General features: G+C 42.6%; 1 protein-coding gene across 1 annotated transcript; it reads left to right on the plus strand.

The window, feature by feature from the left end:
• Positions 1-38,824: 38,824 nt before the first annotated feature.
• TAPT1 (transmembrane anterior posterior transformation 1) lies at positions 38,825-100,363 on the plus strand. The gene is made up of 14 exons (XM_059067240.2): positions 38,825-39,626; positions 51,493-51,623; positions 63,634-63,752; positions 73,896-74,058; positions 76,443-76,578; positions 78,133-78,230; positions 78,408-78,477; positions 84,078-84,158; positions 86,555-86,664; positions 88,081-88,140; positions 88,525-88,593; positions 91,909-91,985; positions 95,132-95,292; positions 98,139-100,363. Exons 1-14 carry the CDS (start codon positions 38,840-38,842, stop codon positions 98,354-98,356), a joined length of 2,280 nt encoding a protein of 759 aa, XP_058923223.1. The 5' UTR covers positions 38,825-38,839; the 3' UTR covers positions 98,357-100,363.
• The last annotated feature ends 43,816 nt before the right edge of the window (positions 100,364-144,179 follow it).

The following is a 144,179-nucleotide window of genomic DNA, read 5'->3' on the forward strand; positions in this document are numbered from 1 at the left end:
GATCTTCCTTATCGCTAACATTGATTTTACTGCTATGAAAAAGCTAATACTAATTATTAACGTACAGTTAAGCCAATATTAATAATCAATAATTACTAATAATAATTCAGCTAATTAATTAGTAACAGTTAATAACTAGTAATAGTATACTAATTTTTAGCATGCAATTAAGCTAATATCGATGATTAACAATTACTAGTAATAATTAGGTTGATTAATAATGAGCAATCATTAATGACTAGTGATAGTATAATAATATGGCTATAGCAGCTTTTTCTTCTCTTGGCTTATACAGAAAAAGGTGTTTGGAGAGTCAAGGAGGATTGACTCAACCCCACTGAGTCAAGGCTCAGGCTCAACCCCATTCAAGCCAGCTGTCTGACCCCGAGCTCAGCACTCCCCTGCTTCGGCCGGCCCCTCTGATGAGGAAGGGTAGACGCACACCAATCATTTCAGTCTTGTCTCTCCTTGCCCTGCATGACCTGAACAGGCACCGGGTGAGGCCCCACAGGCTGGGTGAATAAGAGTTTGCTGATAAACGCTTCTTCATTGGCTGCAGACCATCCCACACGCTCCAGAGCTGAGGCTCCCTTTTCTGCCTGGGGTCCTCCCGCCCTTGCTATTGAATGGCATCTTCTCCCCATCCCAGCTCAGCCCTATCGAACTCTCTTATCAGGACAAGGAGCGCGTCCTAGTGTCTAGGACACTCAATGGCCATTAAGACACTTCAGCCTCATCTCAGCTCTGCCGTGAAGAAGCTCTGAGCCCAGAGAAAACCACACGGCCCATCTGGGTGGGTGTTTGGTCTATAAAGAGAGGGAGGTACATTTTTTTTTTTAAGTCTGAGGTCATTTCTAGCAGAGGGAATGCTATGAATCTATGAATCTTATTGCAATAGGTGACCCACTTTTCACATATTGGAAATTTCAAATATTAAGTACTTTGCTGAGAAAGTAAACAGACAAATCCCCAGAACTGGGCACAAGATGGTGCAGTGAAGTAGAATCATGGGAGGGGCAGGGACGTGAGAATTTACTTACTAGGGTGGAGCCTGGTGGAACAGGAACACTTTTCTTTAAACAAACACTCAAAACGAAAGATGACTTCTTTTCCCAGGAAATTCCCCTTTTTCTGTGAACTCTACATCTCTAAGAAATGAAACATGACAACTTTCAAAACATAGCAAGTTATACGTAAGGATAAAACATTGTAAACATATAACATGCCTTTGAATTTTATTTTAGACCTCCAAGAATCTGAGTAACTATATCTGTTTTTTAAAAAAAGACTAAGAATGTACATATTATATAGATCCTCTGTTTCCTAGGAAGTCTAACCTATACCAATGTTTTCACTCTAAAGCATTCTATAATTTGGGAGAATCACAGTACACCAAAATTCAGATACAAAAAGCACAAAATCTGAAATCACCAGCACAGCCCTTCTGCTATTTCACTAGGTGGCAGCATGTAATAATAAATAATGATATTACAAGGTAGTAAATAATAAAACTGTGAAAAGCTACTTTAATAACAAATATCAGCCTCACAAAGATTCTAAAACAGAAAGAACTTCAGTGCTTTTTCAGGTTAATTTGAAAGGACAGTCGATCATTTAGAGGCATTATTGTACTCTACACATTCACACATTCCATTTTAGGTAAAAATTCTTGAAACTAAAGTATGATGGAGAGAAGGGTTGGATTCTCTGAGACATCTTTTCTTCATTAATATTTAACCAAAGGAAATAAAAATGCATCTCTAAGCAAAGAGAGCTGTCAATAGATACCAACAGGAAGTAATGACGAAGCTTTTCTCAAAGTCAGATCTTGAATTTTACTTGGCAATTAATGATCTAGAAAAGAAAATCGAAATTTTAACTCTAAGGAAATATATCAGCACAAATGAGAAATTTAAGGCCATAGGTAGCAAACTGGCATTCTACAGATTCAGGGCATGAATATGGTTTTCTTGACCTGAAATGCATGCGTGTGTGTGTGTGTGTGTGTGTGTGTGTGTGTGTGTGAAGAACTGCCCATATTAAAATTCTAGATGTTTCATACAAAAATCCAGAGTCCTGGCTTCACTAGAGCATACAGATCTGCCAACACTGAGTCCCTATTTTCACATGCAACAAGAAGCTGGCATCAAGTGGTAGTCACTCCTTTTAACCAAACTAGAGCCCTCCAGAGTATCCCATTTGCTCTGACCCTGGTGTCTGCTTCCTAACTATGTTAGTTTTCTATTGCCGCACAACAATGAGCACAAACTTAGAAGCTTAAAACAGCACCCGTATGTCAGCTCACAGCTCTGTGGTCAGAAGCCCGGGCACAGCAAGACTACGTTTTCTGCTTACGATCTTACAAAGCTACCTTCCATGTGTCAGCCAGCCTGCTTTCCTATCGTCTTCCAAGCCACGGGGCTGTGCTCGAATTCAGTCCTGTGTAGTTGTAGACCTGTGTTCCCTGTTTGTCTATTGGTTCTGAGCAGGGACACTGTCAATTCCTGTTGGCTGCCTGCATTCCTTACTACGAGGCCCCCTCCATGTCCAAAGCCAGAAGTGGAGCACTTATCATGTACCAAACCCCACTCATGCCCCAGATATCTCTCCAGGAGGAGCCCAGTCCCCTTTAAGAACTCACCTGATTAAGGATGGCCCACCCAAGCTATTCTCCCATCCTTAAAGCCAAGTCTGCTATGTGATATAAGCTACTCATGGGGGTGATGTCCCATCACAGTCCCAGTCCCAGGGATTATGCAAGGCATACACAACATGAGGTGGGAATCTTAGAATCCTGTCTGCCACACTTGGCTATGTTAGTTTATCATTCATTATCAAACTTGCACTGGGTTTTTTTTCAGAACAGAGTTGAAATTGAACTATTTCTATGACACGTTTCTATCAAAATTTGAGACAATGAAAAGTGGAAAGGCCATATAGTTTGAAAACAATAAGAAAAATGTTCCTACATGTTTCCTATCAAAATAAAGTGGACTTTTTTTTAGACTCAGGCCCCATGACTCATCTTTGGTGCCCAACTGGGAGTTTCAGTTTGTGGCCCTGCCTTAAACCATACCGGATATCTGTGCCCACTGAACACAAATGAAGCTCCACTCCACTGCCTCCCATGTGACTTCTGGCTCCCCAGTTCTATTTCTCCCTTTCCTCTTGACTTCATGAGCTTCAATCTTTGGGGTTCCCCGAGCTGAGAGACTGTGCTTCCTTTTACCAGTGCTTCTCAAACTATCTGGGATGAAGAAACTTCCGTCCCCAACCCGTCACAGACTGACATATTTTTTAAATACCATAGAAATAAAATGAGTTCACCAATTAGGTTCTCAGATACTGGAGCAATGTAAAATTGCTATAAAAGTTTCCAAATTTTACCTTGTTAGAGACTGTTAACAGATTGTTCACGGGCAGCTACAACACCCCTAACCACAGAAAGCTAATGATGACCATCCATCAAGCATGTTTTCCGTGCAAATGATGTATAGCATCAAATTACATATATTGCTAAAGTTATAATAGCTAACTTTTCTTGTGGAATTATTACATGCCACTGCCAAGTATTTTTCTAGCTCTTTATATATATTATTTCCTCTGGTCCTCAAAATCTACTTGTGAAATAGATTCTACTATTATTTTATAGATATGAAAACAAGGCCCAGAGAATGTAAATAAGTTGCCCACATCTACACAGATAGTCCGTGTTCTCAAATACCGCACTCTGTGGTCATTCATGTCACCAACATTCATGGGGCCACAAGGAGTGCTGGAAATTGTACATGATTTGGTATCTGGGACCAGAGCTCAAACCACAACTCCTCTGTCTCCCAGATACATGACATGGGTCAAATTATTTAACCTTCTGGGATTCATTGTCTTCCTTGAGATGTAGCATTATAATATGTAACTCACTGGGATATAAAGGAGAGCAATGGTTATATGATATAACTTGTGTTAGTACTTTATAAATCATAAAATTCTCCTAAACATTAATTATATACACACATCAATTTTTTATTGAGATATAGCTGCTGTACAATATTATATATTACAGGTGTACAACATAGTGATTCACAATTTGTAAAATTTTTTTCAAGTTGTGATTCACAAATTTTAAAGTTTATACTCCATTTATACTTATTATAAAATATTGGCTATACTCCCTGGGTTGTACTATGTAACCTTGTAGCTTATTTATTTTATATGTAATAGTTTATACCTCTTAATCCCCTACCCTTATCTTGCCCTTCCGCCTTCCCTCTCCTCACTTGTAACTACTAGTTTGTTCTCTATATCTGTGAGTCTGTTTCCTTATTGTTATATTCATTAGCTTGTTTTATTTTTTAGATTCCACATATAAGTGATATCATACAGTATTTGTCTTTGCCTGTCTGACTTATTTCACTTAGCATACTACCCTCCAAGTCCATCCTGTTGTTGCAAATGACAACTTTTCATTCACTTTTTATGGCTGAGTAGTATTCCACTGTATATATATATATATATATATATATATATATATATACTATATCTTCTTTATTCATTCATATGTCATGGACAATAAGGTTGATTCCATGTCTTGGCTATTGTAAATAGTGCTGCTATAAACATAGGTATGCATGTATCATTTTGAGTTAGTATTTTCATTTTTTTCAGAATTTATGTCCAGGAATGGAATTGTTAGGTCATATGGTAGTTCTATTTTTAGTTTTCTGAGAAACCAGCATACTATTTCCACAGTGGCTGCACCAATTTACATGCCCATCAACAGTGTAGGAGGGTTCCCTTTTCTCTGCATCTTTGCCAACATTTGTTATTTGTGTTCTTTTTGATGACAGCCATTCTGACAGGTGTGAGGTGGCATCTCATTGTGGTTTTAATTTGCATTTCCCTGACGATTAATGATATTGAGCATCTTGTTATGTGCCTGTTGGCCATGTCTTCTTTTGAAAAATGTCTGTTCAGGTCTTCTTCCCATTTTAAATCAGGCTGTCTGTTTTATTGATGTTGAATTGTATGAGCTATTTACATGCTTTGGAAATTAATCCCTTATCAGTCATATCATTAGCAAATATTTTCTCCCATTCTGTAGGTTGTCTTTTGACTTTCTTATGGTTTCCTCTCCTGTGCAAAAGCTTTTAAGCCTAATTAGGTCACATTTGTTTATTTTTGATTTTATTTATTTTAATTTAAAAGACAGATTCAAAAAAATATTGCTACGATTTATGTCAAAAAGTGTTATGCCTATGTTTTCTTTTAGGAGTTTTATGGTTTCTGGTCTTACATTTAGGTCTTTAATCCATTTTGAATTTATTTTTGTCTATGGAGTGAGAAGATCTTCCAATTTCATTCTTTTACACGTAGCTATGCAGTTTTCCCAGCACCACTTATTGAAGAGGCTGCCTTTTCCTCATTGTATATTCTTGACTTCTTTATCACAGATTAATTGATCATAAGTGTGTGGGTTTAATTCTGGACTCTCTATTCTGTTCCATTGATCTATGACACACATCAATTTTTAAGGTAATACTGGCATAGTCTCTAAACAATGCCTTTCAAAAAGCTTCTTTCAAATATGCTGTATCAGGGAGGGCTCAGAGAGTGGAAAGATAACCCAGAGATGATCTGTATCAGTCAGGGCTCTGCCAGAGAAACAGAACCAGCATATTAGATGGATAGATAGATAAAGAGATAATATAACATATGTTATGTATTATAAGGAATTAGCTCATGTTGCTGTGGCGGTTGGCTAGGCAATTTCAAAATCCATAAGGCCAGCTGTCAACAGCATAGCCTGGAGACACTTGGGCAGGAGGTGATACTGCAGTCCACAGGACCACAGGCAAAATGTCTTCTTCCTCAGGGAAACCTCAGATCTGTTCTTAAGCTCTTTCTCCTGAGGACCTCAGATCAGGCCCACCTACATTACTGATAATCACCTTCTCACTTAAAGTCAACTGATTATAGATGTTAATCACATCTATAAAATACCTTCCCAACAACACCTAGATTAGTGTTTGATGAATAACTGGGTACTATAGCCTGGTTGACACAGAAGACTGACTATTACATTGTTGATAGCAAGAATCCACATCAGCACTTGGGCTGGGGGAACATTGGAATGACATGGTATCCTAGAGTCCAAATGGTGGGAAAGCATGATGGTAACTGCCTGGTAAGAGCTGGGACCATGGAAGAGGCATTGCAGGTGGTTGAGCTACCACATTTGGTAGGGGAGCTGAAGAAAAAGGGGAGAAATACCTGGCTATTCTCCCCTTTCCATCTTCCAGTTTCCACCAATGTTTCCCATTGGCCAAAACTTCAGGAAACCAGAGGGCAAGGGAGCCTGGGAAATGCAGCTTCCTGTGTTGCAAAACAGCTTGGAGGAATGAAGGACAATGGGACTGATGACATTTATGTACCTAAACAAGGAAAAAAAGAAGATAATGTGCCCCTTCCTAGGGATGCTTAAAACTGAGAAGGCACCCATAAGGTAACTTGAAAGACGGCTTCTTCAGAAAACAAAGAACACCTGTGTCATTCCCACCTTTCACTCATTTAGTAAATGTTAAAGCTTTATGAAGTTGGAGATTAGGCTTCAGAAGAGCAACTTGTGCGCAATGCTTAAGAGCCTGGAGTTTTTTTCCTGTGGCTTCATGTGCCACCAAGTGTGATGCAAGTACCATCTTCATCCTGATGATCTATGCACTTGTAGAAATAAAGATTTCTGAGCCCATCCCAGATCTACTGAGTCAGAATCTATAGGAATGGAAGGCAGAATTATGCATGTTTATCAAGTTGCCCAGGTGATCCTGAGGCAAACTGAAGATTGAGAACCTGAGTTTCAGGCAAGATGAAGCCACAGGAAGGATTAGCAGGGAAGTGTCATGATAATATTTAAGTTTCAGAAAATGATAATGCAAATAACCAACACTTATGGACCAAAAGATCAAACAGTGCCTTCATGTGTGGATTTATTTAACTACTCTGATGTCTCTGTGGAAGATAGTTGGTTTTTTGACTCTGGGTACCAAAATGGTAAGTAACAGTTAATTAGCGTTTACTAATTTCAGATATTGAAAATAACCTCTGAAGGTGCTAAATCAGAACTTCATAAAACAAGTGTTATTGGCTCCAGATGTTTTGAAGATATCTGAACACATACCATTGATTGAGAATTCATGTGGTTTATTCTACCACAAATTTGAGCATACTCAAATGCATCTACAAATAATACCCAGTGAGTTTCTGGCAATGTAGTAGTTTCCTTTAGCCCCATTATTAACCCTTCCCTGCACCCACACTCTTTGCCATGTGACTTTGAAGGGCCCTCCTACAGGAGCAGGGTGCTCTGCTGTACCCCCTTGACCTTGGGCTTAACCGAGTAATTTCGCCTGTGGATGTTAGCAGCTGTGACACAAGCAGAGGCTTGAAAAGGGGTTGCACAGTGGGGCTTGCTCTCTCTTGTGCCTCTGTCATCACTGTGAGAGTGTGCCCAGGCTGGCCTGTTGGAAGAAGAGAGACATGTGGAGTAGAGCTGCACCCCACCAGCTGCACAAGCCATGGCCAGCTTAGATCAGCCAGTTTACCCCAGATGCATGGGAAGCATACTCTTAGTATTGATTGCACTAAGGATTTATAATTGCTTATTACATGGCGTAATTGGACCATACATAGCTCTATCAGCACTATATTTCAATCCACTTCATTGCACAGTGGACCAAGAATCACATCTGCCACATCAATAAACAGAGGATGTTGCAGTCATCAAGCCATCTCAGGATGGAAATAGGATGCCTGCCATCAAACCCTCAGCCACTACAACTACCCCCAAGGATGCACCCTGAGGAAACTTAGGATGGAAAAAAACAGGATACTGGACCTAGATAGCTGAGGTGCATATCAAAGGAATGATTTCAATGATACCAAACTTTTACATCTTCCCACACGCAGAAAAGCACTAAATTCATTAACTTGTGATGTCTGGTTTTCTTTAATTAACAGTCATCTTTTGATGTTCCGACCACCTGGTTTTTGTTGCAAACTCCTCTATATCCTGGCCCCTCCCTTACATCTTTGGGGGAAGTCCCTCAGAGCAATCTGAGAGTACTGTCTCTGGGGATTGACATCTGCAGAAAATCTGCCAAATAAAACATAACTCACAACTTTTATGTTGTGCATTTTTTCTTCAGTCGGCGGCACATTGGTAAAACTCTTTGTAAACAGTGCTTGGTGAACAGTGCTGGTCTCCCTCCAGTGATTATTTTCTTCTTTAATTGTTCCAACTCTGTATCACCCTATAATCATCTTCCATATTCCATGTTTTTAGAGGTTATGATCCTAAGGAATATGGAATGATCCCCCATTCCAGAAGTGTATAGGAAGGAAGTTAGGATTCTTGAGGTTAGCGCTAGAGTTGAGCGAGAGTAAGGCATTCCCACCAAGACAACAACAGACTCCAACCTCAGAGGAACTGGTGAAGTCAGAGGCTAAAAGAAAATGAGCCAAGGTCCAGACACAGAGGACAGAGAGAGACAACAGATTCGAAGAAATAGGATAGTAGTCCAGCTCTCAAAGGAAAGCATTCAGGGATATGGAGCTGATTTTAAGGGGAATCATACATAGAGAACTCTAAGGAATCTAAAAAAAACATGCCAAAACTGACAGAACTAATTAAATGGAGTTAGCAAGGTTTTAGAAAAGGCCAGTGTACAATCGTATTTCTTTATATTAGCAACAAACACATGGAAACGGAAACTTCCAAAATAAGCCATTTATAATAGCATCAAAAAACACAAACTAGTTAATGACAAATTTAAATATATGTATATATAAGATCTATACCTTGAAAAATACAAAATTTTGTTGGGAGAAATTAAAGGAGAGCTAAATTAATGGAGAGCCATATTCACAGATTAGAAGACTCAGTATTGTTAAGATGTCATTTCTACCCAATCAGAATTGCAGCAGGCAGATTTTTTAAAGACTTATAAGCTGATTCTACAGTTTATTTGTAAATCTAAATGACTTAGAATTGCCAAAACTATTTTGAAACAAAAGAACAAAGCTGGAGAACTGACATTACCTAATTTCAAACTTAAACTTAGTCTAAAGCGTCAGTAACCAAGACAGTGTGATAGTGGTGCAAAGATAGACACAGAAATCAATGGAACAGAATAGAGAGTTAAGAAATAGATGCAAACATATAGGGTCCATTGACTTTTGCTGAAAATGCTAAGATAAATCAATAGGAATAGTCTTTTCAATAAATGGTGCTAGACAACTGAATATCCATACACAAAAAATTAACCTCAGGTCTTAGTTCACAGCATACATAAAAACTAGTTCAAAATAGATGAGATGTAAACATAAAAGCTACAACTATAAAAACTTCTATAAGAAAGCATAAAAGAAAATCTTCACAACTTTGGGGATAGGCAAAGATCTCTTAGGTAGAACACAGAAGTATGCATTACAATAGAAAAATCAATAAATTTGACTTTAATAAAATTAAAAACTTGTCTTCAAAAGGCACTATTAAGAAAATGTAAAGACAAGCCACAGACTGGGAGAAAATATTTGGAATGAATGTATCTGACAAAGTACTTGAATTCAGAATATATCAAGAATTCTTACAACTGAATAATAAAAGATGAATAAAATAAAAATGTACAAAGGTTTAAACAGACACTTCACAAAAGAAAATGATGTATGAATACCCAATAAACACATGAAAAGATGAGCAACATCATTAATCATTAGGATAATGCAAAAAACTAAAGCCAAAATAAAATACAACTATACATCTATTAGAATGGATAAATTTTAAGACTGGCAAGAAGATATGAAGCAATATTGCCAGTGGAAAACAGTTTGTCAATTTCTTATAAAGTTAATCATATACTTGTCTTCTCACTCCTGATTATGTATCCCACCCCAAATATTATTAAAATATATGTCCATACACATGTATGTTCATAGTAGCTTTATTCACAAGAGCCAAACATTGGAAAAAACCCAAACGTGATTGGATAAACAGATTTTGGTATATTTATACAATAAAATGCCACTAAGGAATAAAAAGGAACAAACTGGGTTTCCCTGGTGGCACAGTGGTTGAGAATCTGCCTGCCAATGCAGGGGACACAGGTTAGAGCCCTGGTCTGGGAAGATCCCACATGCTGCGGAGCAACTTAAGCCCGTGTGCCACAGCTACTGAGTCTGTGCGTCTGGAGCCTGTGCTCCGCAACAAGAGAGGCCACGACAGTGAGAGGCCCACGCACCACGATGAAGAGTGGCCCCCGCTCGCCGCAACTAGAGAAAGCCCACGTGCAGCAACGAAGACAGCCCGTGAGCAGCAACGAAGACCCAAGGAACAAACTACTGATACGTGTAACAACATGGATGAATCTCAAAAATACTATGTTGAGGAAAAGAAGTCAGACATAAAACAGTAATACTGTATGGCACCATTTATTTAAGCAGGCAAAACTAATATGTGATTCCATACTAGAATATGCAACACTAGTCTATACTAAGTGTCTTAATCAGCTCAGGCTACTATAACAAAAATACCATAGAAGGGGTGGCTTAAACAACAAACATTATTTCTCATAGTTTTTGAACCTGGCAAGTCCATGATCAAGGCACAGGCAGATCTGCTGTCTGATGAGAGCCCCCTTGCTGGCTTACAAAAACACATCTTACCATCCTCACATGGTAGAGAGAGAAGAGAGCTTGCTAATAAGGGCACTAATTCCATCATGTGGGCCTCACCCTCAAGACCTAATTATCTCCCAGAAGCCCCACCTATTAGGGTTCCAACATACCCATTTGGGGGAGACACAAACATGTAGTCCATAACACTAGGAGAAACCAGATCAGTGGTTTCTGGAATTGGGAGTAGGGTACATTGAATGCAAAGGGACATGAGGGGACTTTTTGGAGTGATGGAATCAAAACTATATCTTGAGTGTGCTAGTGATTACATAACTGTATACATATTTCAAAGCTCCTCAAATTGTGCATTTAAAAAGGGGGTATTCTTTTACATAAGTTATACCTTAAGATGAACAAGACAGTGGGCCCAGCTGTGGGGGTAGGGATATATGGCAGGGAGGAGGCGTAGTCATTGTGTCAATGTAGCTACTGTCTGCAACTTGCCTTTAATGCATGATAAGTGCATTCTGGTCACCAGACCCCATGCTTTCTGTACTAGAATGCATTGAAGATTCAGTACTAATAGTACTAATAGCAAAGTATTCTCAGGTTCTCCATCTACAAATGCTTCACACTTTATTGTTCTGTATTTTTATACATCTGCTTTTCTTTCTGTCATCCTCATTCTCACACTAGTCCCAACATATAAATATAGATAGATAGGGGGAGTTCCCTGGTGTCCTAGTGGTTAGGATTCTGGGATTTCACTGCTGTTGCCTGGGTTCAATCTGTGGTCAGGGAACCAAGATCCCACAAGCCACACAGCGCAGCCAAAAAAAAAAGAATTTGTAAGGAATAAAATAGATAAAAAACAAGGACCTACTGTATGGCACAGGGAACTATATTCAATATCTTGTAATAACTTATAATGGAAAAGAATCTGAAAAATATATATATATATTACATATATATCTGAATCACTTTTCTGTACACCAGAAACTGACAACATTGTAAATCAACTATAGTTCAATAAAAATTGTTTATTTAAAAAAATATAGATAGATAGATAGACAGATAGATAATCTCACTCATCTGGTTTACATATAAATTCTGTCAGCCATAAGCCTAGCATAGCAGACATTGAGACAAAAAAGCCTACCTGCTACAAAATGTTAAGTGCAGAGCACATCACATATTTATTTCTAAAGAATTGTACATTCACCAAATGAGCAAAGACCTGGAGAAGGTGGAAAGGATAGGGCCAAGCACACAAGCAGGTAAACTGGCCTTGGGAAAAATCCAGGAAATCCATTCAATGAGATATAAATAAAGAAGATCTAAAAATAGGGGTGTTTGAGAAGACTGCTACAGAATTGGTGGCCTTTTGTCTCTGCACTGAGAGGAATAAAGTGGACGGGGGTGAGGGAAAGAAAAGAGAAAATTTTGTGACAGCCACTGGGAAGAATTGGAAGTAAGCTCACCACAGAAGGTCAGGAATGAGTGACCAGCTATGATCAGAAGTCATCATTTATTAATGGTTCCAATAATCTTGAGTCAAAATTCATCTCCTTTGAGAGTCCTGGTTCTGCTCTTTGCCGTTCACATGCAGGCATTTGAGTATTTTGAAAATACACAAGGGGACTTCCCTGGTGGCGCAGTGGTTGAGAGTCCACCTGCCGATGCAGGGGAAGTGGGTTCGTGCCACGGTTCGGGAAGATCCCACATGCCGCGGAGCCGCTGGGCCCGTGAGCCATGGCCGCTGCGCCTGCGCGTCCGGAGCCTGTGCTCCACAACGGGAGAGGCCACAGCAGTGAGAGGCCCGCGTACCGCAAAAAAAAAAAAAAAAAAAAGAAAATGCACAAGGTATATAAGATATATATATCTTATCCACACATTGTATATCTCTGGGCTGTGAGAACACCGATGTGTTACTATCTTTGTATTACTATACATATGTCCCTAAGTCTTCTTCTTTCCGGTTTAACATCTCAACCTCCAGCTATTCTTCAGATAGCTGTTGTTTCGCTATCTTGGCAGCTCTCTCTTACAAATAGATAAATAACAACAAAAAAGTCATTCTTCACAGTACATTATGTGATGGTTAATTTTATGCGTCAACTTAGCTGGGTCACAATTCCCAGATATTTGGTCAAACATTATTTTTGACATTTCTGCAAAGGTATTTTTTTGGATGACATTAACAGGTAAATTGGTGGACTTGGGGTAAAGCAAATAGCCCTGCATAATGTGGATGGGCCTCATCCAATAAGTTGAACGTCTTAATAGAAAAGACTGGTCTCACCCATGAAAGAAGGAGTTCTGCCAGCTGACTGCATTTGAACTCAAACTTCAATGCTTCCCTGGGTGTCCAGCCTGCTGGTCTAGCGCCTCAGAATTTAGACTCCTCAAGCCTCCACAGTTGCATAAGCCAATTCCTTAAAATAAATCTATTAGATAGATGATAGATAGGTAATAGGTAGATAGATATAAAGTTAGATATAGAGATTGAGATAGAGGCAGAAACATCCTGTTGGTTCTATTTCTCTGGAGAATCCTGGCTAATACACTTTATAAAAAGTGCTTTCACATAAGCTCTCCAGTAGGTGAATTATGGAAGTCATTTGTGCTAATCAACTTATACAGCCTTTTCAAACGTCTTTCACTTGGAAAGGAACATAAAGATTTGTGGTCCCTCCTCCATATCTCTCACTAACTATATTTTCCAAACTCCAAAACAGAGGCCACAGACTTTTCATGATGTCTAATATATCAATATAGATCTTAAAAGAGTTATACAGGGCTTCCCCGGTAGCACAGTGGTTAAGAACCGGCCTGCCAATGCAGGGGACACGGGTTCGAGCCCTGGTCTGGGAAGAGCCCACATGCCTCAGAGCAACTAAGCCCGTGCGCCACAACTACTGAGCCTGCGCTCTAGAGCCCGCTCGGGAGCCGCAACTACTGAAGACTGTGCACCTAGAGCACGTGCTCCACAACAAGAGAAGCCACCGCAGTGAGAAGTCCGCGCACCGCCACAAAGAGTAACCCCCGCTCGCCGCAACTAGAGGAAGCCTAAGCACAGCAGCAAAGACTCAATGCAACCAAAAATAAAAATAATTAATTAATTATTTTTAAAAGAGCTATACAGAGGAACGTGAAGGCTCAATTCCTTAGTAGCACTTTAAAAAAAATAGTGACTTGAAGTTAGTTTATTCCCCAACCCTTCCCTCTGATCTTCAAACAAGTTGCCTTTCTTCAAATAATGCAGGGTTTCTAACGTACCAGTTATAAACATCATTACTAAAGTGGATTTGAAATACAACATCAAATCTATAGAGAGTGATGAGGATTTTGTTGGAATAAAGATGACTAATAATGTATTATCAAGAGCAGCAACAGCTAAGGATGATGCAATTGGCAGATCACCCACATGTTACCAAAAACAGACTGCCTTTTACAGATCCTTTACAGATCCCTAACAGAACACTCACACTTTTCCTGATGCTGAGCTCTCGGAGTCTTTTCTTTGACCCAGCTCTTTAACAGAACATTACTTACAAGCAAACAAACCCTAGTTTAGGATGGGAAGTGAATGGGAGAACAGTATACATAGGATGTATTCTCTCTCTTTTAACTCCAGTTCACAAAGGGTGTAGTTTAGGGGGCAGAGCTGCATCAGAATGTAGGCACAAACACAGCCGATTCAGATATTAAATAAGTGAAATTTTTATTGAAATAGAGTTGATTGACAATATCTTATTAGTTTTAGATGTATAGCACAGTGAATCAATATTTTTATAGATTATACTCTCTTTAAAATTATGACAAAATAATGGCTATATTTCCCTATGCTATACAATATATCCTTGTTGCTCATCCATTTTATACATAATAATTTGTGCCTCTTATTCCCCTACTCCTATTTTACCTCTCCTCCTTCCCTCTCCCCACTTGGTATCCAGAGTCTGTTCTCTATATCTGTGAGTCTGTTTCTGTTTGTCTTATCTTTTGGATTCCACATATAAGTGATAACATGCAGTATTTTTTTTCCTCTGTCCAACTTACTTCACTAAGCACCATACCCTCTAGGTCCATAGCAAAATTGTTTTGTACTTGTTAGAAAATGGCTACTACCCTATGCAAACCTCTCCACCCCAGACCCCTCTTCTTTCCCTCTGGTCCCTCCTTGGGGCTCTTCCAAGGCCTTCTCACAGTTTCTAGTTCAAGGGATAGTGCCTGGCAGAGTGGGAACCCTTGGAATCCCGCTCTCTGTAGCTACTGCCAGCATCCATTCTGATTGGTCAGCATGCATGCCCTCCTGACGGCTAAATATTCTAAATATCATACCTAGTTGAATGGAGAGGTGTTGAGCATTTTTTTTATACAAAGGCATTTAGTTACTCAGTCTATTTTTGTTGAGAAAATACATAATAAAATAAAAAGCAGAAGCATTTTTATAACAATCTATACTTCATAGCTTTTCCGATACATTAACCTCTTCAACAACTATTTATTGAGTCTTACCATGTTCCAAGCACTGTGATAGGTATTTACATACACACACTCACATACACACACACACACACACACACACACACACATCATTTACTCCTCATGACAACCCTATGACTTGGGTGCTACTATAATAATTTCCCCCCAAATCATGTTAATATTACCTAACATTACTCTGTGTGCTAGGTGACCAGCACTGTGGTAAGCACTTTACATGGTTTAGCTCATTTAATCTACAACAATATCATAAGATATATGCCTTTTTCATCCCCAATATATAGATGAGTCAACTGAGACTGGAAAAAATTAAGTAACATCCTTAAGGCGAATGAGCTGGCAGGAACAAAGCAAGAATTCTCATCCATGTTTTTCAGTTCCAACTTTTCCACTGCCTTCTCCATTGTTCCTTGTTCCCTTGCATTAGGAGTGGACGTTGGCAGAAGTCTTGAATAATAGGGCAGTTGTCATTTCTAAGTGGCTCAAAGTATCTTGAGCTCTAACTTTCAGCTTTAGGATTGACAACTTACAGATTTCCTGTTAGAGAAGTATCACGCTCATACCAACTAATCTAACTGATATCTAGATGAAGTTCTGCTCCAGTTTCTCAGTGGTCATCCTTGTCTTTAAAAGGTGGGTATTTTGCTATCCCTTACAGACTCTTTCTGTGTTTTTCTTTTACACTGTATTTGAGATGAAAAAAAAAATGAGTGTTCAACTTCCTGGGGACATTATAGAGTCAAGGAGTTACTGGAGACTTGCTCCATTCCTGCCCCTTCCCCACTTTTCCCTGCTCTCGTCTATTGGAGGATGCTACACCATAAGTTTTGGGGGCAGGGACTGTGCCTATGTTTTTGTATCCTTGGCCACTAAACTAGTGCTTAGAACATGAGAAAATAATAAATATTGTCTGAACACAGGAATAAGTATAGGTGAGTGGTGGTGCTTTCTCATTGCCTCCAAAAGAGACAATCGTCCTAATCATGATGACTATGTGCTCCCCCAGCATACCTCCCACTCCCACCAAGTCAGAACTCCACCATATCCAGTATATGGCATCCGATACATGGCTCTCTCTTTATTCTTTCATACAACAAACATTTACTGAAATTTTCATTCCTTTACTTAACTGGCATTTTTTGAGCACCTATTACACATGAGGCGATATGCCAGATTCTGGGAATACAATGATGAAGAAGAAGGTAAGCAAGGTCCCTTCTTCAGGCGGCTTACTTTCTAGTTGTAGGGAGGAGGTGGAAATGAATGCTTCCAAAAAACAACTCAAAAAAAGAATGCACAAAATAATTACCAATTGTATGGAGGGCTATGAAAAAATAAACAGGGAAGAGAGATGGAGTAACCAGGAATAGCAATGAGTAGATGATCTTTGAGTTGAGCTCTAAAGAGGAGGATGATCTACCCACACAAAACGATGGGACAAGAGCATTCTAGGCAGAAAGAAGAGCAGTGCAAATGCCCAGGCTCCTGGGGAGCAGAACGGAGGTGGTGCTGCTGAAGTCCAGTGAGAAATGGGGAAAGCGTGAGAGCAGGAGAAGCCAGGCCTTGCAGGGCTCCATAGTACAGAGTGGGACTTTTATTCTCAGACAAATGCAAGACCAATGAAGAAAATGAGAATGTTCTGTCTCCTGTGGACTAAGGAGGAAAGAGTAAAGGCAGGAGGTGATAGTGGCTTGGACTAAGAAAGTGGCAGAAGAAATGGAAAGAAGTCAGTGGATTTGAGTTCTACACTCAATAAGGGAGGGGGATGGAAAGGATCTGGCTGAAGCAGCTGAGATGGGAAAGAGTGAGATAGCGACAGGTTTCAATCAAGAGTTTTCATTTTGTATATATTATTTTCCATTGCCTATTAAATACCCAAATGGGGCAATCACATAAGCAGTTGGATATACAAGCCTTGAGTTCAGGGGAGAGAGAGAAAGATTAGAGCTGGAAATATTAAATTTAGGTATCAGGAGCAGACAGGTCATATCAAAATGAAGTAATATATACAAGGATCTGTTTCTTTCAACACCAGTCAGAATCATTTCATTTTATGATCTTAAGCAAATAACAACTTCTTCATGCCTCCATTTTCTCATCTATAAAATAGGAGTCAAAGTACCACTTTTTAGGGTTGTTGTGAGGATTAATAAAATAATCCGTACCCTGGAACTAGATAAGCACTTCATGAGTGTTAATGTAACTAGTTTATATTTTTCTCACATAATTGCCTTCATAATCACTCTGGGTATGACTGGCTTAAGGCAACTGAATGCCTTCGGTGAGTTTACTCAGACATGCTTCTCTATAAACCTCTTGAAGTCCTGGCCAGTCGTCCTTGCCCTCAGTCTTCAGCTGACGTCTCAGACAGCTCCGGCCAGACTCCCACCCTCAGGACCCCCCAGGCAAGGGGAAGGCCCCAGCCTCATGGGGTAGGATGTCGTTATTCCCTCCTCGAAGACTTTCCTCTTTTCTAGGTTTGCCTTAAGGACCACTCTAACTTGGCTTAAGGGGACAGCCCTCCTTTCTTACCCCAGATTGAAGATCAGGAAAATGCCATGATGCTCTTACACCTATGAATCCCATCTAAATCATCCTCCAGCTTTTTCTTATACAGTTGAAGGTGGTTGATGGAGTTGATGAAGCTCTGGACAGTTGAAGAATCCATTTCTTCACCTCTCAGTAAGTCCTACGGAAATACGTCTAGCATTGCTCTTTATAACATAGGGAATTTGTCATACATTTTAACTAGCTTTGAGTTTCAAACAGAAGTCCTGCAGGAAACATCCCATTTCTCATCATATGTATTTTATTTTTAGTTTTTTTCTTAGGGTCTGATTTATTAGCCCATTACGACCTCCATGCAAATAAATACTGGCCCATGAACCTGAAGTCTAAAGAGATTTAAGAAGAATAACAGTATAGAATATTGCCTCATCTTTCTATATGCTTATGATCTTGGGTTACAAATCTGAATAAGATTATAAAACTTGTACTAAAGAAGAGTGCATAAAAAAAGTCATCTGGATGATGTTTGAGTTTAAGGGAGCATGATAATTAATTGCTCCTTTTCTTCAGAGTCCAGAACCAATTAAGAAATAGAGTCCAATGCACAGAGGCCAAAACATTAAATTTATAATTCAGCAAGGCTAGATTGGAGAATGGAGCTCATCCTGTAGCAAATGGAGGCTTCCGCCCACTGCCAACTCAGAAAGGCAGGCCGCTGCATCCCGCAAGATGAAACACTGTCTTTGAAATCTACCATATAGAAGCGGGAGCTACGGATGCACGCTGATTGTTGAAAGGCAGATCCCAGAGAGACAGCCACATGACCCATCTGAAAGGGAGCGGGAATCAGAGAAGCTTGGACAAGTGGACGTCCAACTTTCCCTACCTCCCAAGTAAGAATGGTGAGAGAAGAGAGATACTTAAAGCGTTCCTTGCATCCTTTTCCTTCCTTCCTCCTTTAAGGAAATGTAGTCCAAGAACCCAGGTTGGTAACAGTAACACTACCCACATTTTAAGTGCTCAGCAGCCACACTTGGCTATACTGGTCACTGAACAGCAAAGATAAAGAATCATTCTGTCATTACAGGAAGATTTATCAGCTCTGTTTCACTCGTATAATTACATAACAATGTAAGATAGAATATATTTGTTTCATGTGGGTGTGCCTTGTTTGCTCAGTGAGCTCAAAAGTTTTTCATGGGCAGGACTCTTCTCTTACACTTCTTTTGTATCCCAGAGCACTAAGCCAGTGCTGGACATATATGGAAATAGTTTATAAGAATTTGTTGAATTGAATTCTTAGTACTAACTTGGCAATGCGCTGTGAAGTAGAGTCGTAGAAAGAGAACTAATTTGGAAATCAGGAAACCAAGTTTCTGGCCCAAGCTCTTCTGCCAGTTAGTGTGTAACTTGGAATATCTCATTTAACCGAAGTAGTTCATAGTTTCCTCAAATGTAAACTGTTATAGATTAGGCTATATCGGAGGATTTTTCCAGGTTTGGAATTTTGTGATACATGTGGAGTGTTCACTTTTAAGTAGAAATGTGCTCATGCGCGCACACAGACACACACACTCAGAATGGAAAACTAGCCTGTTAAAAAATATTCTAGCTTTTTTAAATCTCTGGAAATAAGAGTGCTCCCTCAATAGGAAGAACTAAATGCTATTAACATTCAGAGAGTAGAGAAAAATCACCTAGAAGTGGAAAAACACTGGGAGGGCAGCATCATGAGATTCATTTGCTCTGACTCTGCCAGGTGTGAATTTTTCAGGGGAAGGTGTGTAGGAAGAGTTCTTGCCAGAGGGAGACTGTGAGTGAAGAAGAGGGGGAAAGGCAGCTGTCCTCAGGGAGAACTGAGTGGTCTAGATGGACTTGAACATCAGGGGCTTCAATGGTGGAATAGAGGGAGAGGGTGAAAAGGCCATCTGGAGCCAGATTGGAGAGGATCTTGGTTACAATCCAATGAGTTTGTATATTATTTGGTCAGAAGTTGGAAGACAGTCAAAGTTTTTGAGTAGGAGAGGAACATAATTATAACGATGCTTTAAGAAAATTAAGTCGGCAGCAGAGTTGGGAATATATTTTCTGGGGAGATTTTGGAAGCGGGAAGATCAGTTATAGGTTCAAGAGGAAATAATCTTAATTAGTGTCATCACAGGGGAGCTGGAAGGCAAACGACATGTGTGTGGTGCTTTAGAGTTTACAAAGTTCTTTTCCCATCAAGTACTTCAGCTGATACAGCAATTGTGGGAAGTAAGTCGCTCAATGATAGACACAATGCAAGGCAATCAGTTTGCATCAATAAATCTTAATTGAATTAACATCAGGAAGACTCTAAAGGACTTGGTGGCTATACACGAGAAGGAAGGCAGTAGGAAAGCAAAGATGACTCATAGCCTTCAAACTAGAATAACTCGTTCATTCGTCAAACATTTATTGAGCTCTTACTATCATGCCAGGAACTGTTCCAGATGCTGGGCTGCAGCAAAGAATTTGACAGACAAAGACCTTACCCTCAGGGAGCTTACATACTAGGGATAAGAGTTCATCAATAGATATATAAAGAAATATAAAATATCATGGGATAAAGAGAAAAAAATCAGGGTGAGAGGAAGGAGGATCAGGAGGTTCTTTTTTAGATAGTGTATTCACAGTCCTCTTTCTGGAAGTGGCCAGGACAGAGGCATCTGGAGGGCAGAGGGATAACAAAAGATTAGATTTAGAAGGGTTTCATAAGTCAGGCTAAGGACCTCTGGTCATTGTGTGGAAGAATCATTCATAGAGGAACAAAAGTGGACATACAGAGACCAGCAAGAGGGTACTACAGGGGCTCAGGAAAGAGATGATGATGCCTTGGACTAATGTGATATTTTTAGAGAATACAAAAACCAGCCAGATCCCCAATATATGATAAGATAAGGCTTACAGGATCTTTTTCTTGGATTTGATGTAGCATGGAAGAAAAAGAGAGAAATCAGGATGCTTCCAAGGTTTTTGCTCTGAGTGGTTTGGTAAATAGTTGTGCCCTTCTGAGATGGGGAATAGTGGGCAAAGGAATCAAGAGCTTTGCTTTGAACCTGTTATCTTTGATCAACCTGCTGAACATTCAAGCGGAGATGTTGCAAAGGAAGGATATGATTCTGGAGGTGGAGGAGATGTCAGGGTTAGAGATCTAAATGTCAGATGGCTTTACCATCACCAAAAATAGAGAAACCAAGAGGGGGAAGCTGGTTCTCGTACTTATCCAGTATGTATTAAGTACTTAGTATGTGTAAAGGATTTCTCTAGGCCCTGGGGGTGCAGAGGCCAAAGACATAGTCCTTGCCTTCAAAGGGCTCACAGGTTGTCAGGAATACAAGCAAAGAAACCAATCACGCTATAGTATGATAAATTCTATAGCAGGAGTTTCCAGGGGTGATACAGGAGACTGCAGAGGGCCAGCAGATCCAGAATTCAAGGAAGTCTTCCTTAAGTAGGTGATACTCAAGAGAAGTTTTGAGAATTGAAGAAGTGTTGTCTGGAGGGAAAATTTCCAGGCCCAGGAAGAAGGGCAGTTCAGGTGGAGGGGGAACATAATTTATAGCATAGAGGCACAGGATAGCATGGCATGGTCATGCATCTGTGGTTATTTCAGTATGACTGGAAAAGAGAGTGCTTGTAGGAGGGCAGCAAGAGATGAGACTAGACAGGTGGGTAGGGATAGATCATGAAGACCTCTCTAGGCCATGCTGAGGAATCTGCCAGATGGAGAAGAGGACAAGTTTAGTCTTAGAATTGCTGAGTTTGATATAGACATGGGACATGTCGAGAAGGTAACAAAAAACAGAAGATCAGAACTCCAGTGAACATTGGGGCCAAATCCCTCTTTTTATTTCTAGCTATATTTGTAATATTTTAGCATCTCCCTCACAGAAATCATTGTTGAAGACATAGACGTGAATTAAATGTCCAAAAAACAGGAAATGCAGAGAAAAGAGGAGCAGGAAAGGAACAGAGCTATAGGCAATGCCCACGATTTGAGAACTGGTAGAGGAACAGAGTCAGGATGGAAATCAGGGCCAGAACAGTCAGAGAAGGTTAAGAATTGGAAGAATACATCGTCACTGTAGCCAAGGACAGAGGAAATGTGTGAAGGGGACTGCTGGTGGCAATGTCATATACCCAGTGAGGTTAAGGAAGGTGAAATTTGAGGGAATGTCATCCAATGTGGTGACCAAATGGTCCCTTGGTGACCTTTGGGAGAGTAATTTAGAAGCCTGGGGGTGAAACTCAGCAGCCAGGGGATAGGGTGACTAGGATTGGAGTGAGAAAGTGAAGGCAGAGAAGGGGGACTTCCAAGCCTCCAAAGCCAAGCCTGTCCTAGTTTCACACCTGGCACCTGCCATTTGTATTCAACCTTCACTTGACCCTTTTTTCCTGGCTTTCTGTCCTGCCTCTCTTATTCCCACTGTCCACTGTACCAACAGGACAGCATCTCCTGCCAACAACAATCCTAGCGTTCAGCCAGCCAGCAAGCTATGAACTGAATCGTCAAGTAGACTTCATCAGATAACAAAATAGGGCAAGGTTCACCTTGATGAAACGTGTGCTGTCATCGATCCTGTAAAATGAATAGAATCTCATTAAGAACATCTTCGACCTGGAAGAATTCACTCTAATCTATGAACAGTGGTTACTAACTGGGTCCAGGCAACTAGGAGGTTGCGGGGACAGGGGATGTTTTTTCATTTCTACCATATGCACCATTTTATTGTTTTAGGTTGTTGTTGTTTTACAACAAAAATCTGTTGGTTTTCCAGTTTTAAACATTTTGGTTAAAAAAGAAAAAAATGACACGCCTCCCCCACCATGCTTCTAAGCTGCAGAAGTACCATTTGTCCAAGACCATCTATATTTCTTCTTTTCTTTATGTTCTCCCCCCCATCAATCTTTGGCAGCTAGAATTAACTCAGTGGAAATGCTGCAAACTCTCCAGTCAGACATTTATTCTCTTTAATGTCTGGCCATATCGAGATAATTGTTCTTCTATATCCATTGATATCTTGCTTTTAATTAATTGGATCTCTGCATATCCAAAAGCGACTTATGCAAATTAAAACAATGACTCCACTCAAGAAACTAGAAATGATAAGCACAGTCATTGTGAAAATGAGTGAAGCTAATCAAAGCCCCATTGTCATAATTTTCTTCTTAGAGACCAACAGCTGAAACAAGTGGAATCAGGAAAAGAATAATTGGCCACTTATTCCAATTCCCACCATTTATAATAGTAATAAACAGCACAAATAGCAAACAAATTAAGTACTGCTCCCATTGAGCTAATCAATTAACAACATGACAGCTTTACCTCCCACTGCTTGAATCTTTCCCTTTTATCTCTGGCTCATTCAGACCCCATTCCACTCCCTGGACCATGACAATAGCCTCCCAGACTCTACTCTTGTTCCTCTTAGGCGTAGCCTCTGCTTTGGTCACTGGAATGAACTCTCTAATACAAAATCCACCCCACTGCCTTGCTTAACACCCTTCAACCTGGAATGTTTAAGCTTTTTATCATAGTATCCAAGATGGCTGGTTTCTTGGCTGCTACCTGTGGATCTTCTGAATTCAGGCTCGTGGTGTATCAGATGAAGATTTTACCTTGATTTGGGACTATTGTGTGGAGCTCAGATCATTGCCAAACTCCACTTTCTCTTGTGGTGAGTTTCCCTTTGGGGAACCAGAGTGTCCTCTTCTGTCACTGAATAGTGGTCAGGACAGCCACCATCCACTGTAGCAGGTTTTCCTAACTTTAACATTTGGTGGAGAGGGTTGGTACCTCACTTTTTCCCTCTCAGAAGGCTTTTAGGATCCTTATGCAAATACATCCACCTTCTCCCCAAACCTCTGCAAACTGAGGAGAAGTCTTGGCTAAATCAACAGCATTAAAAAAAAAAGTTAACGGTATGCCATTTTCCAAAGTCGACATATCTCAATTCTTATATTTATATAGAGGATGCAACTCCGATGTGACTTTCTATGTTTGCCTCTAAATAAAAAATTCCACCACACCAGGTGCTCATCATAGGTATAAGCACAGACATATATCTTAAATCTTTTTATGTCTGCTTAGAAAATTACTTTTCTGAAAACTTCCTTTAATAATATTATTGATATTTTATAGGTGATCTGACAGATCATTTTCTAGAGTCAATAGCACTAAGATTAGAACCTTCTTGACTTTAACCAGAACCCAAGTGAATGAACCATCTCAATCAGCTGTTAATCACTTCTTTTGCTCCAGACTTCTAAAAGAAAGAAGGCAAGAAGCAAATAATTACAGATTTGTCAGAGACCATTTACAGGAGCTGTTGAGACAGGATCAGCCTCTAGAGATCTCAATCACACAGAAAAATGCAGTATCTACAGTTCTTAGGGTCAAGTGGCTCTTGGGAAGGCAAGGTTTTCAAACTTGGCCTGTTAAAGCTCTTTCACCAATGATAACACTGCCTCATGGAAGAGCTTACTCAGGCATCTATCAAATAGTGACTGCAGAGGTAGGAATGTCCATTGAAGACTTGATGGGAAAATCTTTACAAATACAAGGCTGGACCTTCTGACATCAGTAAAAATATCAGCAGAACCCACAGACATACAGTCAACTAGCAAGCTGTGGTCTTTTTAAAGATCCTTAAGTATATAAAAATACAGAGTTGGCCACGTGGATATCTTCAAGTCCTCCAGCTTTCTGAGTTCATCCATTCTTAACGTGTACAAGTTGAAGCAGACAATGAACTTATTTAAGGACACTAGGCAGCACTAGAACCTCTGGGAGTCACGTTTGGAGCTGTCTGAGCTACCTTCCCAGGAATAAGGCTATCTAAGTCATGCAAGAGTCCCACCTATTTGCTTTGAGATGGTTAGGGGAGGTAAATAAAGCTTTGTGTCTTTCTTCACATTATAGTTCCTCGTTTTCCCCAAATAATAGACCCTTATAACCCAACACTTATCCCATTTTTGTCTTAGTTCTCAGAGCTCCCTGTGGTAACTCCTCAACTAAAGGTTTTGGCAGCATCCTCTTCCCTTTCAGAGTCACCTTGTTTATATGGGTTAAACTCTACAAAGCCTGGGTAGAAATTCTAAATAAATTAGTTAAATTAAGTAGAAAGAGTAGCACATCGCCATAGTCAATTGCTGCTAGACCTAGATACAGACATGGCATAGCTCTGGTCTTCTAAATAGACCATGGATTATCAAAAAATGAATGTCTGTTATTTCACTTTTGCTAAGTCCTTGTATCTTCATAGGACATCGTCCCTTCAATATCCTAATGAAATTGCCTGGGCCCCGTACCACATGCCTTGGGAAATCCAGGCACAGACATATGCATGCAGGAGCCAAATGCACACACTTAGCCTATCCTGTTTCAGTCTCTCCAAGGCACCCCAATAGGTTATGTTTCTAGTCATCGGTTCATCTCCTGAGCTACCTCTTTCCACTTCTTTGCTCAAAGATTGTTGCCATAATGGACTCTATGGGTGCTCAACCAAAAGGAGCTGCCCGGCCCTCAGAGAAGATAGGAGACAATGACTGACCGACACAAGACTTTGAAAAACCATCCCTTTGCCTCAAGAGGAGACCAGCTCCGTGGTGGAATTCATGGTCCAGAGCTTAACGAAAGTCGTCAACAAATGCAAAAGGCTATTCATTGTGTCATAATTTATAATAGCAGAGGACTGGACACAATCCAAATGCCTATCCATACGGGACTTAGAAACTATGATATGTTCCCATAATTCTGTATATTCAGCCTTGAGGAAAAATAAGGAAGATTCCATACGTATCAATATGGATACTGAGATAAATTATGTGCAAAAAGCAAGGTGCAAACTGGTAAGTCATATGCCACCTTTCCTATATATATTTTTATATTTGCATAAAGAAATATTAGAAGACTATTTTCAGAAACAACGTTAGTTACCTGCAGACAGCAGAGGCAAACAGGGTGGAGGGCACAGGATGAAAGCAACAGGCCCCTGGGTATAACCATTTAATGTTGACTTTGGAATCATACAAATGTTATGTTCAAAAAGTAAAATTAAATATAAAAAAACAAGGAAAATAGCTCATGCAGAAATTAAAAGGAGATATTTTACAGAAGTAACCCACAGGGAGAAGTCAAACCGTGGTGTATGGCCCTCTGGACAAACCCTCAAAGTAGGGGGACCTACTAGGCCCTGGCCGGTCCTCTCTAAACGGCTTTCGGTGGATGGGTATAGGATGAGAGGAGGACAATGGCGGAGCAAGACGGGGATGGATGGAGAAAGGGGAAAATATGGCTCAGGAGAAGAGTGGTCCAGAGGAAGTGACAGGAGAACAGGAAGGGAGAAACAGCATGATCAAGACATCACTTCCCCAAACGGCCTCCTCCCCCAGCCTGCAGAAACTTCTCCCTCAATCTTGCCACAGATCTTCATCATTCGACAAAACCTTTTTTTTTTTTTTTTTTTGCGGTATGCGGTCCTCTCACTGTTGTGGCCTCTCCCGTTGTGGAGCACAGGCTCCGGACGCGCAGGCTCAGCGGCCATGGCTCACGGGCCCAGCCGCTCCGCGGCATGTGGGATCTTCCCGGACCGGGGCCCGAACCCGTGTCTCCTGCATCGGCAGGCGGACTCTCAATCACTGCGCCACCAGGGAAGCCCGCCAAAACTTTTTAAAGTTAGAAATATTTTTTTCTAAATATTGAGGGGAGACCATCTTCCCTATTAGCATTTTTTGCTTGTGAGGCAGGATACTGATTGAAAATACGAAACTGTGTCTTTTTTTCTCCAGGTCTGACCTTTCTTTTCTCTCTGCTGTCCTGCCCCCATCGGAGCAGGGAGGTGCCTGCATGTGTACTGCCTGGGGAGCAGATGTGGAGGGTAGAACACAAAAGGCCTGTCTGTCCAACATTCACTGCCCCACCCACCAGGAAAGAAGGAAGAAGAACGAGAGAATGATGTCTGGCGTCCTGAGAATGAGAGGATCCATCTAATATTCCGGGCAGAGACAGGAAGATTCATGGCCATGTGGCCAGGACCCTCCAGGCAGAGCCCGGCCCGAGACCTGTGCTCCAGGGAAGGCAGGGAGACAGAGTGAGACCCACATGGTGTGAAAGGACTATGCAGAGACAACCCTATAAAGATGGACAGTGAACAAAGCCCAGATCCAACCCCACCCATTCTCTGGCCAGGGACAATATCCGGAAGTGTGACACATGTCAGGAAGAGAGCCAGCCCCGGGACAGGGTGAGCGTTTCCTCTGCTTTCCTTTTTCCAACAGCCTACTATGATGTGAGTCTAAAGTTAGGATTAAATTGGTCTACAGATCACTTTCATGCAGTGTTTATTGCACACTTCAATTTGGGGCATGAAATATATGCCCAATGTCTCTGATTCTTTCTCAACCTAATTAGACACACTTATACTCCAAGGGGAATTGTGGCTTGGTGCAGGGAAACAGAAGAAGGCATCTCTGATTTTCCCTGGGCTCCCCCAGCCCCGTGCTGTCCCACTGCAATGTCCCACCTACACAGGGTGCCAGTGCTGGAGTGCAGAGGCAATGACATGTCCGTGGGATAGGGAAACAGCAACGCAAATCAAAGACAGAAGCTTGGAGAACTTGTCAGGGAGGAATCATGACTGCTCAGTCCACCTTTATTTAATTCATGTGCCCACAACTAAATTCCACAGAGGTCAAACAAATATGCTAGACTCAAGAACAGCCGACAAAAGTGTCCTGCACTTTGTCCTGAAGGCAAAAACAAAAAAAAAAAACAAAATGAAAAAAGGGTCAGAACAGGGACAGGGTAGAAGGGGATGCTAGCAATAAATATAAAGGATTCAAAGAGAATGGAGTTTGTTCAATGTCCTGGAGGTTCAGTAGCTGATTGGTTTCTACGGAAGGAGAGAAGTTTTATTGAAGGTAATCGCAGTCCTGAAACCTGTCCCACTTCCTAAAACAAAAGTTAACCTTTGGAGCTGTGTGAACTGGCAGACTGGCAGGTGAAATGATTACATTAGGATAAGAAGAGTGCATTTCATATGTTCTATTGCCCTCCTAAGATTGTTATAGACTCTACTAAAAAACAAAAAAAACAAAAAAAAACCAATAATAATTAAGGCCATCTACCAGTCCCTACTTACCTAGACTAACTGGTTCTTTTTATTTTCTAATAAAGTTATTTATTTTATTTATTTATTTATTTTTGGCTGTGTTGGGTCTTTGTTGCTGTGAGTGGGTTTTCTCTAGTTGTGGCGAGCGGGGTCTACTCTTCATTACGGTGTGCGGGCTTCTCATTGTGGTGGCTTCTCTTGTTGTGGAGCATGGGCTCTAGGTGCACGGGCTTCAGTAGCTGTGGCACGTGGGCTCAGTAGTTGCGGCTCACGGGCTCTAGAGCACAGGCTCAGTAGTTGGGGCTCACGGGCTTAGCTGCTTCGTGGCATGTGGCATCTTCCTGAACCAGGGCTCGAACCCGTGTCCGCTGCATTGGCAGGCAGATTCTTAACCACTGTGCCACCTGGGAAGCCCTGTCTCCATGTCTTTACTTCCTTCTCACTCCTCCTGTTTGTCTCCCCAGCTGAGTGTTTCCCACTCATGAGGTGGCTGGCACTGAGGACAGTGATGGTGTCATTGCTGCTAACTCTAAAGGACATGTATCATGTGTCTCCTACACACCCTCTGCTGCATCCATCATCATTGGACACTGCTCTTCCTTGACCTGACTTCCGTGATAATACCCTCTGGTGGGTTTCTTCCTGCCTCTTGCCTCTCTTTCATGGACTCCTCCTCCTCAGGCTATGTCTTTCTGGAATGTTGGTGCTCCTCCTACTTTTCCTGGGTGCTCTTCTCTCATGCTATATACCTTCCTGGTAGATGTCACCCATCCCCTTGTCCTCAACACCCAGATACAAATGACACCCATATCTGTATTTGACCCTGATTTCTCTCCAAATCACTATATCTGCATACATATCCTATTTCCTGGACACCTCCCCTTGGCTATCAGTGGGCTGAAATATGTCATTTTGATTCTCTCACTGGGAGGCGGTTTGATCTTAAGCAACGGTCCCCAACATTTTGGGCACCAGGGACCCGTTTCGTGGAAGACAATTTTTACATGGACTGGGGTGGGGGTGAGGGATGGTCCAGGCGGTAATGTGAGCGATGGGGGGTGGCAGATGAAGCTTCGCTCGCTCACCCGCTTCTCACCTCCTGCTGTGTGGCCCGGTTCCTAACAGGCCGCAGACCCGTATCAGTCCATGGCCCGGGGATTGGGGACCCCTGATATTAAGGGCCGAAATGAAACTGGCAGGGGCCAAAATGAGACATAGTAAAATTTGTTACAGATGAAAGGCTGACTTGAGGATCATATATCACTGCTAAATTTGAAAACTGCAAAAATTATTTCAGAAAATATTGGGCTAGGTTAAAAAAGCAAAGTAAACTACAGTGGACAATAGCCAAAACAGCAAACAGTAAAAAAACTTTTATTGCTCACAGATTAATGAAAAATCAAAAAAGATTTGATAAAAGTTTACATGTATAAAATTTGACATGGTAAAAATAGTGGACCTAAAAGGAAACTTGCCATAGTAAAAGCTATAATCTATAAAAATTTGACAAAGATGAAGAAAAAGAAGTTGAACAAACAAGGCTTCCTTGTAAAAGGTACATGAGAAAGATTTTATACGGATGGAAATAATGTTGGTAAAAAAAAATGAAAGTGAAAACAGTTAGAAACAGTTTTAATATGCTATATAGAAAATGGATCAGGGAATTAAATTGTCTCAATGGAGTTCACTCTGGAATAAATCTTTGCCACAGAATTCATCCGTGTTAATATCAACCTAGCAGAAATGCCTAGCAGAAATGTTTACATTCTAGAACAAAAGCCAGCAGGGGCAAAATATACAAGTGCTCAAAATGATGACATCAAAATGTCCCACACTCCCCGCGGGTACTTCAAACCCTACAATTTCCAAACCGGATTCACTTTTCCTTCCCTACCTACATCCCAAACCACTTCTCTGTTTTGTCTCCCTGACTCCTCTCCCCTCCTTACCACCTTTTCCCCACCATCACATCTGATCCCATTCTGCCTTTTCTGGCTCCTAAATATCTCTCACTATGTTCTCATCACCCCGTTCCCATTGTGGTTCCTGCTACGGAGGCCACCATGACCTCTGGGCAACAGCCTCTTAACTGGTCGTGCTGGTTCCCTTGAATATCACAAACTACACACACACTGCCAAGGAGGGAGATCTTTCTGAATCTCAAATCTGATCATACATTCTTCACAGGTTCCCTCTGCCTCATGCCAGACATGCAAGGCCTCTCATAGTACTTACATCTCCAGCCTCAACCCCACGGCCACTGCTAGACAATGTCTCTCTCTGCCTCCTGACTTGCTGTCTTCTCTCTGGCTCAAGAGCATCCTATCCCATGTGCTTCCCCTGCCACCCCGAATCCTGCTGCCTTCATCCAACCCCAAGAATCCCTGTGCTATTCCTTCAAGAATTATATTGCAGGGGCTTCCCTGGTGGAGTAGTGGTTGAGAGTCCCCCTGCCGATGCAGGGGACACAGGTTCGAGCCCTGGTCTGGGAAGATCCCGCATGCCGCGGAGCAACTAAGCCCGTGTGCCACAACTACTGAAGCCCACGCGCCACAGCTACTGAAGCCCGCCCACCTAGAGCCTGTGCTCCACAGCAAGAGAAGCCACCACAATGAGAAGCCGGCGCACCACAACGAAGAGTAGCCCCCGCTCGCCGCAACTAGAGAAAGCCCGCGCGCAGCAATGAAGACCCAATGCAGCCAAAAATAAATAAAATAAATAAATTTATCTTTTTAAAAAAGAATTATGTTGCAATTGTCTGTTTTCTTATCTGTCTCTCCCAAGAAATTATAAGGTTCTCAGGGAAGGATCACGCCTTGTTCACCATTATATTCTTAGTACCAAGCACAGTGGCTGACATGAAATAGGACCCCTCTATGTATTTGTTAAAGAGATGGATGGATCATATTTAATCTTCACAACAATCCTGCACAGCAGGCATTATTACCCTCACTGAAAGAAGCACAAAGAAGTTAGGTAACTTGTGCAAGTTCCCATAGAAAGTAAGTAGCAGCTAAGGTTAACCCTATAACAGTTTAACTATAAGGCACATGTTCTTTTTATTCCACCATGCAGTGTCTTTTAATTAGATGCAACCCAAATACAGATATGGAGACACAATTCTTACAAATATGGCATTGAGAGTCAACAGGGAGAATAATGCATTAAAAAATAATAACATAGTGTGGTCATATAGTTGTAGGTGCATGGACAATGGGTATATACAGAAAAGAGACTAGCCATGGGGGAAAGGGAGATTGGGGAAGACTGGGAAGGGGGACACTTCAACTAGGGCTTAAAGGATGAGTAACAGCTAGACTGGCAATGTTGGGAAGTGAATCCTGGACAGATGTAGAAAATGAGTTTAGTTTTCTCATATACCAGTTGCTGCATCAGAATAAGCTTAAGAAATTAATATTCTGAGTGTAGTTTAGATGACAAAGTAGCTAATGCCAATATTTTGACATTTCAAAACACTAAAGTGATTAAATATATGAGTGTAAGTGCCAGTGAAGATGATTTCTCAGAAGCATTGGGCATTATGCTGGAAGCGTCTTTCCTGGATGCTGCCAGAGTCCTCAGGCAGGCCATTATGAACACATTTCTTCGTGTCTGGTACCTCGTCAACCTATTCTTCTCCTATTCTTCTGTGTTCCAAGTGCTAATTAAAATTGTATGCTGCCTGCCAAAGGAAAAGTGCTTATATTAAAACAATGTGTCTAAATTAAATGGCTCAAAACAGCCTGATTCCAAGCTGACCTACAGCCCTTACCCCACGCTATAATTGTTGGGGGAGAGGGCTGAAATTCAGACATAAAATTTAACAGTGTATTCCTTCTGATATTTATAATTAATCAAAATAATCCAGAACTTTAAAGTTTCCAGAAAGCAGCTTCCAAGCCATCATCCCATTTTACCCTTTCAATAGACTGAAATGATTTGATTTGGGATTTTGAGGTGAAATACGATATTCTATACATGAAGAATATATTGCTTACATAGTTAAATTGTATCTGTGATTCCTTGTCAAAAACCTAACCCTTTGTCTTATAGCCAAACAAAACAAATTTTTAAAAAATGTTTGTTTTACAAATTTTATACAGAGATAAATTTTCAGATAAAAAGATGTTGGTAAAAGTTCTTAGAGACTTGGACATTGAGAATAAGACTTAATACACAGTAAATGCCCCATAAACACAGACCGACTTTCTAATTGTTCTACTTAACAACTATGGGTAAAAGTGCAAGCAAATCTCACTATATATGAGGCTCAATAAAACTGTGAATTATCCTTGTCAGGAAGGCCCAGAGGTAGCGTTAGCAACCTTTTAATCCCCTAATTCCTCATTTTACTTCCAGACCATTCTTCTGTCTAGTCAATTTCCTGCCTCTCCCACCATTTTTTCCCTGGGTTTAGCCCTGGAAACAAACCCAGTCTTTTTTTTTTTCTGCGGTACACGGGCCTCTCACTGTCGTGGCCTCTCCCGCTGCGGAGCAGAGGCTCCGGACGTGCAGGCTCAGCGGCCATGGCTCACGGGCCCAGCCGCTCCGCGGCATGTGGGATCTTCCCGGACCGGGGAATGAACCCGTCCCCTGCATCGGCAGGCGGACTCGCAACCACTGCACCACCAGGGAAGTCCTAAACCCAGTCTTGAAGCTCTACTCAAACACTCTGCATCTTCCTACCCTGTCCACCGCACACGCTGCTCCATCTGCCTGTAAGGCCTTTTAGCTACCTGTCTCTGCCCAGTTTTCCACCTGACAAACACATCTTCCAAGACCTGTTCAAATGCCACTTCCTTCTAAGCTGTCCCGGCTCCCCCTGAACAGAATGACTCGGTCTCCCCTTTGAACTGCCATGGCACTTCATTCATTCCTCTACTGTAATACTTATCACACTGCAATGTAATTTCTTGCGGACAGGAACTACATGTCATTTTTCGTTGTTACTCTAGGGTTTTGTGTAGTAACTGACATAAAACATTCAACACGTGTTTGCTGAATAAGAAATACTGAAGTCTGTTAAGTAAAGGTAAGCAATTCAAGGTAAACATAATTTAGAATAGGGAACTTGAGTTCATCAGAAGAAAAATAATATTACAAGCTTATGCCAAGTCAACATTTAACTTCAGCCTAAATACCCCAAGAGGTACCTAAAATCTCTTAGGTCTAGAACTTAAAGGAAACTTCAAGACAATATAGCCAATCCTCTGCTGTATGGGTCAGGGAACTAAGGCCCAGAGCTCATCCTAAGTATCATGACTAGTAAGTGGCAGCACACAATCCTAACCCAGGCCTCCTGACTCCGAGTTTATAGCTTTCCCCATTTAATCTGCTGTTTCTCTATCTGAAGACCTTTTCAAGTCTACTGCCATCACTTGATATTAGATTGTAGAGTCTAGCCCCAAACAAATATGCCACACACTTTGGCAAAGAAGCAAAAGAATCAGACTGTTTTGAGAAAACCATCCGTTAGCTAGAAATAAATGCTTGCATGGATGAATCCACCTGTGTGTTTATATAGGTCCCTTAAGAATTAACAGACACTGCCTCTCTGAAAATTTAGTTAAAAAATTACAAACTCAGAAGAAAAAAAATCCTTGCTGATATGTTGTTTTTAAAAACACATCCTGGGCTTCCCTGGTGGCGCAGTGGTTGGGAATCCGCCTGCGAATGCAGGGGACATGGGTTCGTGCCCCGGTCCGCGAAGGTCCCACATGCCGCGGAGCGGCTGGGCCCGTGAGCCATGGCCACTGAGCCTGCGCGTCCGGAGCCTGTGCTCCGCAAGGGGAGAGGCCACAAGAGTGAGAGGCCCGGGTACCACCAAAAAAAAAAATAAAATAAAATAAAAAATAAAAACACATCCTTACAATCCGTACAAATACAAAGAAAATTATTTTCTTTCAAGGGAGAAGCCAATTATACTACTCTCCATAAAAGAGAACACTGGGAACTTCCCTGGTGGTGCAGTGGTTAAGAATCCACCTGCCAATGGAGGGGACACGGGTCCGAGCCCTGGTCCAGGAAGATCCCACATGCTGCAGAGCAACTAAGCCCGTGCACCACAACTACTGAGCTTGCTCTCTAGAGCCCGCAAGCCACAATTACTGAGCCCACGTGCCACAACTACTGCGCACCTAGAGCCCATGCTCTGCAACAAGAGAAGCCACCACAATAAGAAGCCCGTGCACTACAACGAAGAGTAGCCCCCATTCACCGCAACTAAAGAAAGCACGCACGCAGCAACAAACACCCAACACAGCCAAAAATAAATAAATAAATTTATTTATTTGAAAAATAAATAAATAAATTTATTTGAAAAATAAATAAATAAATTTATTTGAAAAATAAATAAATAAATTTATTTATTTGAAAAATAAATAAATAAATTTATTTATTTGAAAAATAAATAAATAAACAATGTTTTTTCTCCTCAAAGAGAGAAATCTGGACTGGAAAGCTTGGTAAGGCATCGCCATGTTCTCTCTCATCAGTATTTTGGAATTTTCCAGAAATTTAAAATTTAATATGAAACAAACCTTATATCTGATCTTGAATAAAGGGTCTCATTAGCCAATAAAGCATGGATTTATGTTCATATACTTTTATTACATAAACAGAACCTACTTTTAGGTCTTCAGAACAGACTCTTTTATAAAATATCTCTTGTAACAAAATACAGTTTTCAATAGGTCCTGTTTAAATGTTTTCAGTCCTATATTCTTGTGCCAGAGAAATGCTTTTAGAAAAAAGATTTTGCTCATGACTGTTTTAGTTAAGTTGTAACAGGTACATTAGAATCAAAGGCACATTATTCAATTTGTGCTAGATCTTCCAGAAACAAACTGAGTTGATGTCCTTTAGAAACGCATGGAATAAAGCCCAGACAGGATGAAACATAATAAGTATCAGTCCAAAAAAAATGATCGCCGAAGATAGAAAGTATTATTACTGAAACTCAGAGATTCAATAAACTCACATAAATTTACTGCAAAGCCTTGCTCTGGGGCCCTCAGTATATTTTATTGCTTTAGAACATCAGTTGCAATGCTGTTCTGATTTTCTGAAAACATCAATTTATACTTTTATCTTGGAAAGACAAGGGTGAATGAATTAAATTCAGTACTACATTTTGTGAATTAGATGTGTGGTATTTATGGTTTAGAAAATAGAAGTCATGTACTGCTAAAATAAATTTTCGATTGGGAAATACAGAATTATTTTAAACTGTATTCTATTCAGTGGTTGAATCTATAATACCAAAATGAGTGCTACAACAGTAATCATCTCAAATACCTCTTCAGTTGCTGTTAAATGCGATGTTCAAGCGATGTTCTTAAGAGTTATGCATCTGTCCAGTACAGAAAACTTGTAAAAAGCTCAGAAACCCTGACTCTTGGGGTGAGGAGTGGAAAGGTCAGTGGAAACCACCAGTTCTCCTCACACAAACGGATGAAGAGCTAATGCTTAGCTCATAAAGTAGGGACATTAAAGATGACACACCTTGGTTGTGTTATCAATAAAGTTACTGCATTTGAATTCCCTGCATTCAAATTTTAGACCCAATTACAAAGTCACTCTATAATTAAGGATTTCATACTTTTCTACGAATCTTCAGAGTATAGGCAAATATCTAGCTCTTTATAACCCAGGGGTCCAAGAATCTGAAAAGGGTTTGGAAGGGTTTTATCAGAAAATTTTAGAAGAGGCCATCAGGGTAATCTGGTGTAATACTCTACAGTGGAGAAAATGAAGCATAGAGAGGTCACATATGTCACCTTAGATCAAAAGACTCTTTGACTGGACAGCCAGAGGGTCAGGCCTTCTCTTGATTCAGGGCCCCTTCAAGTCATCAAAGTGCCTGATGTACCCGTTACTCAGGAAAATTATATGAAACTAATTCCAAACATATTTTAGGGGAAATACACCAGAAGTGTTATCAAGAGATAAATTGCTTTGTAGTTGAAAAGTAAAACCTACTCAGTCTAAACAAAAGGAAGCATTCGAAGTTAGCACTGAGGAGGAAGAAAGAGGGAAATCTTATTTTTTTCAGCTCCTACTATAGTATAGGTATTGCCCCATTTACCAGAGAAAGATACTGAGAACCAGAGTTTATAGGTTTCATAATATAATTTTCTGGAGCTTGATTCCATGGTTCCTGCACAATGTGTTCAATGTATTTTGTTTAGTCACAAAATCACAATCATTAAATCTTTACTAAAATAGGCGATTTGTTTTAACTGTGTACACTACTCACCCAATTTTCATTCTTTTTAAAAACAACATTTTGCATTTTGCTATTTTCAAAATACAATAGCTACATGGTAGATATTACCACCATTAGGTAAAGAATACAGTTAATTGCAATTGACATATATACACTAATATGTATAAAATGGATAACTAATAAGAACATGCTGTATAAAAAAATAAAATAAAATTTTTAAATTAAAAAAAGAATACAGTTAAGAATACATGTAGCAATTTTACAAACTCTTAATTGAATTTATATAATCATAGTTACTATGCATATATATTAAAATATAATTTGAATATATAAATCCCTTATTATTTAAGAAGTTTTTTCACTCATTGAATTTTTTTCCTTCAGTACTGTTTACATGTAAGAGACTTCTCCGCTTCTCATTCTTGCTCATCACTTTCCTCTACTGAAACTATTACCCACAAATGAATTATTTCTTTCACTAGCAACTAATATAGTGACATGTTAACAGCACACCATTCTACTGTTTGTTGAATTAATGCTTTAAGTTCAATTCCTGTAGCTCATTGTTATCCAAATTCTGAATAGCTTTTAACTTATAATTTAACTCAGAATGTTATTTGATGTCTCTTTAATGGTGAGGGTTATCATGTTTTTGAACTACTCCTATTATTTCCTAACGATGGCATTATAAATCTAAGCTTATATCTTTCGTTCTACAAATGATATAAAGAACATTATATATATATATATATTTTTTTTTTTTTTCTTTTTTTTTTTGGCGATACGCGGGCCTCTCACTGTTGTGGCCTCTCCCATTGCGGAGCACAGGCTCCGGACGCGCAGGCTCAGCGGCCATGGCTCACGGGCCCAGCCGCTCCGCGGCATGTGGGATCTTCCCGGACCGGGGCACGAACCCGTGTCCCCTGCATCGGCAGGCGGATTCTCAACCACTGCGCCACCAGGGAAGCCCAGAACATTATATTTTAATTTGTATTTATTGTTCTCAGAGAACTGTTGGTTTTCTATGCTTTGTAACTATGTCTTAAGATTATGTGTAACTTAAGTTTTGATGATTTAGAATACATATTTGATAATACCCTTTTCCTGGATTCTGAAAATTTGCCAATGGGTTGAATTAAGTCAGAGAAAAATGTTCATATACAGTAAGATATTTGATTATCTAATTATCAATACTTAGACAAGGAAAGAATAGTGTTAATTGAAAAAATTATTTATATTAATGTTCATTTCCAAAATGCTTTTTAGTATATTCGACTTCATTATGTGTTTGAAATTGTGCAGTTTCACAAAACGTCAGATAAAATAATGCAGCTCCAGTGAAAAGACCCAAGTGATGAAAAATGAGCTTCAGCTTTCCCATTTCTGCTTTGCTCCTCTGCTGTAACACATTCAGACCTGGCCTGGACACACTGCTCCCTCCCTCTCTTTGCTGACTACTTTAAAGGACAGAGACAGCCTTTGGAACACCATGTTCTTCCTCAGGCTATTACAGAAAATGAGAGAAATCCATTCCTACAACTGGCTGCCTTAGGAAACAGAATTTTAGATTCCTTCCCTTCCAGCTCCTGTTGAGTTAAAATCAGGGGCCATAAGCCAATAAATGTGGTGAGACAGCACTTGGGAACTGGCATAAACAAGCAATAAAAGCCTACTTCCTTCTTCACAATCAGTACATAATAGAATGGGATTGTTTTACACTATAAAAGATCAGAGAATAATAGAATTTGAGCTGTAAAGGAATCTTAGAGGCCATACAATTTTCAGTACCTTTTGATTTTCAAAATGATTCTGAAGATTTGACCAGAGCACTTGTTTTTGATTGATTCATTAAGACTCAGTTTTGACCAAATATAACCAAAACAGAGAATTTCATGGTCACAGGAATGTTTAGAAATGTCATCCTCTGAACTGTTCCGTTTTATGAAGGGGAATAAGGATGTTCCAAAGGCATCAGTTCCTACTTTCACTGGCGGCCGAGGGTCAGTTCCCAGCTACGGGGCCTTTTTGGTCCATCTTGGTCGCTCGCCCGTCTCTTACCCTGCTGTTAGACTGTTAGGCGGCTGCCCTCAGCGCAGTGCCCCAAACAGCCCACTGTGAGATTGCAACCAGGTAGGTACTCACTAGTGACAACAGAACACTCAAGGTCTTTGATGAATCAACACGAGGTCGACTTTGCTCTATTCACACCCGTTTATATCTGGCTCTCAAATTTAGGTCTAGGGTAATTTCCAGACAGCTTAATGCTAAGGGAAGAATTAGTTTTCCGTTTTCTAATCAAAAGGGTACCAGAGGTACAGGTGAAGTTGGCAGAAGAGAAATCGACCTGCCACGGTCCCCCTAAATGGAGTGCCCGGCCCCTTCCCCGAGCCCCGGGCATCTTCACTTCCAGGAGCCCTGCTGCTGCGGCGGTGGTCTGGGCACCGCCCTCGGTGCGGAGTCACACGCCTGAGCTGCAAAGGACAGTCACCCCAAGTAAAGAGGTCGCCCAGGTGATGAAGCAAGGGCACCACGGCGGCCAAGAGCTGTATCCGAACTCTAATGCCGAAAGACAATCTAGTTTGTCCGCGGGCGCGGAAAACGTATAAAGCACCCTGCTCCTCGGGCTGAGTCCCTGAGACCATCGCTTCTCCTCCGCGGCCCCACCTGTTGGGTAGCATCTCCGGGCTCCTCCTTGCCCAAGTGCTTTGGAAACTGTCAACAAAAACCTAGAGGCCAGGGAATGTGACAGGTGATCATAACTATGCAGAGGAGATGGAGCCCAAATAGCGGACCTATGGGGCCGGGCATCGCGGCGGTCGGGGATCTGGAGCCGGGCCCTCAGCGCCGCGACCACGCGAGCTGTGCCAAGACAGGGCGGGCGGCGCCGGCGCACTCCGGGCACCGAGCCTGCAAAACGGGCCCCGGGCGAGCGGCCGGCCACCTCGCAGAAGACGGGCAGCAGGCGCAGCGGCCGCAGCCCCGGGGCGCCTCGGCCGACCCTCCGGCCGCCGCCGCCTCCGCTCTTGCCCCGCTCCCGCTGGAGCCCCGATCCGAGCCCCGGAGGCGCTCGCTCTCCCCGGCCGCGCGACCCGACGGCATGGAGCCCGCCGCGGGGTCCAGGACGGCCGAGCCCGGCACGGCGCGGGAAGGCAGCGCGCGCTACGGCGACAGCAGGAAGAAGATGGCGGCGGTCGTGACGGCGGCGGCTTCTCACGCGCAGCTGACGCTAATGGCGCGCGCCGGCCGGCGGGCCGCGGATGGTGGTGGCAGCGGCGGCCTGGGCTCCACCGAGGGGCGGGGCGAGGCGGGAAGGGGGCCGGCCGGAGGCGGAGGCCGGGCGGGAGGCTGCAGGGAGGCGGTGGGGAAGGTTTGTTGTGCTCGGAACATGGCGGGCGTCGGCGACGCGACCGCCCAGAGAGAAGGCGGCGGTGGCGGCGCCGACATCCCGGAGAGGGAAGGCCGCGGAGAGGCGGAGCAGCCGGGCGGCGGCGGTCATGGGCCCCCGCCGGCGCCTCAGCACACGGAGACACTGGGCTTCTACGAGAGCGACCGCCGGCGGGAGCGGCGCCGCAGCCGCGCAGGTGAGAAGGGCGGGCGGGCGGCGCTAGGCCGCGGCGAGGGAGGGGAGGGCGGCGGGGGGCGCCTTGGGACTGCCTGCTGCGAGCTCCGCGGCCGCGGCTGCCTCCGGGGCCGCCGGGGTGTGGGCGCGCGGAGCCGCCGCAGCTCCCGAGGCTCCACGGCCGCTGACAGCTCCTCGGGCGGGTCCGCGCGCAGCGCCGAGGCCCCGGCGGCAAACGCCCGGCCAGGTGCGTCCGAGAGAGAGGGCTGCGGCCCGGAGAGTTCGTCCCCACTCACTTTCCTGCTTTTGAAAGGTCTTTAAAAACAAAACAGAACGCCTGGTATCCTCCCGCCTCGGTAACGTTGGCGAGCATCACCCCACGTCTCAGGGAGCCCAGACCTGAGAAACGCCAAGACTGATTTCATTATCTGTGTGCCAAGGTGACTTTTGCTCTGTGTTTTAAGCGAACTTGAGTCATCGAAACCTGTTAACTTGCCCTCTAAATTTGTGTTTTTCTGCTGCAGATAACAAGGTGGCAATAATGACCGTAAAGTTCAGTCATTTTGCCCAGGACATAAATATTTAGCACTCTTGCAAATGTTACCTGTGAACTTTTCCTAAACCGAAACTTAAGCCACTTTGAAAAAAAAGAAAAAGGCTGCATAAGATGCACTTGTGGATCCTACTTTCAATGACCGGTTTTAAGCATATTGTTACAGTGTTGTTTCTTTAAGCTATAGGAATTTATTCTTGTTTTTAGACAGTTTTTAAAAGTTGCGTTTGTATTCATATTGCAGTTGTGTATTAAGCTTAAAAAAGGGGAAGACTGAGTTGTATGTTTCATTGAATATAGGGTGATAACAGCATTTTAATTCTTAAATAATTCTAAGTTTTGAGCGGGAACAGACCCATAACTACATTAATTTCTTCCAACTAAAAAATTGCTTCTGGTACACAATAGGAGCTGCATTAGCCGTTATTTCCTGCAGTTCATGCAAATAAATGTTTAAGTACCAAGGCTTACTGCATCATTGATTGCATTTGGGTATTGAAGATGTGGGAGTACTTAAATGCTAACTGAAGGCTGATCAGGTAAGATCCTGATTGATTTGCTAATTACCAGAAGTAGACATAGGTTAGACTTCGAAGAGGTCATTATCTTTGAAAAATTAAGTACAGACTGTGCCTTGTTTTGTCTTTTTCAATGAACCACTTAGAAATTCTCAAGTCTAAGTTGTCAGTTAAACACTTGCTTGGGAGAGTATTTACTTTCTAAATTGGTCAGATCTAAGTAAGACAAAGTATTAAATCTCTCAGTTGTCTGTTTACTTACTTGGACTTGAAAATTAAAAGCACTCTGGTGCAAATAGAAAAAAATGTAGCCAGATTTCACTCTCATTTCTTTGAAATATTTATGAGTTTTAGGAAAGCCAACATTATAAAAGCCTTTGTTATTGTTTGCATGCACAAAAAATGAAGTTGTCAGGTGCCTTTTGATGATCACAGATGTTGGGCTTCTGGAGTAACCCTTAACACCCCTTCCGTGGCCCTGCTGGTCATGGGTCCGGATACCTGGTACTGTGGACTTCCATTGACTTCACGCCGCCTGTGCATTCTTTGTTACAGAGCGTGGTTAACTTAACATGTTTGAAGCTGGACTTTTAACCCAGAGTTTCAGGAAGTCGTTATCAGGGACACACTTCCGGCTTTAGTCTTTGGGGTAGTCATTGTTTCCCCAATTCTGTCCGTTATGTTGAGGAGAGATGACCGTGTCAGCTCTTGGGGATGAGGACTTAGGTGAGAATCCCAGGAGTATTTCAGCTGGAGTCACCAGCCAGCGTTGTTGTGTCTGGGCCTGCACATGGGCCCTTTGTCCTTTCCCCCGGGTGTCTGTCTCTTCTCTGCTAGTTACACAGCTCTTGCCGTTACCAGTGCCCACTCTCCAACTCTGATGCCGCACTAGTCAGGGCATCCTCACTGGAGATTAGAATTCTTTCAGTCATTCTGAAATGCTAAGCGGCTTCTGCATTCACCCTAACCCTTCAGCATTGCTCAGCATCCTTTCCTTCCTCTCCTGTCCGCAATTTAGAAAACTCTTACCTAGGGGCTGCCCTGGGCCAGAGGGCCTTGGAGTGGCACCACTTAGTGTCATGTGAGAAGTATTTCTTCCCGAATCAAATGTCTTCCAAGCCTAGGTGTTTGCACTTAAGGTGTTACATGTCCATTTTTTATATTCTGGTGCTGCCTCTGATACTCTAGTCTTCCCCCCGTCCCCTGCCAATTAAGGGCAACCTTTGTCTTTCCTTTTGAAAGTCATAATTTTAGTGTCTTGGTGGCGTGAACCATCAGTTAGTTCCAAAGTCCCCTTTATCATTTCTCCCAAGGAATTTAGGACTCTTATAAATTAGACATTTGTTGGCCCGCCCTAACCATCTAGAGTCCTGTAAATGAATATACAGATTAGGTGATTATCCAAACCCTCTGAATCCAAGTAAAATAATTCAAAACGTAATGTTTGAGGTTCCTGTTTTTATTTTATACCTGTCTGTGTTCATTTATAGGTTTGTAGAATATTTATGTATATCAGTTTGTATATATACAACTACGTCAAGGGTAAGCTTTCTTTTTCTTTATCTTTTCAAACTCTTCTAATCACTTTGTTCACTGAACTCCCTCTGACTTATATGTGGCCTGGCAGTGGGCTGAGACTTTTCTCAGGTTCTAGCACTTAAACCTTAACATAGATAGGAATGGATATCCCACTCATCATTCCTGATTTCATTCTCTCACTCATAATGGTCACTGTGTATTCCACCGTTGCCTTATGTGGTCACCTGTCTTGAACTCTGGGTGTAGTAGTCATCAAGAACTGCAGATACCATCTCTTCTGTCTTCTGTTTTTCCTCTTCTTAAAAATATGACCAACTTCTATTGTCCTTTTAGATATAAGACCAGATAATAAGTACATATTACTGGGACTTCCCTTGGTCCAGTGGTTAGGAGTCCATGCTTTTGCTTTCTCTGCTCAGGTTCGATCCCTGGTCAGGGAACTAAGATCCTGCAAGCTGCATGGCATGGCCAAAAAAAAAAAAAGTACATATTACTATGTTTCCATGCTTGTGCCCCACTTCACAGGTCTGTAGAAGTTCTAAGTGGGAGAGTTTCTGTATAGCCATATTCCCATTTAGGAATCTAGGCCCAGCAAGTCAACTTTTGACTAAGAATTAGGCAATCTGTTCTTGGCTTGGTTCGGTTGTTCAGTTGCTTTGTAGACTCTATGCTTGCCTAATCCATTTGGCTCTGTTTCATAACTCCACTACTAAATAGTTTAGTATCCGAAGTATTTAAGTTGGCTCTAGTGACTGGAGACTTAACAGTAGAAGACTTGGTGTAAAATAAATACAACACCTACTGGTGAGGATGAAACAATACCTATATAATGCAGGTATTGGAGTATGCATAGGGATAGGTATTGCTTGTAAAACAAAAGAACTTGAAGTGTAAGGTATGGGCCCATTTTCTTCCTTTTTAGGTGGTGACTCGTCACTCTGGAGCTTAAACTTGTTATCCATCCCTTGTGCTTCTCTTCTCTTTCTTTACATATTAAACTTCTTGCTTTACCTCCATAAGAGAATGAACAGAGGCAGGAAGAACGACTAAAACTCAGAAAAGCCAACTGATCTCCTTTATAGCAGCTCCCACAAAAGATTTTGAGTGGGACAAAGGTTTTAACTGTTCATATTCACTATGTCCCATTGTGTATTTGAAAATTTAACATTTTGAATATTAAAATACATTCTCATTTAACCAGTCCTGATCCTCTATAATATGTTACATAGTTATCCTTATGGGCCCAAACTTATCCTGATGGATGATTAAAGGCTGTGATTCTGAAAATTATGCTCTAGAGTAAATCAGTTTCTCATTTACAAAGGAAAATAAGAATAATTGTAAAACTGCCTGAGAAATTACTTGGAGTGAACACACTACCCTGATGCAGATAAAGTAAAATTAGCTTCTTCTCTTCTGACAGATGATTGCTCTCCTTTTAAAATTCTCACTTGCTTTACTTAACAAGTACTTGTAAACTAAACAAGCAATGAAAAGTTATTTATTTTGATCTTTGACTGGTTCAATATCTTGACCTTTTTAAGATGTTTACCTTCCACCTAGTTTACCCTGCAAATTCAGTCCTAGCAGCTCATTTGCAGCTCACTTTGGGGAATGCTTGCATAAAAGAGGTCTTTGGAAAGACTGTATCATTGACTGTCAGGTTAATGATATTTTGTTTCCATTTTTAGTCCTTTACTTTGTAAGCTTATGACCTTGGAAAAAGTCACTACTCTTTTTCTATCTGTTTTCCATCTATAAATTTATGAATATTCTGCCTATTCTTTATTTCCCTAAATGAGATTATTTATAAACAGTTTGAGGACCTTAAAAGTTTGACTGGTACCTTTACTGTATTTGACTTAGGAAAGCAGAATTGCTGTCATTGATTCCTAGTTGGCCTTGTACAAGGGTGTGCCTTTGTGTTTGTGTAATAAACTTGTAACTAATATTTTAGTGTAACTTTAGTAAAGCCTATTAAATTTTTGCATTATTTAAGACTGGAGATTTGCATGTTTCATAGTATTTTCCTTGCAGTTAACCAATATTACTTTACAGTTTTTTTGATGGTCAATGCTATTTTAAGAAAGATATATTTAGACATATTACTGAACATGTAAATATATTTATGATTACTCATTACTTCAAATTAATACTTTTTTATACTGGGTTTTTATTTCTAAAACAAGCTCTCTCGGAGGGTAATTAAACATAATATTTCTTCATTTAGGGATGAGGAAGAAACCATTTATACTGTACTTTTTCTCAATTTAAGATACTGGATCACAAGGCAATTCTGTGGTAGATGAATATTGATTAAAAATAATCTGGAAGAATTGATCCAGATTTATGATTGGTATTATTTTCCTAGTGTTAAATATTCATAATTGGCAAGACTAATTATTCAAATGTAGAAGCTCGTTTTTATTATAATTGTTGATGAATAGTAAAATACTTATATTTTTAAAAGACTTTTTACTGAATATTTCTTCTTGGTGAGATCTGGATAAATGAACTAAAATTGGTTGACATCCGAAGAGTTCAAACAGTATTCAGAAAATAAACAATTGGATTATTTTATTTTGGAAAATAATTTGCACTTAAACTATAAAGACAGATGTTTGGCATAACAAATGAAAATGACTGTTGCTGAGAAGGAATGAAATATCACCACGGTATGGAAAAAGTTAAGGTTCACTTAGCTAGCAGAATTATTGAAGAGTGGCACCCACAGGTCAAAGAATAGTAGTAGCCTTCCTACATAATTAGCCAGGCACTCTACCGAATATCACGGGACAAGTGAGTTCAGGTAAGTCTGTAGAATGCTAGAGAACAGTGTTTAAAACAACGGCAGCAACGAACGAAAAAACTGAAACACAGCTCTACTTTAGAACAGAAGATTGAGTAGCATCCTGCAGAATATATCCATGGCCAGGAAAAGATTGGAGGTGGGGAGAACGGAAAGAATGGCAGGACTACCCTATACCTTAGGAGCTCAGGCCACCGGGCAACAAATCTTCTTCTTCGGTGTGAATCAGACGGCTCCTTCTGACAGGTTGAAGCCAGATCAGGGCTGGGTCATCTTCTCTAGTACGATTGTCTAATAGATGGGTGGTAATTATGGTCCAGGGGAGAGAGCAGGCTGGACTTGGAGTTCAGAGATCCAGGTTCTATTCCCAACTTGCCCTTTAGCTTTTCAGTGACTTTGGACAAGTCTCTTAACCTCTGTGAGCCTCAGATTCTTCATTTGCAAAATGTGAATGCTGTTAACTGTTCTTTGCTCTCAGAATTGTGAGAATTTCATGAAGTAGGTAGTGTGAGCATGACCTTTGTAAACTACCTCAGGCCATCTAGCTGGGAGGATCCTAATCCCTTGAGTAGGGCCAGTTCTCCAGGAGTGGTGGAGGAGGAGGAAGTAAGAAAGCTTTCAAAATATTTCACCCCATGAAGGTTGGGTTTTTTTGTTAGTATTGCTTTAATGTTTCTTTTAAAACCATTCCCCAGCCCATTAGTATGGCATTAATTGTAGGCAGACACTACCCTTACATTCAGAACTCACTGCTGGCCAGACATACATGAAGATCTGGATACATGGTGCTTGCTTTCAGAAAGCTCATTAGTAAACAGTGTAACTTCATAGAAGTAAACCCAGGATGCTACAGGAGCACAGAGATGGGGGGTGGGAGGGAGGCCCAGTTTTCCAGAACATAATGGCCTGTTTACAAAAGCACTTGAGACAGTGATAGAATAATCTAATGCCAAAAAGCACACACTTTAGGATAGACTGCTTGATTTGAATGCTGGCTCTACCATTTGGCTTGCTCTGTGACCTTGGAGACCTTCTTAACTTCTCTTGCCTTGGTTTTGTCATCTATAAATTGGGCATAATTATAAAACCTCTCTCAAAACATGTTTTATCCTTTGATTAAGTGTTTACTTTTAAATTTTCTATGGAAAATCAAAATTGGTGTTTATAACTAAAATTCTTGCATTTCTAGAGGTAAAATCCTGACATGACACTTTTTCATATTTACTATATAGTTAAAACACTTTCATAGGTTTATATTTTATAACTTGTTTAAAGAAAATTAGTTACTTAAGTTATATAGTTTGTTAAATATGCTTATCTGGTGTGTTACCTTTTATCCATGGAAACAGGATTGCAGAAATAGCAATAAACATTAGGTAACCACCAAACTAGAATTGGTTAATACTGTAGATCATGTGAAATTACTAGTCAGTAGTTCAAGCATTGTGTCATGCTTTGCAGTTTTCATACCCTTTCATTCAAATCCTCTCTCAGTCCCTCAAACATCCTTTGTAGATGGCAAGCAGGTAACAGATGTTGTAAAACTGCTCCAAGCCTTCGTTTCCTCTTCTGTGAAATTGAGATCTATGAGTCTAGCGGTGTCACAGCACTAATGAGTGACAGAACTGGTGCCAGAACTTCCTTCTTCTAATTGCTAATCCTGTGCTCTCTTTGTGCGTCATAACAAAACCCTTATTATGGTGGAAGCTCGGTCATCTTGTGGGCACCAGGGAAGGCACCATTATGGAGGATAATTTTCTAAGTAAACAAGGGTACAGTGTTGGGCTGCACCCTGCAGGCCTACAAGCCCTGTGCTTGCCCAGCTTCTGGGCAAGACCGAAGAAAGAGCCTGGACTCAGCAACAGAGCCATCAGTAGTTTAATGGATGGGGGATCTTACACATGTGAAGCAAGGTACTGGAGCAACACCCCACCATGTGTGACTGACAGCGGGCAGGACATGGTGGCAGTCTTCGCTCCCAGGGAGAATGGGAGATTACAAATTATAGGGGAATTGACCTCAGGTAGGCTCATTAGTTACCAGGGAAACCAGTAGGGGGCACACCCCTCACTACCCCTTTGATAAGAACAGTCACTAGCTGGGGCCTGAGACAAGTGTATAGGAAGATCACTCATGTGCCTAAGATGTAGGTGAAGCAGGCACTGGCTGGGCAGGGGAAGTACAGAGAGCAAGAGAACAGCCACCTTGAGTGGCCTCAGCATACAGCTCTCTCAACCTTTTAATTTAATTTGCTTTTTTTTTAAAAAAATTATTTATTTATTTATTTATTCTTGGCCGCGTTGGGCCTTCACTGCTGCACAAGGGCTTTCACTAGTTGCGATGAGCGGGGGCTACTCTTTGTTGCAGTGCGCGGGCTTCTCATTGCGGTGACTTCTCTTGTTGCAGAGCACGGGCTCTAGGCACGTGGGCTTAAGTAGTTGGCGGCGCGTGAGCTCAGTAGCTGTGGTGCAAGGGCTTAGTTGCTCCACGGCATGTGGGATCTTCCCGGACCAGGGCTTGAACCCTTGTCCCCTGCATTGGCAGGTGGATTCTTAGCCGCTGAGCCACCGGGGAAGCCCTTAATTTGCTTTTCAAAATTTAAAATTGTACGATAACCTGTTTATCTCCTTCACACACTGAGATACTAGTGAGCTCCCCAACTTCCTGCACTTGCTGGGGACGATGCACCCAGCCACTCACCAGCTGTGACTGCATTGCGGTGCCCTGTCCTCCTAGGGGTGGAGGGTCAGGTACCTGTTGGGGGACCTTTTCCATCATTTGGATGCACACGGACTGGAGGCTCCTTAGCTCCGGTGGCTACCGAGTCCAGTGAGACACCAGGAGCTTTGCGTTCTTGCCCCTGCTAAGAACACCGCAGTCTCAGAACACACCTGCCTCAGTCTCGGGCTCTCTTCCTGAGAATCTGCTACTCTCTGCTTTTTTGCCACTTCTAATTTCTGATTCTGTTTCTCTCTCTGCCACACACTCCATTGTGATTTCCCTTCCTCTTCTCTGATCCACACGTTCTTTTAGCGGGCATTGGTTGAGCACCTCTTACATGCTGTACCCCGAGGATGCAAAGGTAGAGGAGAACACCAGACAAGAAAACGTGTATACTGTGGCTCTGGGAAGCACGGAGCTGAGTTGAGGGAGGACTTGTTCTGCCTGGGGAACCTGGCAAATCTTCATGGGGCAGGTGACTCTGCACATGTTCACCTGTGGAGGCTGGATGGGAGTTCTCAGGCCAGTGGGCAGTGTGAGCCAACTGACACCTTTGCCAGCAGTGAGAAGTGATGTAACTAGAAAGTCATAACCTTGAGGTTCAGGGAGGCAGTTGTGCAGCACTGCTGGAAAGATAGCCAGGGGCCAAGTCTGCAAGGCTCTGGTGTTGCCACTGCTGAGGTGTTGACCTCACCTGGAGGTCCCACGAGCTCCGGAGGGTTTCTATGGCCGGCCTGCCTACACACGGGCCGGCGCCAGGCCAGGTGGGACCGAGGGGACAAAGGATCGGAAGGAGGGCTCCAGTCAGGAATCCTCTGCAGTAACCTGGAGAGAGAGGACGAGGACCAAATGCAGGCTGAGCCCGGAAAGAAGAGGGCACAGTTAATAAACATCTCGAGGAAGAGTCGTTAGGGGTTGGGGAGAGGAGGGAGGGGACTGTATCACTGGTGAGCCATGAGCTAACAGCAGGGCTGCAGGAGGTCGGGGGAGGGGGGGTTAGTGGAGAAAAGGTGGGGTTTGGATTTGCTTGTTTAAAGGTGCCTTTGGGATTTCCAGGTGGCAGTTGGAAATATTGGTTCAGGCTCAGGAGTCAGACCTGAAGGTATAGTGACTTTAGGATTTAGATGATGGTTTTGACCTTAGACGGCCCAAATAGAGTATGTGTAGGGAAAAAAAAGACAAGAAAAAGAGAAGGTGGCTGATGACAGACACATCAGAGAATATGGCCTTAAAGGATGGCTGGCATTTTACTGTAACTGTACTTTGTTAGGATGTAGTGAATAGAGCACCGAAGCAAACCAGCAAATGCTTAAGGGTCGGGTTGAGGAGGAGGCACCCCTCAGAGACTTAGGTTAGAAAAGGTGTTTCTGAGAGCAGAGCGCCACTGGTGGGGGGTGGCAGGCAGGAACGTGAAGCTGGGGACAGGTGGCCCTCAGCAATTCTGGGGAAGTGACCTTTGGGGCTCATGACTCAGTTCGCTGGCGCCAGTGAAACTTTGTGTAAGTTCAGTTTCTTCTGCTTCTCTGAATGTCCTGTTGCTTCCCAGTTTCCACGGGAAAGAATTGATATTTTAGATATTAGCTAATTAAAACATTAGCTAATTAAAACTGAATGGTGTGCACGTATGTTTGATCTTTCTTTTCCGTTTTAGCTGTTTTGCTTGCAGCTCAAAAGACTCTTCTTCTCTCCTTCAGATGGTAGATCTTGTCCTGGATCTAGCCAGCCAACAGCAAATTAGAAAGTTCCTAGCCAGAAATTTTACTCTACACAGATTTGGTTATACTAAGGCCTTTTTTTTTTTTTCTTTTTCCTTTTTTCTTTTCATTTATTTATTTATTTTATTTTAATTATTTATTTTTGGCTGCGTTGGGTCTTCGTTGCTGCGCCTGGGCTTTCTCTACTTGCAGCGAGTGGGGGCTACTCTACTTAGCGGAGCTCAGGCTTCTCATTGCGGTAGCTTCTCTTGTTGTGGAGCACAGGCTCTAGGTGCGCAGGCTTCAGCAGTTGCAGCTCACGGGCTCAGTAGCTGTGGCTCACGGGCTCTAGAGCGCATGCTCATTAGTTGTGGTGCACAGGCTTAGTTGCTCCACAGCATGTGGGATCTTCCCAGACCAGGGCTCGAACCTGTGTCCCCTGCATTGGAAGGCAGATTCTTAACCACTGCGCCACCAGGGAAGTCCCTATACTAAGGCCTTTTTAGTCTGAACATCTGTTAATATATACAGTGAAGTTTACATCTTGTGTACATGGCTTCAACCATAAATGTGCTGAGAGTACCTTGCTCGTGGTGCACTGGATGATTTGGCCTGCCTCTGCACTGGGCTGCAGTAGGTGGAAGTCGGGTTTTCTCTCCATCTGTTTCAGTCTCCTGTTTCAGATAGCTTTCATGGTATGACTGACTCTCCAAATGGATTATGAATCTTGTATTTTAAAAAAATGTGTGTAATTTTTTGGGGGAAGCTGTAACTTCTATACATAAGCAAGCCACTTCACCTGACGCTCAAAGAACTAGCGATCTGTCCCAGTGTTGGAAGAAGTAAGCTGTTTTTAGGCCCACTGGGAGATAATAAGTCCACTTCTGAGTCTTCCTAAGGGCTTTTCAAGGGTATTTTGGACTATACACTGTTCCCCATCCCTGCAACCTTTAAATGCTGGCATCACATAAGACGTAACTATGAGGGTCGATAGCTCGTAAGTGAAATCAACCTCCCCTCTTTGTCATTTTTTGGAGGGAACACCAATACTGTATTTGGTAAAAGGACCATGAGGCCCAGTCAGAGCACAGAGGACAATTTGAAACCTTTAGGTTTGCTGAGTTCTGGAAGAGAGGATGGCCTCCTAGAGAACAGAAGTAGGGATGTCTGTGAAGTTGGGGACTGAGAGGTCACTGAGGTGCTGGGCTGTCAGAGAAGTGTCACACAGTGGAAAGATTGGGATCAGGCATTAACACCCTTACTTCTCATCTCAAGTCCTCCAGGTACAGCCAAGTGGAAAGTATTCCACCTCCTTTGGCCTTTCTTTCCTCAGCTGAGATGAGATGACTGTGGGTGAATTTGCCTCAGAGGAACCGAGGAAACAGGTGGACAAATCCAAGGAAAGGGAGGTCTTTCAGATCAGGTTGAGGTTCTGTTTTGTATGACTTATTATAATTACCATCATGTTGGGAAGCCTTCACCTGGGGAAATGGCATATTTAGATACTTGCAGGATCTCTGAGGCTGAAGAAGGAAGAATTTGCACCAGTGTCTGTGTACTTCACCCAGGATAGTTCTTGGGCTGAAGCAGTGCCTGTTAGGTGACTTGGCTCCCTTTTGATTGATTGATTGATTGATTGATTGTGTGTGTGTGTGTGTGTGTGTGTGTATGTGTATGTGTGTATCTCCATTTTGTATATACTTGGTATCTACTCTTTTTAACCTGCTTTCATCTCTCCATCAGTCCAGGTCCTATATCACCTGTCAGACCCAGGACTAGACTCTCACAGAACACTTTTCTAACTATTTTGGCTCATAGTAATCATCCCTTTTATATTCCTGTGACTTTTTCAGTTTATATCACACAGAACAGCAATTTTCTCAACAATCTTTGCTGGTGGTTTGTGTGCAGTTCAGTTCTGGGCACAGAAATGTAGATTACTTTGTTTTATTCTCTTGTTGTTTTACATATACATTATCTGTAGCACCAGCTAGCATGGAAGTTCTTTGATAAATACTGTTCTTTTTGTTTTGTCTTTTTTTTTTTTCCTGTAGAGCTTTCATTGTTGAGGTTCCTCAGTGCTGAACTAACCAGAGGGTACTTCCTTGAACATAATGAGGCCAAGTATACAGAAAGAAGAGAAAGAGTATACACTTGTATGCGAATACCAAGAGAATTGGAAAAGGTACTTTTTTTTTTAACTCGTCGTCGTTCTGAACGTTATGTCTATATGTTAATTCTATTAAAAAATTGTGAACAGCTTGAGTTGCGTTTTTTAAATATTGGAAATAACGTGATCATAAATAATTAAATATATTGGGGGAGTAGGAATTCCCATTCAGGAAGTCTTACAAAGTGTATTTTTAGTGTAAGATCCAATGATTTGTAACTTTGCTACTTATTGAACTTACCGTATTCCCGTTTGTGTCCCACCCAAATAACTTTTTCAAGGAATTGCTCTCTACTTATTCCTTTAGTTCTCTTCAGTTTTGTTTTACTAGAAGCAGTTTTTTTCCCATTCAGCATAATATAAATTATTTAATTGCACCCTTTTTTTTTAAGGTTTCAGTTTCTCAGAAAGCCCTCATTTTTAAAAGTTTCTTCAAAGAAAAAAGACAGTTTGTTTCACCTTCATCACAGAAAACATCTCAGCATAGGATAAACAGTAATAGCAGCACTAAATCTTTGCACATCGGGCACTCCCTTGATTGTGTCCCAGGCCGTCCGTCAAGACCAGTCAGATACAAAATCAAGGCCAGTCTTTCTGTCTGCATTGGTAAGAGTTGACCAGTCTGAGAAAGAAGGAAAGAATTAAGAAATAATTCAGCTTTAGCTATACTGAAAAACGTTTTCATACTTTTATAGTAACGTAAAACTTGTAATGTTCCAGTCACTTCTCTAGAATCATACTTTACTATTGGAGTTGGTATCAGAAGAGTTTAGTTGGTTTGCTTTCTCAGTGTATTAACAAGAGGTGTGGTACAGTGAAAAGGAAGGATGCCGGGTTTGAGAGATGTTGCTTTCGGTAGGTTCTTAGTGGCACATCATTGTGTGCTGAAGCTTTGGAAACTTCTGTATTAGGGTGAGATTTAGAGAGCTAGGGAGCCAGCAGACGTTTGAGACAATGAAACAGCTTGTTGCCTTTGGTCAGGATCATTAAACATGCGCAGCTATTATTGTGTTGCTGCTTTTCTGGGGAGTGCTAGGGTTCTGTGGAGGAGCGGAGGGCTGGAGGTGAGGAGGGAGGTGGAGGCCTGGGGGGGGCACCCTCAGCAGCATTCCTCCCCAGGTGCAGCATCACCCTTATTTTGTGTACTGGAGTTGCTTTAAGATTTTGTCCTGGAGGGACCTAGGGGGTGATGTTTCTTTTGCTCGAGAAAAAAAAAAAAGTTTTTTTAAGGTAAGTCTTGTGTCTTTCTTAAAACACTTTAACCTGCTTTTCAAAGCTCACTTTTTTCTACCAATGGTAACCCATGGCTGGAAATGTGAGGACACTGCTGGAGGCGTGGACCTCTGCAGCCTCCTGGACTCTTGTCTGGGACAGTGCCGGCCTCATCCGCCCACCTGTCTGAGCTGCTCTGGACTCCCGTTTTGCTCTGGGAGAGCACAGAGGGATTTGCCTGCAGTCACAGGCAGACTTTATGGACACGCCTGGGAAGCTGGTTAGACACAGAGGTGTCCCATCTGACCCCTTCTATCATCCCACCTGTGGCAGAAATAGTGCCTGGTGGCAGCGCCCTCTCATAATTCTGTCACCTCATCAGAGGCAGGTTCAATACACCCATCCTTCTCTCTTTATTAGCAACATTGAAATCGCAAACAGGTTTCTGGGTAGATTTCTCACAGAAACTTGTAAGCGTTTCATGTTTGTTATTGTATTAAGTTGTCTTCTGGGGGAAATCCCTGCAGGTCTTTCTGGGACTGCAGTATAAACCATTGTTTTGCAAACTGTGGTCCATTACACGACCACTGATAGGTGGAGTAACCCATACGGTTACTAATCAGTTAGGATTTATTTTTTTTAATTAAAGAATAGAAAAAGTATCAGATTGCATTCATTGCCTGTGCTAAGGGTAAGTATTTTTCCTTAAAACTTAGGTCTCACTTCTGTGTGTGTAAAACGTATTAACGTCAGAAAAGTTGAATGGGCACTGTTCATGCACAGTTATAATTATTCTAATCCTGTTTCCCATGAGAGAGGCTTTTAGCTTTAGGTCTATTTAGGAAATTTTCATTTAGTCTCTTAGAACAACACTTTATCAATTTTACTGCTTAAAATGTACAAAAGAATGTCTTCTTTTTCAGTTTAGAGCAATTTCTTCTTCTAAGACTAAGTGGAGCACAGAGGAAAGTTAGATTTCAGTTTAATTCCAGGCTTAAATGTCTCTCATAACAGCATGAATTCACTCTCCTCTAAGGCTTCTATTTGATATGTGGGGATCCCAGTTCAAACTTTTATTGTGAGAGGTGAGAGGCTATCTAGATATTCACGCTAATCTAATTTGTTTTTTATTGGTTTCCTTTGTGTTTGTCTATGTACAAACACCATGTACAAAATCATCCCTTGTCCAAGGACTAGTTTTGTCATCTGAGTGAATCCAAAACTGCAGGAAGTAGTAAAAAAATGCTCACCATGGTATTGGGTTGCCCAAAAAGTTCGTTCCGGTTTTTCCATAAGATGTTACATGTTTCCTTAACGTCTTACAGAAAAACCGGAACGAACTTTTTGGCCAACCCAATATTTTCTAAAATTCCCTAATGTATTTAAATACTAATTTAGAGAGATACAGCTCACTCATGCACTTATTTATTAATTTCCTCAGTCTTTGTTTTGAGTGCTCACTCTGTTCCAGGCACTTTCACAGTGTGGGAGTAGAGAGATAAACATAAGACTTGTGAAGGTAATGGCAAGGTGATGAGGAAAAAGAGGTCACTTCTGTACATTTTACAGCGTATGTGGCGGGGACAGGGAGGGGTGGTTGTACTAGGGAGATCCAGAGGTGGGAAATTGTCAAGAACACACAAGAAAGGACAGGTACACTGGAAGGTTGGGCTGGATCCAGGTTACTTTGAATGGTGAGGCTAAGGAGTTTAGACTGGCTTTGGGAGGAAATTAAAATTTATTTCTCAAGAATACTTTTAGCTGTGTAGGTAACAGAGTACCTGATGGTGACTTAAACAAAAAGGTTTTTGAAAAAATTTTTGACAAGTGAAGAGGAAGGAGATCTTAATTGTTCCAGCGGATTAATGAGGCTAGCATGGACTCAAGTCCTTTTTATGTTTCTATTTCACTATCGCTGGCAAATTGGCTCTCAGTTCTCTTGTTGCTGCCTTTTAATAGAAAGATAACAGCTACAACCTTGGGCATTACATCTGCATTATAATCAGAAACAAGAGGAGATGGACAGTGCCACCTTTTCCACCGTCCCTTTTATGAAGAGTTAAAAGCTTTCCCAGAGGTGCCCCAGCATGCTTCCTTCCACTGTGTCTTATTGGCCAAACTGAGTCACAGTCACCCCTGCTGCACAGGAGACTAGGCCAGTGAATATCACGCTTTTCCAGCAAAGGGAAAAACAGATTGAGAATGATAATCGGGTTATCCACCCCTCAGAGCTCTGCTTCTGAAACACAGCAATGTTCAACATGGATTAGAAATAAGAGAAGCAGGGAGAGTTCAAGATCCCTCCATATGTATGCTTTCTTCAGATTAAAATCAATTGACTAATTTTACCTCTTAAGAAATTTATTCCTCGTGTTAAATACATGTCATATGTGAGATGTGATTATTATGAAGCCTTATATCAAAATTACTTTTCTGTAGTTACATATGTTTATGTAACCTTGCCTGTATCATAAGAGGTAGAACTAAAATGAAAATATATTTTTGACTTTACCTTATAATTCAGTGCTTTTTGACAATCTTTTATTTCATCATTACCATGCTTTGTATGTTATAGTTATTTAATATATTTTTTTAGAAAATTGAATTCAACTGCTTAGTCTTACATAGAGCTACTTAAGTTCATCAGGTTGAAGATATAAGTATGACAATAGGTATAGAATATTGTGTTTGGGGCATAGACTTTGTTATTATTGGAAGGGAGAGGTTACTGTCACAGAGGGGGAGTCTTGGGGTCGAGGTGAACAACCTTAGCTTCTCATCTCGGATCATTAGGGAAGAGCCCGGTAGCCCGATCATGGTGTTCCTTTGGCTTTGACTTTCTTCGTCTAAGATTAGGCAGTTGAGGCTTCCCTGGTGGCGCAGTGGTTGCGAGTCCGCCTGCCGATGCAGGCAACACGGGTTCATGCCCCGGTCCGGGAAGATCCCACTTGCCGCGGAGCGGCTGGGCTCGTGAGCCATGGCTGATGAGCCTGCGAGTCCGGAGCCTGTTCTCTGCAACGGGAGAGGCCACAACAGTGAGAGGCCCGCGTACCGGGGGTGGGGGTGGGGGGATTAGGCAGTTGAACTAGGTCATCTCAGGAGGGTGGGTAGTCCATGACCGTGTGAATGAGTTTGCTGACGAGGGGCAGAGGAAATGGGAGTAATGGAAACATTCACAGAAGGGAAATTTTACATCTCTAGTGGAGGAACTTAGTTCTGCTTTTTTGAGAGTTGGAAGGGGTAATAACATTTAGGGAAAAATAATTCAAAAAGTTCCTTTCAAAATAATGAACTTAATGAAAATATATAAAGCCTTTTTGTTGTTTCACAGTGTAAGTGTATATTAAGAAATTGTAGTTATAGCCAATGTTTCACCTTTATTTCAATAAAACAGTCCTGAGATTTTGTTGTGAAACTGATAGAGAGTACTTAGATCTGTTTATGGCAGTGATTTCTTGGGCATCCTGCTTGGTTTCTAATTTTCATGAGAACGTGTGGGGAATCATCCCCCTAAATTGTTCTCATGATGCAGCTCTTGTTTGTGACACACCCTGACTCGAGACGTCCTACCCCATGACTACTAAGACACTGGAAAGCCCAGGGTATCTGTTCATCTCAGCATCTCAGCAGCCTTGGCAGGTGTTCCTCCTGGCCTCTCTGACACTTGTCGCCCCTGGCTTGCAGCAGTGGTGACAGCAGCTTCCACGTGTCTTGTGTGACAGTTTTACCTTTCCTAACGCTTCTTGGCGTGGGGCGGGTGGGAGTGCAGATCCATTTTCGCAGGGGCACCAGTAGCCCACTTCAGAGGCAGGGCTTGGAGGTGATGGGGGACAGCGCAGGCATCCACGGCTTTCTTGGCCTGGTGTCGGCCCTGTACCTCTTAGGCACATAGGACCCATCAGATGGTTCTAGGGCAACCAGCCAAAGACTTCAGGCCTCCCTCCCATTCACTGATGTGTTTAAAAGACAATTTGTGATCTTGGCACTGTGGGGCTATGTTTATCTTTTTGGATCAGTAACTTACTTCTGTCACGTTAGCTTTGGAAACAGTCTAAACTCTTTCTCTTCCTCTCTCTTTCCATTGTGCTGTATCAGGCCACTGTGATGTCCCCCTCAGACTAGTGTTCTCCTTCTTAACTGTTCTGCTGCCTATTCTCAGCCTGCTGCAGTGCTGCTGGTCGCTCCCTGAAAAAAGCAGATTTGAGCCTAGAATGTGTGTGACTGTAGCTGCAGCAACTGCTAAGGCCTTGCAAACGTGCCGTCGGGTGCTGAGGGCACACCCAGCCTTGTACATCACAGCCGTGTGTCTTTGAAAAATACCAAGTAATGGCCCCTGCCTCACGCAAGGGTTGTTGTAAGGACTAAGTAAGTTAATATAGGTCAAGCGCTTAGACTATTACAATATTCAACAATGATTAAAAATAAGAGAAGTAGGAAAATCTCATGATCTTTCCATGTGCAGTCTTTCTGCAAATTAAAATCTTCAGTATATTTATTTACCTCTGAAGAAATGTATTCCTTGTGTTAAATGTGTCAAGTATAAGTTGTTTTGAAGTCTTTTATCAAAATTACTTTGTTTTCCGTACGCACATGCGTTTATGTGACTTTGTCTGTCATAAAAGTACTTGGCTCCTTGTAATCCCTTTGTTTACCATCTCCTAGAGTGTAGACTTCCCAGGGGTATGAATTTTTGAATTCAGATGAATAAAAATTATTTTATTATAGGGATGACCTTGAAGCAGTAATTGCTTTCAAAGTCAGTCATTTGTAAACTTCCTTATTGATAACCCATTCTCCTTGACATCCTTTTAATTGATCCCCGCATGTGAGTTTGTTGAGAACTTCCAGAACACAGGATAAAGATTTGTGCCCCTTAGTGGTTAACTGAGCTGATTCCTGACCCTCTCATCTGATGATAACATTCTGGCCACACAGCCTCCCGCTCACGTTGCACCTAAGCACGTTCTTGTCTTTGCTTGAAATGCGGTTCCTCCTTTCTGTGCCTGGCGGCAGCTAGTGCCCATCTTATCTCCTGGTGGGAGACCTTTGCCAACTCTGTTCCTCCCTCCCCCAGGTGCCCATCCCAAGTTCACCCCCCCGCCCCCAGCTTGCTGCTCAGACCTGATCTCAGCGCATCCAGAGCACATCCTTCATCCAGCCCTTACTCTGCAGTCTGTGTCCCACTCACTAGATTTGAATTCCCTGGGGAAGATGTCCTTCCTAAATGACCTTTTAACCCCCGTGTAGAATTAAGCAGGACGCGGGTTCTGCTCTTACAGGAGTAGACCCAGAGCTTTATAAACTGAGACCAGAGGAAGGAAAGAAAACACCCTTCTTGCTTTACTACTGCTTCCCAACCCCCACCCCAGAGCAACCACCCTCAGCTCTGGACACTACTTGGTGGTCATGGTGGAGGAGATGGGTTCAGAATTGCCAGAAGGTGGTTTGTGCAACTCAAAGAGGCATATTCCAGAATCACTGTGCTTTAATTTTAGCCATAACATTTTATTTATTGAAATTTCAAATGGCAAAAGGAAGGCAGGAGATTTTTGTCAAAAAAGGAAACATTTTTAAAAGGTTAAGAAATCTTGCTCCACTCTCTGCAGAGAGAGGCTGACATTTTATTTGTTTATTTCTTTTGAGGCTAGTATTTTTCATATGATTAAGAGCAATATTATTAAGTACAAAATGAGTGTGGTAAGAGCTGGTTGTAGAAATGTTCACTAGCATGTGATGTTTTGTTGACCAGAAGTGTTACAGAATTGTTATAGTTTTAACATTGACGTTCAGTTATTAAAAACCTCTGTTAAATCTTTTATTTTTTTTTTTAGACATATAAAGCCAAATCCAGTGGCGAGGTTGAGGCTGAGTGACAGGTGTCTTCAGTAGAAATAGTGCTTCAGTTTCAAAGCCATGTCTTCTGCAGACCTACTGGTCTTGCCTTTACTGCTCAGGAACTGGGCAAGCTCCCGAGTTTCACTGCAGAGTCGGGGCAGGGGCGGTGTTCTCAGGTTGGAGGTGAGGATGGACAGAGGCCCTCAGGCCCTGTGCACAGCACCTGGCCAGTGCCTGGCCGTATTGCCCAGTACCTGTAAAAGGCTTCTGAAGCCCTTCTACACAAGATCTCCCGCCAGACAGAAAGACCAGGGAACATTAGAGCATGCAATACATGTTTCGTTAAGAGAGAGAAGGAGGAACAATCAAAGACTGAGCTAGCTCTGGAAAGTTTTCACACAAAACCTTCTGTAGCATTTTGTCTTCCATCCCTGGGAAAATAACACAGAATGGAAAAGAGGTACAAGCCAAAAACTCCAGTGTGGGGTTTCTTCTGGAAGTTTCTCCATTATGCTTTGGTTTTCTGCATTCTGTTATTCATGTAGTAGCCAGTTCAAAGAGATGTATTTATAAGGCCTCCCCCACCCCACCCCCCCGCAGCTAAAGTAAGATACCGCCTTCTTCAAGATGGATAAAGTGAGGTGGGGCTGGAGCAGCAGTACCAGAGGAGGAGAGAAATGGGGAAATGGGGTGAGAGAGCAACAAGGGTCCAGTTCGCAAGGCATGACTGTCAGCTGATAGGATGGATGTTCACCCGTGATTTAAAGAGGCATGTTCCAGAAGCATGGTGCTTCTTTGATTTTAGCCACAACATTGTATTTATGTTGAAATTTCAAGTGGCATTTAAAGGAGATTTTTGTGTTTCTCAAAAGGGAAACAGTGTGGCATATGACACCAATTTCATTGCTTTATAGTCACACCTTGTATATTTCAGGGCAGATTTCATTAGCTGCTACTTAAGACTCCTTGAATGCTTTTTGGTTATTTGGTCCAAATGACGAGGAAATAGTACTTGCCTATTTTATCAAGATGCCATACAAATTAACTGAAGGTGTGAAAGTACACATTATTCTTGTTAATAATATATACTCAAACCTTTTAATTTTATTAAGATAACATTTTCAAAGCTAGCAGTAAATCTATATATGTGAAATGTTTATGCCTTTTGTAAATTTGATTCATTAAATGCCTTTTATTTCTGCATTTTTTATGACACTAGGCAAATTGGCAAAAGACAAGTTAGCACAAAGAAAATTACGTTAACTCCTATGCCTAGCAAAAATAGGGAATAAGATCTTTTTGCTATGCTTAAACTTCTTCAAAGAGAACATGTAGGGCCTTGAGGCAGACAGACCCAGGCGTGAAGGCCAGTTCCTTCACTCTGACTCACAGCCTTGGGCAGGTGTTCAGCCTCCAGAGCTGTGGTTTCCTCATGTGCTGAGCAGGGATGAAAATCACTAGCCCAAGAGCTGATGGGGGATTAAGTAGTCAGCACTCAGCACTCCCCTGGAGGACGGAGAACACAGGAGTCCCTCTTGGCACATCTCCTTCAGACTCCTGGTAAATTAAATGAGATGCCGCCAGGCTCACACTCAGCCCAGCAGGGGTTTCTTTACCGCCCTCAAGGATGAATGTTTTCGGAATTACATCTTGTTTACTTTTTTAGGAAGTTTTCTCATTTTCATTTGTAAAGAATTTAAGAGAATGCTGTGCTTTTTAAAAAATAGTTAACATCTGAACAGTAGATAGAGGAGTTGGGTCACTTTTCCATGTTTCTAAACCCTGAAAGGCATCTCTATTGCTTTACTTATATATTGCATGTTCTCACATAGATGGATGCCTTCTTTCCGCCCAGTTGAAGTTTCTTTAGATCACAGCCACTTGCTTTCCTTCCATTTTATTTTTTATTTTTAAAATTTTATTTATTTATTTATTTTTGGCTGCATTGGGTCTTCGTTGCTGCACGCGGGCTTCTTCTAGTTGCAGTGAGCGGGGGCCACTCTTCATTGCAGTGCATGGGCTTCTCATTGCGGTGGCTTCTCTTGTTGCAGGGCACGGACTCTAGGCGCCATTATAAACCATAATGGAAAAGAATATGAAAAAGGAGGGCTTATGGTTTATCACAGGATATTGAGTATAGTTCCCTGTGCTATACAGTAGGAGCTTGTTGTTTATCCTCCCCTTCACATTTTAAACCAGCCCAGTAAACTCAGTGGGCAAGAAAAAAAATCATCCCCCCACTGTATGCTGACCACATAAAGACCACCTGGAGCTGTCGATATGACAGATCTCAATATTAAAATGGAAGGAGGGACTTCCCTGGCGGTGCTGTGGTTAAGAATCCGCCTGCCAGGGCTTCCCTGGTGGCGCAGTGGTTGAGAATCCGCCTGCCGATGCAGGGGACACGGGTTCGTGCCCTGGTCTGGGAAGATCCCACATACCGCGGAGCAGCTGGGCCCGTGAGCCATGGCCGCTGAGCCTGTGCATCCGGAGCCTGTGCTCCGCAACGGGAGAGGCCACAACAGTGAGAGGCCCGCGTACCACACACACAAAAAAAGAATCCGCCTGCCAATGCAGAGGACACGAATTCGAGCCCTGGTCTGGGAAGGTCCCACATGCCACGGAGCAACTAAGCCCGTGTGCCACAACTACTGAGCCTGCTCTCTAGAGCCCGCAAGCCACAGCTACTGAGCCTGCGTGTCACAACTACTGAAGCCCGTGCACCTAGAGCCCGTGCCCTGCAACAAGAGAAGCCCGCGCACTGCAACTAGAGAAAGCTTCACACAGCAACGAAGAACCAAAAGCAGCCAAAAATAAATTAATTAATTAACAACAAAAAAAAGAATATCTGTATGTGTATAACTGAGTCACTTTGCTGCACAGCAGAGATTGACACAACATTGTACATCAACTCTACTTCAATAAAAAGAAAAATTGAAAAAAAAAAGTGAAGGGGAAGGCCCGTTAGACTTTTGTTACTGTTGTTTACCATTATACTAATACAGATTCCTCTAAGCTTAAGAAAGGTGACTGTTCTTTAAAGGAAAGTTTGATTCTTTAAGAGACAGTTTTCTTCATGATTACTTTTCTCATCGGTGTTCTTACTCATGCTTCTTCCTCCCCTGGAAAGCTTCCTTCCCCTGTTCCCACCCCTCCACCCCCGCCCAGTCTACCCTCTCCAGGTGTCAGTAGCCCTCATCTCAGATGTCATTAAGAGTCTCGTCTTCTATGGAGCTTTTTCTAAATCTCCCAAAGTTGGGTTGGCCATTCTTTCTCAGGGCTCCCCTGTTCCTTGTATACTTAGTGCTGTCATAGCAGCTGTTACTTCTTCATTGACCTCCTTTATCTACATGCTGGTGTCTCTGTGAAAATGCGAATAAGCTTGCTGAGGGCAGGAACCCCATCATGAGGTCCTGCCTGGCTCTGTGCTTGCCAGGCTGAGCATCTTACTTGGCCCGTATTAACGGCTTAGTAGATGCTGATGAATGAGTGATGTGTTAATCCCGAGTGTAAGGTCACGAGAGAGACAGCCACTTACGCGGACACAGCAGAATACCTTCTGGGAATGTCAGGTTTCTGTCATTTTCTGCCTTTGGAGTGTAAACAACAGATCACCAGCAAACAGGGAAAGGACTCTTGGTGACAGGAGAGTAATAAGTAAGGACCACTAGCTTTAGGTGGACCTTGCTCAGTCTTTTATAGCACTCTGTGTGTAAAACAAGGGGACAGACACAGAACTGTGACTGTGCTGATGACAGGGTGACTGACTCAGACCAACTACTAAGAAACCTGGCACATATATGTATACATACCCATATGTGTGTGTATATATATATTTTCTTTGAAACATTCTTGCAAAAAATTAATAAAATGTGTCCTTTCTTATAAAGGTGTGTTAGTTTGCTAGGGTTGCAGTAATAAAGTACCATAAACAACAGAAATTTGTTTTCTCACAGTTCTGGATGCTAAAAGTCCAATATCAAAGTGTCAGCAGGGTTGGTTTCTTCTGAGGCCTCTCTCCTTGGCTTGTAGGTGGCAGTGTTCTCCCTCTGTCTTTGTATTGTCTTCCCTCTGTGTCTTGTCTGTGTCCAAATTTCCTCTTCTTATAAGCATACCAGTCATATTGGATTAGGGCCCACCCTAATGACCTCATTTTAACTTAATTAACTCTCATCTCCAAATACACTCACATTCTGAGGTACCAGGGGTAGGCCTTCAACATCTGAATTTGGTGGGGAGGGATGCGATTCTGCCAGTAACGGTGTGGATTTTAACTGCTTGATATATATATGTAGGACAGTTTATTGACTAAATACATCAAGTGTTGTGTGTGAGGGTGTATATATCATACCATGTTTGTGTGTCAGACATACAGAAAGTCACCACTCTTAAAACAGTGGAGTTTAGTAGCCTGGGTATGGCTACTTCTCTAAGCCATCAAAAGATTCTGTCCTCCTTATGTGGCAAGTATACAAGAAAGGGGGAAACATTACAGATATTAGCAGCTATTCCTCCAATTAAGAATAATGCCTTCTTTGTACAGCAAGTTAAAGTATACATGAAATTTTGTTAAAATTAATAATCTCTTTACATAAGAGTAAGGTTAGACTTTACAAGTTTTATCTGAAAGGTTTTCTATAGTATCTCTAAAGTTTGAGGAAGTACCCAGAAAGCTACATCAGATGCTATGGTCAAGGGCAACTTGTGTTTTGAGTAATTGACTTGTGTAGGTGGTAAAACAAAGGCTCTGGAAAAAGAACTACAAACTTGCATTTTGAAAAGGAATTTTTCATTAGAATATGTCTTGTATACACAAGGAGAAGTACTAACTTGTTATTCCCATACATCAGTTATAAGAAATGAATTTCCTACAAAGTTTAGAAATTCCTTGATTGTTTGAAATTTTCATCTGTAATATTTTAAAAAATATTTATTTTACATTTTGTTTTTCATGTTCTTCTCTGCTTTTAAAATCCAGCTCATGGTTTTTGGAATCTTTCTGTGCCTGGATGCATTTCTGTATGTGTTCACCCTGCTTCCTTTAAGAGTTTTCCTGGCCCTCTTCAGGCTCTTCACACTGCCTTGCTATGGCTTAAGGTAAGTTTAAGATTATGAACTATTTTAAACATTTAAGTTATTTTTACTACTTGTAGTTGAGCTAAATAATCACTTGCATAGATTTTTTAGAATAGGGATAATCATTAAGTTTCTTTCACACTTTGGCCCTTAATGCATAAATGAATGCTCTTTATCTTTTTAATTAATATTATATAATATGCTTATATAATATTTGTACTTTTTATATGTACATTTTTTTTCCAAATGGTTTTGGACCAGAACTTTGCTTTGGCCAGTAAACAAATGTTAATAATGCAGGAGGCTGTGTAGAAGAATAGAAAAGGCCTAGCACTGAGAGTCAAGGACCAACCACATTGGCACTGTGCTAGCTTAGCCTGTAATTTTATTTTCTTCAAGTCCCTTGGCCTCCTGGGCATCATCTGTAAAGTGAGGACCAGGTGCTAGGCTGGGAGGTGGGCGGCAGCTGGCATCAGAATCTCCTAGGGAGCTCTTAGTACAGGGTTCCTCCTCTATCTCATTTGAGAGTCTCTGTCTTCATGGCCTAGCTAGCCTTAGTTACTGCTTACAGGTGAGACCCCCCTCTGATTTGTGAGAGGGGAAGGCTCTTGAAGACCATTGTCCTGGTGGGAAGGATCAGACAGTCTGGCCCAGCATTGATTAACTGATGAGTCATGAGCAGCTACTAACTTCTCTAAGCTTGTGTCCCCATCAGTAAAAAGGGGATGTTTAGAGCCAGCATCTTTTACCACAAAGACTGAGAGATGTAAAAAGAATACCTGGTGTAGTGCCTGGTTCATAGTAGACAGGAATAAATACTAGTTTCCTTCCTTCCTTCTCTTCCAAAACTAGGAACAGGAAGATGAAAATGTAAAGCTAATGTGAATCTTAATGCTTTTTTGGTCTTGAGGTTAGAAATTTGGATTTTACAGGTTTTTTCTCTGTGGTTACATCAACATGCCTCTGCTCTGTGTGGTCACTCTCTGTAACATTATTACAGTGTTCTTAGCATAGTTGCCCAATTTACATTTCTCACATGCGTCATTTTTCTAAATACGTTTCATTCCGAAAAAGTTACAAAATACTGAAATGGACAATAACATGTGAAACTTTATTTAACTATAAAGTAGGTGACTCTTCCATGGTATATTAAATATATGAATCATAAAATTATCAGTAACCATGGAAACTGAGTTATAAAATTATTGATCAACATAATTATATGTTGATTTTTTTTTTAAGACTAAAGTCATGGAAGAGTCTCAATAAACGAGCATATACTTGATATTTAGTATGTACTGAATAACACATACAGTCCTTTTAAAAATGACCTTAATCAGTCTTAATAAGGAAGAAATACCTCCAATGTAAATTGGAAGAATTTATTGATCATGATGATCATATTGTGATAAGAGTAAAAGCTCTTCTTTGCAAGATGGCATGGGGTAGATTATAAGAATTAAGATCACAATGTTATATGTGATACTTTATATTCTATAATCTTCCTCTCTTTCCAGAATGAAAGAATTATGTTACATATTTTATTAATTTCTTGTTAATCAAATGGGAGGATCTTTTTTAGGAATTTACCATCAGCTTTAAAATATTCAAGTACGTGCTTTATGCCTTTGGGAGAATTTTTAAGAAGACTTTATTCATATCAGCAAACCTTTTTTTTTCAGACATTTGTAGCCTGGTACTCCAATATTCAGAAAGCCTAACCTTGTATACTATCACTATTCCTTTATCACTATTGGGAGCTCAATAGAATCATGGTTATTTCAGTTACCTTTTCAGAAGACCAAGAAAAAAATCTAAGACATTACTAAATGGAAGTCTTCATGTGTGATTGCATAACAAGAATAGACGCATGGAAAGTTGGATAAAGCCCAGGTGAGGCTACCTGACATAAAATAACTCATGTCTACACTATGAGCTAGATTACTTTTTAGTTATTCTTCGGTCAACAATGTGAGGCAAGTTCGTGCTCTAGCTGTCTTCAAGCGAAAGGCTTTTAAAGACAGAGCATGTTCTCCGTGGCTGTTGGCATGGTGAGATATAGCACTAAAAGGATGTGCAACCTAAAATCAGCAAGAGCCATCTTGTTGTTACACAGGCATCTAAACTGTGTCCCTTGTCACTTGGGGAGCAAGGCACCAAAGCAGCATTAGAGAAGTCTTTCAGTGTTTGTTCTAAGAACTGGGAGACGTGTTGCAGAGAGCTGGGAAGCCTTCATCCCTCTACTCCTTGTTGGCTTTAGTGTAAGTGGTCGATGGTCCCTGGAGCCAACATTTTCTAGGTACTTTAAGGGGTTTTTTTTGGCATAAAAAGTAAAGGTGATAACTTTTGTATATTACTTTAAAATACTTCTCAATCTAAATTAATTTGAATAACATTTTAAAACAGAATTCAAGTCCGTTCTATTTTCAAGTTTTTATGTCCAAACTGACACTAGAGGGCAGCCCATCACACTACTGTGAAGACTCCACTAAGTTTTCCTGGGCAAACAGTTCTTGCTATTTCTGCAGTTTGGATCAACTGAAAAATTACATTTTATGCCATCACTAATAACTATGTGTATATATAACGTGAAGTGCAGTTAAAATTACATAACAGAACTTCAGCACTTTAAATACTCTGTGAGTGTAGGCAGATTATACAGACTATGAAGATACTGCTTTCTTGTCTTAGTGCTTTAAGTATACGTTATCAGAATTAGCAAAACTATCATTAATATTAAGTCTAAGACCTTTCAAATATTTTAGGAATATAAAAATACATTTTATTTTTACAAAATTACTAATCAGCCAAGTTTTGTCTTCTTATAGCTTTTCTTCCAACATTCTCTACTTCCATTCAAGATCATTTGATTTGTCTTGCCTGTAGCTGTATCATGTCCCATCTTTTTAAGCGAACAAAAAGTGCTCTTTCCTTCAGTCTGACTTTATTTTTTTCAAAGAGATAAGAAATTAGAGACCAGCAAAGAGGTTGATTGTATTCTTTTTTCTGTTTTCTTTTTCTCACTCTCCTGTATTTTAGTTTTCTTTCTGTTAAAAAAAAAAAAAAAGAAAGTTACTATTGATATCTTCCTAGTCTCTTAGTTGTTTGAAATTATTCCCCAAAAGCAGGGTGGGGAGTGGGAAGGGATATTTGTCAAAGTAATCAAGATGCTGACATGAAAACAGCAACAGTTTGCAGGCTCTAGTGCTGTGGTTTCAGTGTCACATCATAGCAGAGTACTATTATTGCCCTCTTTTCAGAGATGGGATTGGTGTTCTCACCTCCTCTACGTGCAGAGTTATATCTGGTACAGCATTTGTGAGAGGCTGACAGCCTCCCGGGTTTTCTGCTTTAGAATGGATTTTTTGAACCTATTTCTAAATCTCCTACAAACTTCCCATGGGTTTTGGTTTGGGTGTATTTGTCAGTGCTGACAACTAAATAGACTTTCTGCCTTTCATTAAGCCTGAGGGCCAGGGTGAATCTGCAGCCCTTAAGCAACCAGCCTTTATTGTGATTGCTCCCCTGGTGGACATTTTGCCAGCTTTTGACCCTGTTAAAATATTTTTCATTTTGAGATGTTGGCAGGGTAATTTTCTTGTCTCGGTAGTTGTGTGTGTGTTATCTCCAGAGGGTGCACTGCTTGCATAAAAAGTTTACACCTGTCCTTAGTAATTTCAAGAATATTTAGGTGAAAACTATTGCTAATGAATTTACAGTCTTGAAAAATCTTTGCCCTTAACTATTTTGTTGTAGACTAAAATAAAGAAATACATCCAGAGTCTTTAAAAGTCAACTGATTTATGTATGTCTTCCCTCTTTCTCAGGATAGTATAATTTTTTAAAAACATTAGAGAAACTTCTTGAATTAGGATAATTTTTTTAATGATGAGGACATGAAAATCGTTGATTTATTATATGAAGTATCTTTGTTTCTTGCGAGAATGAAAGTATTTTGTTTTTTAGAAAAGTAGACTGCTCTATATTATGCTAAAGAGGTATCCAACATTATTTTTTCCAAATTTACTTATAGAATAAATAAATAATAACCAGTTGTATGTGTGTTTTTAATTTACCTGGCATTTTTTCTGAAACCTTTTTCCTCCTCCAACCTGTGGCTTCATTTTGTGTTGTAGAAGCCTCAGTCACATTTGAGTTAAAAGTTGAGGGAGATTGTAGAGAAAAGCAATACTATCTGGTGCCAGGAACTGATAGTTTTGAAGACTTTGCTGAAATATTTTAGACAGTAATAAGTGTAGAGTAGGTTTAAGTAATAAATGCTAGAGTATTTTTCTTTTACTATTGGAGCAAATAAAATATGTGCAAGTAAATTTTACTGATTTCTCACCTCGGTTTTAGGCATAACTCTTACTTGAGGCTTTCTGTACTTTTTTGTTTTTAAGAGGCAATGGTGTCTTTTTCTTTTGAGCATTTATCCCACAAAAAGCTCTCATCTCCCAAAGAATTATGAATTTCAAATGCTTGAGAGTTTCTTAACCCATTGGGTTTTTTCCGTATGCCTCACCTCCTCCAAGGTAGTTCTACCTAAAATTAACTGCACACATATGAACACACACACATATACATAATAGATTTTTCTCTTTTTAGATGTAAGCCTTATTTTTGGCCTGAGTGATTCATGCCACCCCTGTCGCGCATGTAGGGAGAGCTCTTGTAACTTTCTCTGGGGAAACAAGTACGTCTGTCATTTCCTCTTACCAGGGCTGGTCTACGTGGCTGATTTGTAGAGAGCAATATATTTGTTAGAGAGTCTTCCTAACCTCAGGTTTTATTGACCCCTGTTTCCTCACCATGACGCTCTAAGTAGCGTAGCAACATTACAACCTTCTCTCTTTCTTTCTCTCTCGTAAATCAGACCGAAGGGAGGAGCACTTTCACTTCCTTTGTAGAATGGAATGTGGTGTCACAGGGACTCCTCCGTGGTGAGTAAACCCTGATTTTTCCTTCTGTACTCTCGGCCAAATTGACATCAGTACAAACGAATACTGATTATAATGAAAAAATATAGACATAACCATCTGGAGATGGACACATACTGAAGAAAATGTGTTTCCCTGTCCTTACTTGGTCATGAAGCTTTGTCCACATTTGTGCAGGATTTCACCATGATCTCATCTAACATAAGAAAATCACTTGATAAAATGATCTTTAATGATACATGTCGGACTAGACCTGGCATCAAGTACTTCATTCCCAATGCCACATCAGTCAGCTGAGCCCTTCAATGTGAGCAATTTTTATTTTGCATCCTCCAAGCATCAAACATAGCTTATTAACCAGTGGTTTTTTCCTAGTATAGTTTGAAATTATTTTCAAAGCCCAAGGAATGCTTTCTTTAATCATTCAGTTTAAGCTTTTATAATTATTTTTCTACTGTCTGTCGCAAAAACCTAAGATTTAAAATTTTCAGTCTCCTAATTGAGGAAAACATCTTAATCTTAATACTTTATTCCAATTTACTCTAAAATTATAAAACGACTTCTCTTTCAAAAATGGAGACCATTTTTAATATTTCACGTTTTTTTCAGTAGTGCTTGTATATCTTCATTCTTTCAGTTATACCACAAATAGCTAAAAATGTTAAAAGGGAAAGAGAGAAAAAAAGAAAGATCCAGTCTGCATATTTTGTAATGAAGTAGCTCATGCTGATACCTTGGCATGTTTCAACACCAGTTTGAAAAATAACTAGGCAGGGCTTACCCCAGTTCTCTTAGTCATTTGTGTTGCCTCCTCTTCTTTCCTGATCTTGTTCTGTTCACTATCAGTTTTTACTTTAATCTTACTTGGCATAGTACCTTCTGCTGAACAGGGTGCAGAAAAAGCCTACACCTGATCATCTTGGTTTACTACGTCATTCTGTTCCCCCAAAGTGCCCTTGAAACAACTGGGTCACTTTATTCGGTAATTGTGCAAATCCAGGGAAAGTATTTGAAAGACCAAAAGATAAAATTTAGAAATGTAGACAATTTAATTTCTGTAAGAGTGGCTTAACTTGAAAATTAAAAAAATTTTAAAGTTCTGTTGACTATCTTGTTTAATATTACTTGTCTTGTGATAACTGACAGCCAGCTGTAAATTAGATTAGTGGGTTTTTCACTTGGTCCAGCAGCTTCCTCCACTTGTTTATGTGTAAGTGTGGGATTTTCAGTGCTTGCAAAACGAATTGCCAGTAACCACTGTTTAACAGGCATTTATAAGGAAGAGCTTCAGCCTGAAAGTATTGTTCATAAACCAATTCAGAGTTGATTGACAGGGCTGTAGATAAGCTTCTTATGGAGTTGGAAATACTTATCATATATCATATCCAAAAATGTCCTGGCAGAGAAGTAAACAAATGCTGGAACTGGTTCAGGTTGTTTTAACCAGCTGAACTTATTTTGAGGTTAGATCTTTTCTTACTCAGAGAAGCTGTGATGCCACCTTAGAAACGATTTTTTTATTTTTGCAACTTTCCTTTTTCATTTACAGGGAAATTTATATGAAAACAAGACCCTTGTTTCTTAAGAGTTATGCTTCTTTTATTTTTTCATTTGAATAAATCCCCTTAATTTTGAAATTAAGGAGAAAATCAGTCATCTCTGTAGCACCCAGTTATAATGTAAGCAATGGAAAATTTTCACCAAAGCAGAGAGTGCACAGAAAGCAGTGCACAGATCCAGTGGAAATAGTCCTTTTTCCCCTCTTTTTAGAAATGAAAAATTATAGCTATTTTTGGTTTTTAGCACAATAATTTTTCCATATGAGATGACAGTACAGTGATAAATTACAAAGTATTAAATTATGCTGAAAGATAAAAGATACTGAGTTGCTGATTCCTGTAAGTTTAAAAGTTAAAGAAAAGTCTGGGACAGTAGATGGGAGTGAGAACATGCCTTCTGGAGCCAGATGCAGAGGGTCAGATCCCTGGTCCCCCACATCTAATTCCTGACCATGCAGCTGCAGGCACGTTCTTGATACTCTTTGCGTCATCTGTGAAATTGGGATGGGGATGTACCTTCCTCATAGGATCTCATAGGATTGTCGTGGAAACTAGAACAGATACGTGCCAAGTGCCTAGAAGGGTGCCTGCCTCATAGGACCTGTGGATTGTAGCATAAGGTGTTTCTTCAGCTGTTCCGCCATTTTTACAGCCTGGTTTAATCATAAGCAAAAGAAAGCTAAATTAAAGTTGTTTATTTAAAATTTAAAAATTTAAATTTATTATCATCTTAGTTTAAAATCTGTGGTATTACGTTATTTGGGGAGACAGCTTTCCAATGTTTGGTAGCTAATTTCTAACAATGACTTGTATCAAATATAATATTCCTCCTTAGATATACTAACGCACTGTTCCTTTGTTGCAAATGTTTATAAAGAAACAAAATTGGACAGATATGTATTAAAATTCCTTTTATCTCTTAAATAAAGTGCTTTGACTGAGATCACTTAACTTAGTAGATGCCAGTCTAGTACCAAAAGCTCTAAGTATAGATTTCTACTTTAATTAGTTATCTAAATCTTTTTGGTAATTAATGCAAATTCATTAATACCACCCTACTTTTTGTTCCTATCATTTTCTTTAGTTCATAAAACATGACCTCTAGTCCTTAAACACAAAGGCCCCTGACTGTGGGTGATTTGTGCTTTTCAGCATATGCTCAGCTGTGCCAGCACTTCTGAGGGGGAGGTGGATGTGTGCTCCTGGCTGATGCTTCGGGTTGACCTTGGCCATCCCAGGGGAGACAGGTACACAGACCAGGAGCCCAAGAGTGTTCAGAATGTCTCCTCTTCTCATTGTTTGACTTAAAAATATGTTTACCTCCAGCTCTTGACAAATATAATACCGCTTCCATTTTTTATCTTGGGGTCCAGCAGCGAATTACCTCGATATTTGAACAGCCCTTAGCAGAATTCTGTGTTCTGGGCTAGGTGTTTGGAGATGGGAGATGCAGCTCACTCTGGATTTCATGAGGAGAAAAGGGCCAGAGTCTGCAGGGAGAGAGAGGAACAGCACTGGAGACAGAAAGGGACAGAAAAATGATGATAGAGATTGACCAGCTTTGTCCTTGAGGCAGTTTTTCCCAAGATTTCAACTTCAACTACTAAGAATAACTTCCCTCGGCTTATTGTGCCGTGGTGGTGTGACTTGGACACGTGGCATGACTTGGACTGTTCTGACCCGTCTCTCCATCTAGCTCGTTGGTTCAGCCCAGTGTCTTCTCATCCTCTGCTAGCCCTCCCTGGACCCAGTCTTCACAGAATTTGTCTCTTTTCAGGATTTTTGCAGATTTCCATATTCTCTCTGTGAAGAGGTCAAATTCACACCTGACTGAAAACCTCTGCATACTGCAATGTAGTACGCAATGCAGTATGTATTGTAGAAAACAAGTGTGAGGTTCTGTAGCACATCTGGCAGAATTGGCATTGCATGCCACACTGCTATCGTATAGAGCAGTGTTCTGGATAGCAGTTATGGGTTCCTTGTTGAACCCTACAAGGATCTTTGGAAGAAAAGAGCCCCCGGTCTGAATGTGGACAAGGGCTTGGAAGGAGCTCCAGAGAGAATAGGTAGCCAGGAAATACCAAGTAAGTAGAGAGCTCAGGACGCCGATAGCCCGCTGGAAAGGGAGCTCACCCCTTAGGTAGGTCCTAAAGTGTTGTCATAACGGACAGAAATGAAGAGACTCTGCGGCTCCTAATGCCAGTATTCAGGCTTTTTATTGACTGTACGATACATATGTAAAAGCTGCCAAGGCAGGAGACTGAGCGTTTTCTATTTTGAGGAATCAGCCTGCACTCGACTTAGAGAAAACACCTTTCCCATTCTTGTCACAGGAATTTTACGTTGAGTGAAAGAAGTCTTAAATTTCTTCTTTTCTAATGTATTTTTTTGCTGTGTCTTAGGGAGACATTTCCATTCACCATTTAGGTTTAGCTCCTTATACTCTGACCTCAAAAGTAAGGAATGATTCTGCTTGTATTAATTAGGAAAAAACCACAGTTGACACTTGAGCATCTGGGGGTTAGGGCACCGACCCTATGCTCAATAGCCAGCCCTCCGTATACACAATCCCTCCGTGTCCAAGATTCCTCTGTATCCATGGACTCAACCAATCGCAGAGCACGTAGTACTGAAGCACATATTTATTGAAAAATATCCATGTATAAGTGGACCCATGCAGTTCAAACCCATGTTGTTTAAGGAGCAACTGTATTTTCGACTCATGTCATATAGATGGCTAACTTTTGTAATATAAAAGCTGTCCTACAAACCAGTAAGAGGAAGATGTGAGGAGAGAATTCACAGACAGTATAAATAACTTAAAAATATAAAGGAGATGTCAGTCTCCTAATGAGAGAAATTAACATTGAAACTACTAGATTCAATTTTTCACCAGTGGCATTGGCAGAGATCCTAAAGTTGATCAAATGCTAATTGATTCACGTGGGCTTACAGGTGTCTAGTGCAAGTGTAAATTGGTACAACCCCTGCAGAGGGCAGTGCAGCTGCTATTATCAAAATGTCAAGTGAACATAACCCTGAGATTCCAGTTTTAGGACTTTATCCTGTAGATGCACTTTCACTGACACGGCATGACATGTACATTGCATCATGGTTTATAGTTGCAGAAGGCTGGAAATTTGTCAATGATATGTTACATAAATTATGATATATCCACACAGTGGAGCACTGCACTGTCATGTAAATATGAGTTCCTTATGAACTGATATGGAAAAATCTGTTATGCTGTTAAATAAAAAATGCAAAGTGCAGAACACCATGCATAGAATGCTAGAACTGCATAAGAAGGGCTGAGCCAGAGGGCTCCAGGGCTTCCCGATGAGGTGGGAGGCTTGTGTCTTCTTCATGGAATTCCATTGCTTCCAAGCACTCTTATCAGCAGCCGCCTGCCTTCGGTGTTCACTTGTTTAGGTTCCCCACTTGTAGCAGTAATTCTGGTTTAATATTTTATATTCTCTACTTGGGCAGAAAATTTCATACTGTTGAGTAGTCAGCATAACTTTCCTTTATTAGTTTGAAATTTTTGGAAGATCAACCTAAGTCCCATTACCTTTGTTTGCCACTGTATGTCCAGTAAAGATTATTTATTCAAGAACACAGAAGGTAAAACTCATATTTTTATTACTTCTCATATATTTCAGGGACAGACGTTTGCTTCAGCCTGCCCAGGTGTGTGACATCTTGAAGGGTGTCATTTTGGTCATCTGCTATTTTATGATGCACTATGTGGACTACTCCATGATGTATCACCTGATTAGGGGCCAGTCCGTCATCAAGCTCTACATCATCTACAATATGCTCGAGGTGAGTCCGGGCCCTCGTTTACCCACCAGGCAGTCCAGCGCCCCAGCCTGCACAGGCCTGGCCGGTGGCACACTGCTCCAAGCCTTCCAATACAGAACACTTTCCTGCAGGCTCTGGTAATGGTGCTTCTGGCCTCCATTGTTCATCCGGTCATTGGCAACCTTGTTAAATGCACATTCTGACTCATTAGGTCTGGGCTGGCTTTCTAACAAGATGGTGCTTGTGCTGCCGGCCCTGGGACGCACTGAGGGTAACAGGTCCTCGGGGCACAGTGTGTCCTCAAGTAGGGAAGAGGGGCACCTGCTGCCTGGACATTTCTGAGTCAGCGCTCCCTTGAGAATGTAAACTGTCAAATGGTAGAGAAATTTATCTTGCAGATTCATTGGAAACCCGTGTATACTTTTTGCTAGAATTTTTAAATTTATGAAGATGCTTTTAGGGTTATGTGTATGTTGGCTATAGTAGATTTATATTTTAAGTTGCTTTTGAATTTTCACACCAAGCAAGTAAACAATTTCCCAATTTCTCTAAGTACTTAACATTTTGAATACAATATGTCTTCCAAGTACGCTATGCTTTAAAGCAGTCATCATATGAAAATCTGCATTTATGTAAATTAACAGTTACACAAAGCAAAGAAAAACATGCTTTGCTTTATAGGCAGGAACTTCATAAGTCTTTTAGATAGTAAGCCAACCTGGGTTATATAATTAACCTCTGAGACTCAACTTGCGCTTTCCTATACTACTTTTTGGGGATACAAATAAGGTCTACCAGTCTTTTGAATTAGTCACAGACGGGCTTGTCCTGGCGAGTAGACACGTGGGGTGGGGTGGAGGCTGCTGGCCTTTCTGCCCTGAAGCTGTGCTGCCCGGGCAGCTGGGGGCTTTCCATCTCTTCGTAGAAGCCGCAGAACTCTAGCCTTCCCGGTTAGTCCTTAATTCATTGACTGGGATGATTTAAAAATCCCTCCCCAGTTTCCTGGTTGTAGGCTCTTTGCCGTACACTTGCTTTGCCCCGCCAAGTGTGGGCGTGTTTTGTGAAGCAGAGTAGCCATCCTGCTCTCGCCTCCCTCCCACAGAAGGAAAAGCCCAGGCCTCCCGTCCTCCCCGGCCGCGTGGGTGGCTCTCCGTGCCAGCACCCCACTAATCTCCTCCATGCCTTCCCTCCCGGGGGATTGCAGGTGACCGGGCTCCTCCCTACTTCCAAACTTAAGGCAGACACCTCCTGATTTACACGGCACTCTACAAGGTGGCGGTACTACCGTTACTAGGAAACAGGGCAAGCAGGGGATCCATGATTTGCTGATCAAAGTGGCGTAAATACTTATTCACTGTGTAGACTAGAGTTGATGCGTGGTTTCAGCATAGTGTAGAAGAGTCCAGGCTCTAGTGTAGCGATAACTACCTCCAGTCCTGGTTATCCTGCACATGGCTGCCTGTTGCTGAATGACTAACCTTCAGCTTCTCATCTGAAACGGAGGTACTAGGGAAATTAGTAGGATTACATGAGACAGCCCATAGAAGGGGCTTAGCACAGACCACGCATGTGGTAGGAGCTCCCTAAATGGTAGCGATTCATCCCTTCATTCGGCAGATATTCAACCAACACTCCCTACATGCCAAGATCCCGAAGATCCAGAGATGAACAAAGCCTAGTCCCCTGGAGCTTATATTCTACAGGTGGGAGAGAGGCGGTAAACAAGGAGGTATTTGGAAATAACAAATAACCGTCATGAAGAAGAACACGGTAATAGTTAGAGACCACGGGAGCCACAAAAGACTGGATGGTCTGGGAAGGTCCTGTCTTAGAATGTGACTGAATCCTGAATGATAAGCCCTCCTTTCTTCTTTTTTTATGTGCTTCTCTTTATTTATCATACTGTATTCATGGAGATCAGAACTTGAAAATGTCTTTAGGAAGCAAATCTGCTTATTGTATTCTTATATGATAAACCTCAAACAAATTACAGCTGTTGTTATTTACCGATATTAGGTGTGAGTAGAGTGGGTCAAATGATATATTTGTCCTAAAGGATTTAAGTTTGAATCCTGAATTTGAATTCAGAGAGCTTTAAAACCAGAGGAACTGTGATTTTGATGTATCCTCTCCCTTTTATTTTTGCTACTAAAACTTTTCTTGTTACAAACAGAGTTTACTAGACAAAGTCTAATTCAGATAATACAAAACTTGAGCACTCATTGTGTGTCAGAGAATAAGGAAATGTAAGTGAAGAAGTAAATAAAGATCCTGCTCTCTTTTGGAGCCTAGCTTCTAGTAGGATTTAAAAAGTGAGATTTCCAGTATTTGAGTTCACCTCTGAATTTTAGTAACATATTCAAATGGAATATCAAGAAACACCTTAACAAAATTTTTCTCTTTAGGTAGCAGATCGTCTGTTTTCATCATTTGGACAAGATATATTAGATGCTCTCTATTGGACAGCAACAGAGCCCAAAGAAAGAAAAAGAGCCCACATCGGGGTGATTCCTCACTTTTTCATGGCCGTTCTCTATGTCTGTATCCTTTTAGACGTCTCGGAAATTCCAACCATCAATGCATATTTTACATTATTCAATTTGGTTAGCTGTTTCTCAGATTTAAAGATGTGTGTGTGTGTCTGTATCCTGAAGACTAATGTGAACCCTCTGCTTTCTTTTGAGAAATTGCTTATAATAGTACAGTTGACCCTTGAACAACACAGGGGCTAATTCAAGTATAACTTACAATTAGCCCTGTGTATCCAAGGATTCAAGCAACCACAGACCATTTAATACTGTAGTATTTACTATTGAAAAATATATGCGTATAAGTGGACTCATGCGGTTCACACCCATGTTGTTCAAGGGTCAGCTGTAATTGTAAATTAATTTAGAGAGTCTCATGTGTACATGACCCTTTGAACTGCTAGAAAATAGTTCTTTTCTCAGTGTAACTGATTATAAGGAAGGATTTTAGAATAAAGGGATACTATGTTTATACATATTTTAGATTTATATAGATCTATATAACTTTTTCATACATATATTAGAATTTTTTTGAAATTATCTTTAAACCTATGAATTCTTTGTTTTAACCTTCAGCTTAAAATGTATACAATTCGTCTAGAAATAAAATTTGAAATTGATTAGGGAGGAATTTTTGAGCTTTTATGTCTCCCTCCTTCATCTCCTTCTGAAAGCTTTTCTTTTGGAGAGTAAATGCTTTACTATATAGCACGGTGTGCACATGTGTGTATGTATATTTACACACACATGCATGCCTACACTTAAGGTCCATATGGGATCAGGACTCGTTCAAAGGAATGTGTCTTGTGATTTTTTTTTTCTGTACTGTCTCTGAAAGAGCAATGCTTGAAAGAATTGGATTAATATTTGGGAAGTTAAAGGACTATGTGGGAAAAATTTCTGTGGAGAGTAAAATCTTGTTCCAAGTATAATGAAGTAAAAAGTTACTGTTCTAATTTAAATAATCTATTCCATATGTAATATGAGTATAATTCTGCAGCTTGTGGATGTCTTCAAAACTGACATCTGAAGAAGAATCTTAATTATCAGACATTTCTTATTGTCTTATATTCCCCACCCGCTGCAGAACCAGAGAGGAAAATCAGTTCCAGACTAACTTTTACTTTGTGTTCTCTTCTATTTTAGAATGCAAATTATCTTAATTCACAATGTATATATCTAGATCTCTCCTTTCAGTATTTACCATAATTTATTCCATTTATTTAATAAACTTTTCTGAGATCCTATTTCCCAAGCATTGTACCAAATGCCAAAGATCCAGAAAGAAGAAGACAGCTGTTTTCCAGGACTCACAGTCTAAATGACTGGATTCATTTCTGCTTTTGTTTTGTTTCATATGAGTTGCACACATATTATCCCATCAAATTTATATCAACTATAGCTAATAGGGAAGTTACAAAGATAATAAAATACTTACGTAAGACTTGATTTAGAAAGCATAGTCATCTTTTTTCCCCATTATAAACTTGCAAGATTTTATAGCATTATCTATTAATATAAACTGAAAACAGACTTAAGTTTTTTCCTTGACATCACTTACTGCTAGTTTTGCATGCGATCCTTATAATGGTTCAGGCAACAACTCTCAACGTGGCTTTTAACTCACACAACAAGTCCCTGCTTACTATTATGATGTCTAATAATGTAAGTATGAGATTTTATTTTACATTTTTGAGGTTATATGGTACTTTAACAGCAGTATTCTGAATGGGAAAAAATTATTTTTTCTAAATGTTATTTATCCTCTAAGAAGTTTTATATGTAGCATGTCCATTTTAAAAACTGTGTTAATGATGAAGATATTTGTGTTTACTATTTCAGTTTGTTGAAATTAAAGGAAGTGTTTTCAAGAAGTTTGAAAAGAACAATCTTTTTCAAATGTCAAATAGCGGTATGTACAATCAGATTCTACTTGCAGCTTTATGCAGTGTTATTTTGTAACTTATTCTGAAACTCTAATGTCACGTTTCCTACGGGCCACTGTTTTCTTTGACTTAGGCTGTGCTTTCTTTATTCTCTCAACATCTTTACTAAGTTGTTTTTTATCATTATTTTGGTTATTGTAATCTCAGAATGTTTAAGATAGTAAAAAATTACAGGTATTTGTATCGCACCTTACCATAGTTTCAGAAGCTTCTCATTGATCCAGAAATTTCTTAGGAGCAGCTGATATTATTCCATTTTACAGATGTGAAAGTTGAAACAGAGAGTAATTTGACTTCCCTAAGGTCACTCACTTAGCTACTAAGAGAATTCTGATGGTAAACCTCAGATTGGCTCTTAGTTCTCGGCTTTTTCAGTTGTGCCTTACCACCTCCTTTCTAATTCTAAGATGTATGAGGGCACCAAATTTATCCCCAGAAACCTTATCTTACATAGTTAGGATAATCATAGCAGCACAGTGTCTTGGTTCTCAAGGTGTGGCCCATGGAACCCTGGAGGGGAGTCCCAAGACCCTTCCAGGGAGTCTGCAAAGTCAAAACTGTTTTCATAAGAATATGAAGACATTACTTATCTCTTGCACCATGTTGCCATTTGCACTATGGTGGAAAACAGGGGTGAAAAAGCCAGTGAGAGATCACCACGCGCCCACTGGAATGGCTAGTCCTGAGGCTGCCAGTGTGTGTCAGTGATGCTGGGGAGTGCCCCGCACTGATGGTGGATGTGAAGTGCTGCAGCTGCTCTGGGAAACCTTTTGGCGGTTTCTTACGCAGTTAACACATTCACCTACCCTATCACTCACCAGCGGGAGCACAGTTTCACAAAAGGACTTGTACTTGTAAAGAATTGTTATGGCAGCTTTATTCATAGCCCGAAACTGGGAACAACCCAAATCCTCCCATTAAGAAGAAAGCAGATAAATAAATTTTGGTATATCTACACTGTGGGACACTATTCAGCAGTTAGGGAGAACTACGTATACTCAGCTACATGGATGAATCTCAAAAGCCTTATGCTGAGTGAAGAGAGGCCAGACACAAATAAGTACCTACTGTCTGATTTCATACTTATGAGGTTTATGATCAGATAAAGTTAATTTATGACGATAGAAATAAAAGAGTGATTACTTACTGGGGGTGGGGTTGACTGGGAGGGGTGCAAGGAAACTTACTGTAGTGATGGAGCTGTTCATATTTTAGTTATGGGAATGGTGGCATAGCTTATGCATTCATCAAAACTCAATCAAATTGTACACTTAAAAGTAAAATTTCACTGTACATAAATTTTGCTGTATGTATATTAGACAAGGAAAATAATGGCATATGAATATATTAAAGCAAAGGAGTGTTTAGAATTATAGGAGATTTGATAACTAGGCAAAGAACAGAAAGAGCTGATGAAACACTTTAGACAGTTCTGTGGAGCAGTGATAGACCTTAGATCTCAGAGCTCTGAAGGGCAGTTGGCACGGTGTCATTCTGTGCAGTAACATTCTTTCAAATGTGTGCTGCCAAGCTCTACATTTGAAATGAAAGAGGAGGGGAGGGATAGGAGGGGAGGGGCATGCTCTTCTCAGCTTCAGGAGTTAACTCTAGAATATATTGCTTCAACTATAAGAATTTCACTTGTAGCAGAAATCATATTATTTCTATTTAAATTAATAACCTGGTTTGAGTAGGCACTCTCTGTAGAGCTTTAAACTAGACATGCAGATCTTTAAGTTATAAGCGTTTTCAGTCTTTATGTATCGTGAGGAGGAGATTGTGAACGATTTTCAACCTTACCGCCAGTATGTTGATGTAATTAATATCCCTTTTTCCTTTCTTTTATAAACAAGTCCCCCAAATTTTAATCTCTCAGCTTAGAAGGATAAGGAATTCAATATTTCAGTTCTAAGAAAACTCTAAAAACAGTAGCATATTAATAAAGTAATGCATGTGAGTCTATAAGGAATTCAGAAGTATATTTTGGCTTAAAATGGTTAGTAATCAGCATGAAAAGTTTTGCTTTTTGTTAGAGGTAAAATAATTCACGTTACAATGCAGGGTGATCTGCATTGTACCCCCTTCAGTCTCCCTTCAAGTTTTATGAGAAATTAATTTTACCTAAGGAAGATTTTTAAAACCTGTTCCCAAGTAAGAAAAAAATCTGTCGTGGACAATTTCGCTGATGTTGCAGGTGGTGCTCAGGTATTAAGTGAATAGGTAAGGAGTCACTCAACGCCTGCCTTTCACGTGGTGACTGAGTTTATTGCCTCCTCCACACCCCCACCCCCCCACCCCTGTGCATTAGCAGCTGTGAAATGAGAGCCAGTCCATAGGATGCTGCCGGTCACACACCAGCTATTTCTTTCCCTGTGAATTTCCCTGGGAAACTGAGCTGCCGTGTACATGGGATCAGATTTAGTAACTCATGCTAGTTTAATGTTGAAAACTTGGTTTGGAAATTTTAGAGTGACTTTATCCCTTTCCGTTTCTTGCCTGACTATACGTTGTCTTTAGGGGAATTACCTGAGGACACACGAAATAGAGTTTATTTAATAAAACCCAATTTTTTTAACATTTTGTCCTTTCTTCCACATCATGTCATTGTAAGCCCCAGCTGAGCATGGAACCTAGACCTTTGTGACCTGGGTTCTTAAAATGAAATTTTTTACATAGCTGTTAACCCACTGACAATGTGAACTGTACATTCAGAAAGATCCTGCAGGAGTTACATTGGTCTGAAGTAAGGTTCCAGCTCAGGGTGATTCTGTTTAACTCTCTTAACATAAGCCTGTGTACCTGCATTAATTTGAATGACTGTTGGAAATAAAAGAGTCACTCATTGCACATTTATATTGTGACTGTAAATATGTTAGAGTATATCCCTGTTAGTGGTGACTTAGAAGAGGAAAAAGGAGCTTAATAATTTGAATATCAGAAATATTTTTAAAGCATTAATCACCCGTGTTTTTAAGCTCATTAATAAAGATTAAGAGGAAACATTCCCATTTTGGTAGGAGTTTCACTTTTTAATTAATGTGAGTTCAATCCAAGTCAAAACTGTGTTCTGAAGATGAGATATGATGTAAATACGTCGTGGATTGCATTATTAATATTGTAAATAGATAAATCATTCAATCAACAACATATTTACATCTTATCATTATTAGAATCTATTATTCTAAAAATGTTACTTCTTTATGTAGGATTTTATTTTATTGCGGAGGAACTATGTCAGAATTTCGGTATACTTTAGTGATGCTCAAATTTTAAAAGTCAAATCTCTGTGAATTATTTAAATGTACAAAAAATAACATTGTCAAAGTACAAGAATGAAACATAGTGGGATTTTTTTAATAGCCACATACATAGCAGCCTCATTTTCATAGTTAGATTGATAAATGAGTGCTTTTTTATTGTGTTTTTAATCTTCAAACTTATCACCTTTCACGTCCCTCATAGTGTAAAATTGCATTTATCTACCAGAATTTATCAATTTTTATTAATCTCTACAGAATTTTGAAATAGTCTGCTTTTCTGAAATCTGTTTGACCTTAAACATCCCCCTAATAAAATGGAGTTTTTCCCCTTTTATCAGTATTCTTAGAATTGAAATGACTACAGGTTTCCTCTATGCCAGCAGCTAGAATCAGATATAATTAATTTAAACACTGCTCTTGTTTTTGTTTTATTATATATAAGACTTCATAAAAATTATGTTGGCTTATCTCAAATACTATTTTAAATTTCACAAGGCAGTTTCTTTCCAGATAATTCTGCAGTGAACCAAGTCAGTATCATGGAAAGTGGAAAGGTCAGAAATAAGTAAATTTCTTCGCTAAATTTGTTAAAGGAAATTAGAAATCCAAAGGGCTTAGCACACATATAGATGTAGCTCTCTGAATAACTGTACAGAATTCCAACTGAAAGTACATGGACAAATTTAATTAGTCCCATGAATTAAAGTAGCAGAGAATACATTTTATTTAGATTATGATAGAAATTATTCGAAGACAGGCTTTTCTCAGCTTCTTTTAACCTATAATCCCTTTTGAAATCACAGAATAAGTTGAAAATGTGATCTAGAACTAGTCACAACATGTGTGCTTTACACTCCACAGTGTGCTCCCTTGCAATTCTGCAGTGCCTTTCGAGGGGGCACGCCTGTTCTCTCCACCTGAAGACTCACTGTGCTGTGAGCTTATACCTCAAAACATGGCATTTCATAAGAAATAATGCTATGGATTCATAATAGAACAGCAAATTGTGCCCCCTGGCCTTTGAAGAAGTAAAGGTACAGCTCAGACTCCTCACAAATAGGGTCTAGGAGCCGAGATACCCTAGAAAAGAGGTACTGCTACTAACTAGAGAGAGTTCAGGAATTTAGGGAAGAAGACACATTCCTAAATTCCGGAATTTAGGGAAGAATTTAGGGAAGAAGCCAGCTCACTTACAGAGGTCAAGGTTTAGCTGTAGAATAAAAGTCCAAATCATTTGCTCTAGAGTGACAGGGAATGGTGGAAATCAGAAAGGAAGAACAAAGGTGCCCCAGGAAGGACTTCAGAGTGAAACTGAAATGCAGAGGGCCGTAGGGGGTCCCACGGTTGAATTCCTGAGATACTAAATTTATTAGGGAAATGACAGATGTATACAGGCTTTTGAGATGGACACTGTATGCATGATGGCTTCTAGCCACAGCCCTACCATTGCATAGACCCAACACGTGGATGTACCAGACTTAACGCAGACATAGATTTATTTCATTCCATTTTTTGGTTACATAGTATCTTAGACTCTGATAAGAAGATAACAGTTTCAAAAATGAAATGTGTAAACTAGCCTTTAGCAGGAATTTACTTATTTGCTTTTATTAAATTCATTCAGACTAAGCTCAGAATACTTAGTAACTTACGGTAAATATCATGAAACCTAATTTTTTGCTTGTTTTGTTCCCCTAAGTTCCACATATATCCTTAGTAATGCTATTGTAATACTAGCACTTTCTTAGCTGAAGGATTCATCAGGTCAGTGCTTGTATACTTACTATTTACCAGATCGGAAATAGTCTGGGAAGCAGGGGTTTTATGTTACCCAAAGTCTTATATTTTACACTCTTCTATTATTTCTTCTTCTATAAAATGAAAACAGTTTTCTTAAAGACCACTGGAGGGCTTTGCAGAATTGCAAGGAAGCACACTGTGGAGTGTAAAGCACACATGTTGTGACTAGTTCTAGATCACATTCCCAAACACCACTGGAGCAGTCTGACTCAATATGAGCAGATTGATGGCTTGAATATTTTTTGAAGTCTGTAGAAAACTGGAATTTCCATACTAGAATTATGCTGGTGAAAGAAGTAGATGGCTTACCAACGTAGCACCACCCTACATATAATTGTACAGACATTTTATATATATTTTATAATATATTAATTTTACACACATTGACATGTATAATTTCATCATGCTCTGACTAAAAGAAAGTTATTTTAGATACATACTATATAATTGTTATTTATATACAATTTGTTATATATCTACTATTTGTATGTTAAATTTTTTTTCAGATATTAAAGAACGATTCACAAATTATGTGCTTTTGCTAATAGTGTGTCTAAGAAACATGGAACAGTTTTCTTGGAATCCAGGTAAGTAACTCTTAACAAATACAGTGCCTTCCAATTTTACTCTTGAACCAAAAATCATTCTCTTCCATGGAATAAAATGAATATTGCAGAAAACTTCAAAATTTTTAGCTGTTCAGCTCTTTGGGTGTTGGAAATAACCATTCCAGTAGGACAGATTGAGTGTGCTCTCTGTGGTATGGTGGGAGCCAGACCACGTGCCATGGTGTTTGGCCCGTCATTTCCTGTGAGCCACACAGCATCTCTAGAGCTGTGTACCCAGTGGGTGAGTGGACCCTGTCGAGCACTGCAGCTTCCAGGCCTCTTTGCTGATTTTTCTAACTGTAGTGTGCTGTGGTAATCTAAATACAGTCAGATCTTTTTCATTTTACGGTTCACCAGAAGAACTTTTACTCTTTACTAAAATTTATCTTTTACTCATTCACTGCCTATGAATTAGCATTTTGAATAAAGATAAATTAAAGGAATATAATGTAAAGCAGTAAATTTTGTTACTTACACTCTCTGAATCAAGGCTGGCAAGGAAGTTGTTGAGATTCCATGAATTTTCATCAGTCATTCCGCTAGCAGACATTCACTAAGTATATGTTATGTGCTGGGCACTGGCACAGGTAAGAAGAACTAAGATGTGCGTAGGAATCACAAGCTAATAGAGGAAATAGATAGGTAATTATAACGCAGTCTGGTGGTGCTGAAGTCAGCTTGGTGGGAAATGATCAGGTATCTCAAGTTATTTAGAAGTTTTTACGTCTGACATTTCTGTATAACCTTGTTCTTAAGCATCGAGGTCATGTTTTGCAATTTAGTACCCCCAATGCCGTGCATGTTATAGGTATTTAATAACTTCTTGTTAGTTTTCAGGTGTGTGTGAAATATCAGAAACAGATGTAAAATGAGATATATGACCTTGGAAATATATTTCCAGAAATTATTTTCTTGTAGAAAGCATACAGTCAAATGTTATATCTTAACAGTGGCTTGACATCTCATCTGAATAGATCCAAAGGCTACTTGACCTGTGGTAGCAAAGCCCCTCCTCCACACTCACACGCACCTAGATTCTCTGCATAGCTGGATTCTTGCCTTATAACTAAGTCAGCTAACAGGATGTCCCTGAGAGGCAGTAACGGGCGAGTGTGGCTGGTCCCAGCAGAGCCCGCGTGGGATCAGCAGGCCCGAAACAGCGGCATTGTCGCGCCCCAGGACAGTAATCCCTAAACCTGCTGACAGCTGGATGTTTAAAGTCGTGTTCTCATTTGTACTTGACTTTCAACAAGTTATCTTAGTTTTCTTTGCGAGTATGATAAGAGGAACACTTCTTTGTTGGTAAATTCATTCTTTCACTCTTTGTTTTTGCTTTTGTTTTTTTTTAGGTTTTTAAAAAAAATTTTTTTTGAACCAAATACCTCTTAAGGAAGCTTACCCTAAATTCCCAAGATGATGAATAACATAAAAATAGTACAAGCTTTCCTGTAAGCCGGGCCCATTGCTATGTACTTTATATCATTGTCTCATTTAATTCTCATAATGGTGAAGTGTAGATACTTTTATCTTGTAGATGAAGAAACTGGAACTTAGGTAATTGCCAGCATCATCTAGCCAGTCAGTGGCAGAGTTTATTGTTGAAAGAGGTTCCCCGATTCCCCAAACCTCAACAGGATGTCAAACTCCCTAAGACTGCCTTGTCTTGTCAGCAGGCAGGGCCCCAGCTGTGCTCTCTTCCACCCCACCTTCCAGCTGCCCAGGTGCTGGATTGCTACAGGTCCCTGCCAACAATTCTGATCCTTTCCTTGCTCTGTCCCACTCTTAGTATCCTTCTTCAAGGTCTAAGGAGGTTATCATCTGTTGGCATTTTTTTGTCAGGTACTTGGTACTGATTTGACGTTCTAATAAATATGGTAAAGGTGAGCAAATCTGACAAATTACATCTGTATGACAGTGAAATAAATGATTGATCAGTATCTTTAAGTCTTAGTGATCAAGGAGGGAAATAAATTTGTTGTTGACTTCAACACATGTTCCTAGTAGTTATTTACCATCACATTAAGGCAGCCAGAGAGTTTTACAAGGAGCCCGCTTAGTTCACCATCCCACCAGTCCTCCCGTGCTGGTCCGGGAAGGAAGCCAGGGGCTCTGTTCACCACTGTGGCCCCTTCGGTAGGGGTTGGCACAGAGGAAGCACAGAATAAATATTTGTTGAATGACTTATCCTTTATCTGGATAAAATAGGGCTCTTCTGATAATTGAATGCTGGTTCTCTCTCTTTTATCACTTATTGAAAACATTATAGTTTTGCCCTGTGGAGATTGCAGGTTTCTGTGGTGGCCTGTGATAGGATATATTATGGATTCTGTTCATATTAAGAGATTTAATTGTCTCTCTTCTCCCCTACTTTATAGATCATCTCTGGGTGTTGTTTCCAGATGTCTGTATGGTGGTTACATCAGAAATAGCTGTGGATATTGTAAAACATGCCTTTATCACAAAGTTCAATGACATTACTGCAGATGTATGTATTTTAATAAGCAATTCAGTGTTTGGTGTTGACTTCTGGTTAATATTATAAAGTTGTAGAAGAACAAGTTTAAGTTTACTGCATTTATGAAGAAAAATAGAAAAGTACTACTATAAAGTTAGAATTATAATTTTAAATTTCTAAAAATAGTTGTACTACTGAAAGTACATTATTTCAATATTAAACAGTTCTGGTTCTATACATTTGGGTAGAGGTATAGATTGACCAGTAGTTGAGATCAGGGTGTCACTAACTCAAAACCATTATAAACTGTTAATAACCATCATAATCTGTCTACTTAAACTGTTTAAAAATAACATTGTTTCTATTTAAAACATTAGATATCAAAACTTCTCTCTCTGCCTAGATTGTTTAATATTTTATTTTAAAATTGATTCTTTTTCTGTGATTATGAATAGGTTTCTGATAAGTCCTAGAAGACAAGAACCTTATATTTTTCTAGTGAAAGCATTTGCTGGAACTTTGAGAGATTTGTTTTATATTATAACCAGGTATTCTATAGAATTTCCAGAAATAGAAATGGGGCTGTAGGCTTGTTGTAAACAACGTAGGCAAGTTTTCTAGTGCAGTCCTCATTCCTACCTCAGGCCCAAAATGAATAGTAATTTCACCAGTTATCTAGATTTGGTTTGGTTGTGCTTTTGTCTTACTCTGATGCTTACTGTTTTATTTCGAAAGGCAAAGACTTAAAATGTAATGCAGTTGCAGCTGCTACAATGTGATGATTGGATTATGGGATTTCTGAATGTTTTAATATACTGGAATAAAATATAATTTTGCACTTTTTTGCATAAATGGTGATAAAGTAATTTTACCCTTTACTCTCTTGGCTTCCTCAAAACAAGAATCCCTTTTCATGGGATCATTTTCTCAGCAACATAAGTCAAAACTAATAGGCTTGATTCTAATACTTAGTGCAGTTTTTAGTGGAATACAAGTGCCTTCATAACTATGTTCTCTAACTCAGCTTTATATCATGTTTAGCATTCATTTTTCTAAGAAGGCATCATTATCATTAGATATACAGTAATAACAATTTTTAAAGTGTTCATTTAATTTAAATTTTCAGAATTATTTTCTGTGCCTTACACTACTTAAAATATAACCACTCCTCCCCAAATTCTAAACTCTCAGAACCCTAATCGTTGAGTATTTATCCCTCTTTAAGAGAAACCTTTACAAAGCCTGTGAACTTACCAGTTGGGGGAATTGAGGCTATGTTTTACCCTTGTTGTAGGAAAATGAATAAGAGAAAAACTACCCAGATGTCGCTTAGTTCTTAGCACCTTCTTCCTGGCTAGTTATTGAACATCTTATCTACAAGGTAAATCTTTCCACGTTGTATGTTTGCACTATATTACTTAATATTTCATTCTTACTTGTCTTTAGGTCTACAGTGAATATAGAGCCAGCCTTGCTTTTGACCTTGTTAGCAGTCGACAGAAAAATGTGAGTATTATATTGAAGACATAGTCTGAAGTTAACTGAACAATGGCTTAATTCAGCATGGGATATTAATTAAGGGAAAGCTAGGTAAACTTCCTACTTATCTCTGTTCTTGACACTAAATGTTTACAAAATAATAAAAATAATACTAATATGTAACATCATAGGGTATGATTTCTGCAGTGTTGTAATAGTTATGCAACTTTGTATTTTAAACTTCTTATGAACATTTAGATTGCCATATCATTTTACTAAATTACATTATAAGTGCTAGCTTCTCTTCTTGCTCACATCCTCACCTGTTTATAACATTTGCTGGTGATGAGTGAATTGTACTTTTTAAATGCTATTTAATCCCGTAAATTCTTTTATCCTTTCTCTGTCTAGGCATATACTGATTACAGTGATTCTGTGGCACGGAGGATGGGGTTTATTCCTCTCCCACTAGCTGTTTTAGTAAGTCCATACTTCTTTTCCCTTTTTTATGACGAGATGACTGTCATTACAGAATATTAATAAATGGATTATCAATAAGTTTGTTTTAAAAGGACTTGATATAAAAATTAAAGGTACATGACTTAGAAGGAAATTTTGTTTTATAGTATTTTCCTTTTGGATTTTGAGCCATCCAATAGGTAAATGATATTAAGACTCTATTTTATGTAATGGCTTTCCTGACAAGGAGAATATTCATTTTTGCTTATTCATTTGGCAACGATTTTTCTTTTAGAGTGGAAATACCTAGTGGTAGGCACTGATGTGGCCACTGTCATACATATTGGTGGAAGTATAAGTTGATCCAATGTTTCTAAAGGGCACTGTGACGGTATTATGCTTTGTGAAGTAATTCCAGTTCTAGGAATTTATCCTAAGAAAATAGTTATAAAAGGCACATGATGATTTATAGGCAAGGTTATGCATTGCAGTGGCATTTATAGTAGTAAAAATTTGGCAACAGATGAAATAGATTAAATAAATATGGTATGCACAAATGAAGAAATATTCTGTGTTCATTATAAGTACTACTTCTTAAATTTTTTCCAGAGTTTTTACGAGGAGATTTTCTGCTGTTATACACAGGAAATATCATATGTATTTTTAAATAATAGCACTGAAATTTACTAGATCAACCCAAAAAATTAGTCATCAACTTCTGATATTTTAATGAATTGCTCAGAACAGCCTTGCATATAGTTACTATAATATTTAATTAAGGCTGTAATAATGTTAATTAAGATTTGCTGGCTGCACTTATATATGATTATATTCTTTTTTGGGCGTTTTGGGTTTTTTTTTATTTTTGGCTGTGTTGGGTCTTTGTTGCTGCACGTGGGCTTTCTCTAGTTGCCGCAAGCAGGGGCTCTACTCTTAGTTGGGGTGCATGGGCTTCTCACTGCAGTGGCTTCTCTTGTTGCAGAGCATGGGCTCTAGGTGCGTGGGCTCTGGTAGTTGTGGCTCGTGGGTCTAGAGCGCAGGCTCAGTAGTTGTGGCTCACAGGCTTAGATGCTCTGCAGCATGTGGGATCTTCCCAGACCAGGGCTCGAGCCTGTGTCTCCTGCTCTGGCAGGCAGATTCTTAACCACTGTGCCACCAGGGAAGTCCCTGTATTCCTTTTTGGCTACCTATTCTCATATCAAAACAAGTGCAACCGTCTTTTTGTCAAAGGACATCTGAAGTTCTCTTACAATGCAGAGTCCCATAGAAATTAACTAAGAGATGTATAAAGAAGTTGTAGATTATACTAACTGTAGTTTTGACCAGCTTGCCTAACTTTTTTTTAGAGGATGGATGATCAATAGATTTAATGTTATTTAAACTTCAGCAGGACTCTTCTAATAACTACATCCTAAATGTTTTCAGTTGTATTAGGAGCTTGTTTTTATTATGTACTAACTAATTCAGCTTTCTTTTGCTTGGGAAAAGGAGCTCCTAGAATTTTGGAAAAACAGAAAATTTTTCAAGAGTAAAGTTATTTGTTAATGGTTTAAGAGATTGATGAAATAGAATTTAAAATTTTTCTACGTTTGTTTTCTACAACTGGAAAAAGGATACAACAGTGTGAGAATAAACCTAGGTTGCCTGCCTTTGTTTTTTTTTAAAGGATTGGTTAAGTGGTTGGATTTAAGTGTGTCCCTGCTTTGCCAAATAATAATTATTTATCGAGTAACGTATTTGCCAGAAAACTCAATTCATAATTAGTATGAATTTTTTAAATTAGTAGATTTTTCTTCAGTCTTTGTTTTACTCTTTAAATAAGTTTTTATGGTTGTTATACGAAAAGATTTAAGTTTAATTAATAATTGATTAGCAGAACACTTCTGGGAAACCTCCTGTAATTTCAAAGGGGATTATGTAGTTATACGAGGATCCAGCAGGTTTTCTTTTGCAGCGCTTTTCTCACAGAGTGCCAGAGCAACACCCTAGCTTTGGCAGAAATCTAGGGGCCCTGAAGAATAAGCTGAGGCCTCAGTAACTAAGATAATTCTTTAATTAAGGCCAAGAGTAGCAGTGTTTCCTTGTAAATGTTACCGTTGATCCTAGAATGAATTCATATCCAAGAAAAGTAAAATAAATCATATGTTAAGGTCTCAAGGAAATTGGACTTGGGACACATGTATCTTAAATTTACCTAATAATATACTGGGTAAAAATGAAGTAGTTTAAGCCTTGACTGTGATCATTGGTTTGCCTTTCATATTAATGAATAAAATTCTAGAACCATGTTACTTTCCATCACAAATGTTTGTACGACAGGTCATTTCCCCATTAGAGACTGTGACGGAGATGAGGACTTCCATATCTTTCCTCATCATGAAATTTTATTGAATATATGGCAGTCCATTCTGTCTATCTCCTCCCAATTGCTCTTTTATTAAAAGCATTTTTAAAATGTTATTTAAAATGTATCTTATGATATTTATTTAGAGACCCTTCCATTTGATGATAACATTACTAGATAAGGTCAGTTATTTTCCCTGATATTCTATTTTCACGTAGCAGTCCACCATACCCTAATATGTGGGCTCATTATTAAGCTGAACGTATAATGTGTAAACATTTTCCAGCGACAGATCCCACCAGATTTTTTCAGCAAACTTCTAAGGGTAGTGCTGTTACTGCTATGTTTCTGTGAGATAAGTAAGAAAATAGGTGTTTAATCATAACTATCCAAAGGAGGCAGAACGTTTCTGGCCTTTAAATAATTAATTTTGTAATAGTATTTAGTTTTTTTAAACAGTACAAACCCCCTAAGGTTCCCTTTTCTCTCTCCCCCTGCAAATCATTGGGGGGTCTTAGAGAGTCAAAGAAAAAAGGACTGAAAAAGCAGGAGCAAGGGAAATGCCCACTAAATGCTTCTAGCTCTGGTAGGGACACATGTAGCAAGATGAATTCATTTGTATCTTCCAGAATAATTTTTATTTTAAAAGTCAGCTGATTTGCATCTCTATTAATAAGTACAGGTAAATATGTCATTCATGAACTAGGTATAGTGTCTGACTTTAGAGTCAGCAGTTGAACGTGGCATTAGCCACAGCCATCCTGGATTTGTCTAAAGAATCCAAATCTACCACAGAAGCTTTCACAAGCAGCCAGATTCTGATATGAATCAACAAAACTAGAACTGCTCTCTTGAATTTAGACAAAGGCCACAGGTATGTGCCCAAAGTGTTAAAATCCACATGGAGAAATCTTTATTTAAATATTAACTAATAACTCTGTGTTTGTATGTTTTGTTTATGTGTTTTGTTGTTTTGGTTTGTTTCTGGCTAGCTCATCAGAGTTGTAACAAGCTCAATTAAAGTGCAAGGAATCCTGTCTTATGCCTGTGTCATACTCTTCTATTTTGGGTAAGATTAACCATTCTTGAATATGTTTTTGGTTATACAGTAAAGTATAAATGCAAGATGTGATGGAAGTTAATAACAGCTAAATCATAACAATATGCCCATCCCAACTGTCTTGGGGGTCTCCCTTGACAGCATGTATCTCCAAATGTATTTGTGACTCAGTTAAATTCTAGTTAAATTAAATATGCTGTTTGGTAGTAGTATTAATAGCACTTTAGATTTAATTTTAATCTTTCAGTGAAATCACTTAAAGCCCTTTCTGCCTAGGACTTAAGTTTCACCCATGTTTTATGATAAAATCTGCCATTGTAATCAGATATTGTTCTATGTTTAAAAAAAAATCTTTGTTTCTACTATGTTTGCCATACTGATTATTTAGCATGCTCTAGGCCTATGTCATATAAACCCAAAGGAGATGCAGAAATGTATCATTTCTCTGCCTGTGACTGGTTAAACTTTTATCTGCAGATTTGTTGGTCTCATGTGGCTTATATCTTGTTGGGAAAGACAAAGGGTAACGAATTAACAACTAAAATACTTTAAGATAGTAATAAGCGGTATGAAGAAAACAATATAAAAAGGCATTTTTGCCACTGCTAGTTTTTTCACGATGTGAATTTATGATAAAGTAGCCCCACCTAGCTTTAGGTTTACTTACTTTAGAAGAAAGGGACCCCATCCCTGGTCCCTGAGCTCACGTGCAGTGGCACATCGGGTGGCGCATCAGGAGCCGTGCTCTGGGCAGCAGTCAGAACTGAGTATCTCGAGAGGAGAAAGTGAGGAGAGGATAAGCATAGCGGTAGTGACCTCAGCCAGAGAGTCACCCAGAATCTGCCCCTGGGACGAGGTCCGCTTTCCAGAGACATCTGGGTATTTCCATTTCCACGTTTTGAGTGTGTTTTCTACACTGCTGTCTGCCTGCTAACTGACTCAGCAGGTGCTCCAGAGGTGTCTGACGCAGGAGCCCAGGAGCAGTCAGTTTTCACCATCTCCACTGAGTATGTGAGTTACAAATAAACTTTCTGCACCCTCAGTGCCGCGTTCAGGCTACGCGGCCAATGTCAGTGATGCCCAAAGCAAGATGTGGTTCTGATCAGATTGCATACCACTTACTGTTTGAATGAACATAGAAATGCTTTACTGTATTAAGGTAACTTTCGTCAGTTACTGCCATTAAAAAACCTGAGATCCTCCTTCCCTGGCACAAATGCTCACACTGCCCTCCGAAGTTCTTAGTATCATTCCTTGTTTATCTCCACCCTGCCAGGCAGAGAGCATGGGCAAGGATGGCCGGTGGTCCAGCAGACCCCGGGAAGGGCCTGGACTTCAGCTCTGAGGGAGGGGAACCACTGGAGTCTTGTGATTACAAGAGGGCTAGATCCATCTGGCTTTTTGCAAGGGCCACTCCGGCTGTTGTGCAGAGAATGGACTGGAGTGTAGCAAGGAGAGAAGCACAAGTCAGGCCCGGTCAGGGAGCTGTTCCAGTCATTCCCAGGAAAGGTGACCACAGCTGCAATTGAATGGTGGCAGTGAGTGCTAAAAATCTGTCACCTAGGGATACATTGAAGGTGGAGATGTACAGGACTTGCTGATGCATTGACTGAATGTGAGGCAAGAGGGAACATGAAGCATCAAGTGTGATCACAGAGTGTGGGGCTCAGGCAGTTAGGGTGATGGGCTGGCCATCCACTGTGATGGGGAAGCTGGTGAAGACAGACACGTGGGGCTGGTTCGCCTTGGTTTTTTTGGAGCGTTGGGGCTGGAATCGAGAGTCCTGTTTGGGTTTTTGTAAGCTTGAGATCCTACAAGACATCCCCTAGTGGTGTCAAGGGAGCAGTGGAAGGGCTGAGTAAGGAGGGTGGGGGAAGTTGGGGCCGGCGGTAAACCTGGAAGAGTGGCGTACGCACGCGGAAGGTCCTTGCAGCCTTGGGTCCGTGTGAGGCCCTCGGTGCTCCGGAGTAGGGAGTGGGGAGGCCGCGGAGAGTGAAGGAAGCCTGTTTGCTTCTTGTTTGACCTCTTCCATGCCCTTCCCTCCTTGGACGTCCCCTCACTGACGCGTAGTTCCATATCACTGCCAGGATTTTGTATCAGGCCTAAGAAATAGCCACCCACGTCTTCACTCATTGTAGAACTGGCCATGAGGTCTTTGGTGTTGTGCCATTTAAGGGCCCCTATTTGTGTGACGATACCAGTGTGAAGAGTTTTTTTCAGAATTTTTGCCAGATTTGTTTCAAATGCCTAAAAAGGTTATATAACTTTTGGCCCAGAAATCCCACTTCTATAATTATGTATTTTGGAATTTATCTTAAGGAAACACAGATTTAACGTAAGTTTTCCTAACCAGAAACTTTTTAGTGAAGCAAAATATTAGAAATAGCCTAAGTAACCAGAAATTAAGGGCTTTGAGGGGCTTTGTTATATGATAACCAATAGAGTGAAGCATTGTGAGACCATTAAGATAATGGCATTGAGGAACACCAGTGGTTCTGGAGAATATTCATGATGTATTGGCATGTCAACAACGATGGTAATAAAGTAACAAAATTTGTTGGCATTTCTGTGAGCTCAGCACTGTTCTGAGCACCTTACTGAAATCACCTCCTTTATGGATTAACCTGTTAGGAAATCCACTCAGACCCACACAGGTCCTGAGCAGTGGAGTCAGGATTCGAACTCTAACACTTGGCCCCTGGGGTCTCTGCGCTCGCTCTGAACTCCAATCCCCTACTTGCCTTCTGAAGAGACCGCATTTCTGGACAGTGAGAAGTATGAATAGATGTACATTCGGAGCAAAAATGACTGAAGGATAATATACCAGATGTCACAGTGATTTGCACTGGAGTGTGGCATTATAAGTTTTTGTTGTTGTTTTTCATCTGCATTTGCTAAATGTATTTGTAATAAAAGAATAAATGTCAAACAATTTAGAACCAGGTGAGACTTCTAAGTATAATTTCTTCTCATAATGAGAACTAAGGAGTTTTTCAAAAATGTTCCGCCGTGGTAAAGAAACCTACAGAAACTCGGGTTTTGCATAAGGAACTGGGCCCTGCGACGCCTGGGTGATCCTCTCTCCCCTTCCCCTCTGCCTGCCCAGTGACTGAGAGGGTCTCCAACAGTAGTTGGTTGTTTCTTTCTGGTTTTAGGTTGGTATCTCTGAAAGTACTGAACAGCATTGTCCTGTTGGGAAAATCATGCCAGTACGTGAAGGAAGCCAAAATGGAAGAAAAGCTGTTTAACCCTCCCCCAACCAGCGCTCCCAGCAAACCATCCAATAAATCACAAAATAAATGTAAACCCTCTCAAGGTAGGTTTGGTTCTTTTTATCACTTCTATGTATCATTCTATAATGAATTAATTGTCTGAACTCTACTTAATAAAAAAAATCACGGTTCAGTCGATGTTTAGCAATGCTTTCAAGATTGGATTTCACTTTGCTTAGCTGTTGGTTTTTAATGTTTATGCTGTGGATCTCATCACAGGTGCCCCTAACGTAGTGCTCCAAGCTTTTTCACTCCTTCGATGGTTGTTCGGTAGATGATTATTGGTCACCTGTTACCTGACAGGTCCAGGGATACAGCAGTGGGGCAGGCAGAGCTGGATCATCGGGGAGAGAGAGGGAGTGGATGTGCACTATGGCAGGTGGCTGTAAGTGCTGTGGAGAAAACTAAAGCAGACTCAGGAGAGGGACTGTGATGGAGTTGGGGGCACTCCCCAGCCGTGAGGAGCCGGTATCCGGGCAGAGACCAAGCCTTCCAGGGAGGAGCCTCTCCCACGCACAGGCCACGCGTCCAGAGGCCCCAGGCAGGAACATGCATGGCGTGTCAAGGGACAGCCTCTCGCCTGAGATCGCAAGGGACTGCAGGGGGGTCCAAGAGGCTGCCCAGAGCTCTGGCTCACCCAGGGCCCTGTGGGCTCTTGTGAGGATCTCAGCTTTTCCTGTGTGAAGGGGTTGTTGCAGGGCTTGGAGCGGAGGAGTGACACGATCCAGCAGACATTTTAAAAGGACTGTTTTCAGTCTTTGAGGAAATTAACCTCAAGAGGGGTGAGCCCAGAGCTTCCCCGGTGGCGCAGTGGTTGAGAGTCCGCCTGCCAATGCGGAGGACGCGGGATCGTGCCCCGGTCTGGGAGGATCCCACATGCCGCGGAGCTGCTGTGCCCGTGAGCCATGGCCGCTGAGCCTGCATGTCCGGAGCCTGTGCTCCGCAACGGGAGAGGCCGCAACAGTGAGAGGCCCACATACTACAAAAAAAAAAAAAAAAAAAAAGAATCCGCCTGCCAATGCAGGGGACAGGGTTTCGAGCCCTGGTCTGGGAAGATCCCACATGCCGCGGAGCAACTAAGCCTGTGCGCCACAAGTACTGAGCCTGCTCTCTAGAGCCCGTGCTCTGCAACAAGAGACGCCACTGCAGTGAGAAGCCCGTGCACTGCAAGGAAGAGTAGCCCCCACTTGCCACAACTAGAGAAAGCCCATGCGCAGCAACAAAGACCCAACGCAGCCAAAAAAAATAAATTAAATAAATTTTTTTTTTTTTAAAAAAGAAGAGTGAGCGCAGAGGTGGAGGCCACTGAGGAGCTGCCTGGCTCAGTGCATGGATCAGCATGTGAGCAGGCAGGCTGACCAGATTCTGGGTGGATTAGGAAGGGCCCAGGGCTTGCCAGTGAGGTTGTGCCGTGGGAGAGGAGTTGAGGGTGATTCCAGGGCTTCTGGCCTGGAAAATTTGGAGGAAGAACTGGGGCAATGTGTGTGACAGGTAGTATATGAGATGCTGGAGATACAAAGGTAAATAAATCATGCTTTAGCTCCTCACAGACTGACAGGGGAGACAACAAAAGTGGATAATCCAAACTGGTGAGTGAGGTTATAGACAGGGGCATGGAGGGGACAGGAGAGGGGCCCTTCCTGGAGGTGGTGACGCCTGAACTAAATCCTGAAGGGTGAGAAGAAATAGGCCCAGGTGAAGATCGGGGCACGTCAGGAAAGGGACCAGCGTGGGCTGAATCGTTGAGGCCTGAAAAAGAAGAGAACTAGTGGGTCAGTATTCCAAGCGTCGAGTTTGTTCTGGAAGGAGTAAGAGATGAGACTAGAGCTGGGCCGGAGGCCAGTCTGAAGAGAGAGCCATGCTCGTCATGTATGCTTTATTTTAAAGTAGAACAGAAACTTGTGATTAACTTGAAAATAATTTTTAATTTTAAAGAACATGTAAGTACCATTGGTAATATGGGATTGCATTTGTTTCAGCTACCTGGATAGTTCATAATGGGTCCATATGTGTTCTGTTAGGCTAGGCTCCTTCAACACATTAAGAAACTAAAAACCATCAGTCTTGCTTTCAAGAAGCCTCCAGCTGAAGAGGGGATAAAACCTGTAGCACGCACTGCAGTTCAAGTTCACTGGATCCAGAACCCTGTAATAAGAAGTGCATTTTGGGCGAGTGCCTTTGTGTCTGGTCAGGAGATCACTGGCCAGAGACCATTCAGGAAGATATTGCAAGTCGGGCAGCTCAGGCCCAATTTGCATATGAAAAGAGGGGCTGGCTGTCCAGACAGTTTGGAGTCCATCATGTTCCAAAAGAAGCAAAGGACAGCAGGAGGGAGGGACGACCAAGAGAGATGAATGTATTCATTGTCTCAACCGTGGCAACGGTTTCAACAGGTGTATATATGTGTCAGCACTCATCAGATTATCCATTTTAAATATGTACCATTTGTGGTATGTCATCCTTACCTTGATGAAGCTGCTCTTACAAGGACTGGCTCAGGATCCCCATGGCCCCAAATAAACGTTAGAGATTTTGTCCACTGATTTGTTTTTACTTCTGATGTGGACTTCCTGGACATGAAATGCTGACTATGTCTAATGTGACTACACATAAGAGGTGGAATTGATTAAATCAGGTAACAGTGTTACTTGTGTGACATGATCCACATAATAGCTTTAATATAAAATTTTGGATGAGGAAACAAATAGTGTAGCCTCTAAGTTTCATTATAAACTCGGGCTTATGCAACATGCCGTTTGGCTATTATTCGCTTTATCCAAAAGCATGGATAATCAACATTTTTTTTCAGTACCACTATATTGGTAAGCTTGTGGTTATTATAAGTTGGGGGGAAACCCTTTTCTAATGAAATGAATCTGTTTTTCCACAGAAGAAAACCTGTCTGCTTCGGTCACCAGCCAGCCTCTTCATCAAAAGGAAAACGTCATACCACTACTTGTGACAAGCAATTCTGATCAGTTTCTGACAACTCCAGATGGTGATGAGAAGGACATAACGCAAGAAAACTCTGAATTAAAACACAGATCCTCAAAGAAAGATTTGTTAGAGATAGACAGGTTCACAATTTGTGGAAACCGAATTGACTGATTTCTGTAGCTGCGTGTGCCAAAGATGCAGAGTCCCGGGGCAGAAGATGCTGTGCTACCAGGATGGACAGATGCTGAAAATGGCACTTAAATATTTATTTAAGAACTTAAATTATTAATGGAAAGCAAATCTTAATGTCCTTCTTCCAGCGATGTGCTCTGGCTGAAGGTCTGGTCACGTGAGTCAGCCAACGGTGACCTCCAGCCTTGACTCCTTGGAAAACTTGAAGGATTAGGAAAAGTTCCTCCTGCTTGGCAAAGCAGCAGAGTCTCTCTGGGCCCGACAGGAGCAACACGGACATCACTTTTGCTTTGTCAATCTGTGCTTCCAGAAGATCGGATTTTGTTGTGAGTCCTCTTCAGTATAAGGATATAACTGGAAAACTGTGAAGCTCTTAGCACGATGCTCCCTTTCCAGCCTCACTCTGTTTCCACAGTTTTCAAACGTCACTTCATCTGCCAAACCATTAAAAATAATAATAATAATTAAATTTAAGTCAAGATAAGTGTTCTTACCACCAGAATAATCTTTGAAGATGTACCTGAATTAATCAGAATAAAAAGCTACCTTAAATAAGACATGATGAATAGTAGCACTTTATAGAGGAAAAAAAGACCCTAAGCCAGTTTATTTAAAAAATATTAATTAATGAAGGTTATGCATCACTGAGAAAATGTTTCATAATTTTTCAGTTTACTCTTTACAGCAATACATGAGCTGGGTATTGTTTCACTGCAGTGGATAAAATAGGAATTCCCTTACAGAAAGGCACTTTTTATACTGAGAAAGTGGAGCAGTGTTGACTTTATAGTTAACTGGTTTCACTTTAAAACTAATTAATTGCTTCCTAAACTTACAGTTAAAAGGATTTGGTGTTGAACAGGCTGAAGAACCTTCAATATACAGAATTCAAAGGTGTCGACTTCAAGTGGGTTTTCCAAGCAACAGTTTTGAAGTCCATCTTCTAGCGGATGGGGCAACATCTTGCTCCGGCTTCTGGAGTGCACGGGCGGGTCTGTCTGTGTGCCTGCGCCTGGGCGGGCCTGTGTTGTGCGGGGAGGTGTGGCTGTCACGTGCGCCTGTGCCGGGCTGGGCAGGCTGTGCGGGGGGGAAGGGAAGTGGGGTGTTGGGGCATTCAGGTGACTGCCTGGGTGTGGACTGGTGTTTCTGCCGGGATGTTGGGAACAGCAGCCAAAAGGTGCTTTTTGGTTTTGTTTGAGATCAGTATTCCATTTCTGCTTAATTACCAGTTTGTGGCCCACGTTAGGACAAGTTATTTTCCACCCCTTTTTACCTTGAGGAACCTTTCTGCACTTTTATAAAAATTTTACAGGGTCTAATTTCAGAATGTCCAGGTGTTAACCGTTAACGTCCTTTGATGTTTTCATTTTAAAGTTCAGCTCTTGTGCTGATATTTCCAGCATGTGACATGCAGAAGGTAAATTTTAGCTGATTTGTCTGTTTCCTGTGTGAAATGTGAAAAAGCAAGCTTTAATGCTTTGGCTTGTTCCTCTGAAAAACAAAAGTGGAGTTTAATGTTTTACATTAAAGCTAAAGAAATCAAAATTAATGTTCACATAGGGTAAAAAAGAAAATTGTACAGAAACTCTTTTGTGAAACCAGGAGTTATTTTAACTTAAAAATGAAAGACTTTAAATTGTTTTGTGTATGTTTCAACGAAGACCCGTTTTAGGATTATTCTTCTTTTTTCCATCTTCTCTTCACCAACATAAGGAACAGTGTCCGCGAGGAATGGGAATAGTTTGGGGTTAACTTTGCCAAACATAGCCCTGATCAGAGCAAAAATATGATTTGGGTATATCTTTCAGTTCAGCTTGAATTACTCTGTTACTGTGCTGTCATTTTTGAAAGATCTTTTTTTGGCAGAATATATTGGGAGTTTGGAATGATGTTCATTTCTTCTGTTAAAATGGCATTCAGTACTAATTTTATAAGTGCATCTTGTGTGAAACTCAATAAATTCAATTTTATAATCTTTTTTAAAAAGGTCACTGAATTTATTTTAATAATATTTACTACTATATTCAGTGGAGTGAATTTCCCACTCTATAATAAGAATTTACTTCCAATTCACAAGTGACAGGACTGTCTAATTTGAATTATTCTTTTGGTTTTAATGGGAGAAAAATGTTTGATTTTTGTCTTTGGAGGAAAAAAATAGGCTGGGTCTTGATCATAGACCATTTACTATCTCTCAGCAAATTAAGGTACTTCATTTTGCAGCTATGTGAATGTCACACCATGTGCTTTTCACATCTGGGAGTCAAGTTTAAGACAGTACTTTGGTTTAAAAAAAAATCTGAGGCACAACATAAGTCAGACTCATGGCTTTCTCTTTGGGATAGAAGTATAGACACCAAGAGTCATTCAGAGCTTGTCCAAATGTTCTTTGTACTTTTGTACTTTGGCTAGCAGTTAGACTTTATACTCTATACGTATACATGGGAGAAACTTGTTAGAACCTCAGAAATTTTCCTCCCATCCCTGGTAACTCAGCGGAGATAGATATAAAGTCACAAAATAATTTAAAATCACTACATTTTGGACTGTTTCAGTTCCATCTATTTATTCTTTCAACAAAGATTTATTAACACTTTCTATGTGTCAGGAACTGCTCTAGCTGCTGGGATCAGCAATGAACAAAAAAGTCCCCGCCCTCCTGGGGACGACTGATAGTAAAGAAGTCAGTGAAATAACAGCTGCTGTGGGCAGGTTGTCTAATAACCAAATGATCTCTCAGGTCTATTTCAGTTTTAAAATACATATAGTTCTTTAACATTTTAATGTAAATCTGATTTTTTTTCCTGTTGGATGTGCTTAAAATAAAATAATCGTATAGTAGTTTCACAGTGCTTCCATAAAATAGAAAAAAATAAGGGGGACTTCCCTGGTGACACAGTGGTTAAGAATCCGCCTGCCAATGCAGGGTACACGGGTTCAAGCCCTGCTCTGGGAAGATCCCACATGCCGCGGAGCAACTAAGTCTGCGAGCCACAACTACTGAGACTGCATGCTGCAACTGCTGAAGCCTGCGCGCCTAGAGCCCATGCTCAGCAACAAGAGAAGCCACCGCAATGAGAAGCCTGCGCACCGCAACGAAGAGTAGCCCCCGCTCGCCACAACTAGAGAAAGCCCACGCGCAGCAACGAAGACCCAACGCAGCCAAAAATAAATTAATTTTAAAAAAAGAAAGAAACTATTTTTTTTTACTAAATACTGCTAGCTGTCCACCAGCATCTTCTGTGGCATAAGCATAGAGCTGTGCCTGGGCCCTGTAGCTGCCTCACTGGGGACTACATTCCCAAGTCCCTCTTGCTGTTATATGTGGCCAAGTGACTAATTCTCACCAAGAGATGGAAACCAAAGGGATATACCATCACGGGTCCCCTACACCTCTCTGTTTCCCACCAGTTGGAACCCAGAGAAGGTGTGGCCCCTCCCCAGCCATGCAGGTAAATGCACAGGGCTCACTGGATGGCAGAGCCTCAGCAGGGAGGGAACCCAGGTCCCTGAATGCCTCTGTGGAGTGGAGTTGCCCGTCAACCTGGGACACTCAGCTTAGAGTGTACATGAGAGAGATGTAAGTGGTTTTGGTTCTAAGCCACTGAATCGGAGGGTCTGGATTACAGCCCACATTCATAACACTTGGAAATCTGGAAGGGCCTATTTAGAGATCTTTACATAAAAGGAGTGGACGTTAGACCTAACTTCCTAAAACGTGTGCTTCTAAAAATACTCTTTGGATATTTACTATTTGTTGTTTGTAGAGGAAAAGCTAAAACGACTATGCCCCACTGATTCAGCAGTCAGACTCCAACACCCTGGGTCATCACGACATTAAGTGTGTCTAAAAGTGGCAAAGTCCTCTATTTGTTCATATACTCTACAGAAGAGGTGTGCCTTGCCCCTTGTCTCTCAGGAAATTGTACAGGAGAATAGATTACGAGTATAGCCTAACAGCACAGAGAATTGGAAAGAAAAGGAGTTAATATGTCAGAAGAGCAGCAGAATCATGATCATCTGGGACCAGTTTGAAGCAAATGGTACCATGTACGTGATGGCTGAAAATATCCCTGTTAGGGAGCAGTGTGAAATGCAGCATTCATATATTCCCGAGACACCTTGGATGGTTTAGATTATGTTTAATCTGATTAAGGAGGAATGTGTACAGTTGAGAGGGCAAGTTGTTAAGAAAGAGGTTGGTGTTCCAAGGGAGTTTCTGTTATCTGAGGAGTTTCCTTAGTAACAAGGCAATGCTCAGCAAGTGCAAGTTTGGCCTTGCTGTTGTAAATTTCAGTAAGAAAAGAAAAGCAACACCCACTGGCAAGTTAATGAAAGGCACCTTTTGGCACAGCATAGTAAAATTGTATTTGGAGTCGTTTGGTATTTAAAGTGATGAAAAAGAAGGGAACGTGTTTGCACGAGGTGTTTTGTTTTTCACTTACAACTTTCTTTTTGGCCGGTGAGGAAATGAAGTGAGGGTCTTGAGAGTACAGTTGGCACCTTTTTGAGGGAATTAGATCAGAGATTACAGTGTTTACGCTCTTGAGGGGTGAATCACCTGCAAAGTGGGTACTTTCAAAACTGCAATTATTTACAACAAGCTTATTTTCATTTCATTTTAGGTATGTCTACATAAAAACGTAAATACTCGGGAAAGAGACAGCTATCATGTCAGGGTTAAGCAGATAAGTGAAATACAACAAAAATGCATAAATAGCTTGTCGGGCTTGATGTAAAATATTCATGGCACAGTCAGTCGCTGTGCACAGCACAGAACTAAATAAGCTGTGCTCTCTGTTCACAGTTTATCTGCAGCCTGACAGGGGACCACTAACTGAAGTAAGTGCTACCGTAAACATTGGTGCTGGATGCGACCGGACATCTGATTCAGATGGGTTTCACCATGTTCACTGTAGCCCTGGCATTTTGTACAGTTCCTGGCACATGGATGCAGCTAATAAATGTTTATTGGATGAATAAACCTGGGAGTCATTGTGGAGGATGTGCAATTAGGCTGCTTTGAAAAAAAGAGTAGGAATTAAATGGATTTAAAAAAAAAAAAAGAAAGGAAGCACAAGTCAGAAATGAATGAATGAAGGAAACCGCTTAAGGAGGTGGCTGTAGTCATTCATGCCAGAGTAACAGGACTTCAGGGGTGTAGGGCATGGTGACCTTGTGGACGTCGGATGTCTAGAATGTTTACCCCTAAGGAGGTCCGGGGAGGGCTGGCTGGCTGGCTGTGTGGTGTTGAGTCAGGGACTTCCTCTGTGTGCAACTGCAAACCTCAGTCTGCTCATTTGTAAAGTGGGCTTGATGATATTCTCAGGGTTGTGGGAGGAGCGAATAAGATAATGCGTCTAGAACTCAGCTTGTAAATGATAAAGCACTGTACAAATCTAAGTTGTGCTGACCATCATTACCTGATGCTCACAGCTTAGATTAGTGGTCCTCAAAGCGTTGTCCCGGAGCAGCAGCATCCCATCACCTGGGGAGATGTTAGAACTGCAGATTCTTGGCCCCTGCCCAGCCACGTTGAATCCGAAGCTCTGGAAGTGGTGCCCGACGATCGAGGTGATTCACGTGCACGTTCAAGTTTCAGAACCCCTGGCCTAGAGCCATCACTGTCTAGGATCTGGACCTCAAATTATGGGGCCAGAAACAACTCCAGCTGTTCTTCCCAAGGTAAAGACCGAAGAGACTAAAATAGAATTGGGGAGCCAAAGTTCTCTAGCATATGCCTACATTTTATTTAAAATCCACACTTCACTGATGTTGCTTGCTCAAGACAGCAGTTAGATGAGGCAGAGCAGGGCTGAACCCTGTGTCTTCCAGATGTTCAAGCCTCAGTGCTCTGCCTACTGCACCCTCAAGGCTCCACCCCCAACCTCTGGCAGTAGAACTTTTCAGATAAATCATGCAGAAATCATAGGGCACTGGGTCAAGATATCACATGACCCTCCAAAGTTTTAATCACCAAAGTCGAGGAAGAGAGAAAGGTCCACTAAGGTCCACAGTCCACTAAGCTGTGCAATTGGGCACCAAAACCCTCTGCGGGAGATTCATCCCCTCTGGGAGCAGCCTGCTGTTCGGAGAACTAGTGACACAGCAGACAAGGTAGCAGGGTCCTTCACTTGGAAGCTTACTTTCCAGTGCAGAAACCAGACCATAACCTTGGGAACAGCTGAGTAGTGTGGAGGGTGATGGGTGCCATAGAGAAAACAAGATAATGTGATAGGGATGGTCAGGGAAGCCTTCCAAGAGGTGACATGTAAGATGTGGCCTGAGGTAGAAGGAACTTCTTTCAGGCAGAAACCAGCAAGTTCAGAGTTGCTGAGATGAGAGTGAGAAGGGTGTATTCTTCCCACAGAAGGAAGTCAGCAGGGCTGAAGGGTTGTGGGGTTAAGGACAGGATGCAGCTTGAAATGCAGTAAGAGGTGGGCTGTGGCAGGGCATCCAGCTCATCCAAGCCCAGGAACCAGGAGGAGCCAGGATAAGCCTGGTTTGGGGACTAGATAAAGGAGTTAGGATGTTGCTTTTTCCTGCTGTGTGAAGAATGGGTTGTAGGGCAGCTAGCATGGAATCAGGGACACCAGTGAGGGGGGCTGCTTTTATGGAATAAACCAGGCGAGGGAGACCTGGAGTCGGGGCAGCGCCAGGAGCCCCCCAGGCTGACTTGGTTCTGTCTCCACCTCGGAAGGAAAAAGCACCTCTGCAGGAACCTTTAAACCTCCACTGGCCATACAGACACAGAGGTTTCGATTTAGACTTCATCCTTGTGTTTTCAATACTGACTGCACATAGGCAAAATCAATCTTTATCTGATTTTCTGTTTCTCGCCGGATGATGTAGTGATGAGCAGCCTCCAGGTCTGTTACCCCTGAAATGATTACCCAGACAGGCTGGAACCCGATCACCGGCTCAGGATGGAAATCACATTTGCATAACAGGCAACGGAAGGAAGCACCCTGAGAGCCCCAGGCTGTAGCAGGAAACTGGGCTCAGCTCCCTCGTCCATTCTGGACTGAGAATTGGAAACAAAGAAGCCGGTAGCGGTGTGACATAAAGCCATGCGGTTTCAGATCTTACCCATCTTTAATTAGAAAACACCGCAGGAAAGAATATGACTTTCCCTTGCAAATGTAATGGATGTTCATTTCTCCTTCAAAGATAACATGTTTAAAGATGATGTAGGTCCTAGAAAAATGGAATTTTAGCCTTGAAGGGGCTCTAACAGGCACCCAACCTCTGTCCCAGGACAAGCTACTTTTCTTCTGTACCCCAGTGTCATCTAGCTTTGGCTTGAAGCAAGAGCTGTAGTAGTAATAATAATGATTTTTAGAACAGTACTTATTAGACATCTACTGCAAACCATCATACAAGGCCCATTTGATTCATACTTCATCTAATTTGTATAATATGCCTGCAGAGTCCCCATTTTATGGATGTGGAAACTGAGGCTAGGAGGCTTTTCTCAACAGTCATCCGGCTAGGGAAGAATAGGACCAAGATTTAAAGGCTGGTTCATCTAATGGCAGAGCACTGGTCCTTCACAACTGTGCAGTTCCCAGACCCCAGGACAGCTCTGCACCAGAGCTCTTACCAATACACACAAGACTTTTTTCTTAAATCAAGTGGTTTTCCAACAAAAGCATGAGCATTTAACAAATTTTCTGTTCCTCCTGAACTGTTTTCCGTTCACATTTTCCAGACTCTGATATAATTCCAATTCTCCCTAGGCTGGCTTTGCTGAGTGCTATTTTTAGAATTTGGACTACGAATGGATTGTTCTGGTTCTACTGCTTATTGTTGAATCACCTTTTTTTCCTCCCTAAGGAACCTAGACGGTGTAAGGCATGACAACATGGATATATGTGATGCTTAGTACTTGGTTTCTCATTTACTCCTGCGTGGTGGCTCCTGATGTCCATGTACCAACAGGGAGACCAAGACCTTGGTTTTCCAAGAATTAGGGTGTGGTGCCAGGACCTCGGAGCAGGGCTCCCGACCATGGGTGGGGCACATGCTTGCTAAACACGTGGGCGTAACATGCCCCTCATCGCTGATCATGTGCTAAGAAAGGAGGGTGGGGACCACCTTCCTGGCTTGAGCAATGGTAAATAGCGCATAATTTAAAAGCTTTTGTCAATCCTCAGGTAATAGACATTTGTTATAGAAAAGTCAGAAGACTATTAAGAAAAAGGTAGAGATGTGGAAAGGAATATCTATAATTTTACCCTCTAATTTGTTGTACTTTCTTTCAAACTGTTTCTGATAATATATACACAGGTATAGGTTTGTACATGTAAATATATTTCCATGAGACTCTACATACTGGTTTATAACATGCTTCCTTTCCTTTACACGTGGTGGACATTTTTCCAAGTCAATGATTTAAAATATTTTTAATGGCTGCCTGGAATTCCATTTACAGCCATATCATAATTTGTTTAATCAATTCCTTTTTGTTGGGCATTTGATTTTCTCATTAGCATAAATTCGTAGAGCTGGAATTCCTTGGACAAAGTGTCCAAAGGACTTTTGTCGTAGTTATGAAATTACCTTCTAGATGAGCATACCTGGAACCCCACGCTTCCACCAGCCCTGATCTAATCCTTGCCAACCTTACAGATGTTTAAAAAGGGTACCGAGTTTTAAGAGTGTGATTAAATATTTTTAAAATATTTATTAGTTATTTTTCATCTTAGTGGCATGTGTATTTATATCTTTAATTTTTCTTTTTGGTGTTAGCTGCAAGTGGGGCTGGGAGATGGGGACTTGAGAGCCTCCTGGTTGGCCTAGGCCAGTGATTTTGGAAATTTCTGATGGAGACCCATAACAGGTAATAAAGCTGACCCTTGAACAACAGGAGAGTTAGGGGTGCCGACCTCCTTGTGGTCGAAGATCCAAAATCGGTGTATAACTTTAGAGTGGGCCCTCCCAATCCATGCTTCCGCATCCTCAGATTCAGCCGACCGTGGATTGTGTAGTCGTGTAGTAGTATTTATTGAAAAAACTCCACGTATAAGGGGACTCAGTTCAAACCCATGTTGTTCAAGGGTCAACTATACATGGCACGTTGAAACCAGTGTACACACACACATATATAACTGAAAAGTAGACTTTCACCGAACAATACTTACCTTCACTCTGATTTATTCAAAAATTTTCAGTTTATCATTTTAAATGCTGGTCACACTGTACTAAACTGATTTCATAATCTTGTGATGGATTGTGTCCATAGTTTGAAAAACACCGGCTTACACTGAGCATAATCAACTACCTGGAACATACTGGCTCCGAACAAAATCAGGGTTTCATTAGCACAGGATAAAAGGGAGGGAGACATCAGGTAGACGTGTAACAGAGCCGACATCAGACCTTGAAGGATGGGCCGGCGAGAACACGTGAACCCTGGCAGAGCGGCCGTGTGAGTGAACAAGCACGTGTCCAGCACCAGGCGGGCTGGGCTCTGGGATGGAGGGGATGAGATTGTCTGGGAAAGTTGTTTGAGCCCCGCCTGACCCGGAGGGCCTTGACTGCCAGGCTGCAGGAGAGCCCCTTCAGGGAGTGTCTTAGCCAGTCACGCTGCTGTAACAAATTACCAAAGACGGGGGGGTGGCTTAAACAACAAACCTTTCTCAGTTCTGGAGGCTGCAAGTCCAAGGTCAGGATGCTGGCAGATCTGGTCTGATGAGGAGCCTCTTCCTGGCTTGCAGACGGCTGTCTTCTCTTTGTAGCCTCACCTGGCAGAAGGCAGAGAGAGAAAGCTCTCTCCTGTTTCTCCTGTCTCCCGTCTCTTCTTATAAGGACACCATGATGGTTAATTTTATGTATCAAGTTGACTAAAGGATGCCCAGATAGCCGGTAAAACATTATTTCTTGGTGTGTCTGTGAGGGCGTTTCCAGAAGAGGCTAATGTTTGATTCAGAAGAATAAAGAGATCCGCCTTCACCAATATGGGCAGCGCCATCTAATCTGTTGAGGGCCCGAATGGAACAAAAAGGTGAAAGGAGGGTGAATTCTCTGTCTCCTCCAGCTGGGATGTCCATGTTCTCCTACCCTCGGACATCAGAGCTCCTTGTTCTGAGGCCGTTGGACTGAGGGGCTTAAAACCAGCAGCCCCGGGCTTCCCTGGTGGCGCAGTGGTTGAGAGTCCGCCTGCCGATGCAGGGGACACGAGTTCGTGCCCCGGTCTGGGAAGATCCCACATGCCGCGTAGCGGCTGGGCCCGTGAGCCATGGCTGCTGAGCCTGCGCGTCCGGAGCCTGTGCTCCGCAATGGGAGGGGCCACAGCAGTGAGAGGCCCGCGTACCGCAAAAAAAAAAAAAAAAACCAGCAGCCTCCCCAGTTCTCAGGCCTTCAGCCTCGGACTGAATTATACCCTCAAGCTGTCCTGATTCTCCAGCCTGTAGACAGCAGACTGTGGACAACTTCTTGGCCTCCGTAACCTTATGAACCAATTCCCAGAATAAATCTCCTCTTGTATATAACTATACATATCCTATTGGTTTTATTCTCTGGAGAACCCTGACTAACAAGGCACTAATCCCATCCTGAGGGCTCCAGCTTCATGACCTAATCACCTCCCAAAGACCCCGCTTCCTAATACCATCACACTGGGGGTTAGGGTTTCGACAGATGAATTTTGGGGGGACACACACATTCAGACCATAATGGAGAGAGTTATCCCTGGGCAGGAGTTCTCAGATCTCCAGTGGCCTTTCTTCAGGGTTCACTTTAGGATAGCAGGATCACCCTCCTCCAGGCTATTCACCAAGCCCAGTGCTGTTTCTTCACGTGTGTTCAGATTGCAACGACTTCTCTGCACTCTTTTCCTCATGTAGGATAAGCTTTCCTAGTGTCTTTTCAAGCACGCATCGTAACAAATCCTCCCCCAGAGTTCCATTTAAACTCTTCATTGGATGTTTCTCCAATGGCTAAGGACAGCTATGCAATGCAGATCAGGAGTTACATTCGATGGGGCCCACGTCACCTTGAGTCACCATGTATATAGAGCATCCAATGAACTGGGCCCTGTCTCTGGGACACTGCACTCAGCATCCTCTCATTCCCCTCCATCGCTGTTGCCCCAGAAGACTGGGGACACGGCAATTGATCCCCATGCTGTCTAGGCCAGGCACAAAATTCCCCCCAAAAGGAGGGTTTTGCTCAGTTCCTTAGTGTCCAAAAATAAAGCATCTGCGTTTTTACCAGTGGATCATTTCAATGCCATTGGAGGAGTGCTTCACCAAATCTTTGATCACACCATGTCCTGCACCCTGACTCCTGTCAGTTTGGAGGCTCTTTGTCATAAAGTTGATGGTCAGTGATGATGGAGAGAAAATACATCCTCTGTGACTGGATTATGCTTGTAAGGGAGAGAGATCATCTAACAGGTTATCGTGGACATTGCAAAAGTATGTACTCCCTGTACATGTACAAAGGAATATTACTTAAAGGGAATCTCAATTCATTATCTTCCATTCAGTCATTCATTCAGTCAACAAACCAAGTGAGAAGAAGAATCCCAAAGCATCACTTTTACTGTACTGCGTTGCTTATAAGAAATAGCCTTCTGGAACTCACTGTGGTATTTACTGGAATGCTACTGGACTCTGTATGTTTCTACTTGCTACTTCGAATCCTTGTTGTTAAATGGTGGTCAGTAAAGAATTAATGAACAAAGAAAAATCTCCATTCTCTGGTGAACTTGGGCCCCTGGACTGAGAGATGAGAGAAGAGTTCTGATGTGATGATGAAGAAACCTTGCATTTGTGCAGGACCTAATACTTTCTGGACTGTTCTCATTATCTTTAATAGATGAAATAGGTTTGACTCTACTCATTTTTCAGAGTAGGAACGCAAGACCTGGGAAGGTTAGATAGCCTGCCCTATAGGTGACACATCTGGCTAGTGATGGAGGTATGACTCATCCAGATGCAGCCCTGTGACTCGCAGCTCCGGGTTTACCCCACCCCACCCCCTGAGCAGGGCACCCTACTGCCACTGCAAATTAAATTCCTACGATTTCCTAATTAAAATGGTATTAGTTAGCTCTGCCATTTTAACACAGATGACTGATATGGATGCCGTCTTTACTTAGCAAAAGTCCTTTTACTTAAAACTACGTAGCTAAGCCACAAGATTAACCCCCCTAGCAAGCCGCTGACTGGGTTTGAAAAGCCAAAGCTATAACTCAGTGCAGGCACAGTATCCTACCCAGGAATTAGAATCTCTCTGTGTGTTCCTGAACTTGGTCTAGACTCACAAGGGCAGCCTCCCAACCCCTGAGTTTCATCCTACAGTGGGCCATTTTCCCTTTTCGCTGTTTTGATCAAATGACAAAAAAAAGTTTTTTCTTTTTTGGTGTACACGGACCTCTCATTGTTGTGGCCTCTCCCGTTGTGGAGCACAGGCTCCGGATGCACAGGCTCAGCGGCCATGGCTCATGGGCCCAGCCGCTCCGCGGCATGTGGGATCTTCCCGGACCGGGACACGAACCCGTGTCCCCTGCATCGCCAGGCGGATTCTCAACCACTGCGCCACCAGGGAAGCCCAGGAAGTTTTATTTTCAAAAAGCCATTTACAGCTCACCAAGAGCCCACATACCATGATTTCATTGGATGTTCAGGGCAATCCCGTGAGGTGAAAACACATAACAGTAGTTTGTGTTGATGCGGTGCTCCTCCCGTCGTCTGGACTCCGCTCACGTACGGTGCGCGCTTTAGGTCATTCATTCTGCATGTACTTTTTCTGAGCTGGGTACTCTCCCAATCTGCTCCTTTTTATAGATAAGACTCTGACTTAAGATAAAAGCGGCAAGTTCAAAGGAACACAGGAAGTGGCGGAGGCAGGATTCAAACCCAAGGTGTCTGGCTTCAGACCCTACTGAACCACCACGCTGTTCTCTCCATCTGCAGCCTTTCTGCTGCCCTGGGGCCATGTTTGCCACTTTGATCATGGTCCTGTCCAGAGAGCAGGTGGGGCTGGCAGACAGCAGAGCATCATAGAATCGTCCTCTCCTTTCGGCCCCTCCAGAAGGCACGGACACCAGCTGGCTCAACCCAGGAAGCCAAGAGACACAGAGAAAGAAACTCACTTCTGTTGCTGGCCTGCTCTATGCCAGCAAGAGGGCTGGGTTCTGTCACACACTGTTTGAGTCCTCACTGCAAGGAGAGAGTCTTTTTTTTTTTTTTTTTTTAATGCTTTTATTTATTTTTTTAAATTGAAGAATAGTTGATTTACAATGTTGTCTTAATTTCTGCTGTACAGCAAAATGATTCACTTATACATATATATTTTTAATATTCTTTCCCATTGTGGTTTAATCACAGGATGTTGAATATAGTTCCCCGTGCTCTACAGTAGGACCTTGTTGTTTATCCATTCTATATGTAATAGTTTGCATCTGCTAACCCTAACCTCCCACTCCAGCCCTCCCCCTCCCCCCCTTGGCAACCACCAGTCTGTTCTCTATGTCTGAGTCTGTTTCTGTTCTGTAGATAAGTTCATTTGAGTCATATTTTAGATTCCACATATAAGTGATATCATATGGCATTTGTCTTTCTCTGACTTACTTCACTTAGTATGATCATCTCTGGTTCAGTCTGTGTTGCTGCAAATGGCATTATTTCATTCTTTTTTATGGCTAATATTCCATAAGGAGGACAGTCTTCTCTCAGGTTTATAACTGAGGAGCCTGAGGTCCAGGAAGGCCAAGTGAACCCCCTAAGATCACACAACAGTTGGTGGAGATGAGAATTGAACCCAGTTTGCTGACAAACAACACCACGCCCTTGGGGCCAACGGTAAAGCGACGTCATCATCCCCATCCAGGATCAGAGAAACAATCCCGGGGCGCTGGTGCCAATCATGAAACACAAGACGGTAGGGAGCCTGCTGCGTGCTGACTTGATTCTCAATAAAAACCAGGCTCAAGCAGGACTCAGAACCCCTCACCAAAAACCTCAGTAACTTTCGTCTCTCAAGGATAAGGAGCCAAGATGCATCACAGCCCGGATATGCTTTCTTTACGGGAGACCAGATGTGGTGGTTTCCAAGAAAAACCAGCGCTCCTGCGGAGAGACTGGACCCACTCAGGACCCATCTATGAGACCTGGGCATCCAGCAAAGCTAGACTACAAAACACACGAAGGAGGGTGGCATTAACAGAAGGGAGACTGGGGAAAGCTGGGGGTCCAGGGGAGACCCTTCCTCCAGACGCAGTCCCGCAGGGTTGAGGAAACAAAGGCGGCAGATTCGAGCCCCACCGCCGCCCTCAGACAGCCCCGCCCTGGGCCCGCGACCCGTCTGCGTTCAGAGGAACCCCCTGTAAGCCTGGTCCTCGGGAAGGGGTGGCCGCCGCCGCCACCAGTGCCTGCGGGGGTGGGTGGAGGAGAGACCCCGGGAGCCCCGTCCACCCCAGCGGAGAACCGAACCCCTCAGGGCGCCGGGGATGGGGCGGGAAGGGCAGGGCTCCGTGGGCTCCGAGAATTGACCCCCAAGGATCAAGTCTGGGAAGCCCTGGCGTGGGCTACACTCTTCATTCTGTAGCAAGAAGTTGTTTTTTTTTTTAATTTTTTTAACATCTTTATTGGAGTATAATTGCTTTACAGTGGTGTGTTAGTTTCTGCTTTATAACAAAGTGAATCAGTTATACATATACATATGTCCCCATGTCCCTTCCCTCTTGCGTCTCCCTCCCTCCCACCCTCCCTATCCCACCCCTCTAGGTGGTCACAAAGCACCGAGCTGATCTCCCTGTGGCTATGCGGCTGCTTCCCACTAGCTATCTATTTTACGTTTGGTAGTGTATATCTGTCCATGCCATTCTCTCACTTTGTCACAGCTTACCCTTCCCCCTCCCCATATCCTCAAGTCCATTCTCTAGTAAGTTTGTGTCTTTATTCCCATCTTACCCCTAGGTTCTTCATGACCTTTTTTTTTTTTTCTTAGATTCCATATATATGTGTTAGCATATGGTATTTGTTTTTTCTCTTTCTGACTTACTTCACTCTATATGACAGACTCTAGGTCCATCCACCTCACTACAAATATCTCAATTTCGTTTCTTTTTATGGCCGAGTAATATTCCATTGTATATATGTGCCACATCTTCTTTATCCATTCATCTGTCGATGGACACTTAGGTTGCTTCCATGTCCTGGCTATCGTAAATAGAGCTGCAATGAATATTTTGGTACATGACTCTTTTTGAATTATGGTTTTCTCAGGGTATATGCCCAGTAGTGGGATTGCTGGGTCATATGGTAGTTCTATTTGTAGTTTTTTAAGGATCCTCCATACTGTTCTCCATAGTGTCTGTATCAATTTACATTCCCACCAACAGTGCAAGATCATCAAACAATCTAGAAACAATAAATGTTGGATAGGGTGTGGAGAAAAGGGAACACTCTAGCAGGAAGTTTTAAACTCCTCTGCTGAGCTCAGGGTTCCCCGAGGTACTTTAAAGGCTGCTGCGGGAGGGGCGGAAGGTGCAGGGGTGCAGGGGGCCCAGGAACAGCGGAGTCCAGGTACCAGGACCCGGGGGGCGCACAAGGGGGAGGGGTGGTCCAGAGCACGGAGAGGGGAGGGGACAGAACGGGAGAGGGGAGAAGCAAGGGATGAGGGGGAGCAGGGGAGGGGTATTGGGGTCCGCAGCACAGGAGTGTGGGCGCAGGGTGTGGGGTCACAGGGAGTCCAGATTCCAGAGGGTCTGGGGCACCGCGGGGGTCAGCACACACGTTCTCCTTTCCCACCTCCACAGGCTACATGTTGTAGGATTCCATTTATAGGAAATGGGCAAATCCATAGAGACAGAAAATATATTATTGGATCCCAGGGCTGGCGGGAAGGGAAATGGGGATTGACTGCTTAATGGGTATGGAGTGTCATTTTCTGAGGTGATGAAAACATTCTGAAATTAAGTAGTAGTGATTGTTGTACAACCTTGTGAATATAATAGAAGCCATTAAATTTTATACTTTTAAGTGATGAATTTCATGGTATGTGAATTATATCTTAAAATTTTTCATCAATTAGCAAAAGTATGGAGGAATTTGCTGTAATTTTTGCTGTCTTATGGACCAAATGTCAGCTCCAAATTGCACTTTTGATACCGGCCTTCTACATCTGATGTGTATTCTGACTTTTCCAGGCAGAAAGCAAAGAATATGGATATTTATTCTGGATTTGATTGGAGAGAAAATAAGAGCAGAGACTGGTTTTAAACCATTTCAGGAGCTGGCTCCCTGACTAGCTATTGTCAGCTTGCTCATTGTGGAACTTCATGTACTCGTGTCTAGAGGAGTTGGTAAGGGAACACTTTTAAAGTTTAAAAATACGGGCTTCCCTGGTGGCACAGTGGTTGAGAGTCTGCCTGCCGATGCAGGGGACATGGGTTCGTGCCCCGGTCCGGGAAGATCCAACATGCCGCGGAGCGGCTGGGCCCGTGAGCCATGGCCGCTGAGCCTGTGCGTCCAGAGCCTGTGCTCCACAACGGGAGAGGCCACAACGGTGAGAGGCCCGTGTACCGAAAAATAAATAAATAAATAAAATAAAAGTCTAAAAATAAAAGTCAATAAGAAAAATAATGGAAATTGTCAAGTTACAATGCAAAAGCATGAAGTGTGAAAATACTTGAAAATTATATGACAACAAGGCTATTGCTAAACAAATAATAAGGAAAAAAGCCCAATGGAAGAGAAAAAAGCAGGCACAAAGTTGATTCTTGAGAAAATAAATGAATACAGCCAATAAACATAAAAATATACAATCTCTCAAGTAACTTAAAAGTTACAAATTGAAAATGAGAAGAAGATCTAAATAGACATTTCTCCAAAGAAGACATACAGATGGCCAACAGGAATGTGAAAAAAACATTCAACATCACTAATTTTTAGAGAAATGCAGATCAAAACTACAATGAGGTATCACCTCACACTGGTCAGAATGACCATCATCAAAAAGTCTACAAACAATAAATGATGAAGAGGGTGTGGGGAAAAAGGAACCCTTCTATATCTTGGTTGGTAAGTAAACTGGTACAGCCACTATGGAGAACAGTACAGAAGTTCCTTAAAAAACTAAAAATAGGGCTTCCCTGATGGCGCAGTGGTTGAGAGTCCTCCTGCCGATGCAGGGGACACGGGTTCATGCCCTAGTCCAGGAAGATCCCACGTGCTGCGGAGCGGCTGGGCCCGTGAGCCATGGCCACTGAGCCTGCGCGGCCAGAGCCTGTGCTCTGCAACGGGAGAGGCCATAACAGTGAGAGGCCTGCATACCACAAAAAAAAAAAAAAAAAAAAAAAAAAAAAACTAAAAATAGAGTTACCATATGATCCAGCATTCCCACTCCTGGGCATATACCTGGAGATAACTATAATTTGAAGAGATACATGCACCCTGGTGTTCATTGCAGCACTATGTACAATAGCCAAGACATAGAAGCAACCTAAATGTCCATCAACAGATGAATGGATAAAGAAGATGTAGTATATTTATACAATGGAATATTACGCAGCCATAAAAAAGAATGAAATAATACCATTTGCAACAACATGGATGAACCTAGGGATTATCATAATGATTGAAGTAAGCCAGACAAAGACAAATATCATATGATATCTCGTATATGTGGAATCTTAAAAAAAAAGAGATACAAATGAACTTATTTACAAAACAGGAATAGACCCATAGACATAGAAAACAAACTTATGGTTACCCAAGTGGAAAGAGTTGGGCAGGGATAAACTAGGAGTTTGGGATTGACATATACACACTACTATATATAAAATAGATAACCAGGGCTTCCCTGGTGGCGCAGTGGTTGAGAGTCCGCCTGCCGATGCAGGGGACACGGGTTCATGCCCCAGTCAGGGAAGATCCCATATGCCACGGAGCGGCTGGGCCCGTGAGCCATGGCCGCTGAGCCTGCGCGTCCGGAGCCTGTGCTCCGCAACGGGAGAGGCCACAACAGTGAGAGGCCCGCATACTGCAAAAAAAAAAAAAAAAAAAAAAAAAAAATAGATAACCAGCAGGAACCTACTGTATAGCACAGGGAACTCTACTCAATATTTTGTAATAACCTAGAAGAGAAAAGAATCTGAAATATGTATATATATATTTATATATATATACATATATATAACTGAATCACTTTACTGTACACCTGAAACTAACACATTGTAAATCAACTGTACTTCAATTAAAAAAGAAAAAGAACACTAAAGAAAACATGTCTACATCCTCAGAGATGACAACTCTGCCCCTTAAAAAAAATTACAAATTGAAACAGTAACAGGAAATCATTTTTTGACTATCAAATTAGCACAAAGGTTACATAGAACTATAAAACCAGTGTTGGTGAGAGTCATTAGTACCTTTCTGCATTTTTGGTGGGGACTATAAATTATTGTGAATTTTCTGGAAGACTATTTGACAAAAGGTATCAAAAGAATGAAAAGTTACAGAAACTGACTCCGTGTGTTTAGGAGTCAGAAACAATTAATAGCTCAAAGTTCTAGAATCAGGTGAACCTAAGTGTGATTGCAGCCTTCGTCATTTACTAGCTGTTTTACCTTGGGCAAGTCATTTAATATTTCCGAACCTCAGTCACTTCATCTGTAAAATGGGATCAATTATAGTACCTGCTTCCTAAGTTTCTCTGAGCGTTTGTTAATCGAGACAAATTGTACAGCGTTTGATCATTAACTGGCCCTTATAAGCACTCAACAAATATTCACTATTTATTACCATTAAGAATTTATTCCAAGAGCATGTGATGTTTACCACTGTGTTCTTTATACTAACACAAAAAGATGTCTAAAAATGTGGAATGTTTAAATAAATTATAGCTCATCTACATAATGGATTTCCATGCAGATATTTTAAAGTGTAATAAAACCTTTATTGACATAGAAAAATGTTTACATTATATTGCTAAGTGAAGAAAAACAGGCTAAAATACTATAACGTGAAACTATATAAAAAAGTCTTTACAAAGACTCCAAGCACACGATTAAAATGTTCGAGTTATCTTGTGTGTATGTGATCAGACTCTTAAGTGATTTTTAAAATTTTAAGTGATTTAAAAAAAAATAGGCCTTATTTTTTAAGACCAATTTTAGGTTCACATCAAGACTGAGTAGAAAAGTACAGAGTGTTCCCATATGCACCCTGGTCTCTGACATTCACCACCTCCCCTCCCACCATCAACATCCCCCAGGGAGTGGTGGTACATTTGTTACAATGGATAATCCCATGTGGAAACATCATGATCACCCAAAGTCCATAGTTTACAGGAGGGTTGACTCTTGGTGTTGTACCTTCTATGGGTTTTGACAAATATGTAATGATATGTATCTACTGTTATGGTATCATGCAGAATAGTTTCACTGCCCTAAAAATCCTCTATGCTCTACTTATTCATCCTTCCCTCCGTTCCCCCAACCCCTGGCAACCACTGATCTTTTTCCTGTCTGCATAATTTAGCCTTTTCCAGAAAATCAGATTACTGGACTCAGACAGTATGTAGCCTTCTCAGATTGCATTCTTGCACTTAGTAGTATGCATTTCAGTTTCCTTCATGTCTTTCCATGGCTTGATAGCTCACTTCTTTTGAGCACTGAATAATATTCCATTGTCTGGAGGTACTGCAGTATCCATTCACTTACTAAAGGACATCTTGGTTGATTCCATGTTTTGGCAATTATGAACAACGCTGCTATAAACATCCGTATGCAGGTCTTCGTGTGGACGTAAGTTTTCATAACTACCAATTTTTATAACAGCTTCATTGAGATTTAATTCATATACCATAAAATCCACCCATTTAAGGAGTATAATTCAGTGATTTCTAGTATATTCATAGAGTTGTGCAACCATTACCACCATCAATTTTAGAACATTTTTGTAATCACAAAAGAAACCTCGTACCCATTAGTAGTCACTCCCCATCTCATCCACCCCAGGCTTCAGCAACCACTAATATACTTTCTGTCTATAATTTGCCTTTTCTGCACATTCCTTACAATATGTGGTCTTTTGTGAGTTATTTCACTTAGCCTAATATTTTCAAGGTTCATCCATGTTGTAGCCTGTATCAGTACTTCATTCCCTTTTTTTAATAACATCTTTATTGGAATATAATTGCTTTACAATGCTGTGTTAGTTTCTGCTCTATAACAAAGGGAATCAGCTATACGTATACATATGTCCCCATATCTCCTCCCTCTTGCATCTCCCTCCCACCCTCCCTATCCCACCCCTCTAGGTGGTCACAAAGCACCAAGCTGATCTCCCTGTACAATGCAGCTGCTTCCCACTAGCTACCTGTTTTACATTTGATAGTGTATATATGTCCATGCCACTCTCTCACTTCGTCCCAGCTTCCCCTTCCGCCTCCCTGACTTCATTCCTTTTTATTGCTGAATTATATTCATTGTATGGATAGACCACATTTTCTTTATCTCTTCATCAGTTGATGGACATTTGGGTTGATTCCACTTTTTGGCTATTACGAATAATTCTGCCATAAACATTTATGGGCAAGCTCTTATGTGGACATATGTTTTCATGTCTCTTGTGTATATCCCTACGAGTGGAATTGCTGGGTCATGGGATCACTCTGTTTAACATTTTGAGGAACTGCCAGACTGTTCTGCAGAGCAGCTGTGCTAAATGCCAGCTGTGTCTGGGGACTCAAATCGCTCCACATCCTTACAACACCTGCTGTCATCCTTTGCAGTATAGCCATCCTTGTCAGTGTGGTGATTTATTTTTATACAGTGTACACGTCTCTGTCTTACACTGAGTGTCTATTACTTTTGTAATTGTGAGGGACGTGTTATTAATACAACCCATAAGGGACTTCCCTGGGGGTGCAGTGGTTAAGAATCCGCCTGCCAATGCAGGGGACACGGGTTTGATCCCTGGTCCAGGAAGATCCCACATGCCTCAGAGCAACTAACCCTGCATGCCGCAACTACTGAAGCCCGCGCACCTAGAGCCCGTGCTCCACAGGAGAAGCCACCGCAGTGAGAAGCCGGCGCACTGCAACGTAGAGTAGCCCCTGCTCGCCACAACTAGAGAAAGCCCATGTGCAACAAGGAAGACCAATGCAGCCAAAATAAATTTTAAAATAAATTAAAAAGATCTGTTTCATTTTAAAAAAATGCAACCCATAAAAGTTGTGAGTGAAAGTGCAGAGAAATGCAATTTCAGTCAGGGAAACTGGGTGGGACCAGCCAGGTTGAAAGAGACAACATTGGCCTGTGTTGACTTGGGGGGGGGCTTTGTGGTCTGCCCCCCATGCTGTCCCTGAGGCCCCACCCACTGAACGGTTCCCTCGCTTTGTTTCCTCAACTCCAGGAAATGGATTCAGAGGTTGGCCCTCCTTGGCTGGATTTAGGGTTTGCCTCTTCATCACCCTGCTTTGGGGCTCACCTCACTCTGCTGCTTACCTGGTGGGCAGCAGAAAACATTACACGTATGGAAAAGCTCTTGGGATATTTCAGGAAGGTGCTGGAAACAATGTTTGCTAGGTCCTCTCATAGGCAACTTTACCCCCAACAATGCTCAAGCCCTCATGGAAAGATGAGGTTCAGAGCTACTCCTTTATCCCCAATACACCGCGGTTCAATTTAACTTGGTGCACCTAAGGGCTGACAAGTACGCACATGCGATCAGACCTGTGTCCCTGGGAGTACTGTATTAATGGATAATCAAATGACACGGACATTTTCCCTTTTTAAGTTCAAGCCTTATGATCATTGTCTGTGCTGCCCAAGTTACAGAATTCAAAACAATAATAAGAATGACAGGGACTTCCCTAGTGGAGCAGTGGTTGAGAGTCCGCCTGCCGATGCAGGGGACACGGGTTCGTGCCCCGGTCCGGGAAGATCCCACGTGCCGCGGAGCGGCTGGGCCCGTGATCCATGGCCGCTGAGCCTGCGCGTCCAGAGCCTGTGCTCCGCAACGGGAGAGGCCACAACGCGTACAGCCAAAAAAAGAAAAAATAACGACAGCAGTCACTATGAAGACTTGATGCCTTTAGCTCTGCTAGCAGTTTATATACATGACTTTATCCTCTCACACTCAGTAGCTTCCTCGTGGCCTGTTTCCTCACCTTCCAGAAGGTTGCAGAAACCATTCCACATCCTACTGGTCAATACTACAGTAGTAAAGAAATCATTCTTGTATTAATCGAGTCTTTTTATTCTGTATTTTTGATGCTTTGACATCTTGGGGCTTTGCTGACCCTGGAGGGACTGTCCCTTCCAGGGTAGCTAATTCCTAGAGACGGCCAATGGCTGGTCTGTACACGTGTGTTTCCTATGCAAACCGGCCAATAACCCAGAGCCCATACCCCCAGCCACGTCCTCTAAGGCTCTCACCATCTGAGCCGCTGTTCACCTGCCCTAATCACCCCAAGGCCAGGTACCAGGCAACTAAAGACAGCACCCATGCCCCACAGTCTGCTGAGATTATTTACAGCAGCCAATCCCAAGCCTGCCTCCCCTGCAGCAAGTTCCTTCCCCTGGAAGTGATGAAAAAGGCTCTTTCTTGTTCATGTTTTCCCCTTGCTTCCACTGACCCCAGCAGACCATGGTGCTTCCCCATGTGGCCCTACATAGCATGCTATGCCTCCTGTTTCTAGGGATCTGTGAGGATAACACACTTCTTCCTCGACAACAGTCACTGACATGTCAGTATCTTATCACACCGATGAAAACAAACCCTATCTACTCTTTAAATACTCCTGGAGGCCGAGTCTAGAGCCTCCCTACTCCCTTCGGCCTTCAGATGACTTTGTAAGCACCTAATTCCCTGTACTAATTCTCTGTTTGCCTAGAAACTACTAGAGGCTTTTATTTCCTGCAGTTGACCCTGATGATAAAGCCACTTAGCCAGCTGCACAGATGGCCAGAGCAAAGACCCACGCTGTCTGCCTCGAGCACCCATGCCCTCAACCAGGAAACCCTGCTCTATTTACTCTGGCATTTATATCACCATCTCCAGTCTCAAAGGTTTTCCCCTCTCGGAAAGCACTCCTTCAACTACAGAATATTGCCCTGGCCACTAGGTGACTGTCGTTGGCCAGCCTCCAGGTAAAGCTGCTGCCTGAGTACATGTTTTACAATTCCTTGAAGTCTGGATCGTTTCCCTGCAGTGACCTGGGCTCCAGGTTAGGTTTCAGTCCCTGGAGAAGACTTCTGTGAAGCTGAATTGAGGGTTCTTTCCATTTTGGAAAAGCACAAAGGAAGGCAAGGATTCTGAGATAACCTCCTGCCACCACCCTCGTCTTTAGAGAGGCACTCTGACTTCTGCTGAGGCTTAGGGGGAAGTTTCGTATCAGAGCCCATCAGATATTTCTACCTGCATGTTTCCTTTGAATTCTTTCCCAGTCTTGGCTCTTGGAGGCAATTTCTCACATTATATAGGGGGATCCCGTACCCCATTCTGGTCATTTTCAGATAGTATAAAGATTCCAGTCTAGGGCTTCCCTGGTGGCGCAGTGGTTAAGAATCCACCTGCCAATGCAGGGGACATGGGTTTGATCCCTGGTCCGGGAAGATCCCACATGCCACAGAGCAACTAAGCCCGTGCACCACAACTACTGAGTCGGTGCTCTAAAGCCCACGAACCACAACTACTGAGCCCGCGCACCTAGAGCCCGTGCTCTGCAACAAGCGAAGCCACCACAATGAGAAGCCTGTGCACCACAACGAAGAGTAGTCCCCGCTCACCGCAACTAGAGAAAGCCTGGGCGCAGCAGTGAAGACCCAATGCAGCCAAAAATAAATAAATTGATTTTTTTAAAAAAGGATTCCAGTCTAATCTAAGGCAGACCTTTTTTTCCTTTTTCTTTTTTTTTTGTCTCACATTCCATTTGAAGCAGTACCCTTCCCCCAGTTCAGGCAGAACAACAGCAGGAATGAGGGCATTGTGTGTCCTTCGGCTCATATTTTTCCTCCCCTCTCCCCCATAGGCTTTGCCGTGTCTGGCTCCTCCAGAGCTGTAGGAGAAGGGTGATCAAAGGGAGAGGAGATGTGAAGGCAAGGCAGTTCTGTTGAATTCCTGTTGGAATATCTGGCTACTGGTACCTGCTATGTGGTGGATGCTCAAAGGTTGGTCCCCTTGTTAATTTCCTAGGGCTGCCATAACAAAGAGCCACAATATGGGGCACTTCAATCAACAGAGATCTATTCTCTCACAATCTGGAGGCCAAAAGTCCAAAATCATGGTTTTGGCAGAGCCACACTCCCTCTGAAGTCTCCAGGGGAGGATCCTCACTTGCTTCTTCCAGCTCCTGTTGGCTCTAAGTGTTCCTTGGCTGTGGCTGCATCACTCCAGTCTCTGCCTCTGTCTTCACACGGCCTTCTCCTCTCTGTGCCTGTGCCCAGTTTTCCCTCTTCTTGTAAGGACCCCAGTCACAGTGGATTAAGAGCCCCTCCTACTCCGGTGTGCCCTCATCTTCACCAATGACATTAGTCACAACCCCATTCGCAAATAAGGTCACATTCACAGGTATTGGGCGTCAGGACGTCAACATATTTGGTGGGTGGGGATGAACAACTCACGCATAATGGCCCTCTTTCTCCTCTCACTTTCATGGGGTGTTTTGTGGGCTCTTCAGGGATATCCCCTTCCCCTGATACCCGCCCCTGTCACCACCTGGGGCTCTTGGCGCGGGAGGTGCGCTCTCTGTCTGACCTCTCACAGCTTCTACCTGTCACATCTCTGGCCCTAGGGTTCACCCTGGAGGTCCCCTTGCCAGCAAGCAGCCTCTTGGGCAGAATTTTTTCCAGGAAGTCTCTAGTCTGGTTCCTTCCTTGGGTCCCCTTGGCCTGTCCAGCCCCTGGGGATGCAGATTGCTCCCCTTGCTGTTACGCCTCGCTGTGCATCCAGGCCAGCTCCGGGAAAGGTGTGCCACTTGCCTGGGGCCCCTGAAATTCAAAAGCCAAGTCTCCATGCCATGGTGTCACCACACTCTGCTCTGGTCTCAAGGTGCCCGGGCCTGCACTTCAGCAGCTCAGGACACATTCAGGAGGCAGAGTTTGGAGTGATGCAGCCACCAGCCAAGGAATGCCTGGAGCCACCAGAAGCTGGAAGAGGTAAGGAAGGATTCACCCCTAGATCCTTCGGAGGGAACACTGCCCTGCCAACACCTTGACTTTGGACTTCTTGCTTCCAGAACTGTACAAGAATAACTTCCTGTTATTTCAGGTCACCAAATTTGTGGTTATTTGTTATGGTAGCCCTGGGAAACTAATAGAGGAGACATCTGGTATGCCTACTGAGTGAAGGAATGAATGAATGAATGCCATCCATGGCAGCACTGTTCAGCCCCTCTCTATGGGATCCTGGCGAGCCCATTGCATCAAGACATCCCCCCAAAGAAGGAGCAGGTATCAGGACCCCTGAGCGTAAGTCCCAGCTCTGCTGCTGTCAGTTCCACTCCTGGCCTCAGTCTTCCCAGTTGGAGATGGTCCCTGGGGTCTCCACGTTCCAACAGGAGTGTGCAGAGACCACGAAGACTCTCTCCAAGCAGCTCCCTCCAGGCAGGCCTGCAGGCGTCGGATCTGAGGCCTCAGCTGGCCGAAGGCCCTCAGGAGTCCCCCCTGGAGCAGGGCATAGGCTGCATGCCCAGCAGTGGCAGCTGCTGTGTGTCTGTGTCTGCCCGCCCCCGGGGCCTTGGGTTCCCTTAGTGATCATCTCTCTCCCAGTCTCCCCGCAGTAGATGGGACCAGCTGGCGGTAGGGCTGGGGGCAGACCGTCCCCTGACTGGGAAACAACATCACAAAGGACTTAACCTCTCCATCAGGGTGGAGAACCAGTGGTTTAGGGAATCCACAACAGTGCTAAAGGCTTGTTTTCCATTTAGTGGAGGCAGGGAAGCCTCTGGTATCGTCATGTCTCCTGGGAAGTCTGGCCAGTTTCCCCAACACAGAGAAGGAAGACTATTTTTGGAAACTTGTAATGATCTACAGAAATTTATCCACAAACTGCCTCCTGAGAGGACAGTTGGATGGGGAGGCTGGATGGTTAATTTCAGCAGGCTCGTATGGGTTTAAAAAAAAAGTTCGGATCTCAACGTGTTTGAGCTGTAGTTCAGCTGACCTTTCCAATGACCGATTCTTCCTGCGCAGCTGCTGCGCGTGGGAGTGATTACTGCCCCTGGCAGCTGGATGGAGCCAAAAGGACACTGGCCAAGGTCCCAGGACACAGGAGCATTAGAATAACCTGTGTGACTTTGAAGAAGTTCTTGCAGTTCTCTGGTCCTCAGCAGACTCATCTGGGAACTAGAGATCACAGGATCACAGTGTCTGCTGTGCCCACGTCCAGAGGCAGAGAGAAGGTCCAGGCAGGCAGGCACTCGCCTATGCCACTCGCCTGCTCTGCTATTGTCAGTCCCACTTGACTTTGCCCTCTTGGTGCTTTCACTGCATTTCTCCTTCCCTCCAGAAATGCTCCTGCCTGGACTCAGCCATCTTGCACTGCCCTTTCTCCGGATACTGCTTCTTTGTCTCTTCCATTTGCATTTGCTCTGCTTTCTCCCTGCCCTTCAACCCTGGTTGTAACCCAGGGTGAGTTCCCTTTGGTGTCTGTTCTCCTCTCTAGATGCCCCAGTTTTATCCCAAGGCTTCAAGCAGAACTTCTCTGCAGAGGCTTCCAAGATGGCGGCTCTGCCTGGCTGATGGCATCACCATGTAGATGGGTCACTGCATGAATGGGCATGACCACATGAATGGCCATCACCATGTGGATGGACATCACCGCGTGGAAGCCCATAGCTAATTAGGTCCAAATCTAATCAACCCAAACCACCCCAACTGTGATTTCCTTGTCTTTCTGTGAACCAGAGATGGATGAATTTACACAGCCACCAAAAGTACTGGGGCATCTTTGCAAGGGAATTGAAGAGAGAAGTGGAATTTTGGCAAAACAAGTCAGATTCAAGATTTCAGGTCCAGAGGGCAGTACAGGGGATCTGAAGATCATCTGGAAGCTGATATTTAAGATCCATTGTGACCCAGCTAATATGCTCTTTGGGATGGAAAAGGCTGAGAATATAAACAAAAGAACTACTTGCCCACCATAGGGATTATGGTTAATGTGATCATAACTCCAGCCTGGCTGGGCTTGGAGACATTGGGATAACGAGGCGTGTGTGTGTGTGTGTGTGTGTGTGTGTGTGTGTGTGTGTGTGTACGCGTGCGTGCATGCACACATTCTGGGGGGGTCACTAAATGTGCCTTTGACCAAATTCTAAATCGGCAGATGGTAAAATCAGTCTTTATTCAAAGCCAAGAAGCTGAATATTACACTCATAGAATGAAATTTGAGGAGAGTGTGATGAAGTGGTTCTTTGTGCTCCAGGAGGGGCACAAAGTTGCACCTCCTGGACGCCTGGTCCACAGGGAGCCCGACTGTCCAGATGCCACGTCCTCCCTGGGACGGACACAGCATTATCAGCGCCATTCCTCAAGCTGTGCACACAGCAGGGCCCACAAATATTTGTTGAGGAAATGAATGAATGACATGTTTTCTGCTCTCAGGGCTCCATAACTCATGGAGGAGGTAATAATTAACATCTCCAAGCTGGAGGGTCAGATAAAAACTACAGCCACAGGGAGTCACATTTTCAGGACCAAGCCCTGCAATAGGAATTCTGGTAAAGTATTTTTGTCTGATTTTTAAATATATTGACATGAAAATCTTACAAAGGTATTTGAATTTAAACACACCGACTGCTTTTTACAACCTTCATGCCTCCCAGCCTGATATGAGCCATGTCATCTCATGCCTGGCGATTTGGGTCACTTCTAACCATTCTCACTGTTTCCATTCTTTCCTCCAGGGGATTGGTCCAGGGGTTTCATATGTGGACAGTGGGCAAGAGAAACACTCCACTCTAGAGTCTTAATCCAGTGTGATGGGATGGGAGCCTTGGGTTGCTAGTGGTCAGGTTCTCTGCTACTTGAAGAAAGGAGGTCAAAGGTCAGAAAGAATAAAACAAAATGAAGCCCTGGCAACATCATTTGAATCACTGGGTTCAGCTGTGCCTGGATTTTCCCCTATTCTTTCTGGACACCTAAGTCAACAACTAAACTCCTTTGGAGCCATGTCTCTGTCCCTTACAAACAAAAGCCTTCTGGGAAATGAAATTTTCTAAGTCTCAGTTTCCTCTTTTGCAAAGCAAGCCACCTCCTAAGCCGGTGGTGAGGATCAAATGAACTAGTGTTGCATCAGAGCTTTGTGAATATGAAGTAAACTTCGTTGTCATGTACCAGCCCAAAGCACTTATCAGCTAGAATGCTTTGGGTTGTGAGAAATAGAGCACGCAACTAAAATTGCTTTCAGGGCTTCCCTGGTGGTGCAGTGGTTGAGAATCTGCCTGCCAATGCGGGGGACACGGGTTCGAGCCCTGGTCCAGGAAGAAGATCCCACATGCCTCAGAGCAACTAGGCCTGTGAGCCACAACTACTGAGGCTGTGCATCTGGAGCCTGTGCTCTGCAACGGGAGAGGCCGCGATAGTGAGAGGCCCGCGTACCGCGATGAAGAGAGGCCCCCCTCTCGCCACAACTAGAGAAAGCCCATGCACAGAAATGAAGACCCAACATAGCCATAAATAAATAAATAATTTTTAAAAAATAAATAAATAAAAATAATAATAAAATTGCTTTCAGCCACGGCTACTCAAAGTGCGGTCCCTGGATCAGCATCGGCGTCAGCATCATCTGGGAGTTTGCTGAGAATGCAAATTAGGGAGCCTCACTCCAGCCCCAGTGTGCATCTCTGTCTTAACAAGCTCCCTGAGTGATCCTCATACACTCACTAAAGGTTGGAAATCAACGGCTTCAGCGCCCAAGGATTTAGTATCTCATCTACAAGTAGTGTACAAAGGCAGCTGGGAGCAGGTTGTTTAATTTTATCAAGGGCCTGGGTGCTTTCTACACTGCTTCTTGGTTTACTGGCTTTTGTCCTCAGGTTTGCCTCATAGTTGCAAGATGATGGCCTCAGCCTCTGATCGCCTGTCTTCACAGAATCATGTCCAGGAACAGGAGGGGCAATTTCTCCTCACGTATCCTTTCCATCAGGGAGGAAATCCTTCCCCAAATCCCCAAAGGACCCTCTCCTTTTGTGTCAGGAGCTAGGGTTACATCCCAAGCCCACACCTAAGCAATCACGGATGTGGGGAGTGAGGGACCACAAATGGCTCAAACTGAGCCGCATTCATTGCCTGTGGCCACAGAGACACTAGCTCCCTTGAGCAGGTGGGAGAGGGGGTGCCCCGATCTGGTCTGGGCTTTGGCAGCAGGGGAAGAGAGTCAGGCCAGCTGAGGAACACCCGCTGGAGGGTCTGCCACACGTATAACAGGAGTGTGGCCTAGAGGTTAGAGCGATTGTGTTGCTTTGTCCTCTGATCCTTCCATTGAAGTCCAAGTGTGGGAACCTTCTCTATTTGTTGGGAGCCTTCTCCATGGGTCATGGACGATAGGATTTTTCCAGGTGTATTAAGTGAGTTTTCATTAGTTCAGAAAGGCCAAGGAGAGAGCTTGGGTAGGCAGAGGCCCCCGGAGGCATCACCTGCCCCACAGGTCTATCCCGTGTGGACGTTCTAAGTCTTCCCCGGTGTCAAAGCCACATCCAAACACTGACAGCATCCCCATCCGTGCAGCACAGCACAATGGTGCTACACACGCTCGGGCATCTCATCACCTAGCACGTGCCTGACATCCTCAAGGGACAGAGTCCAAGGCATCTGCAATTTCTAAATTCACAAATAAGTCTTCACCTGTGGGATGCTCTGGGAACTCAGGAACAGAAGGTCTTCCCAACTCCCACCAAGTCCCAAGCTGGAGGACTTTGGGGAACTTCACTGAAGGGAGGCATGTCCAGTTTCCAGACTCCACTCCTGTTTGACAAGCCAGGCAGCCTCATCTATAGCCCAGCCAGGCAGCAGCCCAGATGGGGTTCAGTGGGGCTGCCAGGACCAAGGCAGCCGTGCGGGCCTCTAGTCCCAGTGACTAGGGAGCAGCTCCTGCTGAGAAGTACTCCCGTCTCAGGAGATCTCCAGACAGACGGAGGACGGCAGGAACGAGCATGCTCTGGAGGGATTCAGGCAGCAGCATGAACCCCGTGTCCCTGTGGTCCTCCAAGTTGAATAATTTACGATGCCGTATTGGTCGGGTTATGCTTCTAATCAGCATCCTGGGAGAAGGCTGCAGCCTCGAAGCCCTCCTGTGGAATCTCAGGGAAAGCTCTACGGCCCAATGAATTGTTTCGGTAACAACATCCAGTGCTGACCATGGTGAGCTGGTAGAGCTATGGGCTCCAGCCTGAGACGTCTTCCTTGCTTCACCGGGCCTGAGGCGGTTCTCGGTGTTTCTCAGGGCTTACCCTGTTCCAGGGCAGAGATGGGAGGCTTCAGTGGATGGCGTCTATGACGGGAGGCCTGGTGCCTGGCTCTGAGCTCACAGCAGATAGTGCATCCTGGAGACGCCTTGCTCAAAGGCCCTGGACTCTCTCTGAGCAGCACCTGAGTGGCTCCGGCAGTAGAAACCGGGGCACTGGCCAGCCTGCTTCCACAGGGTGTTTGACCCCGCTCGGAGAGACACTGGAGACACTGCAGGAGTGTCTCCAGTTACAGCCCAGCGATGACCAGAGCAAGCAGCCAGGGAGGAAGCCGACAGCAGCCCTGGGAAACCAGGAAGGCAGAACCGGATGCTTGGAACCACACAGAGGTGAGGCGCCCTGGCCACGTGATTGTAAATCCCAGATTAGGGGCCTTCGTTACACGGAAGGAGGCCGTGGGGCAGGATGGAGGAAGACACCAGGACTGCTAATAACCAGCTCTGCCCCTAACTTGCCATGTGAGTTTGGACACACTAACCTCTCAGCACCTCAATTTCCTTCTCTGTAAAATGAGACAGTGATAATGACCTAGCACATAGAGGTACTCAAAAAAGAATACTTGCTTCCTTTTGCCTTTTGGCAAATCACTTGACCTCTCTGACCCTCGGTTTCTTCCTCTGCGGATATAGTAATCCTCATGACATTGAGTTGTGGGAAAAAATATAATAGCTGACGTGGATGCATTGGCTGAGCATTTATTCTGTGGCTCGCCCCGTTTTCAGTGCTTCACATGTATTATTCACTTATTATCCTCTCAATGGACCCATGAAGTAGGTACTATTATCATCTCCATTGTACAGGTGAGGAAAGGAGATACAGAGAGGTTAAGAAACCAACCCAAGGCACATAGCCGGGTAGAGCAGCCTAGATGCTCACTGATATTTGCTTGGGGGGAAAAAGTGGAATATTTGCCTCTGAAATAGTAGTATAGTTATTCTGAGGGATGGGACAAGGAGAAATTTTAAGTTTCTTCTCTGGGATTTTCTCAGTTTCTAGGTTTTCTACCATGAAATGTGTTACTTTCTTTATCACACACACAAAAAGTCTCAACAAAGGTTAAAATATATCAGGATGAAATCTACAGTTCAGCCCTTCTCGAGCTGATGCTCTGCAGGTTATCGATAGGAAAAGAGGGTCGTACAGTTCCATTTGTGGGAAATATCCAGAAGAGGTGACTCCATCAAGACAGAGGCAGATGGGGGCTCGCCGGGGGCCGGGAGGCGAGGAAAGGGAACACCTGCTTAATGGGATCGGGGCTTTCTTGGGGATGATGAAAGTGTGCTGGTACTAGACAGAGACAGTAGTTGTCCAACCCCGTGAATGTACTAAATACCAATGAACTGCACACTTCAAAATGGCTAGTTTTATGTTATGTGAATCTACCTAAATTTTTTTTTTTTTTTTTGCGGTACGTGGGCCCCTCACTGCTGTGGCCTCTCTCGCCATGGAGCACAGGCTCCGGACGCACAGGCCCAGCGGCCATGGCTCACGGGCCCAGCCGCTCCGCGGCACGCGGGATCCTCCCGGACCAGGGCACGAACCCGCGCCCCCTGCATCGGCAGGCGGACCCCCAACCACTGCGCCACCAGGGAAGCCCTACCTCAATTTTTAAAAAAGGAGAATAGGACTGTGCCTCTAGCTTATGCCTGTCCAGTGGCTGGATCTGCTGGACTGACCCTCCCCCGTCTGGGGTCTACGTGCTTATGGTCGGCATGTAGTCACCATCCTCCACCTGGGTGGGGGGTCTTATTTTTTATAGAACAACTGAAAGATATGCACCAGATTGTTCTCTGTATCTTCAGGAGGAGCTAGGAGTCTGGTGACTCTGAGGCAGGAGATAGATGGGCTCCAGGTCAGGCATTTACAACTGGCCTTCTGTTTGCATTTCATAGGGCAGGAAAAAGTGGGCTTCAGGCCAGACACTTACAGCTAGTCTCCTGTTTGCATCTCCTGAGACAAGAGTTAGATGGGCTCCAGGTTAGACATTTAAAATCAACCTCCTGTTTACGCTCTGAAATGGAAGCTATGACAGGGACTGGGTAATTAGCCAAGCTTTGGCTCTTGTGGAGGCCTTAAGACAACAGTCATGGCAGGAACAAAGAGGGGCAAAACCTTGTTTGAGTAAAGGATCAAGGGATCTCTGCTTCACCCCTCTTTGGGGCAAGGGAGACACTACTCATGTGCAGAAAGGCTCCTTGGGGGTCAAAATCAGGGGACAACTCCAGGCCATCATGAGTCTTGCTTCCTCCAGAATCCTTTGCGTCGAGATCCGTCTTGGCTAAGAGATGCGTACGCACCTAAGGGGAGGGCCCTGAGACAGATTAGCCAAGGAGCACAAAGCAAGATGTTTGGCCAGAAGGAAGACAAAGACCCAGAAAACTTCCCCCTTATAAAGGATTTAAACTTCCCAAAGGCGAGACTCTCTGAGTTCGCCTGTGCATCTTTCCGCATGTACTCTGCTTTTCCAATAATTTTTTTACTTTTTTCTTTACCTCTGCCTCCTAGCCTGAATTCTTTCCTGACAAGGCAGGCAAGAACTGGGGGTTTAGGCCCTAGCCGCTGGCCTCTGTGGTCTAGCGGTTAGGACTCCCCATCCGGGAACTAAGATCTTTCTTCCAACTACTGCTCGCTGCCGCTTGCTGCTTCGTGCGTCTGAAATCAACTCTATTGTTCTAATCCTTAACTGCTTGCGTCTGCTCTTTGGAACTTCGGGAAGATCTAGGAGATTCAAGCCTTTTTTCTACAGACAAGAGACAGGGAGATCAGCTCGGTGCTTTGTGACCACCTAGAGGGGTGGGATAGGGAGGGTGGGAGGGAGACACAAGAAGGAGGAGATATGGGGTTATATGTATACGTATAGCTGATTCACTTTGTGATATAGCAGAAGCTAACGCACCATTGTAAAGCAATTATACTCCAATAAAGATGTTAAAAAAAAAGAGAGAGACGGGGGCATGGAGGGCCTTTAATACCCAGGAGGGCCTCACAGGGTCCTGCTTGGTTTCAATCCCCACTTTTCTTTCACACTCCTCAGTCTTGAAGGGAACTAGGGCAGGACAAGAAAGGCAATGAAGTTTTGAATAGAGAGGTTAATAACAAACTCAGTAAGGGAACTTGGTTTTAGGGGGACTCAGTTTCACTCTGATATGATTAAGCTGGGGCTACAAGCCCTTGGGGTGCTGGGCAGGGTCTCCTACAGTGACCCTGGTGTCAATCAGGTGGGAAGAGGAGGATTCTGGGATGGGAAGTAATGTGGAAGGCAGACCTTAAACTGGTGAGGAGTTGGCTGCCTGCTTCTCTGTGGGCCCTTCCGTGGGTACCAGGACCCCAGGAGTGGGAAGCAGTGGCTGCTGCCTGGAAAGAGGCTGAGCCAGGCAGGGGGCAGCTGTGGGTGGCCTTGAGGGCTCTGAGAGCAACCGTGGCGGTGGTAGTTGTCAGTTATTCCAGTTACATCCCTTTGGTGTTCCCTAAGCCCCCTGTAAAATCTTGCTAAACTATCCAGCCTGGTCTCAGCTGGGCTGGAACAAATCGACGGAAGGGTCTGTATTCAGGGTTAGGTCGGAGAGAGTAAAGGGCCAGCAGGGGTGTGATGACACCAGGGGAGTCCCAGAGTCAAGCCTGCCGTGGCCCTCCCCACTGGGGAATCCCCCTCCCTGCCACCAGCCTGGAGAATCAAGTTGAGAATTTGACGAGGACACTGGTGGGGGAGGCACAGCCACCCCAAGTGACCAATTCCCTTTTCTACGCGTTTCCTTTCCAAAGACTAGTGTGTCCAGAATTGTGTGCCCTGGGTGGCATGGGAGCCAGGGGTTCCTGTTAGAGCAGAGGGAGCCAATAGAGGGGTCAAGAGAATCTGTCCTGGAAAAGCTAAGTTCAAAACCTGGGAGGACCAAGCTCAGAAGGTCAGAGAATGATTGGGGGGTGTGTTACAGAGTTTAGCGTTTAAAAACCATCATCTGCCTCTTCAAATCTCTGACCTCATTTCCAAGCCCTGCACTGGAGCCACCTAGGCTCCTTGCTCTTCCCTGAGCCCATGAAGCGACCCTATCCGTATCAGGGCCTTTGCACCTGCCGTGCTTCTCCCTGGAACCCTCTTCCCACAGTTATTCACTTAACTTGGATCTCTGCTCAAGTATCACCTCCGAGAGACATCTCTGACGACCCTATGGAAAATAGCTCATGTCTATCCCCTACACTTTCTTGTACTTCACAGCACTATGCCCTAAAAATTTATTCTCTAGGACATTTATTTGTTTATCTGATTATCATCCGTTTGCCCTGGTAGAATGGAGCCCCATGAAGGCAGGAACCGTGTTTTGTTCACTGTTGCCTCCCAAGGGTCTCGGACAGGGCCTGGCACATAGTAGATACTCGATGAGTATTTGTTGAGTAAATAATTAAAGGTGATAGATGTCTACTGACCTTCCACTAGAGTTCCAAGACTTGCCTTTCTGGAGATCAACCTGCCTTAAAGGGGCAGGCACTGACAGAGGCAACGTGGACAAGCCACAGGTATATCTACCTAGGCCTTTGGCGACTCTGTTTCCCATCTTTCTCTCTCTGGTACTTGGTCATCTCCCCTGAGGAGACACAGTCCTCCGCAGCATTCCTCGACCACACCACCCACATTTACTCTGTCTTGCCTTCCTTCATGCTTTTGCCTCTTACAGTGTTCTTTCTCCATTCTCTGTTTTCCAAATCTTTCTTCTCTTTCAGGTCAGAAGAACTGTTCATCCTTTGAGAGCTAGGTTGAGGCTCTTAAACCTTTTCATAAAAACCTTTTGTACCATTCAAAACTAATATTCTTTTCCCTTGGAACCCTGAGCACGTTCTTTAGACTTCAGTTAAAGCAGTTTTCCCAATCTGGTGCAATTAGGACATACGAGGGGGTCTGTCCTCCTTAGAAGATGATGAGCGGGGCTTCGCTGGTGGCGCAGTGGTTAAGAATCCTCCTGCCCATGCAAGGGACATGGGTTCGAGCCCTGGTCCGGGAAGATCCCACATGCCACGGAGCAACTAAGCCTGTGCTCCACAACTCCTGAGCCTGCGCTCTAGAGCCCGCGAGCCACAACTACTGAAGCCCTTACTCCTCGAGCCTGTGCTCCGCAGCAAGAGAAGCCACCGCAATGAGAAGCCTGCGCACCACAACGAAGAGTAGCCCTCATTTGTCACAACTAGAGAAAGGCCGCGCACAGCAACAGAGACCCAATGCAGCCAAAAATAAATAAATAAAATAAATAAAATTTTTTTAAAAAGATGATGAGCTTCTTAAAAATCTTGAATGGAGGGTTGGTATCCCCAGGACTTTGCATATAATAAGTGCTCAATTAATGTTTGCTTAATTGAATATAATTGACATTCTTCTCTGAGAATTACCTGGGGAAAAGGAAATGAATTTAAATATGCTCTGTGTGTTCCACACTGTGCTAACAATGCCATATTACACTTTAGTTCCCAAAACCTTATTTCCAAAAAACTGCAGTCTTAACAGCATATACATCTTATGGCATGTATATTACCATCCCTGTTTTATAAATAAGGATCAGAGAAGTTGTGTGAGCTGCCCAGGGTCACACAGCTACTAAGAAGCAGAACAAGCGTTTAAAGTCAGACTTACATGTTTAAAGACAAAATGGCTTATATTTAGCTTAATGGCTTATATTCAAATTATTTTTATCCCTGTAAATTCAGAATGAAATTCTAGAAGATGACATAGCTAGATATAAACAGGGATGGATTTGTAAACCTGATTCTAACACACCAAACGGGGTAAAAAAAAAAAAAGTGTCCTTTTTCCACAAGAATGAGAATAACTTTCTGCTGTCTTCTGTGTGTGTGAGGAGTTTCTCTGAACTACATAGACATCTGCCCCAGATGAATCCAAACAACTGACTACAATGAGGGCCCATAAACCGGTGATGATGCCTAACTTAAATTTTTCCAGAGGCCAGAACAATTAGCATAGCTTTACCCAGGGCTTTAGAGATACTTATAGCAACAATAACGGCTGATTGCAAGTATTTGTGTGCCAATTAAATTTATTCTAGGAAATCTTATAATTATCAGGTTCAGTAGCTATCACACTGGACTCATCAGCTGAAGCCACAGTTTAAAATTTTATTTTTAAAACCTCCATTGAAGCTAAGAATAGAAAAATAAGAGGGTTGCCCTGAAGTGGTATCTCAGGGCAAACTCAGCTCCCTGAATTTTGTTCAGTCCCTGAAGAAATAAAACTTTACAACAGTGTAAGTGAAATAAAAAACTATTCATAAAAAAGCATCTTTCCAAATAATGCACTCTGCCATTTATAGAACTTATCAGAACATGAAAATTGTCCTTTAAAGCATTTCTGTGAAATCCTTAAACTAAATACTTCCAGAGTGAAAACTAATGCATTCTTAAACTCTCATGCTTTTTTTCTAGAAAAGTTGGATACCAAAATGTATTCCTTACAAACTCGAACAATAGAAAAACCTTCAAACCTAAAAAAATATAAAAAGAGGGGTTGGATGGAGATACTTTTATACAATGCTAGTGATTTTTTTTTTCCTTCAAAGAAAGTTTTCTTCTTTTAATGATGCTTTCAAGAAAAGGCTTTTAAAATAGAAAATCTGGAAAATACAGAAAAAAATGTAAAAGAATAGAAAAGAGAAAGACTTTTGTCCCACTGCTCCCAGAAGCAATTGTGGCTAACATGTTGATCTCCTTTTGCTTTATTTCTTCTAAGCTTGGTTTTTATTGTTTCCGTGTTTGTTGCTATTCATCTGCCCGTGGTTTTGTCCTGAGCAGAGCTGGTGACCTGGCAGATGGAGGTCTCGGAGCCCGAGGAGACTGAGCTGCCATCCACGCTGTGATCACAAGTGAGTTATTCCTCTTCCCCAGGCCGGACGTTTGCACAGGTCAGTTCTGAGAATCAAAGAATCAAGCACCCTCTGTCCACAGACCGACACCATCTTGCACACAGGCTCAGAGCCCAAGTCCAAACCCCTCAACCAATCAGAAGCCTCAGGTTCAACACCCCTGATCTAGGTGATTTTAAAGACCCCCCTCCACCTTGGGGGACTTCCCTGGTGGTCCAGTGGGTGAGACTCAGCACTTCCAATGCAGGGGGCCTGGGTTCGATCCCTGGTTAGAGAACTAGATCCTGCATGCATGCCACGACTAAGTCCACGTGCCACAATGAAGATCCCGTGTGCTGCAAGACCCCGCTTTTTGTTTAAATCCCTGTGAGTTCTGAGTAAGAGGCAGGAGGAGAGAGCCTTTCCAGAACATTGCCTGGGCCTCCCTGTTGCAGACTGCTTGCCGTCTCCACGACCCTTGCAGGTAGATTGTAGGAAGGGGCAGGGGTAGTCAGCAGGCTTTCTGCACGCGATCCCAGGTCACTGCTGGAGAAAATCAGATGAAAACCATCTATTTGTGTCGGGGTCAGGAGAAAAGAAGCCATCAGTCGAAGCTTAAGGAAGGGTTTTGTTTTTTCTGTCCCTGCAAAATCGTCCAGATTCATTACATGCCCTGGCATGCATTTGATGCCGCCCGGGGTGATGGCCACACCCAGGCCCTGACCACACAGGGTCCAGGGGCAGCAGGACTATGACTAGAGTTGCCAACCTCCAAACAGCCTGGGCCACAGTGTGTGGTAACCATGACACACCCCATCTCCTTCTGGGACACAGCCAAGCCAGCAGCGGGGCAGTATGAAATCTGCAGGTCAGTCAGGGACAGAGCCAGGGGCTGGCAGGCGGGGCAGAGGGCCCAGTGGGGCAACTGGGGGCTCAGGGGTAAATGGTGCCCTGGGAAGGACTTCTAACGGGAGTCTGGAAGATGGGGGATTGGGGTAGAAAGAAACAGGGAAGTGCTTACTGAACCCAATGCTACTTATACAATCATTCTATTATTTAAGCTTCTCAAACATGTGAAATAGGTATTGTTCTGATATTATGGGCTGGCGCTCTGCACCAGACACTGGGGAGACAGCAGCAAGCAGACACCAAATCCCTGCTCCCTGGGAGCTCACCTTCTACTGGGGGGAGCAGACAAGAAAGAACTAGACAAATAAATATATGAGATGACAGGTGAATGTGCTCCAAAGAAAAACTGAGCTACCTCAAGAGACAGCAAGGGGTGCCGTCGGGAGGGGCTGAGTGGCGTCTGGCTCTGAGACCCCCGGCGGAGGACGCAGCCACGGCACAACTTGCAGGGAAGTGTGCTGGGGGCCTGGGGGCCACAGGGAGGCCCGGGAAGGGCGTGACATATAGTTACAGGCCATGTTGGGCACTTCTGAGATGGGGTCCATCAGGGGCTTTTAAGCAAAGGAGGGACAGGATCTGGCTTCTGGTGTGAAAGCATCGCTCCCTGGGTGGAGAATTAGACCACAGGTGGGAAAGAGGAAAGCAGAGGCGCCTCAAAACCCCTCGTTTACAGATGAAGATTCGGAGGCTCAGGAACATGCCTTCAACATCCGATGGCACCATGACCAGCCCTCATCTTTGAGGAACTTCCTTTCGCCTTTAGAATAGAGCGCATGCGTGGATGAGACCACTTGTGATCTGCCTCCCCCTTCCACCCCAGTTTCCCCGGCTACCCCGTCACCTCTTGGATTTCTTTCTGTACTCAGGAGGCCCGCATTCAGGTACTTACCTGGTCTCTGCGCATTTGTCCTGATACCTGCAGTGCTGTCGTCCAACCTGCTCACCTGGACGAGTCCTAGTCAACCTTTGCATCCTGAACCATCTTTTCTCAGGGAAGCCACTCCTGTCCCCTGCAGACCGGCCCAGGTGTGCTGGGTACCTCTGTGGGGTCCCCCTCCGCTTTGGTGGCATTCTTCACCTTTAGTGGTCCCTGCTCTTTGGTAGTCTCCCCTCCAGGCTCTGCAACACCCATAGGCAGGGTGGCTTCTCACCTTCCACCATCAGCACTTCAGCCAGGCACATGATCTGGTGCGTAATGCGGACCCTTGCTCATGAATACTTTGTGAGTTGAGTAGAACACTTGCCCAAGATCACACAGCTAATAAATAGGAAGATCAGGATTCAAACTTCTGATTCCATCTTCCATGTAACCTCAGGATGTGGACTCAAGTCTTGGTTTAGCCCAGGTCCTGGGTGCTTCCTAAGAATATTTATTCCTGGACTCATTCTGATCTGCAGAATCACAACTCCAAGACTGACTTGGGATACTGCTTCTGTTTGTTTGTTAGTTTAATCAAGAACCCCATGTTCGGGCTTCCCTGGTGGCACAGTGGTTGAGAATCTGCCTGCTAATGCAGGGGACACGGGTTCGAGCCCTGGTCCGGGAAGATCCCACATGCTGCGGAGCAACTAGGCCTGTGAGCCACAACTACTGAGCCTGCGCGTCTGGGGCCTGTGCTCCGCAACAAGAGAGGCCGCGGTAGTGAGAGGCACACGCACTGCAATGAAGAGTGGCCCCCGCTTGCCACAACTAGAGAAAGCCCTTGCACAGAAACGAAGACCCAACACAGCAAAAATAAATATTAATAAATTAATAAAAACTCCTACCCCCAACATCTTCTAAAAAAAAAAAGAACCCCATATTCTTATCACCAATATATTTTGGAAACACATTCCAATGGGACTCTTTCCCAGAGGAGGTTCCTAAAAGAAAAAAGTCAAGAAGGAGGTGAGAACATGATTCCAGGGACTATTTCAACTGTAACAACAGTTGCTTCTCAAATGTCTTCTCTCTTTTATAAAAGGAAACTGCAACTGAAGCCCGATGTTTGTTTATGTGAATTATTTTGAGGGCCTAATGGAAGGTTCCTGAATTTCTATTGAGAGTGTAATTTCCTGGACAACTCTAAATAACACTGCCCGACAAGCTTTGACCAAGTCTGAATTAAGGAACACTCAAAAGAAGCACAAGCAAAGGCAAGGGAAACTCTCAAAGGCCCTGAAGGGGAGACAGAAGACCAGAGAGGTTACCCAACCTATCTGAAGGTGCACAGTGGACAGGTGGTAGAGATGGAACCAGACCTAGGTCCCTGTACCCCTGGCTGTTATTTTTTCTTCTGAACCATGAGAGTGTGCCAGGGCAGTGTGGGTTCTGCACAGAAACGGTGATGCTTGCTCTTCAGAGGAAAGGTGCTCTGTAAACATCACATTGGTGACGACCCACTTGAAGAATAGTGTGTGGTACACAGTAGGTGCTCAATAGATAGTGGTTTACTGATTGACCGACCCCAGCCTCCTTATCGCCTGAGAACTGGTTGCTTCATACTATTTCATTCTCTGCCTTGTTGAAGTAGTTTGTAGAATCAAATTCCCACTAGCCAAATGAAAATTTGCTCGATGATTTTAAAAAATAATCAATGCAGAATCAAGGGAGGCAGACTGATTCTCACTCTGCCACTTCCTTACCTCTCAGAACCTCAGTTTCCTCATCTGAAAAATGGGGATGATGCCTCCCTCATTGTGTTGTCAGTGAGGATTAGATGAGATACTGCGTAGTACCTGGCACAGAGTCAGTCAGCATTGGTTAAATTAAAAAGAACAAACGAATGACAGGGAGGAAGTGGTTTGTTCTGCCTTAAATTTAGAATTTGTCCTCCTCCTCCCAACCTCTTTCTCTATCTATCAAATGTGCAGCAACTATAGCCAGACCTTCCCTGAATGAAGAGTCTGTGGTTAGAGAGAGAAAGTGAGTCCAAATACACTATACTAATAAAGGCAAAAATGAATGACAAAAAAAGCCCCCACAGGACCCATCTTTCATTGAATGTGATATATTGGCATTTTATTAGTTTTGAGGAAGTTTGGCTACAAGTAACAGAGCAGAAACAAAACAAAACTGTAGCTTAAACCTCATAGAAATTTGTTTGTCACTCATGATACCACTGGTGGAAGGAAGGCAGTGTGAGCTGGAGTGATGCTTCACTTTTCCTTTTATGTTGTTCTGCTGTGCATGGCTTCTATTCTCAAGGTCAACTCATGGCCCAAGATGGCTGCTGGAGCTCCAACCATCAATCCAAATTCTGGGCAGCAGGTAGGAGGAAGAGATGAAGAAGGAGGCACCCTCTCCCTCTGTGATGGTTCATTTTATGTGTCACCTAGACTGGCCACAGGTGCCCAGTTTAAACATTGTTTCTGGGTGTGTTTGTGAGGGCGTTTCCTGATAAAATTAGCATTTTAATGAGTGAATTTAGTAGATTATCCTCCCCAGTGTGGTTTGGGCGTTGTCCAATCTGTTGAGGGTTTGAACAGAACAAAAGCTTGAGTAAGAAGAGATTTCCCCCTTTTTTCCCCCTGCTTGACCTGGGACATTTCATTTCATTTTCTCTTGTCTGTGGACTGGGATTTACTTTATCAGCTTCCCTGGTTCTAAGGCCTTCAGACTCAGACTGAAGTATACCACCGACTTCCCTGGGGCTCCAGCTTGCTGTTGGGAGATTGAGGAACTCCTCAGCCTCCAAAATCACGTGAGCCAATTCTTAGTAATAAATCTCCATATAGATCTCCTGTTCTGTTTCTCTGGAGAACCCTCATTAATCCGCCCTCTAAGGACATTTCGGAGAACTGCATACACCACTCTGGCTTTATTCTGCTTAACCAGAATTTAGTGATAACTCCGAGGCAGGCTGGGAAATGTAATCTTTACTGGAGGAGGCTATGGGTACTGCTTATTCATGATCTCAATGAGTGAAAGAAGAAGGGGAGAGTGGACATTGGTGGGCCAGGAGTGGTCCTGGCCACGTCCTTATTGTTTGTGTGCTGCTTGACTGCTAGTGAGGCTCAGGGCTTTTCCTAGGCCAATTTTAAATGTTGAGTTGGGGTAGAGCATAGATGCTTTTTTCTTAAAGGAGGATCTTATTCAGTAACCTAACATGTGTAACTGACACCTGGGTGTTCGCTCCCCTTGAAATGGGGCTGGGACTTAAGACTCCTGTCCTGAGCAAACTCTAGGGCTCCCTGCCTCAGAGTTAGAGAACCACACTCAGAATGGAAGCCCTTTGAGAAAAAGGCTTCCCTTAGTGGAGGAGTAAATGGGCTTTTATCAAGTATTATCTTTGTAAGATACACATGGCTGTTGTGCCTTTTGTTCTGCAAAGCTTAACGCCCACACCTTTCCATCCCCCACGGTGCCTCTTTCCGTGATGCAGGGACCTGGACTGGGCTTTCTCCAGTATTCTCTTTTCCCCTATTGTGCGATTGAAGGAAAGAACCCTGAGCTGAGGATCCGGAACCTTTGGTACCCATCTTCCAGTGATCCTCTACTGAATCCTGCGGCTTCTGCTGCCGGCATCAAGGACTACGTGAGCAGGGAGTTTCTGGAGAGAAGGGAGGGGGGAGATCTGAGTGGTGGTGTGCGAAAAGGGGGATGGTAAGGAAGCTCTGCAGGCCTCATGATGGGTGACGTTCTCCTCTGCGTCTCTCGTCCCTCGGGAGACTGGCTGCAGTCACCACACAGGGCAGTTTGGAGGCAGATATAGTGGAAGGGTGTACCTGGAAAGCCACGGCGCGTGAAGGCAGGCCTTAAGGGTCAAGAAGATCCAGGTTTATTTGGGTCTTATTGGGTTTTAGTGGGGGAATCCCTCAGACCAGCTCTCAGTGATGGGTGGCCTAGAGTTTGAGAACCATTGGGCCAGGTGCCCTCTGGGGATTCTTTTAGCCTTCCAAATTATGGCCCAGATTTGGGGATGAGGCCATACACCCCAGATCTGTGCAGCACCTGTGGAGTTCCATGTTTTAAGGGCCCTGTAGCAATTTGGAGATGGTGGTGATAAGGATATTGGGTCCTGTGATGGGCTGTGTCTGCAGGGGCAGGAGACAGGCTTCCTCAGGTGGTTTTGTGGCCGTGGGTGTCAGAGCAGCAGCTGTAGGCCATGTTGGGCTCTGAGTGGTGGATGAAGGCAGAGAACAGACACCTTTGGGGACTCCCCAAAATACCTCATTGGTACTTTAAAAGGCATCTACTTTTCCGCTAAGGTAAGCTGGGGGGACAGGGCATGGAGACTTCTAACTGGGACAGTAATGTAAATGAGACTTCATTTATTTATTTGGTTGGGCCAGATCTTAGTTGCAGCAGGCGGGATCCTTAGTTGTGGCTCGCCGGCTCCTTAGTTGTGACACGTGGACTTCTTAGTTGTGGCATGTGAACTCTTAGTTGTGGCATGCATGTGGGATCTAGTTCCCTGACCAGGGATCGAACCTGGGCCCCCTGCATTGGGAGCATGGAGTCTTATCCACTGCACCACCAGGGCAGTCCCCAAGACTTTATTTTGTTGATCTAGGGTGTTGAGGGCCAGCAGACATTTTCTGCATATAATAATTAGACTTCTTACCAGCAGTTGGGTGGAGAGAGGCAACACAAGGCGAGGTTAATCTGATGGATATTCCAAAGGTCAGAGCTCTTCAATGGAGAGGAAAAAGCCAGACTCCTGAATAGGACACCAAGGCCCTTGTAAAGCAGTCCCTGAGTACCCACACTGGATAGTTTCTTGTCAGGCTCCTCTCTCCCACACCACACAGCTTCCTCCTCCCCAGCCCTCCTTCTGGAATAATCTACCTAAAGCTAACGTCATACCATTACTCCTCTACTTTATAACCATTGATGGTTCCTCCACTGCCTTCAGATGGTCCAAATCCCTTAGCATGGTTGGTGTGTGAGCCCCTTCACAGCCTGACCCCTTCCAACCTCCTGCTCTAGATTCACTTTTCATTATTCATTTTCTCCAAATTGTGTTCCGCACACTTTGCAATCCAACCCTACAATATCACTGACTGAATGTGAATGTTGTCAAACCCAAGTTCAGTCCTGGAAGCACAGTGAGGCCAAACAAACTGAAACGTCAGAGTTTGGAGCAGAAAAAAGGTTTACTGCAAGGGCCAAGTTAACAGAATGGGTGGCTCATGCTCCAAAATCCCGAACTCCCTGATGGGTTTTGGGGAAGAGTTTTTATAAGCAGAATTTGAAGGGAGGGTTGCAGGGTATGTGACCTTCCTCTGATTGGTTGATGTTGAGGTTACGGGGGTGGGGGGGGTGGCGTTCCAGTAATCTCAATCATCAGCCTTCTGATTCTAACCAGACGGGGTCCAAGAGCTTGTGCTCAGCCTGAAGATACCAACCTCCACCTGGATGGGAGCCTTAGTTCCTGTAGCAGAACTCAGAAATGTGTATCAGATTGTTCTGTATATCCCTTGAGGAGGAACCAGGACCCTGCCCCATCACTGCACCATTGTTTCTTTCTTTTATTTTTATTTTAAAAAATAATTTATTTATTTTATTTATTTTTGGCTGTGTTGGGTCACCGTTGCAGTGCATGGGCTTCTCATTGCGGTGGCTTCTCTTGTTGCAGAGCACGGGCCCTAGGCACGTGGGCTTCAGTAGTTGTGGCATGCAGGCTCAGTGGTTATGGCACATGGGATCCAGAGCGCAGGCTCAGTAGCTGTGGTGCACGGGCTTAGTTGCTCCGCAGCATGTGGGATCTTCCCGGACCAGGGCTCGAACCCATGTCCCCTGCATTGGCAGGCAGATTCTCAACCACTGAGCCACCAGGGAAGCCCTGCACCATTGTTTCTTGACTGCTCCTCCTTTGTTTCTGCTTTCCCTCACTCCAGTAATTAGTAACTGTTTGAATATGCCCTTTGGAGTTCAGGGAAGGCCTAGGAGGCTGAAGCCTTTTTCCTACAAACAAGAAATGGGGGGACATGGAAAGGCTTTTTTCCCCAGGAGGGCCACATAGGATCCTGCTCAGTTTCAGAAAGACACCTCGGAATGCTGACTGCTTTGCTCAGAATGTCCTCCTCCTTCTCCACCTGGTGAACTTCTCACTCCAAAGAAGTAGCTTGAGCGCCAGGGCCCCTGGGAAGCCTTCCCTGATCCAGCTGGGGCTGAGCTGAGCTTTGCTTCCTCTCTTTATACCCACACTTACCTTGTCCTCGTTCTCTGTTGGTGCACCTAGAATTCAGAGTGTCCTTTGTTTGTTTCCCCCACTAGATGGTGACAATCTTGAGGGCTGGGCTTGGTGTTCATCATCTCTACAGGCTTAGAGCTTAGTATAGTCGCATGCAGAGCCACGCCCCCAAAGAACTTGTTTAGTGATCAAAGGGAAATGCGTGGATAAGCTCTGGTCTTGGCCAGTGTTGCATGGAGTCACACAGGGCCAGCACAAAATGTAAGGGGCGCCTAAAAGCTCATTAATTAAGATACATAATTTCTTTAAATTGAAGTATAGTTGATTTATAATGATTCAGGTGTACAGCAAAGTGATTCAGTTTATACACACACACACACACACATACACACACACACACACACGTATATAAAAATTCTTTTTCAAATTCTTTTCCACTGTGGTTTGTCACAAGATATTGAGTATAGCTCCCGTTGCTATACAGTAGGTCCTTGTTGGTTATCTATTTTATAT

Source organism: Kogia breviceps, chromosome 6 (genome assembly GCF_026419965.1).
Source record: "Kogia breviceps isolate mKogBre1 chromosome 6, mKogBre1 haplotype 1, whole genome shotgun sequence".
Classification (NCBI taxonomy): domain Eukaryota; kingdom Metazoa; phylum Chordata; class Mammalia; order Artiodactyla; family Physeteridae; genus Kogia; species Kogia breviceps.

Coding starts and splice junctions, on each gene's coding strand:
- TAPT1 (XM_059067240.2), top strand. CDS start 38,840: ATGGGGCCGGGCATCGCGGCGGTCGGGGATCTGGAGCCGGGCCCTCAG. Junction 63,753..73,895: donor CTGCCTTGCTATGGCTTAAG/GTAAGTTTAAGA, acceptor CATATATTTCAG/GGACAGACGTTTGCTTCAGC. Junction 91,986..95,131: donor GTCATACTCTTCTATTTTGG/GTAAGATTAACC, acceptor TTCTGGTTTTAG/GTTGGTATCTCTGAAAGTAC.